At 32.0% G+C, this 140571-nt stretch overlaps 16 protein-coding genes and 2 non-coding genes across 37 annotated transcripts in view; 10 read left to right on the top strand and 8 right to left on the bottom strand.

Moving 5' to 3' along the window:
- Positions 1–2274, bottom strand: part of LOC113847808 (pentatricopeptide repeat-containing protein At5g64320, mitochondrial) — a 4325-nt gene extending 2051 nt beyond the window's left edge. For both annotated transcript variants that reach the window (XR_003501791.1, XM_027477097.1), the window contains exon 1: positions 1–2274. This exon is cut by the window's left edge. Coding sequence is in view for 1 of the 2 variants with exons in the window: in XM_027477097.1 (XP_027332898.1) it covers positions 1–1644 (1644 nt within the window). In the remaining variant the exon portion in view is untranslated.
- Positions 2275–3390: 1116 nt separating this feature from the next.
- On the bottom strand, positions 3391–11321 carry LOC113847807 (auxin response factor 6-like). Of its 2 annotated transcripts, none has more exons than XM_027477094.1 (14): positions 11167–11321; positions 10432–10544; positions 9494–9592; positions 9332–9388; positions 9099–9257; positions 8903–8987; positions 8095–8185; positions 7660–7824; positions 7465–7587; positions 6320–6395; positions 6035–6182; positions 4781–5907; positions 4225–4421; positions 3391–3836 (listed from the first exon to the last, which is right to left on the bottom strand). In XM_027477094.1, exons 1-14 carry the CDS (start codon positions 11210–11212, stop codon positions 3635–3637), a joined length of 2688 nt encoding a protein of 895 aa, XP_027332895.1. In that variant the 5' UTR covers positions 11213–11321; the 3' UTR covers positions 3391–3634. The 2 variants fall into 2 exon arrangements, with proteins under 2 accessions (XP_027332895.1, XP_027332896.1); XM_027477095.1 differs by having other exon boundaries at positions 9368–9388.
- A 4130-nt stretch (positions 11322–15451) lies between these two features.
- On the top strand, positions 15452–20164 carry LOC113847809 (probable polygalacturonase). The gene is made up of 5 exons (XM_027477098.1): positions 15452–15821; positions 18027–18147; positions 18487–18661; positions 18960–19030; positions 19489–20164. The coding sequence occupies exons 1-5, from the start codon at positions 15483–15485 to the stop codon at positions 20124–20126; spliced, it is 1344 nt and encodes a 447-aa protein (XP_027332899.1). The 5' UTR covers positions 15452–15482; the 3' UTR covers positions 20127–20164.
- Positions 20165–21562: 1398 nt separating this feature from the next.
- Positions 21563–27005, top strand: LOC113874543 (uncharacterized protein At3g49140). Its single transcript, XM_027512764.1, has 12 exons — positions 21563–21626; positions 22299–22392; positions 22844–23069; positions 23240–23342; positions 23473–23537; positions 24153–24269; positions 24382–24480; positions 24599–24752; positions 25452–25552; positions 25666–25806; positions 26175–26270; positions 26670–27005. Exons 1-12 carry the CDS (start codon positions 21563–21565, stop codon positions 26763–26765), a joined length of 1356 nt encoding a protein of 451 aa, XP_027368565.1. The 3' UTR covers positions 26766–27005.
- Positions 27006–30648: 3643 nt separating this feature from the next.
- On the top strand, positions 30649–35639 carry LOC113847147 (N-acetyl-D-glucosamine kinase). The gene is made up of 7 exons (XM_027476049.1): positions 30649–31287; positions 32166–32313; positions 32905–33096; positions 33292–33420; positions 34006–34175; positions 34817–34947; positions 35227–35639. The coding sequence occupies exons 1-7, from the start codon at positions 31029–31031 to the stop codon at positions 35305–35307; spliced, it is 1110 nt and encodes a 369-aa protein (XP_027331850.1). The 5' UTR covers positions 30649–31028; the 3' UTR covers positions 35308–35639.
- Positions 35640–36646: 1007 nt separating this feature from the next.
- LOC113846246 (DEAD-box ATP-dependent RNA helicase 53, mitochondrial-like) lies at positions 36647–41186 on the bottom strand. Of its 2 annotated transcripts, XM_027474283.1 has the most exons (7): positions 40755–41186; positions 40474–40601; positions 39894–40305; positions 39676–39774; positions 39063–39287; positions 38269–38430; positions 36647–37771 (listed from the first exon to the last, which is right to left on the bottom strand). In XM_027474283.1, the coding sequence occupies exons 1-7, from the start codon at positions 41073–41075 to the stop codon at positions 37271–37273; spliced, it is 1848 nt and encodes a 615-aa protein (XP_027330084.1). In that variant the 5' UTR covers positions 41076–41186; the 3' UTR covers positions 36647–37270. The 2 variants fall into 2 exon arrangements, with proteins under 2 accessions (XP_027330084.1, XP_027330085.1); XM_027474284.1 differs by lacking the exon at positions 40474–40601 and having other exon boundaries at positions 36677–37771; positions 40755–41029.
- A 5003-nt stretch (positions 41187–46189) lies between these two features.
- On the top strand, positions 46190–50072 carry LOC113847902 (leucine-rich repeat receptor-like serine/threonine-protein kinase BAM3). The gene is made up of 3 exons (XM_027477231.1): positions 46190–46495; positions 46556–48812; positions 49713–50072. Exons 1-3 carry the CDS (start codon positions 46190–46192, stop codon positions 50048–50050), a joined length of 2901 nt encoding a protein of 966 aa, XP_027333032.1. The 3' UTR covers positions 50051–50072.
- A 7216-nt stretch (positions 50073–57288) lies between these two features.
- LOC113874228 (protein CHROMATIN REMODELING 5-like) lies at positions 57289–75020 on the top strand. 3 transcript variants are annotated; one of them, XM_027512458.1, is made up of 31 exons: positions 57289–58141; positions 58536–59436; positions 59588–59646; positions 59804–60241; positions 61896–62120; positions 62319–62402; positions 62938–62997; positions 63319–63422; positions 63645–63696; positions 64609–64672; positions 65181–65274; positions 65352–65439; positions 65517–65651; positions 65814–66005; positions 66100–66167; positions 66654–66747; positions 66855–66979; positions 67076–67139; positions 67680–67892; positions 68842–69084; positions 69158–69268; positions 69456–69545; positions 69706–69888; positions 70043–70123; positions 70213–70449; positions 71370–71525; positions 71624–71801; positions 71891–72072; positions 73142–73489; positions 73569–73662; positions 73858–75020. In XM_027512458.1, exons 2-31 carry the CDS (start codon positions 58683–58685, stop codon positions 74334–74336), a joined length of 5295 nt encoding a protein of 1764 aa, XP_027368259.1. In that variant the 5' UTR covers positions 57289–58141; positions 58536–58682; the 3' UTR covers positions 74337–75020. The 3 variants fall into 3 exon arrangements, with proteins under 3 accessions (XP_027368259.1, XP_027368258.1, XP_027368261.1); XM_027512457.1 differs by having other exon boundaries at positions 57290–57688; XM_027512460.1 differs by having other exon boundaries at positions 57309–58141; positions 58536–59397; positions 59588–59649.
- A 3989-nt stretch (positions 75021–79009) lies between these two features.
- Positions 79010–83539, top strand: LOC113846937 (probable magnesium transporter NIPA6). 4 transcript variants are annotated; one of them, XM_027475714.1, is made up of 9 exons: positions 79074–79203; positions 79327–79383; positions 79792–79882; positions 79985–80145; positions 80224–80351; positions 80845–80982; positions 82594–82686; positions 82788–82908; positions 83005–83539. In XM_027475714.1, exons 1-9 carry the CDS (start codon positions 79074–79076, stop codon positions 83130–83132), a joined length of 1047 nt encoding a protein of 348 aa, XP_027331515.1. In that variant the 3' UTR covers positions 83133–83539. The 4 variants fall into 4 exon arrangements, with proteins under 4 accessions (XP_027331514.1, XP_027331513.1, XP_027331515.1 ...); XM_027475713.1 differs by having other exon boundaries at positions 79010–79203; positions 79801–79882; positions 82788–83539; XM_027475712.1 differs by having other exon boundaries at positions 79010–79203; positions 82788–83539.
- An 816-nt stretch (positions 83540–84355) lies between these two features.
- On the top strand, positions 84356–86560 carry LOC113847322 (mitochondrial fission 1 protein A-like). The gene is made up of 5 exons (XM_027476338.1): positions 84356–84611; positions 84692–84830; positions 84928–85049; positions 85874–85937; positions 86053–86560. The coding sequence occupies exons 1-5, from the start codon at positions 84510–84512 to the stop codon at positions 86136–86138; spliced, it is 513 nt and encodes a 170-aa protein (XP_027332139.1). The 5' UTR covers positions 84356–84509; the 3' UTR covers positions 86139–86560.
- A 1461-nt stretch (positions 86561–88021) lies between these two features.
- On the bottom strand, positions 88022–89988 carry LOC113848425 (protein PATRONUS 2-like). The gene is made up of 5 exons (XM_027477932.1): positions 89961–89988; positions 89454–89567; positions 88994–89245; positions 88523–88551; positions 88022–88219 (listed from the first exon to the last, which is right to left on the bottom strand). Exons 2-5 carry the CDS (start codon positions 89518–89520, stop codon positions 88022–88024), a joined length of 546 nt encoding a protein of 181 aa, XP_027333733.1. The 5' UTR covers positions 89521–89567; positions 89961–89988.
- A 2443-nt stretch (positions 89989–92431) lies between these two features.
- LOC113846722 (GTP-binding protein At3g49725, chloroplastic) lies at positions 92432–96862 on the top strand. 2 transcript variants are annotated; one of them, XM_027475291.1, is made up of 12 exons: positions 92432–92839; positions 92936–92998; positions 93152–93241; positions 93322–93434; positions 93920–93988; positions 94531–94675; positions 94759–94814; positions 94926–94976; positions 95088–95142; positions 95269–95325; positions 95659–95778; positions 95872–96862. In XM_027475291.1, exons 1-12 carry the CDS (start codon positions 92465–92467, stop codon positions 96415–96417), a joined length of 1740 nt encoding a protein of 579 aa, XP_027331092.1. In that variant the 5' UTR covers positions 92432–92464; the 3' UTR covers positions 96418–96862. The 2 variants fall into 2 exon arrangements, 1 of the variants encoding a protein (XP_027331092.1); XR_003501714.1 differs by having other exon boundaries at positions 92445–92839; positions 95600–95778; positions 95872–96807.
- A 65-nt stretch (positions 96863–96927) lies between these two features.
- On the bottom strand, positions 96928–96999 carry TRNAE-UUC. Its single transcript has one exon. It is a non-coding gene; the product is annotated as a tRNA-Glu (tRNA).
- Positions 97000–97560: 561 nt separating this feature from the next.
- Positions 97561–97721, bottom strand: LOC113848716. The gene has a single exon (XR_003501977.1). It is a non-coding gene; the product is annotated as a U1 spliceosomal RNA (small nuclear RNA).
- Positions 97722–98732: 1011 nt separating this feature from the next.
- LOC113846360 (PH, RCC1 and FYVE domains-containing protein 1-like) lies at positions 98733–107948 on the bottom strand. Of its 6 annotated transcripts, none has more exons than XM_027474515.1 (10): positions 107367–107948; positions 107177–107228; positions 106176–106262; positions 105100–105189; positions 104474–104554; positions 104123–104317; positions 101890–104022; positions 101239–101385; positions 100459–100832; positions 98733–99386 (listed from the first exon to the last, which is right to left on the bottom strand). In XM_027474515.1, the coding sequence occupies exons 1-10, from the start codon at positions 107378–107380 to the stop codon at positions 99254–99256; spliced, it is 3306 nt and encodes a 1101-aa protein (XP_027330316.1). In that variant the 5' UTR covers positions 107381–107948; the 3' UTR covers positions 98733–99253. The 6 variants fall into 6 exon arrangements, with proteins under 6 accessions (XP_027330316.1, XP_027330317.1, XP_027330319.1 ...); XM_027474516.1 differs by having other exon boundaries at positions 107177–107210; positions 107367–107900; XM_027474518.1 differs by having other exon boundaries at positions 107177–107207; positions 107367–107876.
- A 6698-nt stretch (positions 107949–114646) lies between these two features.
- On the bottom strand, positions 114647–121560 carry LOC113846537 (homeobox-DDT domain protein RLT1). 6 transcript variants are annotated; one of them, XR_003501696.1, is made up of 9 exons: positions 121251–121537; positions 119768–119875; positions 118993–119652; positions 118044–118123; positions 116470–116949; positions 116282–116365; positions 116088–116176; positions 115140–115262; positions 114795–114967 (listed from the first exon to the last, which is right to left on the bottom strand). XR_003501696.1 is itself a non-coding variant. In XM_027474933.1 (9 exons), the coding sequence occupies exons 1-9, from the start codon at positions 121255–121257 to the stop codon at positions 115190–115192; spliced, it is 1416 nt and encodes a 471-aa protein (XP_027330734.1). In that variant the 5' UTR covers positions 121258–121560; the 3' UTR covers positions 114795–115189. The 6 variants fall into 6 exon arrangements, 5 of the variants coding, with proteins under 5 accessions (XP_027330730.1, XP_027330732.1, XP_027330734.1 ...); XM_027474933.1 differs by having other exon boundaries at positions 114795–115262; positions 116470–116653; positions 116819–116949; positions 121251–121560; XM_027474930.1 differs by adding an exon at positions 115361–115457 and having other exon boundaries at positions 114795–115262.
- Positions 121561–123328: 1768 nt separating this feature from the next.
- Positions 123329–128195, top strand: LOC113846557 (pentatricopeptide repeat-containing protein At5g01110). Its single transcript, XM_027474974.1, has 4 exons — positions 123329–125450; positions 125582–125683; positions 126675–126754; positions 128054–128195. The coding sequence occupies exon 1, from the start codon at positions 123493–123495 to the stop codon at positions 125386–125388; it is 1896 nt and encodes a 631-aa protein (XP_027330775.1). The 5' UTR covers positions 123329–123492; the 3' UTR covers positions 125389–125450; positions 125582–125683; positions 126675–126754; positions 128054–128195.
- An 8631-nt stretch (positions 128196–136826) lies between these two features.
- LOC113848485 lies at positions 136827–137691 on the top strand. Its single transcript, XM_027478026.1, has one exon. The coding sequence runs from the start codon at positions 136840–136842 to the stop codon at positions 137485–137487; it is 648 nt and encodes a 215-aa protein (XP_027333827.1). The 5' UTR covers positions 136827–136839; the 3' UTR covers positions 137488–137691.
- Positions 137692–140571: the final 2880 nt, after the last annotated feature.

The following is a 140571-nucleotide window of genomic DNA, read 5'->3' as shown; positions in this document are numbered from 1 at the left end:
AAATAGCATTTCATCAACAAGCTTAAATGTTTGTTGAACTGAATCTATCCTAAGAAAAGCATGAATCAATGTGTTGTATGTTACAGTGTTGGCAATAACACCCTCCAAGAACATGTTGTGATATAAACTCAAGGCCTCTTCCATCTTATCATTCTTGCATAATCCATATATTAAAGAATTAAATGTATAAACGTCAGGTTTACATCCTTTGCCTGACATTTCACCAAACATTTGTAAAGCTTCTTCAATCTTCCCATATTTGCACAGACCGCTGATCAAGCAATTGTACCCCACCGTATTCAGACTGAGACCCTTGGCTAACATGCCATTCACAACTTCAACAGCTTCCTGTAATCGGCCTTGCTTGCAGAAACCATTAATCAATATGGTGTACGTGATCACATTGGGCTCAAAGCCTTTTCCTACTATCTCGTATAAGAATTCAAGGGCAGTGACCAAATGTCCTTTTCGGCAAAATCCATCAATCAGTATGTTAAATGTGTAAGCATCAGGTTCATAACCTGCAATTACCATGTTATTGTAGAGAAGATCTTTGGCTTCTTCAAACCGTCCACTAGCAACATAACCATTAATTAGTGTATTATAGAGCACAGTATTCGGGTTGGGAATTTTGTTCAACAAGGCCCTTGCTTGATCAACTTGCCCTGCTGTGCACAAACCATGCATTAAATATCCATAAGTTAAAGCATCAGTGCTGAAACCTCGAAGTAGCATTCGATCAAGCAACTTTGCCGCTTCATGAATCCGACTAGCCCTGCAGAGACCATGGATAACATCATTGATGGTCTGAACATCAGGCTCACAACACATCAAAAACATGTCCTCCAAAAGCTGCATTGCTTCATTCACTCTGTTGTTTTCAGAAAGAGCATGAATCAAGGTTTGGTAAATGACTGAATTTGGAACACACCCATGCTTCGTCATGTCCCTCAAAAGTGAGCAAGCCGAATCCACGTCATTAACCATACACAAGGCTTTCATGACCACCCCAAACGTATGCACTGTTGGAGAAACACCTCTACTCAACATGTCATAGAAAACATTAGGCGCTACTCGGGGACAATTTCCATCAACCAGAATCTCCAACACAACATTATAAGATTTAAATGTGGGGTTATAAGAATAAACACTCCACATATCCAACAAAAGCCTAGTTGCTTGGCCAGGCAAACCAGCCTTGCCATAATACTTCATAATCAAAAGAAAGAGTGATTCGTTGAACACGATTCCTTCTTCTTTCATTTGCTTCAACAATTTGTCTATAGTTTTGAAGTCCTCAACAGCCCCAAGCTTATGAATTAAAGCGTAGTATACATGAAAGGAGTGACAATACCCCTTTTGGGAACCAACCCTTTCAAACAGCTCCATTGAAGTGGGAATGTCAAGAGGGAGTTCCAACAATTTACAAAGCTGAGAGGGGCTAATTGGGGTGAGTGACCTTTGAAGCTGTTTTAGATCAAAGGGTTTGAGCAATTTTTCCCACTCTGTCTCTGTGTCACTCTCAGGTTCATTATCATTCATTTTGTTGCCAAGTGCACTTGTGCATAGTGGAAAATAAGGGATTTTGAGGCAAACTAACATGGTTCTACTCACATGGATTAATGATTTGAATGTGTTCAACATCAAGGTGAGAGATTTAAGTGAAGAAACTAACCCCAATGAAGCAACCACCACGTGGGTCGCGATAATCCCCAGAGTGTAGAGATGCCGCAGTGCTATTTTTTCCTCTGCTCCTGCGTTTGTGTAATGCTATACAAAGGCAGAGACTTCTCAAGTTTTTTTTTCCCCTTAAATTACATATCAAAAATATTTTTAAAAACTGAAAATTTTTAATTATTTCTTTAAAATAAAAACTATTCAAATGTTTATTAAAATGTGGGGTAAACTACTAAACTCATTTATCATTTCAGCAGATATAACCGGTAATAAAACATATTGAATTATTTATTAATTTATGCTTGAATTACATATTTCAAAAAACTATGACACGTTATGTTGAATATATCATACTTTCCTTTAAATGACACGCTATCCTCTCTATAAATTTTGAAGGGTCTTTCTGAAAAAAAAAATCGTTAAAAATTATGTTAAGGTGCTTTAGAAATTACAAGAATAAATACATTAATAACCCTTTTTTAATATTTTTTTATTCTTTAAATTATAACTTTTTTAAGGATATTAGTTACTATTTGTCAATTTTTAAATTACTGTTATCTCTTCTACCAGGTAAAATATATTATACTTTAGTTTATTTTAATGTAAACAAAATTAAAAAAAAAAAAAAAACTCTTCCAATATCACCTGTAGTTGAATTTAAACAACCGATAACTGATTTTAACATTTTATCAACTTTTAAATTTTACTTAAAAACTGTATTTATTTTTGAAGTCTTAAAATTGATAATAAAAGGTTTAAAATAAACTGATAATGATGCTTAAAAAACATAGAGAAAGAAAATATATCCATCAAAGACTCGTTTAATAAAATAAAGAAACATGCAATGCATATTAAATTTTTAATGGAAGAATTTGAATTTTTAGTAAAGTGGAGAGGTTAAGTCCCAAGAAACAAATAAAACTACAAAGCAATGCGTCTATGCAGAATGAGTCCTATGCCTAACTCATAAGAATGAGCATGAGAAGCCAAACCAGTCAGCAACATTACTTCCTTATAAACGTGAGATCTTTAAAGACCAATATTTGCTGCAATATTCCTCAATAGCTGAAAGAATGGTAGCACAAGGATGGTAGGGACTTTGCTTCCGCTGTATCAAGTGCAACTAAGAATCAGTCTCGAGCCACACCTTTCTAAAGCATTTTGTTCCAAGCTAACTAAGCAGTTTAAATCCCCCAGATCCAGCCAAGTGGACATCTATAGATCCCAAATTTCTGATAAATCCAATCAACCAAGCTCCTGTCTTGTCTCTGATCACACCATCGCAACATTGATTTTGATCCAATCTTGAGAAAGAAATTCCCATTTTGACGGACACTCGCTGATATCTTAGAAGAGCAATCATGTCTTAGATAAGTTAACTATAAAAACGATCCTAATACCTTGGAGATGATCCAAAAAATATAATTTTTGAACTAAAAAAAAAAAAGGTACATTAAATTGAAACATCTTTGAAAGAGAGTAAATTTACCTAATTACATTTGATAATTATTAAAAAGTTCTTGTGAAAGAAAACATGAAAAGAGAATTACAAATAACCACTTGGCGTGTTCTTTATGGATAATATTTAGAAAATTGCGTTTTTTAATCTTTTTGAATCTTCACGAAAATTTGTCAGTAGGCCAGCATCGCCTTTGTTAATTCTGATGGGAAGGACGTTGAAGCGAATATAAGCAAATGGAGCAAGAAGCTATCAAATTTCAATTGCAAGAACTAAAAAAGAGGTATAAAAATTAATAACAGCTATAAGCAACTAACCATTACAGAAACAAGGTTACCTATTATAATTTACAGTCATTTGCTGTTGATCTTGCAAAATCACTACATCTCATCCTTTAATGTGCATAAGAATGCTGGGCCAATACATACATATGAAACATGTAACCTTAGATTTAGCCACCATATTTATCCAACTAGGATTCCTTACATGGAGAATGTCCTAGTAGTGAAAAGACCCCATTGATGCCATGCCACTTCTCGGACTTCTCAACTCTTGTTGATTCACATAATTATCACAAGAGTTGCCTGCAGTAGGAAGTTTGTGACCTGGGGCAGAAGTTGAAGGACTAAGACCTTTGCCCATTTGTTGCACTTCAAGTGGAGACAGTATCTTGATGTGCCACACATTGTTCACAAACTCCCTGCAAAAATATCAAGTGTAAATGTTTCTGCAGAGAATCAGTAATCAGCTAAGTCTAAGCAGAACAGTTTCTTGTTAATATATTCTTTTTTTTTAGTCAGCATCTTCAATGATATACTCAACATTAATGAGCAAAAACTTAATAGAAGAAACAAAAAAAATAGCAGAAATAATTATTGAGATCCATAAAATAAAGGTCTGTAAAATGTCACCACGTTGAAATATCAAATATAGAAAAAACTTCACTGACTATTCCTATAGCACCCAATGATATAAGCACCAAGGAAGAATGCCGTAAATCATATAAGATATTAATGAAAACTTAAGCCATTAATCAATGAAACAACTATAACTTGAACATAAATAGAAACCAGTATATGGAAACTTACTGCCAAGGATCATCACCAAGAAGAAGAACATCATTCTCCCGGTCAACAAATACAAGCTGCCAGCCTGATCTCTGAGTCTTAGGGTCCTCTAGTTGACCTTCAAGGCCAAACATGCGAGCAAGCTCACTGCGCAGCTCATCATAGCTGCTGAACTTAGAAATGTCCAGTGACCTTCCAAAGGACCCTGACTTGTGAACCTGTCAAAATTACACCACATTCATCAACCAAAAAAATTATAGTAGTCCTAGACAGTAGATAACATCCACATGCTGATTGGAGAATATAGTAGTCCTACAAAAGAAGAGGACACAAAAGTGAAACTGAAAATTTTTCATGAAAACCACTATTTAATGGTTATATAAATAGGGTCCGAATATCCCTGTAAAATAGAACCAATTCAACATTGAACATAAATATATTATATAATTATATTTAATTTGTACCTTAAACTGATAAAGTGATGCTTTATTTTGGTAAATGATATTAAAAAGGGCTACACATAAAATATATAAATAAACCCATACCACTTATAAACAATAAAGACATTAGTTATTACCTTAACAAAGGTTCCAGTTGGTGTATTTGCTTGGTCTACATTTTCAGAAGACTGCAAGAACCCTGATTCATCCACACAACTTGAAGTGGTCATGTTTGAACTTAAAGGAAAATCAGTGCCCGTAGCACCACCACAATTTGAAGCAGGAAATGGCAATGACAATGAATCATTCACGTTGCCTATATTTCTCAGGTTTGACATGCCATTTTGCAGCATAAGAGAAGAAGGATCAATGTTAATCCCAAATAAAAGATTGCTCTGAGGATCAGCAGCACCATGGTATGCAGAATGTTCTCTTCCTGGAAATGGAGGCAAAGCAGTAAGTTCAGACACATTTGATTGTGATGCCCCCAAATTTTCCACCTGAGGCAGTATGCCATGAGCAGCAGCAGATGCAAGCTGAGGTTCAACAGCTATTTGCTTGGGTAGTATGGCTGCAGAAGATATCACAGAATTGGATCCATTCAAATTATGTAACTGGGAGCTTCCATCCTGGGAGAATGAACTCAGTAGACTCTGGATAGGTGAAACATCAGAACCAGAAATATGATTCCGGATAGGCTCAGGAAAGCTCTGCTGCTGGCAATGTGAACCTAGGGCTTGCATGGGTGGAGACTGAGACTGGGTACCTGACGCAAAATTAGATAAAGGAGAAATGACATTTGGTAACTGCTGCTGAACAGGTAAGTTTTTAAGTTGCTGCTGCTGTTGTCGCTGATCATTATATGGGTGGTAACGATGCAACTGCTGTTGCAGAAGTTGTGACTGAGCAGGCACCTGGTTTTCTGGAAAACTGTGTAGAAGGGTGTTTTGAGGCTGAGACTGTGGTAATACTTGCCTCTGTACCTCAGAAGTATGAGCACTGGGAACATTGGAAGTCTGCTGAAACTGCAACAGAGATTGGGAAGATTTTGCAGGATCCATTGTTCTCATCTCCTGAAATGCAGCAGAGGCCATTGCTTGGTATAAATCTGGTTGAAGGCCTGGTATAGAAGCATCAAGTCTAGGTTGCATCCATGGTGTAACACCAAGCCCCTGGAAGCTCAAAGATTGCATTCCCTGATCCCCAAGCCCACTTTGAAGCCACATGAATGGAGAACCAATGTTCATGTCACCATCCTTGAGACCTGTCTTACACAAAATGAAAGGAAGAAATAATTTAAGGTGAAGATGTCATGTACCTCTCAGCACAAAAATAAAAACAAAACATACTGTCACAGAGAATGCCATGACACATACAAAACCACCACATACCATATAAAGAAGGCAGGCCAGAAGGCCAAGGGCGCCTCAACCTCAAGGGGAATGGAGATGGATACATTGGGAATGTTGTCAAAGGTTCAATCTCCCACAAGGAAACTCTTGGCTGCCTCTCCCCTGCAGTGGACTCATCCCAGCCAACCTACACCAGTACACAAAAGTTAAAACACCAAATTCTACATCATCTCCAACACAATATCAGATACTTCTACGATTGGGTTAAATTCTATCGTTGTAATTGCATATAATAGCTGGATGAACCAAACAGTCTCAACAAACCTTCACAGATCGCCAGTGTGAATTTGGCCAGCGAACCGGATCTAAATCACTAATACCTGTTATGGTACCCATGTATCTGGACAAGAACATATTACAGTGAGCAGAGATGCATTAAAATTTAAAAGATTGAAAAAAAAAAAAACTTGGAAAAGCCTAGCTTTCTGAAGGATATAAGCAAATATTGCTGTGCTAACCATTCAAAGCTTTTATCTTTTGAAAAATTGGAAGGAAACAAGCATATATTTCCATGGCTAATCATTTGCAAAAACTTTGGATTTTAATCTTTTGAAAGCACATAAGTAATGCATCAACATGAACATTTGCAATTGCCAAACAAAAGTGCACAGCAAAGAATGGCATTAAATGGCATGCAAAAATATCTATTAATACCACAACCATGGTTAGAAACCAAAGAAAGAGGACAGGTAAAGAGAAAGAGGACAACTGTTGAATCAAACATCACAACACAATTGCTATGACACAACTATTGAACTCACAACTACACATGGTTCTCTCAAAATTAAGGGGTCCAACTAACACTCTTTTCCTGTAAAACTCAGGGTGGAATCACATGCAGTTGCCGGCAACAGTGATTGGTACTGCACCTCAGTGTTCTGTGAGTAGCACTATTCCTTTCTTTATTGACATAACAAGAACACTACACAGTCAACCCAAAGTATTATGTGGTCATCACCCCACACCTTCCTCAATAAACCACATCAAAAAATAAACATAAATAAAATTTGGAAAGTAAAGTTAGATTACTATGCAGGTCACTTTCTTATACATTTTGAGAGAATTTAGATATCCCTATAGTTTGAATTTGCAATAGGGTTGCGTTCCTACAGTTTCAAAAATAATTCCCTGAATCCACCCTACCTTTGGAAATTTAGAGGGTCATAAAAACCCAATTTTAAAAAAATGAACCATAACAATTGCAAATTACATGGACTATCTAAATTTTCCCAAAAAATAGGGAACTAAAAAGTAATTTAACCAAATCAACAGTCTCTCGAGTCATTATAAAAACATGAAAAAGTAAACGCCTTATGGGTGAAGAATTTTTATCCTCCTAGAGTTTCTTCATTAACCAGGGACCAAAACAGTAATAAGAGATGGGAAGATTTAAAACAAGAAATACCTACCGACGGACACTTGATTCTTCTGTCTCAAAGAGCATCCTAAATCGCATGCCAACAGAAACTCGCGTATGATACACAGCTTTGACGTACTTGGCCAAAGGAATGACAAATTCAGATGGGCTTGCCCTAAAAAATAAAAACCAAGTTCAGCATTATTTGTAGAGTACTAATTATGATCATTAGCATTAATGTACAAACCTAGGATTATAGAATATAGTAAAGCGGCTGTTTGTAGCAGCTGCATGAGCTGCAGCAGCAAGAAGACCAATGTGCATGCTATCACTTGACAGAACTGATGACGGCATGATAGTCTGTGGACGATTTGCTCGCCGTATGCCCAAGAGTAATTGATTTTTTTCATTCCTGATGAAAAGGACAGGAAGACGTCTATATTTATCAGGTCAAAACGCTGCCAGACACATTATTTTAAAAGAATGAAGAACTTTTACAGATATAACGTGACTCCCAGTCTAAACCCTCTAATAAATTTCCTCCTGGTTTAAAATACATCAACAACTAAAACTGTGTACACAGATGCAACAGACTAGATAATGAAGGGAAAGAAAAGGTGTTGAATCTCCATTCTCCAATAGGTCAAGTCAACAGAAATATTAGAATTATATACATATATACCAGATGAAAAGGACTGAATCACCAGCAACAAGCCTCTTAGCACTGACAAAGACACTCCACCCAGTAGTAAGAAGATGCCTTTTGGGCTGACCTGCAATTGAAAATATAGACTAGTTAGAAGTGAAAACATTTAAGCAACAATTTAAGCAATTTTCATGACATCAAATATAACGACAGTTACTTGCTAATCATTCCATAGTATAACTATAATTTGCTAACCACTCCTTAGTTTCACTATCGGCAATTTGTCAAACATGACATGCTAAAGGCTCTTCAGTTTAGAAGGAGAGGAAGAGCCACAAAAGATAAGACGAATATAATTATAGACTATACACTGAAGCATTATAATGATCCTTAAAACAGCTTTTCATACCAACCACGCAAAACAAAAAAATTGGACTGACCAAGGTTGACTAAAATTTAAAATTAGAGCAGTAATGTTATTTTAAATGTAGTAAAGCAAAGCTTAACACAAGAAACAAACTTACCAAGCAAGGTAAGCAAAGCAGTCAACCTATGGACCTAACCTAATAAGTATGAAATGAGTATGCAATACAACAGAAGTAATACCGCGATAGAGTCACATGTCATATGCAATTAAATTAATACCTAGAAACCTATGTCCTGCTCCAAATGCTAATCTAATTGCAATGTTTCACACAATAAAAAGGAAGGTTGAATATTTGAGTTTACGGAATACACAAATACATTAGAGATGCATTGGTTTAGCAGTAATTAAGTACAACAGCATAAAGTGGACATAAATATGCACACACAGGGGACTGCAAATAAATTTTGAAAAACTAACCTCGAAATATGTGTCTGAATTTCCACTCATTATCATGGAGGTCTCTAGCAATTAGTTCTTGAGCAGGAGGCTGCTGGGTGTAATCCTGAGAAACAAATTATAGAAACATATCAATCATGTCAAGAGCTGACAAACTAATTGCAGTGAATCAACTATAGCAGAAAGCAGACAAAATCACTAACTCAATATGACTTACAAGGGGAGGGAAGACTTTTTCAGCTGCTCTTCGAGGAACAGAAAATCCTCCATGAGTGCTTGTATCACTTGCAGTTAATGTTTTACAGAAGTAGTTGGTTGGTTGTTTGCTGGGAGCACCCAATTCTGCAGGCAGCAGATATACCTCCTTTTGCTCTTGCTACAAAATGAATCATGTCAAGATATGATAAAAAGAAATCAGAAAAAGGTAGCAAATAAGAGAAAAGCAAGTACTGGACTTAGAGGCTGCAGAGTCATTTGAGCATAGACTTCATCTGTTTCAGCATCTGCCTGCAAGTTGCATGCTTAAAAGGTTCAGATTCAGAGTGCAAGCCATAAAAATGTTATCTGAAGTAGATTTAATCTCAATTTCTGAATTATTAATTTGATTCTTACATGCATCGTCACATTGTGAAGCTGACAGATAAGTTGTGGCGGCAAGTTTGGGTAATTAGGAATATGTGCATCTACTTCTCTGTTGGTTGAAGCAGCAACCTGTAAAATCCACGTGTGCATGTCAACTAACTGGGGAAACATATATAAATGAAATATCTGAACAGCAATCAGTTATTCGGAAAATTTGAACGCAACAATAGATTAGAACAGAAAACTATTTGGCTTGACCCCCAAACAGAAATAAAACTGAAAATTATCATAAAGTTGATGGGCCAAAGAGTCCTACCTGTCTTATTAGACAACTCATAGTCACTTGTTTTTAGCATAGTGCTATATACACAATTATAGAAGAGACTTATACCTTGATCATTAGACTGATCAACTGAAACCTTGAAGTCAATTTCTACAAAAAATTAACAAAATGCAGCTCATTTCAAGCATAAAGCAATATCATATTTGATACTGGGGACTGAACCAATGAGCTAGATTGGTAGCAATAACAACAGACAGCATAAAATCAAAAGTATAGCATGTTGGTTTTCACTTCACTTAATTAACCCAGCCTCGCTCCCTCCAGGCCCAACTTAAACATTAATCCATGAACTGCTGGCATTCGACTTACAGCTTACAGCTCTTCATACTCTCACTGTTTCAAAGTACTGATTGAATCCCCGTCAAATACCAATCTATCTTATCTTAAAACTATGATCTTGAACAAGCAAAAGCATAAGTCTACTCCAATGACTTGGGCAGACAGATCAACATAGTACAACCGACCAGCTCACCAAGTCCATATGGATATACTAAATGAGGTTCTAATTATCTATATGATCTTATGCACCTTTTGGCAGAGCAGCTTCATCAAATATCCATGAAAAGCAAAATATTCACGTATAGTGTAACAAATCCAGCTTATAGATACAAGTAGCTTTACTGACCTGCTCACTGTGACCTTGGGGAAAGTAGACTACACGACTTCCAACAGGAGGCAGAGAAACCAGAGGGCCAGCACATGCATGCCAAAGTTCAGAATTCAAACATTTTTTCTCCCCTACACAATCACATGCTAGCATGAATATACATGACGTAAATCATTTCACATCATACCTCACATAATTCTAAAATATAAGTGAAAGGGATACCGTGGTGCAGTCTACAAGTGGCATATCCGTAATAAATGTATTAAACGCATAGCATATTTTATCAGTCAAAATAACACACCATGATCCAAACTCCAGCTACACAAACAGGCAAGCAGAATAATTATACATAAATAGTAATTCAACCTGGTCGCCTCAAACTTGAAATCATAAACTGTACACACCTGCAGACTTAACACCGACGTATTATATATGAAGTTGAAACAAATCAGACACCAATCAAATGGGCTAGATGCCACAAAGTTGACCTTGACATATATTAAAAGCAAATAAAAAACATACTACAGCAACTTGTTAAACCTCAGTTCACGCCATATAATGCCAAACAAGCACCTACAAGTACTACTAGCACAAGCATCCTACAAACCCATGCAACGACAAAAAGAAGCACCAGCACAAATAGAACAAGTACACCAACAAACAGAGGTAAAGACAAGACAAAAAAAATAAACTAAAAAAACAAAAAGTGGGTTTGCAGCATACATAGCAATCAGCACAAAAGAAAGAAGCTACCTTCTTCTTCAGCCGGTTGATTAAATCCAGAAGAAGAAAGCTTCATGCTTTGAGCTATAAACGAAGTTCCAAACCACTAAATTCTCAACCCCAAGTTGAACAAAAACACTATCCATGCACGTTTTCCATGTTCCCTGAATCAGAAATCATGCTGCTACTTCATAACCCACCCTCCCCCACCGCCCCCACCCACCCACCCAAAATTGAAGCCAAAAACAACACTCTAGCTACACAGCATCATCCAAAACCGCTTCCAATGCAACACCCGAACCTTCTAGTTCTCATAACACACTGAAATCCAACCCTAATTCTGAAGCTGAACGCAAAACCCTAGCTTCCCAGATCTAAACAAAAGAAGGATTCAACAGTGGAATTAAGGGGATAGGGATATAGAGGAGCGTGACGTGAGAGTGACATTGATGTCGATTTTGGTGGATTTCAGTAGAAGCATGGAATGTGATGTGAGAGAGAAACAACAAAGAAGAGAGAGAGAAAGAGAAAAATGGGTGTGGCTTGTTACTCAACAACAATAATGCACAGTGACTGGTAATAATTGATCCATGGCATGGTATGGTATGGTATACGAATGGTAACGACAAGTAAACTAAAAATACGGAACTTTCTACGCTTCGAAATCGTAGATACTTTTCGGATACCAACGGAAATACAGGCTATGTCTGGTCTGCTCCAATGCATGTTCTGTTGACTTGCAAAGAACCAAACAAATGTGAAAACGGAAATCATTTTTGGACAATTTTGAAACAATCAAATAAGTATGAAACGGAAATTATTTTGGGAGATAACTTTAGTTATTTTTAGAAAATAATAATTGTTGTATAATTTAGAAAAATAACTTTAATTGTTGCATTTTATTTTTTAGTGTAATTTTAAAACATGTGTATGTAGAAATTTTTAAAATAAGTTAAAAAATTATATATTAAGTATTTTTTTTCAAGTGTTAAACGATGAAACTAAAATGAAAATTTGACAAGACTGTTTATAAAAATATATTAAAAGGTTTCAATTTTTTATTTTTATATTTAATTTTATGTATAGTTATAGTTTTCTTATTTTAGTTACTTATATTTAGTCTATTCTGTTTTTTTAATTATTTAAATTAAGTTTTTATTTTAAATTTTTTAATAATTAATAAAAATAATAAAATTATGACATGTAATTTTTTTATATAAATTATAAAATAAATATAAAATTTAATCAATTATTTTTTATTTAATCATTTTATATTTTTATAAATTTAATAAATTTTTTAATTATTGGATAAATTTTTTGAGTGGGAAAATTAATTTGAATTATTTTAAAATTGAAAGATTAAATGTGAATAATTAAAAAAATTGCTAAACTTGTACATAAATAATTCTATTTATTGTGTATTTTTAGTAAATATTATATTTAATTCGTGTTTTTAGACAAATAATTAATATTTGAAAAAAAATTGTTAAAAAATATTTATTTTATTATATTTTTTGATGTAGTGAATATTTAAAAAAACGTACAACTATAACTAATATTATAGTCGTTTAATTTAAAAATATATATATTATTGAGTTGTGTTTTATCTAATTATTGTGATATTTTTAATTTTGTTAGAGGTCATAATTAGGGAAACAAACAAATAGAGATTATCATTAAAAATCACGATATTAATATTAAATGTTGCCCATTTAATAAAAAATAATTAGTTTTTTTTATCATAGTCTTTAAGAAAACAGTTGACAAATTGGTATTATTTTTTAAGAAAAAACCCCATTCAAATAATCTAATTTTACTTCATTTACAAATCATCAGTATATACTTTAAAATAATTTAGTTCATTTTAATAAATATTACAATTAAAAAAAAAAGGTCAACGAACTTCAATCAGGTCATGAATGAATAAGTGATGCGATTTATATTTTCCAATAACATGTTGTCACTAATTTGTAAGCTTCACTTGTATACAATTTGTTTGTCTAAAATATTACAAACAATTTAGTTTTACAGTTGTTTTATTTATATGCTCTTCAATTGATTATTAATCAACCAAAATAAAATTATTATTATTTAATACTTAAAGAAGTTTAATTTACATATTTTTATAATTAGTTGTATCGATAAAAATGATTATTAAATTTTAAATTTAATTTATTGTCAAAAATTAACTTATAAGGGGTTCTCATACAATTAAAAGCATCTTGACGATGATTAAAATTGAATTTTTTTAAAAATATAAAGATTAAAATAAAAAGTTCACAAAAACATTAAAATCATTTAAAAATTATAAATAATTTACAAATGACCCATTTTAAAATTTTGCTTTTAACTTATCCAAAATTGGGGGGATTAGATGGCAAATTCCTCCCTCAAGTTTTGAAAGCATAGTAACGCACTAAAGGAATAGAAATGCCACTGAAATCATGCCTAGTATATTTTATCAGTATAAGAAGTCAAACATTTAATATATCTAATAAATTTCGTTTTAATGTTTTCTTTTAAATTGAATATACTCCACTTAATTAATGTGTATATTTTTAAGAATTTAATTTTGTAATAATTATTCTATTAATAATCTACTAATACAACAAGGTATATATTTAACAGCATTTAATAAATTTAGCGTTAGTAATGCTATTTAAAATAGTTATATGTAATACATTACACTTAAAAAAATATATCATTAAATGATTTTTATGCAATAAAATACGTCTAGCAGAAATTAGATATTCATAAATTATTGTTACTAATATTAAACATTCATTTCGCAAATTACATCAAATTATCCAATTTTTCCGGTGGAGTAAACAATTCTAATAAATTCAATGTACATTACTACAATAAATTATGGCATTGCTCTTCTTTGTTGTTGTCAATGAATAAGTGATTTTTTTAATTAATAAATAAAAAATTTAAAAATACCCTATCTTAAAAGTTGCATCTTCATTTGTACAAAATAGGGTGGATTTCCTCCCAACTATTGACAACAGGGCAGCGCCCTAGAGGAATAGTAACGCCAAGTTTAATATTTTATTAGTATAAGAAGTCAAATATTTAATAAGCATTTGTATGTAATATTTGTAACTTTTAATTAATTAATATGTAACTTTTAATTAATCAATTTTTTTACCTGTGTAATATTGTAAGTGATAAAAAATTAAATATAACAAATTTTTATATTTAATATTATAATGGATTAAATTATATTAAACTTTATAATTTTTTAAAATTTATTATATATACATGTTTATATTATAAAATATTTCATAAATTAAATTCTTCATAAATTTAATTTTAATAATATATCACTCTTAAAAATATAATATTAAAATTTTTAATCCAATAAATTGATTCACAGTCAGGCATGTCACAATTTATAAGAACCAAACAAATAAGACAAAAAAAGTTTTTTGAATAAATTTGGATAAAAAATCAAAATAAAAATGATTTTAGAAAATTTTAAGTGTTTGGAGTTTTTGAAAATAAGAAATAAATTAAAAAGTCATATATAATATTAAATTTTTGTTGTTCAAAATGGGATTGATATGAAAACTTGAAAGTCATTTAACATATATTTTTAACTAAATTTTTTAAGTTTTGTTAACTGCATACTTAGTTGAGAATATATTTTTTAAAAATTATAATTCGTGTTAAAAAATTAATTCTTAAGAGTTATTTTATTATCAATGTAATTTTTTATTAAATTAATATTTATTTTTTAAATGACTAATACTCATTTTAATAACTTTATATAAGTTAGCATTTATCAGTGATAAATAGTAATATTTATTTAAATTTTAATACTTAATATTATCAATGTAATATTTTAATTTTAATAAAAATTAAAGTTAAAATTCATTTACAATATATATTAAATATAATATTTACATTAATTAATATTTTTTATAAATTGATAGATTAGCTGGTTAATTATTAAATTATTTTATATTAATATATTAAATTTTAATATTAATTTATATTTTAAAAATATTATACGTTAAATAATATAATAAAATATTTATTAAAAACAATACACGTTGAATTAACTAATCTGACCATATAAAAAGAGTTATTAAAATAAGAAAATAACACGGCGGTGGCGGTGGCTTCTCAAATTCCATTCTGAGCGGTTTCATTTGTTATTTACAAAACTTTACAGTCAATTCCTTTTCTTCTTTGGAGGATACAACAAAACCATACACATTAACACCGCTTTAATGCTTTTACCTAATAATCGGATTAGATGCAGATAGAGCCCTTCCCCCACACTACATACAAATCCCTTCATTCCTTCTTCAAATCTGAACCCAACCAAACACTGAAAAATGCTCCTCCTCGGAATATCATCCTTGACGTTAACGTTGCTGTGCTTCTCTTCCTGGTTTCTGTGGGGTGAGGCTCAAGTGCTGGCGACGTGTTCCAACACAGTGCCGTTAAAGCACCGCACCGACAACATTTCCATAACGGAGTTCGGTGGTGTGGGTGACGGACGCACCCTCAACACCAAGGCCTTCAGAGAGGCCGTGTACAGGATTCAACATCTGGCAAAGGAAGGTGGCACGCTCCTTTATGTGCCTCCGGGGGTGTACTTAACGGAACCCTTCAACCTTACTAGTCATATCACACTGTACCTCGCTTCCGGTGCCGTCATCAAGGCCACGCAGGTAAACGTCTCCTTCAATTTTCGGAGACGGTACTTTTTTTTCTTAAGAGGAAAGTAATTATATAAGAAATAGGAAAAGAAAAAAAGTGAGAAAATGAGTGATGTAGTACAGTCTTTTTTTCTAAAGGCAAGTATTAAGAATTTATATAAACAATTTTTATTTTAAATTATAAGATATTATATATGATTAAATACAATGATAATGAATTATTATGAAAAAATTTTATTAGAGCCCATTGTATAACTACTTGTCTCTTCATTTGAACGGCTATTATAACGATGGGGAAAATTCTTTTAAAAATTATGAAATAAATGTTCTTTATATTAAATATTTTTTAATTTCATATGCAATAAATATTAATTTTATTCAAGATTGTACTTATTTATGTTATCTTTAACTGATGATATATATATATATATATATATATATATTCAACTTGTATCTTGTGAATAAGTCCTTTATAAATATATACATATAATAATTTTTTATAAATTAAAATTAATTTATATTTCTTTTATTAATTAGAAGCTATTCTTATATATATTTTTTAAATTTGAATAAATAAATAAATTTTAACTTATAAAAAATTATTCATTTTTTAAATATTTTTTTCTTATTAGAACTTATTCACGTAAAACTTAAATTATTGATTAAATTCAACTTATTGTTTACTAAAAAGGTAGTTTATATTTGTGGGATAAAAAATAACTCGTAGGAAAAGTTTGCCTTCACACCACTTGAGTTACCAAGTGGACATTTTGTATATTGGAGCATTATACAAGGCCATTCTTATCTTGTTTGTATATTATCGACATTTGGAGATAGCGACACTCTTATCTTGTCTGCATTTTATCACACTTGTATAAGAATACAATCTACAATCTTGATACCTTTTTTTCTCTAAGATTCATGACCCTATAGTTGTTTAATAGTTTTTCAATTTTACTTTAAAAATTTATTCTGATACTAGTTTTTCTTTCTAAAGCTCAATTGTCGGTGCTGTCAAATGATTACTTTGAGATTTTTTTTAATGTTTTTTTTCTCGCCCAAGAACGTAGATTGTACACTCAAATTCATTTCCTTTTTAATGACATGCACTAAATTTGCTGTCATATGTTACGTTTTTTACTGGCTTAGTTAAGATTACACAAGTTCTTCGATTTTGATGAACTTTGCTGTGTATTTTCTTGCTTCTCGCCAAGTCTTCAGTCTTCACCGACTGCCAAACATAACGAGGAGAATACGAAAAAGAAAGGGAACATGAAATTGTGCATAAGATGTGACAATTAAAGGGCAATGGTTTATGATTATATGAATTGAGCCAATATCTGTATGGTCGGTAGTGTGGTATGGACTATAGATGAGTACAATGGATCGTAGGAAACATACAATCTCCATCGTCTATGGTGGGTCCCAGGTTGAATGGATGAAATTAAAAACTATTGGGGAGGTGTAGTCTTCATCAATGCATGGCAGTATTGTGTACATGAAATTTATAGCTTTGGTAAATGATTGACAGTGTTTGATTGAGTTTTATTTTAGCAAAGCATATTTATTATTTTTATTTAAATTTTTTTTAAAAAGGTGATTATTTTTTATAAATTTAAGTATTTTACACACGCTATTAATATATTTTGAATTTGAAATTAATTTAATTATTTTTGAGTTATTAAACATAATTGAGATATATATACACACTAATTTGAATTGCATAATTTTATTGAATTAAAATATGTATTTCTTTAATTAGAAAGTACAAAAAAAATATTTTTACCGAAAAATACACAATGCTTTAAAGCCTGTTTAATTATCTAAAAGTAATAAATTTTTATTACATTGGAAATATAAAATTATAATAAATATTTTATTTTTTAATAAAAACCCTCATTATTATTAGACGTTTAAACTCAACCACTTAAGTTGATATTAAGAAAATCGTAAAATAAATGGATGCTTATTTTGCTGGCACATAAACCATGTAAATATAATTCACGCTTTTGAACAACAAAATTATTATACATTCATACTCAAAGACGATTTTCATAGATTCATGTGGTTAATTATAACTGAATTCCTTTCTTTCTTTCTTCTTGCACAGTTTATTTTTTGTCTAAGAGAGAAGCAAACAAATAGATTAGAAGTTTCAAATGAACTAGAACCCCTTTTTACTAAACTTTGTAATTTCCTTCTCGCTTGATTCATTAGGATTCGTCAAATTGGCCTTTGATTGCACCTTTGCCATCTTATGGAAGAGGAAGGGAGCTGCCTGGAGGAAGGTACATGAGTTTTATCCATGGAGATGGAGTTCAGGATGTGGTGATCACAGGCATGTATCTATTATTTACTAATTTTAAGGATATTCTGCAAAAATAAAGTGCTGATCTGATTTTGTAGTTTATGTATACCAGATCACCGAGTATCTAAAACATAATGGTACTATGAGAGTACATCATACATTATAAATGTATAAAGAACCAGAAGTAAAATATTATATATAGTTGAAATTGAAAAGAAAAGAAATTTGCATGCTGGAAAAGCTTTATAATGCATATTCATAATTGAATGGATCATGGATGTCTTTGGTCTCACAAGTTTATTTATTAAGGCTACAGGCTTTCATGTCAAACTATACCCTTTCTCTACACACTTATTCATATTTTTATAGGTGAAAATGGGACTATTGATGGGCAAGGGGATGCGTGGTGGAATATGTGGAGGCAGAGAACTCTTCAGTTTACTAGACCAAACCTTGTTGAATTTGTGAATTCCAGGGATATTATCATTTCAAATGTAACCTTCAAGAATTCACCCTTTTGGAACATACACCCAGTTTACTGCAGGTAAGGTCAACTAAGCTCATGAGGAATATAATATTTATACAAAACCTATGTTACCACACGTGCATGTGTATATATCCTGTGAATCTTGACAAATTTCATCCATGATAAAGTGTGTTGAAAAAGTGTTGACAGCATTCCTCAAATCCTTTTTATTTGGTAACATTATTTTACCATGATGATCATGGGAAAACATTTATACTCAAATTTGTATGAATTCTTTTCATAAAACTGTCACTCTGTTTCTTGAAACTAGCCATCATCCATATAGCTGATTCCAAATTGTCTGACTTCTATGCAGCAATGTTGTTGTTCGATTTGTCACAATTTTGGCTCCACGTGACTCTCCTAATACTGATGGCGTTGATCCAGGTAAGTATTAACTACTGATTAAATATGCCATATATTGTGAAAATGGTGAAAGAGATGTTAGTATACGACAAATAGTCAAGTACTACGCTAACTTGCTAAATAATCTCATTATCTATTTGGTTATTATAAGTTTTGCATTTTGGTTATTGTAATTTTTCCCTTCCAAAACAATTCTTTCAAGCTGTGCTAAAAAAGTATGGAAACCATGAATATTGATTCCACGTCGGTGTCTTGAGATCTGACAAGTATCTTCTCAAAACTTAAGTTCTCTAAATGTTTTTTTCCTTGTTACATTGTTAAATGATTCTGATATCCATTCATCTAAATCATTCTGATACGAACCCTAGGAAAATCACTCCACAGAAGATAGCTGTTTTATCCGGAGAGTTCTGTATTTTCAATGCAGGACTCAAGTCCCATATCTTATAATTGGGATCCTAACAGATTCATTTATGCAGATTCAAGTTCAGATGTCTGTATAGAGGACTCGTACATATCCACTGGAGATGATCTTGTGGCTGTGAAGAGTGGATGGGATGAATATGGGATTGCTTATGGCCATCCTAGCTCCAATGTCACTATCCGGCGGGTAAGTGGATCCTCTCCATTTGCTGGGATTGCTATTGGCAGTGAAACATCTGGCGGGGTGGAGAATGTAGTAGCTGAACACATAAACCTTTACAACATGGGAATTGGTATCCACATTAAGACAAACAATGGCAGGGGAGGGTATATAAAGAATATAATAATGTCTTATGTGTATGTTGAGGAAGCAAGGACTGGAATAAAGATTTCAGGTGATGATGGTGACCATCCTGATGACAAATTTGATCCTAATGCTCTCCCTATAGTGAAGGGTGTCACAGTAAAAAACGTGTGGGGTGTGAAGGTTTTGCAAGCTGGCTTGATAAAAGGATTGAAAAATTCACCTTTCACTGAGATTTGCTTGTCTGATATCAACTTTCATGGAGTGACTGAACCTAGAACTCCATCTTGGAAGTGTTCTGATGTGTTTGGATTTGCTCATCAGGTTAGCCCTTGGCCATGTTCTGAGTTTATCAGCCACCAACAAGGATCATGTGCCAGTTACTCCTAAGATTCACAGCAATTTTTCCACTTTTTAGCTTTATTGATAATGGTAACCATGTGCTTCTTTTGTTGGTTTATCATAATGAAAGGCAGAGAATGAATCACTCTGTTTAACATGAGCTCTATCCTCTTAATGATATTCTTGCTATTTTATAAAGTAAATATTAAATAAAAATGTTTATTTATCATTACGTTGAAAATATAGAACATATGAAATATTTTTTTCATTTAGTAATTAAAAGAATTTATAAGAATAAAGGATAGGATGATTTAGAATTATTCTTATAACATGATATAATATGTAAATAAATTTGTTCAAGCGTGTTTAGCTTTATATGGAATAAAATCGATAAGATGTGACATAATATTATTGAATAAAACGATAAAGTAAAAAAATAATATTAAGTATGTACTTATCATATATCTTATAAGAGGGATTGAGTCCTAAGAATTTTCATTTTTTTAATTAGTAAATTGTAACAGGAATAAAATCTTTTGTATTATTCGTGTGTTTTATCATTTTTTTCAATTAAAATTCATCGCGTCACTCGTAATTTGACATCATTTTTATATACAAAAAGACCCCGTTAGTTCATTTAATTTTATTAATAACTCCTTTTTAATTAAAATATATGATTTTTTTTGTTTGGAAAAAATATCTTAAAGATAATTCAAATTTAGATAAATGTTAATAAAATTGAGTTTGAATGAGTTTAGTTTTGTATAATTAATTCTATTTTTAAAAAATTAAAACTAATTTTATTTATGTTAACAAAAATCACTTAAATATAAGTTTAAAACAAAATTTAATACAATGATATTTGCATCATCAAACTTAAGTTTGGAAACTTTTAATACTTATTATTTAAACAAGTACTTAGTGATTTTAAGTTTTTACACCAGGTTGTAACCTTTTAAATTGTTATTTATCAGTAGTTAAAAATATTTAATTCATTTTGATCTTAACAAGAATAATATACTCACATTTTTGTAACTTCTCTTCATATTGTATAAAAATCTTTTCAATATTTGATTAAATGATATTACTTTTTGTTATATTCAAAAAATATTAATATTTTATATTTAAATTATAAAAAACAATAATTTAATTTTAAATATAATTAATTTTTTTCAAATATCTATACATTACAAAATTTGTATTACTATAATATTTATCTTTTATTGATGTAAATAAACATATTTATTTGTTTAATATATAATAAATTAATGATATATATTGCGAGAGAACATATCGAATGAAAATATAAATATTTAATATTAATAATTTTTATTAAAAACAAAGAATTATTATAGTTTGTTGTTGTCTTTAATAAAAAAATTACGATTAATTATTTTAAATTAAAATATTTTAATAAAAAATTCATGGAGTCACGGGTAATATTAATAAATAAATGTTCAACATAAAAAAAAACACCGGTGAAAATGGAACCCAGTGAACTGAAGTTTCCGCCGCCAAACTTTTCTAACCTCGCAACAGATTATGCTCGTCTCTGTACCCAACCCATACTCCACGTGACCACTGTCACTGTCAATCTCATTTCTCACTTCTCACTTCTCAAATCATGCTTATTCTGCCTCCTTCTTCGCTTGCTTCTGGTGCGTTTTTTCATCCTCTATTTTCCCTATTTTCTCTTTCCATTTTATTGTTATTACTCGTTTAACCACTTTGTTTTTTCTTTCTTTCTCAATTAATTAATTAATTTACGGAAACCAATAAACCTATCGCTCTTTTGTTTAAATTCTGCAAAATTTGATAAATTCTCTTTGAGTTGTCTAGAAAATGGTTCTCAAATCTCAACCAAGTTATCAGGATTATTCCGACTGTGTTTTGATGCGAGTTTGGAAGAGAAGAACCCTGCCTCTTTGTTTTACTGTAATAACGCTAGAAATGTGGAGCACTGCGAGCCAATATCAATCCAAATGTTTCTGTCATGTATTAACGTCAATAGTTGCAATAATTGTAAGACTAAATGCAGACTTTAGTCACGAGGATGGACATAAAACTCTTATGGAGACTTATTTTATTAATAAAAGTTTTAGTGATTTTCTGTTGTTCTATGTGATTTTATATGTTTATATGCAGTGTCTTAAAATTTGAGATTTCAAATCATGTATGAATGGTCTTTGTGTTGAATCATGTTTAACGTGTGCCTTGTAGAAGGAATATGTCACTCAACCACATATGGAATAACAAGCAATTCAATCAAATCCTCTGTTGACGGCCGAAGAGTGCATGACCTTGCCAGCTCAAGGTGTTTGCATGAATAATTATTATTTATCCTTATCCGGAAAATAAATTGATCTGTTTGAACTACATGTACCCTCCGTTTAACCATATGCAGTGTCAATCTGCCATGGACTTCTTGCATGCTAGGATTTTAGTTTTGCTGCAAGATTTTATTACTCGTTACCTATACTTATTCCATATGAAAGAGGAACCATTGAGAACCCTCAAAACAAAATTCTATAATTTTTAAAGAGTATTATGACTTTTAATCATATCACAACTATATTTTTATTAGTCTCCTGCTTCTGCAATCAAACATTCCATTTACTGGGTTGAATATTCACAAATTTGTGACGGCTTCAATTATTTTTATCAGCTTATTCTTGTCACTTGTCAAATCTTGTCTAGGTTGGTAATTATATTCTTGAAAGATCTAAAATGCTCTGTTTACTGAAGTTAGTTTTGGTTATCTTTAGATGCAAAAGTTCGTGTTTTGGATCGCCAAACTTCCTTTGTCTGTCCACGGGGCATGACCTGTGCCTTTCAAAGGTTTATGTTGCTGCAGACTACTCAGATTCTATACCTGATTCTTCTAATTACATGAATGAACAAGGTTATCATCCTCTTGAAGAGCTGAAAATTTCCAATGATGTTCAGCCAGCTAGACTCTCTCATGCTGAAACAGCAAGAACAACTGTAGAGGTGGGTGCTAGTATGCTTATGTACATGTGAAACTAGTTAATTTGCAGTATCTAGGTTTACAAACCTAGTAAGTATAATATAATATTTCTATTTGCACAATATAATGTTTCCATTTGCTGGACATATTTAGGTAGTATCTGTATTCACCATATCCTGTTTGTTGATATTAGGGTAATAAAAATGCTTTGCTAGTATTTCCTGGAAATGTACACTGTGAACCACATGAACAGATTTCATGGGCTGAGTTTCAATATCTTATTGATGATTATGGAGGTTTGTTGTCCTTTTATACGCATATATTTTGCTTATGAAATGAGAATTATCATTTACCTTAATAAATTCATGATTCAGTATTAAACATTGAGAACTTTAACGTATTTTTCGTTTCCATTTTTTACGGTAGATATATATTTTGAAATCTTTGATGATGCAAACCTTTTGGAAGATCGTGAAGCAAATAATCCTGTGGTAAGAAATTTGTAACTGTTTTCAAAGAGATTTCTTTGTTAGACATGCTAAGAGATTGGCCAACTTTGCTTAGCTTATTGAGCTTTGCTTTTAGTTATTTTCTTTTCCCCTTTACTCTAAGGAGTACTACTCTGTGTGTGTTTGTGTGTATAATCATTACTTTCTTTATAAATTGGAAATTGATGGAAGTTGTTGGCACTCAGGAAGTAAACATTTTAAGAACCCCAAATGCTTTGTGTCAAGGAATCATGTCATGTGTCTGTCAAACTTTTGAGTAATATTTCTGGCAGTAAGGTCTTGGCTTTTAATTTTTTGCACCTACCTTTTCTCTGGATGCTCTTTTTTATTTTTTGGCTGATGTGATTGGGACTCTCAAGTAGATTTCATACTTTTGCTCGAAATAATAGCCACCATCATGAATGAGATACTTTATTTTGAATTATATGAAATTATGAATACAGATCCAGATATTAGGAGATTATCTGAAAGTGTATATTTCTTTTAAGTGATTCAACTCTGTTTTTGTGCAACAACTAGCTTAAGAGCTATATTTGTGATTATGATGGTAAACTAAAGTGGCTTTCTCATTGATATTCAAAGTTTGTGTTTCTTCAGAATGCTTTGATTGGAATGGACATCCCAATATATGATAATAGAAGAACCATTAGTGAATATGACATTTTCAATAATGGCAACAATGATGAATTCCCATTTGATGATGATGATATTGAGGTTTGCAATTTCAAATGCTTAATTCATGGAATTTAGTCAGTTGTTTTAGTTATTAATTGTTTCTTTTAGGAATCTAAGAAATTCAAATCACATGTATATTCTTCTGTACCAGGTTCCAGAAATAGAGGAGGTTAATATTCCAGTGAATTGGGGACTGTCAGATACTACAAGCTCAGTTCATCCAATTTATTTTTCAAAGTGCTTAACAAAGGTGCTCTGCAACCCATATGATGAGAATTGATAAATCGTAGTTTCAAGTTTCAACATGATCTATCAGATTCAAAAGCTCTGGAAGCAATAACATTGATCCTTTATGAATTCTCTTCTAGGCTGCCAACATGGAGTGTGTTAAAAGAATGAACCATCCTTCCAATGGTGTTTGTATTCTAGGGTACCTTAGACCTGCTTATGCTGATGAAGAGTCATATCTAAGAATGCTGTATCACACTGAAGATGGTGATGGATACAGGTCAGACTGGAAAGGTATCTGTTTTCTTCATTGATGTCTCAGATCCATAGATTTCCTTCATACACATTAATGTAAAATCATTGTGGGTTTTTCAAGGAGCTACTCTAAAGAAAATTATATACAATATCAACAACAATCAAGCCTTATCTCACTAGGTCTATAGAAAATTATATAAATTCCTAAAAATATATTTTGAAGAGCATAGGAAGTTAAGAGTTAAAGATATAATTAAGACATTCAAGTTTTTTACTTTTATATGTTACTTTCTTGATTTTATTTATTTGCAAGATCAGTAGTTTATTAATTTGTTGGTTACCTTTTATGTCCATTTTATATAATACTTTTTTGCTATGGCACATTTAGAAGTCTGTAAAAGGGCACAGAGTGCTGTGTACTTTCTCGCAACTTTGTACTCCCTCTTGATTTGTTGCCAAGGATTTTGCTTAAAGTTGCATTTACTTTATTGAACATTCAAACTTAGGTGCTAGTTGTTTGGGTTTCAGCTACTCTTGTTAATTCGTTTTTGTCTGGAGATGCCTATCTAGACATTGCACTTCTGTGAGCTTATTGCATCTATTTGACTTGAAGAGGCAGAGTCTCCACTTTCCAACATATTAAATCTAAGTTTATGGCAAAATAGAATTGTATAGATTCAATGGAAAATTAACTTTTAAGTTTTAACCTTTTTCCTTTTGAAATTTTGGATGGTGAAGATTTTTACTCAAATAGTATCAATGATGAAAGAGACACTAGTTTGACACTCTATCGATTGGAGATCCTGAAAATTAAACTACACTCCATGTATGGATATCAGGCATGTCTCTCTGTGTATAATCTGCAATTTGAAGCATTATCAAAACATAGATTTGTAAAGATTTAATCTGAATTACAAATTATGCATGTTCTACCTGTCCAAAAAAATTGCAGTCCGATGTTAGTTTGCTGGAGTTTCAAGATGCTGAACCTGATATTCTCGTACACTCCACTTCGGCAATTTTGGAGCGTTTCAACCGGAACTGTAACGATGCTTTTAAAGCTCTTTGCAAAAAGAAAGGTCTTGACGTGGCGGTAATCCAACTTTTTACACTTTTTCACATACATTTTTCCATTCATTTCCTTGATGAAACCAAACAATTGAAGGAAGTCTCCCTTATTTTCAATTGGATGAAGATTCCTTTCCCTTCATAATACCAAACTTACCCTTAAAATAGACTGATGAAAACCTAAAATCATTATATTTAGACACACTAGAAATTATTTAAGCATGCTAAGGTGCACACACATGCATGCAGAAATGCCCATTATTTGGTTCAATATGTGTTTATTCTTTTGTATCTAGTTCTTACATTTGTGTACACTCTATACACATATATTTGTGTATTTACTGTTTGCAATAGATTTAAGCATGTTAGTTACTGTTGTTTCTTGGCTTCCAGGGAGCTTACTTGATTGGGGTTGACTGCCTAGGCATGGATGTTAGAATTCTTTCAGGTGCAGAAGTAAAAACCCACCGCTTTCCATTCAAAGTCCAGGTAAGCATTGTGGGTTTCAATGGAATGTACATTATTTTAGTTTGATTTTATGATGGACCTCACTTGAACATCTTGGTGAACAGGTATATAATGTATTAATTATCAAAGTAATCTCATTCCTGTCAGTCTCTTAATGGAAAATTTGAGGCTTGAATTATGTAAAAAGCTCATGATTTTTATGCTATCCAGCGTTTAATGTAGCACATAACATGGTAATGTTAAAATAGCATTTACAATTCACAATTGTTCAAGGCTTTTTTATCTAATGGTTAGCATAAGCCTACCACACAGGCTACTGCATTCCATAGACTTGGCCTATAAAAGCATTTCTATGGAGATATAGATGTCTGGTATGATACATTTACAGATCCATTAATGGAATTCTTCTCTCATTTGCAGGCCAACTCAGTAAATGCGGCTGAAAAACAGATTTTGCAACTTTTGTTTCCCCGATCTCAGCGAAAAAAGTATATGAAGTCGTGGCAGAGGGCTTAAAATCCAGTGAGTTGAGTTGAGTGTCCCTTGGTGATTGGTCGTTATTTTTTTTACGGTCCTTTTCAAACTGGCCGTAGAGCCTGATCTGGAGTAATTGATGTTTTCTTGTATAAAATAGTTCTATAATCTGTACATTTAGTTATGGGTAAGTCCTACACAGCATTCTTTGGCACACTCAAGTTTAGGAAAAGAGAAGGTAAAGGGCATTGCCACTCTACCGAGTATTGGTGGCTGCAAATTTAAACCTGAGCTTCTCTAGTGAAGTCTTTTAATCCTTACCAGTTAAATCATTCCTCTGTTAAAATGTTACTTTTTTTTTTCTGACAATAATTAATTAGTGGTGCTGACTAACGGCATTTCTAGATACAACCATTTCTAAAGATTTTTCTACTCATGATTTTTTAATGCGTGCGTAATTATTTTATATTATCAGTACATTTTTTATGTAGGTTTGAATTTTACCATTATTATCTATACAAAATATAAGAAATGCCCAGCTCATTATTTTCTATATTTAGCACACTGTTCATCGTCCAACCTTTGAGCATTAGATAGATCCCAGAGCTGGAACAGAGTTGTTCAGTGACCGCGTCACTGTTATTATTAGGAATTATGCATGTCTCAGAAGAGAAGGTGGTCTTGGGTTAACAATGCACACATGTTGTTAGAGTAGAGTATTACTCACACAAATTATTACATATAAATAGATAGTGCAGAATATAATTATGGATCCATTGCACACAAATATGCATTACAGCTGAGTATCCTAAACTGTGTATACGTTAAAAATGGGGAAAAAAAAGTAATTAAGTAGCACAAATTGCAACAGATAAGAAAGCTGTTAGGAGAGCTATTCAATTTTTTAACATGTTTTTAATTTAAGATTTTAAAAAAAAAAACACACAATCTATGCCCACGCAAACTAGGTAGTTTTATTTCTATATTTTCTGGCCAAATCAGAGATTGTTACAGCAGAAATTAAACAGAACAAAGACAAAGTATCTTGCTAAGAATAAAATCTCTCTCTCTCTCTGTGTATATATATATGAAGTAAAATCTTTTTACTTACATTCAATCTAAATTTTTTATTTAATTTATATATAATAGATTATAATTTATTATTTCATTAACCGTTAGATATTTTTAGACTTACTAATATAAGAAAATTCTTCGTATATAAATATATATAAACAAGATTTTTTTACACCGGTGAAAGTTTAAAAATTTTTACACTTAATCTGAACCTTTTATTTAACTTAAATCTAATGGTCAGTAAAGTAATAAATTATAACTCGTTAGATTTAAATTAAATAAAAGATTCATATTGAGTGTAAAAATTTTTATACTTACATCGGTGTAAGAAGATCTTATATATATATAGCTCTTAACATTAGTTTAGCTTAAATTTTTACTATGTTAAAAATAAGTAAAATGGACCAAAAGAAAAGAAAAGTATTGGGTGGCCTGTCATTTTTTCAATAATGGCTACCCTCCCAAATTTCTAGAATGATGCGTATGTGTGGAGCATCTAATATTTCTAGGAAACCCTTTCCATGGCATAGTTTTATTGACGCACTTGTAAGTTGAATTGTCCCATTATTTGATATCTGAATTACCTGCAGTTTTAGCGAGAACTGCAGACTATAATTTTTCATTCGTTTAAGCGAATTTTGGCTTAAACCAAATAAAATTCGCTTAAGCGAAAACAAAAATACACTGCAACATCTTCTTGTTCACACTGCAGCATCTTTTTGTTCACAAGAAAATGTTTCATTCTCTTAATTCGGCTTCCTCTCTTCCCTTCTCCTTCCAATCCAATCATCTTCTTCCTCCCTCTCCCCTCTCACTCAGTCCCTTATAGGTTTAGGCTATTTTGCCCCTTTCTTTTTATTTGTGCTAGTTGTAAGTGTGAAATGAATAAAATTAATTTTTAGGCTTTTTTTTTTCTAATAAATTTAGAAAAAAAGAAAAGGAAAAACATCCATTTGCTAGCAGAATTTGAAATCCATTTTCCTCGTTATATTTTTTTTTATATTTTAGATATACTTTTAAAATTCTATCCAATTTAATTCAACTCAAATCAATCTTAAATACAATCATAATTTCATTCATTAAATTTTCATATAAGTAAAAACTTAAGAAGGAAAATTATAAATGATACTAAAAAAAAACAATATATTATATATTGACTTTTGTTACTTACCCATCTTTGTTTTTGCTTATCCTGACTCTAAAAATTAGTCTTTTAAACTAATTTTATTTTTTCTCAAAATCATAGTTATTTTACAATTTTGATGTAGAATTAAATGTTTTCTTCCGAATTTATCCTTAAGATAACTAATGCCCCCAAACTGGTTTTTTATATTTTCTTTATTCATTTACTGCATAAGCAAAATTTAAAATAGGTATAATAAAAAAATTCATAATATTTTTAATAAGAATAAGACAATTAAATGTATTTCTTAATCATTCACAACCTTGAATAATTACTTTTCAAAATATTTTAGTCCGTAATAAAATATACACTATTTAATGTGTAGGTTCATCATAAAAATTTTCGAACTAATGAGTCAGGCTCATTTATGAAATTACAATATTCACGTATTTTCTTCATAAATTTATTATCTCAATCACTTCTTCTTAAGATGTTTATCAAATTATTTAGAGCATTTTTTTTTAAAGTCTGTTTTACTAATATTTATACTTTGAATGTGATAATTGATACTTTAAATTGATCTTTATTATGATTAGTGTGTACTTTTAGATTTGTTTAATATTAACTGCAAATTTTGTAATAAAGATATAAAAATTGAATTATTAAATATAATTTAAATTAATTTTCCCTTACGAATTTAAGTTACCTTTCATTAAAATGAATTTATTATCTTATTTAAATTAGTTATAACTGATTTACAGTTTATTTTTATAATTGAATTAAATAGATTTTTATTTAAGAATTAATTCAAAGGGAAGGAGAAACACCCACCATAATATAAAGTAATGAATTTCGTGTGAATATGCATTAAACATTAACTTAGATGGAAGCCATGCAAAGTCCAATGCTCTTTATTTATTTATTTTTTTAGCGTATACAGAGAGACCAATGTTAAGTATAGATCCGATGACAATAAAAAAGATAATTATAATTTTGCTTGACCAAAAACAAATTATAAAAAAATAATAATAATAAAGATAACTAAGGAAAAATAGTTTAAAGTAAGAGATAGTTTTTTTAAAAACAGCACATTTTGCTTTTCCTTTATTCAATATACGTGGATTATCCTATTAAGTATTAACAGCTCAGCAGAAATTTTAAAAGCATTGAATTGTTCTATTTTAGTATTATCCACGAATACATAACAATTATCCAAACGACAATGAAGAATACTAATATTTACAATAAAGTTAATATTTTGCTTCTCTAATTTTACTTTTATTTTATTTTTAAATTTTTTCGTTGTTTATTTTTTAATTTTTTAGTTTGATGTTCTTTTAAAAAATAAGAGTTAAAAAGTGCATATTCGACACGATTACCACGTCATTTTTTCAAATACTAAAATTATTAGCTACCTAAGTATGAGAATAGGCTTTGTTTTTAGCATATTTTATCATTTTTTATTATAATATCAATTACCAAGGAAGGCCATTATACTTATGAGACAATTGGGTTACTAATCATAGCAATTAGGATGAAAATTTTTATCGTTTCGAAATTAAACTCTTAAAAAAATTATTTTAATAGCAAAAAAAATTTATTTTTAATAATCACAAGGAAATAAGTTTTTTATTATTCTTAATATAAAAAATACTTATTCCATATATGGTTTGATTAAGTGTATGATACTGAATACTACGAAAATTAAGAATATTAAGAAATATTTAGCACCAACCTGGATCTGACAGGAGCATTCACTTTCAGTCCCTTCTTCACATCAGAACTGCGAAAGTCTCTCCCTCTTTTTCTTTTTTTTTTGCAGCAAAAGAAAAATATCAACTCTTCTCTCTCTCTCTCTCTCCCTCTTCTGGTTTTGTTTTTGTGTTGCAGCAAAAAATATATATATCAAATCCGAAGAAGGGACAAGAAGAGAGAGTTTGTTGCAGTGGCCGTCCAAGTTGGAAACTTTTGCATATTTAAAGGATATCCCATCATTTAAAATTTAAACTTGGATAGTCGTCTTCTCCTTGTTCTCATTCTCCCTATCCTTGTCTGATTTTTGCCGTCAACGTTGTTTTCTCTCTCTTCAAGATTTCAAATAGTGGCTGATGACGCTGGAGCAGGAGAAGGATCAGGTTGTCCTTGATGCAGGGATGAAGAGGTACAGGAATGGAGAAATTTGGGAGTTTGAGGATGACATGAGTGTCTCAGATGGTGGAACTGGTGTTTTGTTGGGTTTGGATGGTGGCACTACCTCCACTGTCTGCATTTGCATGCCCATGATTCCTTTTTCTCATTCTCAGCTCCATTCTCTCCCTATCCTTGCAAGGGCTGTTGCTGGCTGCTCCAATCACAACAGTGTTGGAGGTAATTGCTTCCCTTCTTCTGTTTTGTTGTTTAATTTTCCTTTCTGGGTCAATTTCAATTTTTGAATTTTTTGGGTTGTTTATTAGGTTGTTATTTTGTAATATTTGTTGCGAGTCTGGACATTTTGAATAATGATTTGGTCGTTTACATTACTACCTTGCTTGGTTCGGTGTGTTCTTTTTTCAATTCCCTTCCTCTGTGGGTTGGGGACAACGGGGTGGATAAGAGAGAACACTTTGCTTGGATATACATTTGACTTTCAATACCTTGGGAGGATTTTGGTTGTGGCTTAGGCAATTTGGTGAACGAAAATATGTTTGTAATGGAGAAAGTGGTTGTTTTCGATATGAGGCTAAGTATTTTATTGATGTAAGGTAGTCACGAGCAACTATGACCTACAACAAAGCTGCTGGAGATTCATCATTTAGAGAAAGCTGCGATTTTATGGTATCTTCTTTGGTTTGAGTTGTTAATATCTATAAAGATTACATACTGTCTCCTAATTGACTTTGTGAATTGTGATAGGATTTTCTTTTTGACATTCTAAAGATTCTGGCAACAATGTTTTTGTCTTCAGATGTCTCGTTTTTTTATCTCCATTTTGTACTTTCTGTGGTACTTCGTACTAATGAATTTCTTATTTTAACTATCTCCCTCTCCCCATAAAACAAAAGTTGATGCTAACTGATGTTTTCTTAACAAGTACACCTGTACCATTGCCATTGGCTCATTTTTGTAAGTTAAATTTGTTTATAAACTACAAAGAAAATTTGATGTCCGCAGCAGTTTTAAAGAATTATACTTGTCATAATAGAATGAAGATCATATTGCTAGGAGAATCTTATATTAGTTATTACCATTAATCACTTCTTCTACAGAAATTGCTGCAAGGGAAACATTAGAGCAAGTTATGGCGGATGCCCTTTCAAAGTGTGGTTCAAAACGATCTTCAGTCCGAGCTGTTTGTTTGGCTGTATCTGGTGTTAATCATCCAACAGATCAACAAAGAATTCTCAATTGGCTTAGGTTTCTTTATATAAACATATCTTCCCTCATTTTTTTCTCTTTTCTGGATAAAAAATATATATTTCTATTTTTACAGTTTTTCTGTTGGAAGAAACTAAAGATTTTTTAAAATTTTATTTATGTTAGTTTTTATAAGTAATAAATGTACTGTGTTCTTATCTCTAATGAGATAGATGATCTGTCTTTTAGTTTTTTTAATATATTAAATTATGCAAGGAGAGGAAATACCTCTTCCAATAGTTCCTTGTTTTATGGAGTTGGTGGATTCAATGTTATTGATAATTCTGACTCATACAACCAAATCTAAGTTGTTTATAAAAGTACTAGGAAAGAGAATTTTCTTCCTGAATACCGCAATATTGACTGAGTTAATCCTGTCATGGATAATAGGTTATTATAGCACTCAACTTTTATAAAGTTGAGTGATAACATAACCTCTGCTGCTGTCTGTGTAATAAGTCTTACCACATTATTTCAATTTTATATAAAAACGAATAATACTGAATTTTAAAGATGCTATGTCATTTGATCTCCACCATAGTTTCTCTACTACTTTAGAGACTAAAGTATGTTGTAACCTGATGTAAACAGGGATATATTCCCAAGCCACGTGAGGTTATATGTTCGGAATGATGCTGTGGCTGCACTTGCAAGTGGAACAATTGGTAAGCTTCATGGATGCGTATTAATTGCTGGCACAGGGACCATTGCATATGGATTTACTGAAGACGGAAAAGAAGCAAGGGCTGCAGGTGCAGGACCTGTCTTAGGTGACTGGGGCAGGTAATCCGTTGCTACCATTTCTTGGTCCTTGATGATCTCCCCCCCAACCCCTATCCTCTCTTTCTCTAACTCTTCTCTTAAAAGCTTTATTTCTGTCTAGGAAAGCTACAAAGAGAACCTTGGAGAAGGTCTTTCTTTCTATATCCATCTTGATTCCATCTACTGTTTGGTTGAAAGTTTGCTTTTTATTTGCAGTGGATATGGAATAGCTGCACAGGCACTAACTGCAGTAGTAAAAGCACACGATGGTCGTGGACCAAGTACAATGCTTACAAGAAGTATCTTACAAACCCTTGGTCTTTCTTCTGGTGAAGAATTAATTGGGTATATCTGCTAGCTGTATAATTGTTCATTTCATATCTGTTTGTGAAGTAAATAACTAGGTTTTTTTAAATCTTACTGTTAGAGGTGCAATACATAAGCATTCATGTGTCCTCACCAACAGCTTAATCTTTTGGATTGATGTGGTTCATGACATGGCATCGGTGTCTCTATGACCCAAGTGGTCTAGGCTTTGATTCTTGCCACCCAAATTATTCTAATAAAAAAATGAATTTTATCATAAGGTAAGTGAGCCTGTGCATTATCCATACAGTACCTCAAGCCAAAATGGCTCTTGTATGAGGAGTTGTGTTAGAGATGTAACATCCAAGTCTCACGTGTCTTCACCTAACTGCTTAAGGTTTTGGGATTATTAATTTGTGATACTTACACTTTGAAGCCACTTTTGTGCACTTCATGTAGAAAATATGTTTTAAGTTCTATGAATCGAATACTATGTGTTAATTACTTGGTTCCTTGTCTATCCACACAATAAATGTGAATAAATTTTGAGTTTATGTATTTCAAAAACAAGAAATTTTAAGTTAGAAGTAATCTTCTCAATGTGACATTGCATGCTCCGTTCAGGTGGACCTATGCAGATCCCTCTTGGGCTCGCATTGCAGCACTTGTTCCAGTTGTTGTGTCCTGTGCTGAGGCTGGGGATGAGGTTGCAAATAAAATCTTACTAGAATCTGTACAAGAGCTAGCTTCAAGTGTCAAAGCTGTTGTTGAGAGACTTGGATTGTGTGGTCAAGGTTAGGTGGTGTTATGATAAGTCTTATTTACAGTGTGCATAACCTTATACTCATTATAAATAGATATCCATTAAAAAAGTCAAGTCCTGCATTGTAGTGTAAAATTTCATATTTTAAGTAATATATGCAGAAGATGGGTTATAAAACTAGTGATATAACTGGTGTGACGTAACAACAATTGATTTCAGGTTGATTTAAATGAGATTGCTGGAAAACTAAACTGACATTTATGTAAGGTTTAGGAAGGTCATGCTTGTCCATGCCTTGTAGAATTTGCTTTTTTAACTTTATGCTTGATATCTGGGATGCATATTATTGCCATGGCTTGCCTGAATTTGTCAAACTTTTGATACAAGCATAAATATTTTCCTGGCATTTTGTATAAGTGACAAGAAAACCTCATTTAAATCTTCGAAGGATGTTGCAAGTCACATTTACTGACTTGCTGCTTGCATATTTAACTGCAAAGCTATCTTGTATAGAAAGTGTGATTAAAATTTGAACTAGTTGACTTTTTGCTCCTATAACAAGAGTCTTTTAAAATATAAAAGAATCTCTGGCATTCATGAACATGGGCTCTTGATCTTGCCTCCAGCTTTAATGAATATTGTGCATTGACTGTTATTCTCTACTTTTTGCAGACGGAAAGAATGCTTTTCCCCTTGTTATGGTTGGTGGTGTTCTTGAAGCAAATAGGGGGTGGGATATAGGAAAAGAAGTAATGAACTGCATTTCCAAATACTTCCCTGGGGTAATTCCCATTAGACCAAAGGTCAGCATATTTTGTCTTTATTTTAGTATGTAGCTTTATTGTTATTTAGTACAGCATTTCTTTTAATTCTATTCCTTAAGAGGGTGGTAACCATATTTGAAAACAATTGCATAAAAGAGCACATCCTCAGTTCGTTGTGATTTAGTTGATATTTAATTCATTCTGGTTAACAATTACAAAAGAGGAGATCAACAAATGTTTTCCTTTTTTCATTTTGTAGGATCATAAGTGTAAGTACCAAAAATCAATTTTTAACATCAACGGGTTATTGTACAACAGGTGGAGCCTGCTGTTGGCGCGGCATGGTTAGCATGGAATTTTTTCATGAAAGAATATCACAAGGAAATATGTGGTAGCTGACAATTGATGAAGTGGACTAAGATTAAAAATTGAAAAGGCAAAAAAATGAAAAAAGAAGTGGCAAGTCCCAATTTTCGGTGATTAAAAGTGTATACACAATGCCATAACGGTGAAGCTATAAACTATACTTGCTATGCCATAGAGTTTATGTACCATCCAAAATATATATTATTATCATTTATATTAGGTCATTGCACGTGGTAGGCTTCAGGTCCTCCTGATTATTTTCTCGAGGCACTGCTGCTCCAATTATTTTCTTGTGAACTTGAGGTCAAACCTATGCTTGTGTAAATAATTTTTAGTTGCATAAACCAAATAGAGATGTCTTCTACCCTTAATTGTTGCATAACTTCTATTTTTTGTATTAATTGTTGTTGCAGAATCAAGATTAGCAATTTGGCACCGCTAATGGAAACGTATATTATATATTATGATTCCAGGGAATGTACCTTTATATCCGCTTTTTGTTACGTGTCTGCTGTTTAGGGTAAGTAAGACAGGAACATGGGACGGTTTAGCAATTCTGAAAATTGGTTTATAATATGTAAAATAAATCGAATTTAGAAAAATTTGCATCTTTATTAGAAGAATGCGGTTCTCTCAATTACATTGTCTGTCAATCATCAAATTTATGATATAGTAAGGGATAACAAAAAATAAAAATAATTTTTATTAGAAAAAAACTACTTTAATCATCTTTTAAGAATATTTTGTATTTTAAATCAATTTAAAAATTAGTTTTTGAAAACCTGTTTTTTTTTTAAAAAAAACCTGCATTTATTGACCCAAAAAAATATATATTTTTAAAGAAAAAGTAATATATTTGGCTGAGAAATTTATGAACACCTAAATAAATAACGTGTCACAAGAAAACAAGTGAAAAACACAATGATATTGATGAAGTGCTATTAAACACATGCTAGCTTTTTATAACATTTACTTTTATTTCATTGTTTATAATTTCATAAGATGAGTTAATATATAACGCGTAAGTCCAATTAAGGGATTCTAAACTATCCAGAACGTAACATAAATTGAGTTCGAGAAATTTGAACGAATCCGAATTTTCACGTTCTGACGGAACCATATCGAGTCACATTAACCCCCCCTTTTTTTTCTGATTGTAGTCACATTACGAAATTTTTGAACGACTTCTACTTCTACCCTTTGTTCATACGAGACAACAAAACGAGAAGATAAACAAATTAAAAAGAAATTTTAAAAAGTCAACTTATTTTTCTTTTATTTGTTCAGAGTCTTGGGTTTAATGCTACAATGCTCCATCGTGAATCAATGCATTCTAGCGACTGTGTCTACGAAAGGCTGAATCTGATCAACTTGATTCTCTAATTATTTTATCAAACCAGAAGTAAGCGCGGGCGAGGGGTGAAACACAAATCACTGATGATTAAAATTACATATTATATGAGAATTTTCTTGCATAATAAAATTGTAGTATAAAATAAAACAGCAGAGAACCCTGCAGCTTTCTTGGAAATTTTATCTGCCCATTAACTACTTTCGGGAACATAAATACATTCAAAACTGAATCGCCACTCCATAAACTTACTTCAAAACACCCATGCATATAAGTACGTATTTTCAGGATCATTCAATGCCCATGGAGAGAGGTTAACGAGCCAAAAAATTCACGATAGATGATGGAACCCACCGAATACAGCCTTTCCTTTCTTTTTCTTCTTTTAATAAAAGGAGCAAAAAACAATACAGCTGAGGCTGAGGCAGAAGTCCCAGAAAAGAAAAATCCAGTGCCCATGGAACTTATGATTCTCTCATGCTATATATAACCTTCTCCAATCCTTTGAGATACAAAGATTAGCCTAGGTGCCTGTAAGTTTTCGAGGAAATGACAGAAGCTAACTCTACAACGACTAAACCATCAAGAAATAAAGATGGTGCATTTTTTATATTTATGAAGTTAAAATGGTCTTCTTCGACTGTTCTACTTACTACCACGAGAATCACCAAAGCCACTATACTGACCTGAGCGAAGATCTCCAAAACCACCTGAATGATCTGAACCACCAAATACCCCAAAATTATCTGAGCGACCAAATTTAAACCCACCGGATGATCCACCAGATCTACTCCCTGATTGACCTGAACCAGAGCCACCAGATGAGCCATAACGACCAGAGCTTGGTCCACCATATCTATTCATTTCACCAGATGAATTACCAGAAAATCCCCCTCCTGATTGATTAAAACTAGGGCCACCAAACCGATTAGAACTTGGTCCACCAAATCTTTCACTAGAGTTTCCAAAGCTAGAGCGGCCAGATCCAGAGTTATTGTAGCCCCCAGTGCGGCCAAATCCAGAACCACGGCTAAAACCTGTATCTCCATATCGACGATCCCTTGCACCTCCAAAAGAACCATATGGCCCACCACCCATGCCACCAAATGTGTCCACTGATCCACTATCAACGGCAATCCTTGGTAGCTGATAAACAAGATATTAGTAAAAAAAAAAAAAACACGAAATTAATCATTATACATAAGTAAAAAATACAAAAATAATGTAATTAGCAGAGGAAAGAGGGAAATCATCACAGCATCAAAAAATTTGTAAAATAACTGAAGGATGGTAGATCAGTGGCAGCTTAGATATTAAAATAAGGTACCAGAGAAAATTAAGATTTTCAGCAACTTGAGTTTTATCCGTATTTGGTGCAACAGGACTCACAAACTAATAATAACCTTTTTGGTATGTCTCTATAAGGGAAATATAATTGTTCAACATCAACATCTCGATCTTTGGATTTCACAGGTTCAAATCCCATTAAGGGGCAGGATAGGGACATGGTGTTTAAGGCAGGACGATACGCTACCCTGATAGTGTAGCCTCAATTTCAATGACCAGAAAATGAGTAATTAACAGGGTACAACATCAAGTGAAAACAATTAGAGAGATGGAAATGTAGGATGCCAGGAGATCACCTCTGTAAATCTACAGCCCACATCACGCTCAATCAGCCTAACTGCCTTCGATTGATGTTCAGTATACACAAGAATGGCAGTTCCTTTCTTACCAGCACGACCTGTTCGTCCAGATCGGTGAACAAATATCTCTGAGGAATTGGGAAGATCATAATGTATTATCTGTGCCAAGTTAAAAATTTGCATATTAAAAATTGAACAAGATAACAATATTGTATACGTCAAAGCATATATGCACATGACATTTTAAACAAAGTAAAGCATATAACCTTGACAAGACAACAAACATATAAAACAATAACACAACAAGGAACAAAATAAAATGCATGAGAGTTCCAATATTTACAGAACCGCAAACAGAACAAACAACCCATAAATAAATATGCAAGAATACAGTAATACACCTAAAGCTTGCTGCATAGCCAAAAAGTAAGAACTAAGCATTTCTTACGAAATTTTCCCATTTAAAACTCAGAAAGTACAGAAGAATGAAGGATCAGATGTTCAAATATCTTGTGCTAAATGGAAAGATCAAAGCACAGAAACAGTGCAGCATAACTTTAAAAGATGCATAATTTTTATGAAGAAATACAGCATCATAAATACCAGAAGCAATTCACTGATTTCTACCCCGTACTAAGCCTAAACTTCTAGTGCAAACAAAAGCAAGGAGAAAAATAGTGGAGAAAATGATTTTCGCTTGAAATTCAATTAACTACCAATGAACACACAGCTTCAATAGATAAGATGACTTGACTATTTCAAAGAAAAAAATATAGTAAAGTGGAACTCACAAGATCAACATTAGGTATATCAAGCCCACGTGAAGCAACATCGGTTGCGATTAAAACATTAAAATGGCCACTCCTGAAACCAGCAAGAGTTCTTTCCCTCTGAGCTTGTGATATATCTCCATGCAAAGCTTCACATTGAAGACTTTTAGCCATGGTATATGATAATCGATCCGCATCACGTTTTGTTTGAGTGAAAACAATACACTTTCCTCCCTTGGCATGTTCCTGCCAATGGATATATATTAAGAAGACAGCAAGAGCAAATCTAATAACAAGTTTCCTTAGTTTGTAATTAAAAATGTATATAAGGGCGACCCAGTGCACAAGGTTACTACCTAGTAGGATAAAAAAAAAAGTAGATGCACACAGCCTTACCCCTACAAGTGGAGAGGCTGTTTCCAGGATTTGCACCTGTGACTTCCAAGTCACAAGGTACCAAACCTTACCATGCGCCAAGGCTCACCCTCTAATTAAAAATATATATTTTAGCAAAAGCTTAAGAAAACAGCATAATAAATTTTAACATTTTCTTCATATAAAGCAGCAACAATAATAACGATCACTAATCAAAACAAGCAGTCAAATCAAGAAATGATAGTGTCAGAAAGCATACTGTTATTAGAGGTGCAAGAACTCCTGCTTTAACATACATATCAGTTGCAATTGAATACAGTGCAATCCCATCAGCTAACTTCTGATCAGAATCTCCAACCTACGGCACCAATAATTTTCCAATTAAAACATAGCCGTGTAGTGCATGGTCACGCTACATGTAAATTTCCTAAATGCTTGAGGCATTATCCTAGTGCCTAAATAGAACGCTATACTTACAAGATCAATGGTCAGGGGATTTTTTAGGTAGTTGCGTGTAATCTGCTTTATCCAAGATGGCATTGTAGCAGAGAACATCAGAGTCTGACGATTTGGGGGCAACCTCTCCAAGATCTTCTCCACATCCTCCTGAAAACCCACTTGAAGCATCTGATCAGCTTCATCAAGAACAACAAATTGAACTTCCTTCAAATTTAGAGCACCTCTGTTGAGAAGGTCAATAATTCGACCAGGCGTCCCCACTGCAATATCAACACCATAATCAAGCTGCCTCATTTGTTTAGAGATGGGTGTACCCCCATAAACACAAATAGTGTCTAAGTTAGGTGCCGCCTCATAGAACTCCTTTTCAACCTGTCGTGCAAGTTCTCTAGTTGGAGCCAAAACCAAAGCTAGAGGATCCCTGCCTCGCCTGCCACGTCAACAACTAAAACTTGTAAAATTTAAGACACAAATCAACATTATCCAGCCACCCCAACACCAATTACCCACTCCGCCCAGCTTCAACTCAAGCAGAAAAACAATGTAAAAATTCAAGTCAAAACAAAACACGTGTCTTCAAAAAAGAAAAAGAACCAACCCATGCTTAGCATTAAACTGAATGATCTTATCCATGATGGGTATCCCAAATGCAAGAGTCTTCCCAGTTCCTGTTCTAGCTCGACCGATCATATCACGACCTTGCATAGCAGGTTCCAGCACAGCCCTCTATGATTTAACCATTTAACCAAATTAATTAAAAAATTAACAAAAGCTCAAAGTATTAATAATTTCTAAATTACACCACATAAACTAAGTAACGTACTAACATAGATCATATAATTTCCATCAACGAAAAGGAATAAACCCTAGAAAGCTTACCTGAATGGGGAAAAGCTTGGTGATGCCTTTCTTAGCCAAAGCAGAAACAATATCCTGAGAAATCCCAAGCTTCGCGATCTCGAGACCTTCGTCGGCGTTTCCTTTGGACCCTTCTTCGTGTGGGAAAACGTCCACTGCATATTCTGCGCGATGAGACAGTGAGGAGTAGAAATTCAAGGATGGTTTCGAGTGGAAGGTTCTCGAATTGAAGGCGGTGGAGAGTTGCCGGGGCTCGACGGCGGCGGAGGCGGAGATGATGGCGGCGGGAAAAGTGCGCCGCGAAAGAGTGGAACAAGTTCTTCTGAGAATCGCAGTTAACATGTTGTTGTTGGGTGTGGTGAGAAGATGGTAAGAGAAACCCTATACACTGCAATTCGGGGTTTAGGGTTTTATGACATTTGAAAATGGAAATGGAGGAGAAGATATTTGAGGGGTGGAGCAATCCTGTGTGTGCAAGTCTTCTTACTGTTATCCTGCGCCTTACAGTTCTTATGTTAGCCTTAGGAATTATTTATTTATTTGTAGTTTTGGATTTAGAATTTTGATTATGGTAAAATTTTGGAAAAATAAACCTCTTATTTACAATTATTTTATTTTGTTTGATTTCAATTAATCGTATATTTAACATGACATTGAATATCAGTGAATTTAAATGAAAAAAAAGCATATTAATTGTTACAATTATTATCATTTTTATATTTTCATTAGTTATTGGATCAAAGAAAAAGTTATCATTTTAGACCTCAGTGACTTTGGGGAAATCAATATAGCCTTTAATATATATGTATATATACACACACATTGTCTCTCTTTATATTATTTTCAAAACATTATACTATTTAAAGTTGCAAAAACTATTTCTCTTTAATTTTCCTTTATACCAACCCCTGATGCTTTGTCAACTTTCAAATTCAAATTCAATATTAATTAAACTAATTAACTTCATATATTCTCAACCCATCGAAAATGATAAATTTTACATTTTTATATAATGTGTTACTTCAAAATTAGTTTTCATCTTATAATATCTCGTACAACTACTTATTTATTATAATATTTGTATTTATATTATATTAATTTATTTTCACTTGTTTACTTTTCAACACTAGTAGCATGTTTAATTCAATGTAATTATGATAAATAAATACTTATTCTATAATTCTTTTTATTAAAAAATTGAACAAAGTAAGTGATTGTCTACTTAAAATAAGTTAAAAAAGATATATATCCAAAGTGTCATTAGACAAATAGTTTAGTTAAGTGTTTATTTTTCACGTGTGATGTAAATTTAATCATAAATTAATTGAAAAATATAAAAAAATAGCTTATTGTATCAATAAACTTATCAAAACATGATAAAAAAAATCCACATCAGTTATAAATTTTATGTGAACTATTCCAAAGGCATTTTTTTCTATCTTATTTCTCACTTGATACATCTAAACATAACAAAATTAAAATATTTATTTTAAATATTATCCTTTTTCTATCTAATAAGATAATCAACTATTGAAATATTATGTTAATTCACGCGAGAACACAAAATCAACAGATTCGTCCTTTTGTGGGATTTGGGCTATATTGCCACCAAATACGTCTAATAATCTAATTCGATATTGGGCCTGTCTAAAACTAGCCCATTAAGGCATAACAGGGTAAAGTTGATCATGGACAAAAAAATGAAAAAGTCTAAATTCTATTACAAATTCTAAAACGCTCTCACAATCAATATTAATTTTAATATCAATTTAATATTTTTACATTTCCTTTTTAAAATATAGTCTAACACAAAAAAGAATTTTTTTAACATAATTAGTAATTTAAAGTATTATTCTGTTATTAGGAAAATAAACTTTTCTGCAAAGCTGTTACATCATTAATTAAAAACAATTATCTCATATTAATGCATTAGAGTCATGTATTAAACTAACCACTCCGTATTAATATGTTTTTTTGGTCTAGATCTCTGAATTATTATGTTAATATTGTACTTGGTATTAAAACTTTTAAAAATTATATGAAGCAATTAAAATATTTAAATATTAAAATTTTAATGATTTGTTTTTTTATTCATTTTAAAATGGCACTGTCCGTTAATAGACTGGTCATGCAATTTCATTATATTTAAGCGTGTTAAATATCTTCATATAGATTCTAAACTTTCAAATATAAGTCAATGCACAAATATATTAACTTTGTTTTGTAATAATATTTTATTTAAAGACGGTATCCTCTAAAATATTTTATATTTTAATTTTAATTTTGCAGTGTAACGCATGAAAACTGTACTAATTAAAACATAACTGGTGAAACTAAAATGAACAGTAATATGAAGTAAGATTTATTTTCTATCAACCTCTTTTCAAACTATCACGATTCCAACTAATAGCTACATAACATATATGTTATTTTGTTTTAAATACTGAAACACTTGTCAACTACGTAACTTGTGTAACTATACATATAACCTAATGTTTGATTCAAGAAAATTCAAATTTAAGATCTTATTAATGTTATACAGCATAACTTTTACCATGTTAGCACATGTTTAAGAAATTTCGTTGCATAATAAAGTACACTAGATGTATTGATGAACATAAATTATATCACATTAACAAAAGAAAAGAAGAATAAATGAAACACTTAAGCTGGTATCATCTCCATCTATAAGAAACTACACGTATTGCAGAAAATGAATAACACAAAATCAAACCAGAAAAAAGTTACGTAAGCTAGCAGAACTGTATCTATATAAAGAAGGCTCATAAACGAGGAATCTTGGACAGGACAAACATGATTTCTCCAGATATCCATTGCTACTATAGTTAAATAATTTTGCTGCCATGGTGGCAGTGGCACGACCCCCTTGGTGAGTGGGAGATATCAGATAAACATGAGGTGTGTAAAAGGAAGCTCTATAATGATTTTTCAATTTAGACCCGTACGGGGTGCTGTCTTTGGTCCTTATATATGATGCATTATTTCATTGCACAGCCTATGCCACTATGAAATTTATTATATATATCATATATGATATGATATGGTATGATTAACCTTACCCAGTTGGAATAAAGATTTGGACATCCATCTTTCAAATCTTCGACTGAAGCAGAAAGTGTACCTAAAGTACTCAATTTTTAGTGGCTTAATGCTTGAAATGGGTCCTAACTCCACTATCCCAAAACAAAACAAGCAATTCCCAAAATGGGCCCAACATGTTTTCCAATCACTCATTTAGGCCCCAACTGTCATGCCTTCAATTGAACCATAGACCCTGCCAATATTAGCTTCCTGCCATTGACCAATTTCAATCGATGATAAAATTGAATTAACGTAAAGTAAAAAAGATTCAAATTGGTCCACATTTTGGAGAGAGAGATTAATATGTTGGATCTCAACACGGTCTTAAAAGAAGAATCAATGGACTTTACCTTTTCTTTTTCACGTTACGGGTTGTAAAGTGAGAGAGGGTTAAATTAAAAGATGAAGTGAGACTCCTTGTAGAATACTTTATTTTTATATTTTAATTTTTGGAGTACAATATGGCACTGTACTTTATTCTTATGAAATGAAACTAACTACAAAGAAATAAAGGGTCCGGGGGACCAATGGTATCTACCTAAAAAGAAATTAAACTGTTGGAGTTTATGAGCTGACCTATGTTGATTTCATCCTTATATCCTCATTATTCAACCATCAACATTGTCTCTTTCATTACATCTATGACTAGTCTTAGTTGGCTGCCACTCTCAATTCATGTATAGGATTTTTCTTCCCATTTTCATTTTCATCTTCTTTTGTTGTTGTGAGGAATGATTAAGCAATGACACATTGATTGGTATGGTGATGACCTAATGGGTGCATCTCTTTTTCTGGTATTTATTTAATTTAAAGTTTAATGATATGGTTAAATGTGAATAACAGTTATTTTAGCTAAATTTATTAACTTGAGTTTGAGTTTCAGTTTTATATATATTAAAAAAAAGAACTTAATACTTAGTAGTCTCAGGTTGAATAAAATATGTTCATAAATTAATTTCAATTACACATATTTAATAGAATATAGTTTTTTTTAATAAAAATTGATTTTGTAACTTTAAAATAAAAGTCTCTAAAATTAGAATCTTGTGTTGCTGGATCTACCACTTTTGCTTTAAATTTAATTCCCTTTTCCTTTTTTGGATTTCTATATACTTTTTAAATCATTCATGACGTAATTTGCGGAGGAGGAGCTAGATTTTAAAGACGACTCCTAGCTTCATTTTCTGATTGAGTAACAAACTTGATAAATCACTTTTCTTGATGATTCCTTGATTTAAATGAATGATGCGCTGTACTTTTGGACATGTTAAAGTGAACACGTGCTTCTTTAACGTGTTTTGATTACTAACATGAATTGATAACCAGATAATAATTTTCTCTTTCGATAACATGAACTGTGTTCTCGAATTGGCAGAAAGACATGAACGAGGGATTCAAAAATAAACCTTTTAAGCTCCTCAGAAATTTCTTTCTCCACTTATACATAAAGTTGGTCATATCCAATCCAATATTTGATACACACAGTGGTATTAGATATGCCCCTTTTTACTATAAAATCATTCATGTGTCCTTATTCAATAATTTAAGCTAATGAAAGAGTATATGATCATATATACAAGAAAAATGTTTAGTAGATATTTTTGGATTGTCTACGTTTACAGTAAAATACAATTATTAAAAAAACAATAAATATGATTTAAATCACATGATGTGATGAAAAGGAGGAATCAAGAGAGGAAAACTGTTATACATTGTTATTTTTCTAAATAAATTTCAGGGATGACCCCTCCACCACATCATCCTCGTTTTCTAAAACCAGAAATAAAAAAATGAATGGCACAGTCAGCATGCACATTGTTATAAATTTATTCTTGCCCATGATTGGTATCTATAATATGGTCTAAGATTACATATCCTATAATCCAAATCCGATTCATCAGCTGCAATGGAGGACTCGGTTTATGAACAAGAAAAAGCTAAAGAGAATGGTGTTAATAGGCTACAAAACCGACAGAACAAGAAAAAAATAAATTAACTGGGCTATGAAACGGTCCATGGTGATGCATTTCCATCCAAACACTGCTTTTGCTTTTGCTTTTTTAAAGCTAAAGATGACACCAAAGTAGTGTGTATGTATGTTTGTGCGTTAATATGGGAGAAAAGAAGAGAGGAAAAAAGAAGAAGAGTACATAGGATGCTGTTAGTGTGTTACCTCTGAGCTCCATTTCATCACACAGCACTCCTCTCTCTCTCTCTCTCTCTCTCTCTCTCTCTCTCTCTCTCTCTCTCTCTCTCCATTTGCTACTGCATGTTCAGTATAACTCTATGATATTCCAACTTCACTTTCACTCTACTAGCATCCCTCAACTCTAAGCTAGCTAGTTATGCCACAAATGGGAACTCCTACTCTAAGCTTTGTGCTCTTTAGTTTTTTCACCCTTTTGTGTTTCACTTGGCCGCCTTCTGTTTCTTCTCTTCCTATGTCTTTGAGAAGACAAGCTTCTATCTTGGTTTCTCTCAAACAAGATTTTGAAGCCAACACTTCTTTGAATGGCTGGGACATGTCTAACTACTTGTCTCTTTGCACTTGGGAAGGTATTCAATGTGACCAAAAGAACATGTCTGTGGTGTCACTAGATATATCCAACCTTAATGTTTCTGGGACACTTTCACCTTCCATCACAGGACTCAGGAACCTTGTGAGTGTTTCTGTTGCTGGGAATGGCTTTTCTGGGGGGTTTCCTGCTGATATTCACAAGCTGGAAAGGTTGAGGTTCCTCAACATATCTAACAACATGTTCAGTGGAGACGTGAGTTGGGAATTCTCTCAGTTGAAGGAGCTTGAATTGTTGGATGCTTATAACAATGAGTTCAATTGTTCACTCCCTCTTGGTGTCACTGAGCTAGCTAAGCTCAAGTACTTGAATTTTGGCGGGAACTTTTTCAATGGTGAAATTCCTCCAAGCTATGGAAACATGGTGCAGCTCAATTTTCTATCTCTTGCAGGGAATGATTTGAGAGGCTTCATACCAACTGAGTTTGGAAATCTCACCAACTTGTCTCAGCTTTTCTTGGGATATTACAATCAGTTTGATGGTGGAATACCACCTCAGTTTGGTAAGCTGGTTAATTTAACTCATCTTGACCTCGCAAACTGTGGCTTGAAAGGTCCAATTCCAGCTGAATTGGGCAACCTCATCAAACTTGACACTCTCTTCTTGCAAACTAACCAGCTCAGTGGTTCAATCCCTCCTCAACTAGGCAACCTGAGTAGCTTGATATGTCTTGATCTGTCAAACAATGAGTTAACAGGAGACATCCCAAATGAGTTCTCAGGCCTTCATCAGCTTACCCTCTTGAATTTATTCATGAACAGGTTGCATGGTGAAATTCCACCTTTCATTGCTGAGTTACCTAAGTTGGAAGTGCTCATGCTTTGGAGGAACAACTTCACAGGTGCCATTCCTTCAAAGCTTGGCCAGAATGGTAAATTGACTCAGCTTGACCTGTCAACAAATAAGCTCACAGGAATGCTTCCTAAATCTCTATGCTTTGGAAAGAGGCTGAGGATTTTGATCCTTCTCAACAATTTTCTGTTTGGATCTTTGCCTGCTGATCTTGGTGAATGCTACTCACTGCAAAGAGTTCGTTTGGGGCAGAACTATTTGACAGGATCAGTACCAAATGGTTTTCTTTATTTGCCTGAGTTATCCCTTTTGGAACTACAGAACAATTACCTTAGTGGTTGGCTTCCACAAGCAACAAGCACTGCACCCTCGAAGCTTGGACAGTTGAATCTATCAAACAACCGTTTATCTGGTTCTCTACCAACCTCTATTGGAAACTTTCCCAACTTGCAAATTCTGCTTCTTCATGGAAATAGAATCTCAGGAGAAATTCCCCCAGATATAGGGAGGTTGAAAAATATACTCAAGTTGGATATGAGTGTTAACAACTTTTCAGGCACTATTCCTCCTGAGATAGGTAACTGTTTGCTACTCACCTATTTAGATTTGAGCCAAAACCAACTATCAGGGCCTATCCCAATTCAGGTTTCTCAAATTCACATACTAAACTATCTCAATGTCTCATGGAACCACCTAAACCGAAGTCTTCCCAAGGAACTTGGGGCCATGAAGGGCTTAACTTCAGCAGATTTTTCTCACAATAATTTCTCTGGTTCAATACCAGAGGAGGGACAATTTTCAGTTTTTAATTCTACATCCTTTGTGGGAAATCCTCAGCTCTGTGGCTATGACTTGAATCCATGCAACCATCCTTCAAATGCAATGTTGGAGTCTCTGGGCAAAGGCAGTGCAAAACCAGGAGTTCCTGGGAAGTATAAGCTTCTTTTTGTGTTGGCACTATTAGGCTGTTCATTGGCATTTGCAATCTTGGCCTTTATCAAGAGCAGAAAGCAAAGGAGGTACCCCAGTTCATGGAAGCTCACAGCATTTCAGAAGCTGGAATATGGAAGTGAAGACATAGTGGGGTGCATAAAGGAAAGCAATGTCATAGGAAGGGGAGGAGCTGGTGTTGTATACTGTGGAAACATGCCAAATGGAGAACAAGTAGCTGTGAAGAAGCTGTTAGGAATCAACAAAGGCTGTTCTCATGATAATGGACTCTCTGCTGAAATAAGAACACTAGGTAGAATCAGACACAGGTACATTGTGAGGTTGCAAGCTTTTTGTTCAAATAGAGAGACCAATTTACTTGTTTATGAGTATATGCCAAATGGAAGCTTAGGTGAAGTCTTGCATGGGAAAAGGGGAGAGTTTCTCAAGTGGGATACTAGGCTGAAAATAGCAACAGAAGCTGCAAAAGGACTTTGTTATTTGCACCATGATTGTTCCCCTCTGATAATCCATAGAGATGTTAAGTCAAACAACATATTATTGAACTCTGAATTTGAGGCTCATGTTGCTGATTTTGGTCTTGCCAAGTTCTTGCAAGATACTGGAACATCAGAGTGCATGTCTTCAATTGCTGGTTCTTATGGCTATATTGCTCCAGGTACTTATGTCTAATGTTCACATTTAAATCAATTAGTCTCAAAAAATGATAAATGCTTCAAGTAGATTTATATAATTATATTGGTCACACACTTCAAGTATAGGAGAAATTTATTGCTTAGCTCCCCAAAACAGTTCAGGGGATATCATTGTTTGGATTACTGATTTGACCTATTGAAATTAGTAAAGTCAATGGATGATTATTTCAGGTCCATTTAAGAAACAAATATTCATAGTAAAAAAGTCAATGAGAATGGAATGACTATACTTTTCTGTATTTTTTTTTTAGCACAAAAATATTCTCCTTCCTTACCACAGTAGCATTTACTTGCTATTTTATGGGACCACATTGTCTCTCATGTACGTGAATTTCTAGATTAGCTAAAGGCTCCACTAACACATAGGAAAATTCTTCTTTTGCTTTTCCGCACCTTAACTGGGCTTGTGCTTTTGCATGCCTTGAAACCATAAACCCATATTCAAACCAAAACAAATCACAGCCATTCTTTTTTGACTAACACCCATTATCATATCTACAACAGCCACCAAATGCACATTAACCAAAAGCATACGTTTCTTTCACCGAGGCTCCAGATTGGGATCTAAGATTTACTTTCTCAATACCCCAGAAAAAGAAGATTGAACAATTTACATGCACAAGGCACAACCAGATCATCTTTTTACAAAGTTAATTTGTTAACTTCAAAATTACAATGAAGCTTTTCCCATTTTTATCTATAAAACTATTAGTGGCCAGTCTTTTTCATCATCACCATCATCATCATCATAATCATAGACACATTTTTTTCCCAAAAAATGAAATTTATTTTACCGTCTTATCTACTTTAACTTTTGAGCTTAGCCAACCAATATGTTGTCCTGATTTTGATTTATACCACAGAATATGCATACACATTGAAAGTTGATGAGAAAAGCGATGTGTATAGCTTTGGAGTGGTACTGCTAGAACTATTAACTGGGAGAAGGCCAGTAGGGGATTTTGGAGAAGAAGGAATAGACATTGTTCAATGGACCAAGCTGCAAACAAATTGGAGCAAAGACAAAGTAGTGAAGATCCTTGATTCTAGGCTATGTCACATTCCCTTAGAAGAAGCAAAGCAGGTATACTTTGTGGCCATGCTATGTGTTCAGGAACATAGTGTGGAGCGACCAACCATGAGGGAAGTGGTTGAAATGCTAGGACAAGCAAAGCAACCAAATACATTTCAAATGAAGTGATCTACGAAAGAACCAAAAAGAAAAGAGTAAAAGAACATACAAACAAAAGGCTGAGTCTATACATGTGCCTTGCATGCATGTGTTCATGCTGTCGGTTGTTGGTAAAGGGGTCAATTTTCCTAACTAGTTTAGTTTGTCATTTGAGTTTTGAAGAAACTTTTTTTTCTCTCTTTATTAACACTTAGCTGTGACAACAACGGACTTTCATATGTTGTAGGCATACTAGAAAATTCACTATAGTTGGGGACAATGCTGCATTATAATGGTTGGTGGCGTGGGGTGGGGGTGTTAAAGTTGATACTACCGCAGGAGTTTGTACAATACATTGGGATTGAAGTTAAATTCCTTGCCATTTGTTTGCTGCTTTTCTGTAATTTTCTAGCAATATTTATTCACCACCTACAACTACAATAAATTGTGTATAGTATGAAATCATCTACCAATTTCTATATAAAAAATGACCCAGATTTTTTTTTCACAAAAAAGAAAATCTGATCGTGTTATTTGAAACTAATAGTTTTATACTATTCAACAATTTTTCCTACATGGCATGTTATAAATAAAATCTAGAAGATGTCAAAGCATACCACAAATTTTTGCTAGTAAATATTTTATGCCACCTGCTGTAGGTAATTTATTTTACGTGATGAGATCATTATTTGTGCTATAAATAATAGAACATTGGTGTTTGGTTGGAAAGACTAAAAAGTACTACTACATAGATAGATATTGTTACACTGACCATTCCTTTTCGTCCTCGTTTCCTGCAAAGTTGCCGTCTCACTTGTTATTATCACACTACAGAACTTGTGAACTGTGACACTGCTTAGTGGTGCCACTTGCCCAGACCAACCTTCCTGCATAATAGCATCATTGAGAAGACTTTACCTCTTCTAAAGTAAATAACAGTGTTTTTAGTTTTGCGTTAAATTTATTTAAACATTAATATATTTTAATTCTATAGGTCATAGTGTTCACGTTGAAATGTGATTTAACCATAAATTATTATATTAAAACATTATTTATTGAAATTTAAATGATAATGTGTATATAAATATTGTATTTTTTTAATTATAATTATATTTTCTAACGACTGATGTTAATTAAAAAATATGTTTCGAAATTCGGAAGATATTGTATTCTTTTTGTCAAAATCGTTTTTTGTCAAATTCACTTTTTTTATTATAACTGTTCTGTTCGTTAGAAAGACCCAAAGGCCGAAACAGAAGAGGGCCCAAAGAAAACTAGGATGTTACCTCTAACAATAAAACGTGACAATAAAGAGAGGCCCATAAAAAAGTAAAAATGGACCAAGGGAAGCCCTTCTACTCCATGAAGAGTTGGAATGGGATTTGTTATCTAGGCAATGTTTTTAAAAACTGACCCAGCTTTTGACAAAAATTGATCTAAGATTGTTAGTCCAACTCAATGGGTTTTAGTGAACAAAAATTTAAATTTAATGAGTTTAAATCCTTTGACAAAAATAAAGGTTTAATTATTAGCAGGGACCCAACTTTCTTTTTAATAATTGAACCAAAATATTTACATATTCAGAGTTAAAGTCGTTAAATAAAATTACTAATATATATTTATACGATTGTTTAATTTGTAAAAAGTTTTTAAAAAAATACTATTCATATCAACAATATTTTTAAAATTAAATAAAAGTAAAATTAAATTAAAATTAAAAATATTATTTTAATTTATTCATGTATAATTAAATAAAAATTTTATTAGAAAAATAAATAAATAATTATTTTTAAATTTTTCTTCAATTTATAGAGTTTTATTATTGTTAAATAATAGTGATACTTTTCGTATAACGTTTTATAAAATTTATACTTACAATTTTTAGTTAAATTTAAAAAATATATTTATGATTCAGATTTTTTTATTATTATACGTTATTATTTTTTATTTGTTACTTTTTTATATAAAAAAATTATTTTATATTTCATTTAGTATGCATGTATTTTATGATTACTTTTTTTATTAAACACTGTGATCAAAATTAATTTATTGGATTATTTATCTTAAAAATACAAAATTTATTATTAGTTAAACAAAAAATAATAATTCTTAAAATAATATTAAATTTATTATAATAATTGAATGATAGTATTTTAAAATAATAATTAAAGACATTGGTCAAAGGAAATTTTTTTAACATTTTAAAGTAAAAAATTTTATAAAATGTAAAATATTTAAATAATGTTTAATATTAAATGAGATGAGTATGTTTCTTGTATTTATATTTTTATCATTTAAATATAAAAATATAATTAATTTAATCCTTTGAATCATTTAAATTTAATATTATTGTTTATTTTATCATATAATTATAACATTTTAAGTCTTAATTAAGTTATTTACAATGATACAATTAATCAAAAGTAATAGAATAAATGGTAAAAAATTAAGAAAAAGGTAATTTAACAATAATAATATATATTTTTATAGTTTTTAAAAGTCTTACAATATAAGTGTATATGTATATTTATAAATATACTTTATAAATATATTTATTATTCATTTAATGTTTACAGCATAATTTTATATAGTTTGTAGTGAATTTTTAAATAATTAACAAAATAATTAATAAGAATGAAAAAAAAAGTGTTTTAAAGAAGAACAATATTATGTATGTATATTTTTTCACACAATTGATAAATAATTTTTTAAAAATATATTAAATATTTAATAAGTTTGACTAAAAAATTTAACTATTAATATTTAAATAAATATAAATTTATACATAAATTCAATTAGGTTATAAATATTACATTTTAATATCTAATCATAATATTTTCTTAAAAAATTAGTTCTATATATTGAAATCTAACATGACGTTCATAGTTTTATTAATTACTAATAATACATATTTCAATGTATTTTATTTGTTTTTTATTACACCGATGCCATACACAGATTGAATGAAAAATAATGATAAATAAACGTCAATAACAAATACATATTTAAATAAAAATTGTATTTATTTAAAATTGTATAACTCGTTATAAAAAAGTAAAATAAATAATTCAAATCAAATATAAAAAATTGTAGTCTTATATTAATGTAAAAAAATATTGTCTCTTTTTAATTAATACATAGATTAGATGAAATAAAATATTATAAGACTAGTTCTTCAATTAAAACCATTTTTGACAGATTTACTGCCGAGATTATGGAGCGAACCGTGTTTTAGAGTATCCAACAAAAAGGTTGGGTATTTAATTCCGATAATACTTTTTATGTCCATTTTTTTAGTATTTATTTTAAATTTTCCTATATTAGTATTATATTTTTTTAAAATTTTATTTACACCTTCGGTTTTTGAATTTCATTACATAATAAGAAAATTTTGGCATGATTCTGCAATGACTGAGATACTTTGGTGTAACCATCTAAAAAACTATTGGAGGAGTAAAAACACAAACCAAATGAATAACTCTTGGGTAAATACATACTATAGATATGTAGAATTATCATTTTAAACATATACTTTAAATTGCTCAATTAACTACGAATAGTTTATTAGTAAAAAGTTGAAAACAACAGTAATTTATAATTTGTTTGATTTTTTTTATTTTTAAAAATTACACTTTAAAACAATTTTAAAAAAATTGTTTGATAAAATAGTTTTTTAAACTGTTTTTAGTTAAAAATTTTGTTAGTTATAGAAAGAGAAATTGAAAAAAAAAACAAAAACAGCTGGTAATAATTCTGTTTTATAGTTTTAAAACTGAAAAAAAAATTATTTAAAAAAAACTTTTTTGAACTTATATTAATAAACAAGTCTTTTTTGTTTTTTATTTTAAAAAAATTCTATTCAAGAAGAGAAAATAAACAAGTTCTTAATCTCTTTAATGGCGTAATTTATTTTATATTTTTATTTATAAAACTGAATTAAATAAAACTATGAATATAATAAATTTAAACTGGTCTTTTATTTCATATTCGTGAAAATATTAATGGAAAGTTTATTTTATTAAATATGTTTTTTTTTTAAGAAAAAATAGATTAATAAAATTTATAATTTGTAATTAAGATTGGATTGTGATTTATAGTGAGATTTTAATATTTTAAAACTTTTTTTTGCTATTTTTAAAACATTTTTTTTACATCAACCGTCTATTTAACTTTTTATTTAATGAGTATTGTATCTTAAATGAAAAGTTTGTTACGAAAATAATTAATATTGTGGATAATAAAGTTTCATTCACTTGGTGATTAAAGCGTTAAAGTCTTAAACTCAGCAAAATTTTGAGAAAAAAAAATCGTAAAATATCAATTTAATTTTTAAAATGATTTTGACAAATCCCATGTGACCCTTCTTGGTTAGTAGTTATGTAGAATGGATTAATTTACTTTACAAAGAGGTGTGCATTGTGTGATATATGCTTGCGTGTGTATATAAATGTATTTATCATTAATTTGAAAAAAGATAATATTAATAATTAATAAAAAAGTATAAGTGTGCTTACACAACAACGATAAATTTAAAAATATTTTGTTATTATATATTATCTATTTATAATAAATATCATTGAATACGTATTTTTTTTAATTTAAATTAAATAATAATATTTTTTTAAAAAAAGTAACCTATTAATTTATAATATTTATTATTGTTGTTAAAATCAATATTTTATTAAAAATAAATTTATAATATAAATATTACTCAAATCAATTATAATTTTAAAGAAAATTAATAATACATATAAAGAGATTATTAATTAAATTTATATATATAATTAATATTTTTAAACGTTTCAGTCACTTTTAAAAACAATATTTAATAGAATTAAATATTTTTTTAGTATTTAATATATTATTATTAAAAAACATATTTATTTTACTAATCTATAACATTAATTATTTTTAAATATAACTAAAAAACTTTCTAAAATCCAAATAATACGTTGTTTATAAATTCGAATAATTTAAATGAAAAATAATATATTTAATTTATTACAATTAACAGTGTTAAAATTTTAATTCAATCAATTTTCTAGAAGCTACAATTATAAAAAGACATTATTTTAAACATTATTTTATTAAATTAGTTAATTATTTTTTAAATAAATGAAAAAAAGGGATTTATATGTACACCATATAGTAATGACATTTTTTAAAATTAAATAATTATACTTACTTTTTTTATTAAAATTAATCTAAGTACATTAAATAAAAGCAATATTTTGAAGAATATAATAACATTAAAATAAAAGTTTACATATTCAAACTTAAGCACCATAAAAACAAGATTATTAGGTCTTACATAATTAAAAAAATAATAATAAAATAATATTTTAAATTACTACAACTAAGTTTATGTGAATTTTATATTTAATTTTTTATAGTTATTTCATGATACAAATAAAGTTGTTTATTGATTTATTTTTACCTATATACATTGATAAAACTAAAAAATTTATGTAAATAAATAAATTTTAACATTAATAAAAAAAGATAACTCTGAATAATTATTGTAAATTTTTTGTCAATTTTAATTGACAAAAGATTTAAATACAATCACAATCAAACTTGTACACAAAATTTTAAAATTTTGTTTCATAATATATACCTCCTATAATAAATTATACGTTGTTTTACAGAAATTAATTTTTATATATTAATAGTATTGTTTTTTTTATACTGTCACTCAATTGTAAAATTTTACATCAATAAAAATCTTTAATTTGTATAATTCATTGGTACTGCACTTAAATTATTATTTTTTAAATAATTGAGAAATTTAAAATAATTTTAAGATTTTTTATTAGCATAAGAATATATCTTAGTTTGGGTGAATAAATGTTTTTACATTGTTCGATAATAAACATTATTAACTTTTACGATAACAGATGTATAAATAATAGTAAGTTGCATCAACAGAGAAGGCATAAAATAACAACACTGTTTAAAAATGAGTGAATATAAATGTGTATATATATATATATATATATATATATTTATATATATATTTTGGTAAATCGAATAAGTGCACAAGAGTAATAATTTGTTTTAATTAGAGAAAATGAGTATTTAAGTTTTATAATCAATAAAAATGTAATAAAGGTAAGATATATTATTATTTATTAAAAATTAATAAAAATGTAAATATCTAAAGAAAAATAACAAATAAAGGATATAATCATAAATAATTTTATTTATATTTTTAAGGTCTAAATAGAGACCTAGATAAAGATAAAATATGATAATTTTTTATTATATTATATATTTGATGTATATCAGGATACTAAAATTGACAATTTTATTAATTTTTAATTTTAAAAATAAATAAAATAATAATAAAATAAAATATAAATTATATTTAAATAATAATATTATTTGATTATTAAAATTATTAAAAAATTTATTTGTTTTTCACTATATATTTTAAAATTTAAAAAATGTTTATATATATAACTTTAAAATTTTATATTATTTTATTATAATTTTATTATCATTAAAGTTTATTTTTAAGGAAAAAATAATATTTAAAAAAAATTATAATCAATTATTTTTTTTTGAATAATTAAGAAGATGTCACAAGTAAAAAATATTTAAAAATTTTCATTATTTTTAAAGATTGTTTATATATTTTTTATAAAAACTATTAAAATAAGTTTTATTAATAAAATACGAGTAAAAATATAATAAAAAATTATCCTATTCAAATATTTTTTAAATTATTATTCTTTCAAAATAAGAATTTAAATTATAATAATATAACAGAGTAGTTAAGTTATGATATTTTATTAATAAAAAATTTTATAAATAAAAAAAAGCATGTTGTGTTGTTATATTATCTATTAAATAGATCATTACATTATATATATATATATATTGTTTATAAAGTTTTATGAATTAATAAATATTATATTATAATTATTTAAATAATTTTAAAAATCAAAACTGAATTTAAATAGTTAAAAAAATAAGATTTAACATGAATTAAAGTGTATATATATATATATATATATATTTTAAATTAAACATAAATAACAAAATGTTGATTTACCGCAACCGTTCCATTCGATCACTGTGCAACTTCCTTGATCCGTGGACTAATCTCGTTGGCTAATGGCTATACTCAAGCGAATGTCATGAGGCCGCGGAAATTAAAAAGAGAAACAAAAGAGTTTAGTAAAAACGTTTCTCCAAATGAAAAAATAAAATAAAAAAAAATCCTCTGATTATTATTAATATATATTTTTTCCCGTGTGTCTCTCTCTAGAGAAAAAAAAAGGGCAACAGAAAAGACTTTCTTTCTCTCTCTTCCCTTTTCATCTGCACATCGTCGTCGTTTAATCCAATCCCTGCGTCGTTTTACTCTCTAAATCGGAAGTTACCACTCCTCGCCGCCGCCGCCGCCGCCGCCGCACCCGGCGAATCTCTCCGCAGCCGCTTCATCATTCAAATCTCGCTATAACGATATATCTTCAAGAGCAACCGATTATTGTGTCCTTTTTTTATTCGTTTTGATATTCGTCGCCGGCGATTCTGTTACCGGCGAGTCCTTGTCGGAGGAGGAGTGTGCACGATTATTAATCTACGCACCGTTGGTCGTTGCGGTTCATTCCATTCGAACCAAATTGGCTGAACTCTGTTTCGCTTTCTTTAGGTAGAAAGGTGAGGTCGCTTGCTATTGCATCGTCGCCGCATGGATTCGCTCATTCTGTAGTTATTCGGTTTCGGAATTAGGGTTCCGATTTCGGATTTAGGTCGTTTTTTTTGTTTGAGAGGTCGCGTTCTTCAAGCCTTAGGGGTTTTAGTGTCGAGCTTCATTGAGTTTGCTTGTTGATCCGTTGCTTTCCCCGTTTCGATTCGATTTTGCCATTGCTTTTGGGAGATTAACTTATTTTGATTCGGTGTTGATGATTGTGTGCTGTGCACGTTGTTGAAATTCGGGTTTGGCGAAATATGGGTTTTAATGGAATTCAGTTTTGACCGTTAAACTGGACACTCGTTTCAAGCAGTGCCTGAACTCGTTGATCAATGCAGTTCGTTCGTTAACTTAGTTTAACGGAGATAGGAATGTTTTTAACCTAGAATTTGAAGTTAAAATCGAATTTGCCTTACCTGGTACAAGTTCTTCTTGAATTCAGCCTGAACCCCCCTCTCCTTTAATTTCATTTCAACTTGCCAATTACTTGGTTGCTAGAAAACGTGTTTAAATAAATAGCAAGGGAATTTTAAGTCCCTTAATAACCAGTGGTTTGTAAAGAATTGTAATTCCATGGGGTCACTGATGGTTGAACCTGCTAAGTTGACTACTAAGAGCTTAAGCATGTTTGGTGATTTTTTAATATTTGTCCTTTTTAACTTGATGAAGGGTTGTGATATTTGTTTTCGATTTTGTTATTTAATTTAACTAGCATTGTTCAATAGTATATTTACATTATCAACGTGTGATCAATTACTTGGTCTAAGCATAATTCAGGATCCTACTGACAGTATACCACTCCTTGTTGTTCAGGTTTTATGGAGACAGAAGATAACTGAAGGACCAAGTGATATATGTCACCTTTTTTTAAATTTATTTTTATCATGATTAATCTCACTTGCAACGAGTAGATTGAAGTACAGAACTACAGATAATTGTTAGTTAGTCATACATTACGGGATGGCTTTCTTTAGGAACTTCTTAAATGATACAGTCTCTCATGGTGTCATGGAAGATAAAGGACAAGGACAGAATGCTAATGGAGTCCGTAGATCAATGGGTAATGAATGTACTGATGCAACTTCTAGCGAGAAAGAATTTGATATGAACATGGAGGCACAGTATGAGAGTGATGGTGAACCAGATGGTGCCAGTAGACTGCAAACTGAGGCAACAGCCGATGATGGAGATGATTTAAAAGAAGCAAACTTACAGACTACTGGTAGTAAAACTGCTATGGTTGGAAGGTGGGGTTCAACATTTTGGAAGGACTGCCGACCAATGTGCCCTCAAAATGGCTCTGAATCTGGGCAGGAATCGAAAAGTGGATCAGATTATAAAAATGCAGATGGGTCTGAAGATAATTCATTGGATGGAAGGGCTGAAAAATTTGACTCAGATGATGATGACAGACAGAAAGATGCAGGAAAAGGTCCAAGAGCTCATTCTGATGTTCCTGCTGAGGAGATGTTGTCTGATGAGTATTATGAGCAAGATGGGGAAGAGCAGAGTGATTCAATGCATTACAGGGGGATCAATAAGCCCACTGGATCAAATTCATGGCCTCAACGAATGTCAACCATTGAGAATAGAACTGTGCATAGGAGTTCGAGGTTTTCAGATGATGCTGTAGATAATGGTGATGATGATGATGATGATAATGATGAGGATGATGGTGATGATGCTGATTATGAAGAAGAGGATGAAGCAGATGGTATGTTAAACATTGTCTTTAATCTTTATATGGAGATTATTTCTTAAGTTTGGAGTAGTGGAGTACTACTTTTAAATTAGCTAATGCATAGTCCTTGTTACCTAGTTTTACTGATGTTGAATTCTTGTGATGCATTTTTGATATCTTGCAGAAGATGATCCAGATGATGCAGACTTTGAACCCACCACAAGTGGTCATGCTGGAAACAAGGTTGTTTATTTGTGGTTTTTGTAGTTATTGAGTTTTGTTACTTCTATATCATTTGCAACAATGGTCTTTTATCTAGTAAGGGCTTGTATATATTCATCAGAGGTCAAATTTTGCTTTGCTGATAGTTTTGAAGTTAATATGCATTGGTTTTTTCCAGAACAAAGATTGGGAAGGTGAAGGATCAGATGAAGATGATGATAGTGATGAAAATACAGCTGTCTCAGATGATGATGAATCTTTCTATGCTAAAAAACCTAAGGGAAGGCAACGGGGTAAGGTGGGACAAAGCATAAAATCTACCAGAGATCGCCAAGTGTATGCTCCATCTGGTCGACAAAGAAGAGGTAGATCTTCTTTTGAAGACAACGAGTCAACAACAGAGGATTCTGACAGTGATAGTGATGAGGATTTCAAAAGAACAAAAAAGCGCAGTGTTCATGTCCGCAAGAATAATAGTCGCTCTTCCACTGTCTCTTGTTTTTCTACGCGGAACAGTGAGGTTCGCACTTCTAGTAGGACAGTTAGGAAGGTATCATATGTTGAGAGTGAAGAAAGTGAAGAAGCTGATGAAGGGAAGAAGAAGAAGTCCCAAAAGGTACAGCCTTCATCACACTTTCTGAGCACAGTTTCTGCCTGCTATCTCTCTGGGTGTTTCTACTTTTTAAATGTTTTTTGGGTTTATCTATCTAAAATATTTAAATGTTAAGTGGTGATTCTCTCATTGTAAGACAAATCATCATGTCACTGTCAAATAAGATGGTATACAAAGGCTGTTTTCCGTTGTGTAGCAAATGAGTACTGATGATAGATATTTTTTTTTTTTGGGTAAAAAACTTTGGTAGTATATTATGAGGATGCTGTGGTTTTATTTGAGGAGGATAATTTTTACATATATTTGATGACAGAAGAAAGATTTCATTAGGAAGAAGGAAAGACAACATCATTGATACAACCATTGGTAAATCTCAATAGACTATACAGGAGCCAAAAACACAATCCTATATGAAATTAAGTTGCACTGTAGAGAGACACCCCTAAAGTGGCAAGTGTACAACTCCAACTAAATGCATGGATGGGCTGCATAGACTGTGAATCCCCAGGAATTTTCTCCTACTTATTACCATTACGTTTTTAAGCTTAACCAGCTAAAACTATTCTGAATTAGGATTTACGGCACATCAACAACTACTAAAAAATTGGCCCAATAATTTTTTGTATTTATAACTACTGATCACCTGCTTGGCCATCCTGAGATGTTTGTTTTCTCTCTTTTTGGGATTGGTGAATGTGGGATTACAGGATATGGGGTTCAGATTAATATATTTTGGAAGGAATTGAAGTTCTGATTAAATACACTTAGAGTTTGAAAAAAATGTATTTTCTATTCCTCCGTATTGATTTCAATTTGATGGGAAAGAAATTTAAAAATGGAATGACATTGTGGTGAACTAATGATTGAGTTATCTACTATCTTGCTGTTTCTTTTTATTTTCATTACTGTTAGATGAATGGGTGCATTTATCATGAAATATTTTGCACAAGTCGAGATAGGATTATTAAATTTTTAGAGTAGTTTACTAAGGAGCATTGGAACAAATCCACTACAAGCTTGTTTTTAATTGACATACAGAAGATTGAGAAGTTTTAAGGATGGAGGTTTATCCTGTGTGTATTGTCTTTGATTGATCAGAGAATGAACGTTATCTTGAGAAGGCTTATGAAATATGAATTTGAATATTTTGTTTTGATTGAGTGTTATATGGTCACTTGGATGTTGAAAGACTATCAGCGTATGTTTGTAATTTGTGCCATTTATTTCTTTTTTTTTTTGGATGTGGTGGTTGAGAGATCTCAGTTATGCTGTTTGTTGATTGCTTGATGGAGTTTATGCTGAAGAGGCAAGAGAGTAATTTCAATAGCATTAGTTTTCATGTTTGAGATTTACCCACACTCTCTGGAAGGACATAGAATTTATAGTGTATGGAGTGGAGATATGTTACCTTTTTGTAGTTGCCTTCTTTAAATCTTGTTTATCATATCTATCTAGGGATCGGCATTTCTATCTAGCAATGATGATTTTGGATCCTGAGCTAAGGTTTTATAATTTTTATCTATATGGAATGGGAGTGGCTTGCTGGTGGTAGTATGGAACATTACTTAGTAATTTTGCTATGGATGATACCTTCTATTTACTTAATGTATAATTTTGATTTATTTATACTGATGTGATTCTTTTCAATGTTCTTCAGGAAGAAATTGAAGAGGAAGATGGTGACTCCATTGAAAAGGTGCTCTGGCATCAGCCAAAGGGCATGGCTGAAGATGCTCAAAGGAATAATAGATCAACAGAGCCTGTTTTAATGAGTCACTTGTTTGATTCGGTATTTGATTGGAATGAGATGGAATTTTTGATAAAATGGAAAGGGCAGTCACATTTGCACTGTCAGTGGAAGTCTTTCGCTGAGCTGCAAAATGTAAGATATTCATTTTGTTGTTTATTGTGCATAAATCAGAGTGATACTGTTACTATTGGCTATCTGTCTGTCTCTATTTTTTTATTATAATAATCTCGCTTCCCATTGTATTTTTGTTTTAATCTTCATTTTTTTTAATATTTTTCTTTATCTCATTCTGGCCAAAGTTTAATACATTCTTTCTATTTGAGATTGCAGCTTAGTGGTTTTAAGAAGGTTTTGAATTATACGAAGAAAATAATGGAGGACATCAAGTATCGGAGGACAATCTCAAGAGAGGAGGTAAATATTTGACTTAAGCTAATCAAAGACTTTCTTTTAGATGCTCTGGTTCATTTAATAGGTCTGAAGACTATAAATTTGCAGACATTTTTGCTGAATTTATTTGGAGGAAACAGTTTATCATTTCAGTCCACTTGTTGTTAGAAGTTTGGTTCTGAGAAGCAATTGCCTAACCTAGTTTTGGTTTTTATGATGCCATTTGTTAGGCTTTCTACTGTGGTCACCTTAGAGTAAGGTCTAATTTATTGGGCTATACATTTTGCAGAGTGACCCATTGTTTTAATTTTTTTTACTTTTTTTCTTTCTCCTATTATGTACCTGCATCATGATAGGAATAGTTCTTTTATTGATGCCTCCTCTTTAGTTTGAAATTATACTTAATTATTTGTTGTTTGGAAGTTTGCAATACTTCTTTCCCAAGAATGTTACACATCACTGTCATACTATGATAATTTTCATTTAGTAGTAATTAATTTTTCATGATATCTTAATATTTTTTGTTTACTTTTTAATCATTTCTTGTTCCTGTATGCAGATTGAGGTCAATGATGTTAGTAAGGAGATGGATTTAGATATTATCAAACAAAATAGTCAGGTTTGCTTTCCTGCATTTCAATATTTTCATTACTTTTGTCATTCCTTTTTCGTGTTATCTATTGTATTCCTAGGCAGTGTTTGGCCCAGCTTATTTTTGGCTTCTACTTCTTTTATTTCTTTACTTCACCAAGACCCAAAAACACATTATTCAAGAAGTTTCAACTTAAAAGAACTTTTAAACTTAAAAAATTATAGAATTACTGAACAACGTTAACTTTAAATTTCAAGCTCTCATGTTTGGCTTTAATTTAAATAGCTTTTAAGCTCTAATAAACCTGGCGAAACTCTATCCTAATTGTATTGTTTTTGGCATTTTCAGGTGGAAAGAATAATAGCAGATAGGATCAGCAAAGATAATTCTGGAAATGTTATTCCAGAATACTTGGTCAAGTGGCAAGGACTATCTTATGCTGAGGCAACTTGGTACAGTACTCTCAAAATTTAGTAATGATTTAGTTTTTTGTTATTTTCTATGCATCAATATTCTTCATGGTTGAAATGAGGATGGGTTGATATCTATACATTGGCATGCTCTGTGTTTTAAACTTTTAGATCCTTATTTAGTAAGTACATCGTTACTTTTCAGTTACTAGATGTCTTTGCTGTTTTACTGATACTTTGTTATTGTCATTCTTAATGTTCTAGGGAAAAGGACATTGATATTGCTTTTGCTCAACATGCTATCGATGAGTATAAGGTAGGTCTGCTTCACACTATTTATTTATTCTCATTATGGTTTTGGTTTTGGAAGTTCATTGTTTGACTGGTTTGTATTATAGTCAATCTTGTTATGCAAGTTAGTATCCAAATATTTGGCTGACATGTATTGGAGCTTGTGCAAATTAACTTGGATAAAAGAGAGAGATTTATTGTTGAACATAAGAAGCACAATTATTTTCTGAATATTTATATGCTAAGTGGATATTAGGACATGATGATTTCAAAAAAATAAGAATACTACATGGCAGGGATAAACTAACTGAATAAACAGATGATCTAGGAGTCATCTCCTATGACAGAAGTTTTAATTCCAGATTGTTTTTCATGCTTTGGATTTTTGATTTGACTGTTTGCTTTTCTGTTTTTTCTATGTTGTAGAACTGAAACTTCACTGAGCTCAGATACACTGTTTCTTTGTCTGGACGTGTTGAAAATAATGAACTTTAGTAATACAGGGTTCACTCTTGATAAATATGCCACTGGATAACTAATGGTTTTGTTTGAGTGTCCATGCTTCCTTGTATTGAACACTCAATGCAGATGTTCCGTTTGTTCCATGTGATGGACACTTCTTTTTTGCCTTTGATTTCTGATCACTAGATCTTTATGTTCTTTTATGTTGTATTTTTCTTTTACTGTTCCCTTCCAATGTGAATTTGTCTCTTGTATTTCTGCCTTCAATGAAATTAAATTCCTGGTGTTGTGTATGCTTGTGTGAGAGTAGTTCTAGAACTTTTACATTTAAACCCACCAGGACTTATCTTGGTGGTTGTTGTATTTATGTTTATCTGTGGTGTGCAACACATGCATGTAGGGAAGATTTATATATGATAATTCAGTTATATATATTATCTTACAGTGAACTTTTTGATCTGCCGTATTTGAACAGGCTCGTGAGGCTGCTATGTCAGTTCAAGGAAAGATGGTAGATTCCCAGCGTAAGAAGAGCAAAGGTTGGTAGATTCCCAGGGCTGTGTATGGCGATACTCTTTTTTTTAATAAAACAAAGAACATAGGCACACAGTGTGTATTCACTTGACATGGTTGTTGGTGTGGTAATGTTTATGCAATTGTCTTTCATCTACATTGTATCTTCTAAGTTGTTGGGTTAAATTATAAAGAAAAGACCTGCACTATTTGGAACAGGCTTACCAGTTGTGCTGTATCACTGCATAGCCTCTTTTTCATCTCTGCCTGGATTTGAAGACTAAACCTGAAAATAATTTTGTGTACTGTATCAGCAATCCACCCCTGTTTTGTTCGTATCATGAGGGACTTCTTGATCCTGATTTACTTTATTCTATTTCTAAGTAGGGTCATTCTTTCAATAGCATGTGTTCTCTATTAAACATAGGAATAGGATGGTACAATATGAAGAATATTCTAGTTTCATGTACAAAATATCCTATGATATTATTATATTTGTCAAATGTGATTTTAATCTGCGGTTGTGAACTTTAGCAAGTTTGCGGAAGCTTGAGGAACAACCTGAATGGTTGAAGGGTGGAAAGCTGCGTGACTATCAACTTGAGGGTCTCAATTTTCTTGTTAACAGGTATGCATTCATGCATATATGTATTGATTATGTTTTCTTTTTTGGTGTTCTAATTCTTTGTCTATTGCATTTTGCAGTTGGAGAAATGATACAAATGTAATTTTAGCTGATGAAATGGGTCTTGGAAAAACTGTTCAATCAGTATCGATGCTCGGTTTTCTACAGGTACAGTATGATTCCTCTTTTAAATTACAAATGCCCTTGCAATGAATTAAATTTATGGATTTTTGTTTCTTATCCAGAATGCCCAGCAAATCCATGGTCCTTTTCTTGTGGTTGTTCCTCTGTCCACTTTATCAAACTGGGCCAAAGAATTCAGGAAGTGGCTTCCTGATATGAATATCATCATATACGTTGGTACACGAGCAAGTCGAGAGGTGAGACATATTTTGAGTTTTTTGGTTTATATGAGAATGAAGTTGTAAAATTTGTAAGATACATAACATATTTCAGCAACTTTTATTTTTATTATGCAATATGTATTTTTATTTTATTTTTCTCTTTTACATATGGTTTTTGGGTTTTTCATTTTGTGGCAGGTTTGTCAACAGTATGAATTTTATAATGATAAAAAGCCTGGAAAGCCAATAAAATTCAATGCACTGTTGACTACATATGAAGTAGTTCTGAAAGATAAGGCTGTTCTCTCGAAGATCAAATGGAATTATTTGATGGTGGATGAGGCTCATAGGCTAAAAAATAGTGAGGCACAGCTGTATACAACGCTTTCAGTATGTAACATTTCTCTTAATTTATTTTTGAACAATTTATGATATCAAAATTAGCCATTTTTATTGATGGCTTGTTTTTGCAATAATCTTTAAGGAATTTAGCACCAAGAACAAGTTGCTAATCACTGGAACTCCTCTGCAGAACAGTGTTGAAGAGCTGTGGTATAATCAACATTTTCCTTTCACATTGGACTTGCATTTTTTGTGGATATGTTAGATTTCTTAATATTGTTGTATGGACAAGTATCAATGAATGCTGATTACTTAAGATTCCTCATCCTTTGTTTAAGTTGTTACTGAAAATGCATATACTTAACTGCTTGATGCGTGACCAAGTAACTTTTGTATTTTTTGTATATCATTTATATTTACCATTTGAAGCACCTTACAACATGACATCCCTCCACCAGTCGTACCCCTCAAGAGTGCTTCTACTTGCTTGTTACTATCTGCATTTTCATTACTGTATAAAAAATATGCATTTTCACACATGTTCACACATACATAGTTTTTTATGCAACCCTCTTGATTGGTGGTTTATTATATGTCCACTAAATTCATTTCTAATTAGGTTATGCTTATGTTATCTGTTTTTTTTTGTTTTTGTTGGTTTGTTTAACAATCTCCATTCCCTCTCTTGTTGTGTAGGGCTTTGCTCCACTTCCTTGATCATGACAAGTTCAGAAGCAAAGATGATTTTGTTCAAAACTATAAGAATCTGAGCTCTTTTAATGAGAATGAGGTATAAGTTGTCATTGGTACCCATTACTTCCTCCCTTCCACTTGATTTTCCTTTGTTTTGGCTTTTGCCGAACTGTAATTTGATGTGCACATATTATTTTATGTTAGCTTGCAAATCTTCACATGGAATTGAGGCCCCACATACTACGAAGAGTTATCAAAGATGTGGAGAAATCATTACCCCCCAAAATTGAGCGTATTCTTAGGGTTGAAATGTCTCCACTTCAGAAACAGTAAGTGCAATTTTAGTTCTGGGAAATTTTTCTTTGGGAAAAATGCTATTCTTGTACCTTCACTTTCTAATTTCCAGTTGCTTTTTTTTCTTGTAGGTATTATAAGTGGATTTTGGAACGTAATTTCCACAATTTGAACAAAGGAGTTCGAGGGAATCAGGTTACATCTCTATCCTGTGTTTCTGACAATCATTTATTGATAATGTTCATAAATCATATGTGCTTTCTTCATGATGATGATTACTTAAACATTAAATGCTAATGCTTGTCCTCTATTGTATAATCTCAATTTTTATTTTTATTTTGCATATGATGTCCTGCTTATAAATATTGAGTTTTTTTTTTATTATTATTATTATTCCAGTACTTGGCTTGGATATGTGATTTCTTTGCACCATGTGAACTTGGCTGATTGTCATAAGTGGTAGAGTTAGTGCGGATTACTTAATTTGATAATTCTTTTTAAATGAAAATTAAAATATAAAGGTTGATTTACATGCGTGTCAAGAAGCTTTTGTGGAGTTTGTTTTTTTTATATTGTGATAATATTCAATTAGAGAGAAGAGAAATTAGCAGGAAATGTCGTATCTGTTCTTTGTTGGCTGGACTGAAAATTTTGGGAAGTTTGATTCCATAATGTATGTATATTTCTAATCCATTTCTTTAAAGGTTCATCACTGATATTTCTGCTAAATTTCAGGTTTCTCTTCTAAATATTGTGGTGGAACTGAAGAAGTGCTGCAACCATCCCTTCTTGTTTGAAAGTGCTGACCATGGCTATGGTGGAGACTCAGGAAGTAGTGACAACAGTAAACTAGAGAGAATTGTCTTTAGCAGTGGGAAGCTTGTCATACTTGATAAACTGCTTGTTAGATTGCATCAAACCAAGCATCGTGTCTTGATTTTCTCTCAGGTTTGTGGTTGAAAATTAAATTTGGTTTACTATATATGTTTATTGATAACTATGCTATTGGAAGCTTTTGGCTCAACAATATTTCAGCTTACTTAATTAATTTAGTTTCTTGTTATGAGTTGATGTTGCACATTTTTCTATTCTGGGTTACTTTGGGCTTGTAAACTATTACAGCCTACTTTTTGTTCAGTTGCAATAGTTTAAAAATGTTTTTTTTACCAGTTTACTTTGATGAACATTGTTTATGTGCGTAGGTTATATGGATGACAGTTGAGTGATTTGTTGTGTCTATCTGACTGTTTTTCTTTTCATGTGAACCGATTCTTGAACTTTTACTATAGCTACCTTGACCAGGTTGTATGCTGCCTGGTAGACTTTTGTTTGGCAATGTGTTTGAGATTATGAATATCATCAATTTTTTATTTTGTAATTAAAGTCTTGAAGATGGTGTTTTTGTCTCATGCTTTACACTAAGTGTGAGTTTAGGGCTAATACTTGAACATATTTCGATTTTCAACATTGCCCCCCACCCCTCCTCCCAAAAACAAAAACTATTAAAGACTAATAACAAATTTTGTTGAACCATCCTAATCACTAATCATCAGTCACGTCACAAATGGTCAGGCTGGGCCTGATCATGTAATTTGGTACTTTCTTTTCGTTTTAACAATGTACATATTTTAGTGTGATGAAGATTGATGTATGCGTAGAGAGGAAAACCCTACCAAAACTACTATTAATTCCTTACAAGAAATAAAAAACAAGAAGGGAAATCATTTGAGCAACATTGCTTTTCAATTGCATAGGAGAACCCTACTGCTTACTAAAATATTTTTGATGTATTACTGATCTCTTTGAGGTCTTAAATCTCTCATTATTGATTCAGGATTTAATTCTCATACAAAGATCATAAGTATGCCTTAAAAATGTAATATGCTCTCTGATGCAGATGGTCAGGATGTTGGATATACTGGGAGAATATATGTCTCTTCGAGGGTTTCAATTTCAAAGGCTTGATGGAAGTACAAAAGCTGAGTTGCGACAGCAGGCAATGGATCATTTCAATGCACCTGGCAGTGATGATTTTTGCTTCCTTCTATCAACACGAGCAGGTGGTTTGGGTATTAACCTTGCCACAGCAGACACTGTCATAATTTTTGATTCTGATTGGAATCCTCAAAATGACCTGCAGGTATTCAGCGGTTTGATTTTATTATTAATCAACCAAATATTATGTACTTATTCTTACTTCTATGTTTTTTTAGGCAATGAGTAGAGCTCATAGAATTGGACAGCAGGAAGTTGTTAATATATATAGATTTGTGATGAGCAAAAGTGTTGAGGAAGATATTTTGGAACGTGCTAAGAAGAAGATGGTATGTTAATCACAATTGGATATCCAGTGGCTGTTTTTGTTTCATTTCTTTTATTCTAACTTCAGTATCCTACCTTTTTTCTAAAAATCTTTTATATGTATGTGTGTCTAGAAGATACATTCCATTGCTCTTTGACATGCCTTGAGGTCAATAATTGTGTCATTTTTCATGCAAATGTGTTCTGCAGGTTCTGGACCATTTGGTGATTCAAAAACTCAATGCAGAGGGTAGACTGGAGAAGAAAGAAGCCAAAAAAGGAGGAAGTTATTTTGACAAAGTAAGGACATTTGTGAAAACCATACTATCATTAGCTTGCTTCCATCATACTATATTTTGTCTTTGTTGATACTAAAAAACTGAAACTGTTAAGAGTGATATTGTCTTTTTTTTTTTAATTGCACAATTACTGTATCAAGCTTTTGCTTTTGAAATGACAGAATGAGCTGTCTGCAATCTTACGATTTGGAGCAGAGGAGCTTTTTAAGGAAGAAAGAAATGATGAAGAAAGTAAGAAACGACTCTTAAGTATGGATATTGATGAGATTCTTGAAAGAGCTGAGAAGGTTGAAGAAAAAGAAGCTGACGGGGAACAAGGAAATGAGTTGTTAAGTGCCTTCAAGGTAAGATATGTGGACAATACCATGAATCTGTTGGTTATATTTTTATAATTTTGAATTGTTTTAGTAAGTTCACTTTTATTTCAGGTTGGGGAAAAGATAGATTTGGATAGGATGAGGAATTGCTGACTTCTCTTTTTTAATTTTTAAATTACAGGTTGCCAATTTCTGTAATGATGAAGATGATGGAAGTTTCTGGAGTCGTTGGATAAAGCCTGATGCAGTATTCCAAGCAGAGGTTTAATCCCATACTTATATGGATATATTAGTAAAATTTTTCTCTAATGTTGTGTTTTCAAGAATTTGTCTGTGTAATGTTTTTTTTAGGAAGCTCTTGCTCCGCGATCTGCAAGAAATATTAAAAGCTATGCAGAGGCTGATCCAACTGAAAGAAGCAGTAAAAGAAAAAAGAAGGAACCTGAACCACCTGAGCGAGTTCAGAAACGCCGTAAAGCAGAGTATTCAGTTCCTGCAGCACCAATGATTGAGGGAGCATCTGTCCAAGTGAGAAATTGGTCATATGGAAATATATCTAAAAGAGATGCACTCCGTTTTTCTCGTTCTGTAAGATTCTATTACTTCTGGCAAATACAATGTTATCTTCCTATAAACAAAAACTATTGCTCTTGTTATCTTTTTAAGATTGGAGACTGTCTATGCTTTTGCGAAATTAGTATGTTATGTTGTTGATAATCTTCATCCAATCATTCTCATGCTATTTTCTCCCTACTATTCTGAAAAAAGTAGCTAATGAGATGCTGTGGGTTCAGCATTTTAGCTTTAGACATTTGTGTTGTAATGCTTCTAAATTTGAAGTAGGACGCCTGGGTGTGGGTGTGCAGCAGAGAATCAATAGTTTAATCTTCATATTCTAAATAATTTAAGATGAGCTTGAGGTGGTACTGAATTTCAAACCTGTGTTTGTTGTTTTGGTTACTAATATTCAATTTGATGTAAACTTATAATTTATGTTTTACATATACATAACTCTGAGGCAATTAATATTTACTTTTCATTTTATTCAAGATTTATATTAAACTCAAATGGACATGTTTGCATGCGTGATACCCTCGGACTAAGTTTGACTATGAATTGAGCAAGCTCAAAATGGAGTTCATGGGTTTGCCTTGCATCTGTGTTTTACTGTTTTCGTTATAGAAATAACATGCAGTTTTTGGTTGCATGTACTTGTTCTTGATTTCTTCTTTAGTATAGTGTGATCTATATTATGACATCATCTTAGATCTCTCCTTGCTCCTTTTGTTGGATAGAGTTGGTTGTTGTGCTTCCCCATGGGTCATAGCCTGTGATTATGATGGCATTGCATTTACAGTTCCTGAGTATTGTATAACTTTTCCTTCTAGTAATCAGCTTTATTAGCTTGTGCTTTCTGTTTGTGTATATGTCATATGTATGCTTTATTTTTGTTTTCTTCAGCATTAAATAATTTGCTGTTGTATGTTAACCATCAATTAATTCACCAGGTTATGAAATATGGGAATGAAAACCAAATCGACTTAATTGTTGCTGAGGTTGGTGGTGCTGTCGGGGCAGCACCACCTGAATCTCAGATTGAACTTTTCAATGCTCTAATTGATGGCTGTACAGAAGCAGTGGAAGTTGGAAATGTGGATGTAAAGGTTGGTATAATGTTGAATACTCTGAGGCAGTTGTTGAAATGGCTATTTGTATTCCTATTCTATGCTTAAATGCTTCTAAACTCTAATCTTGCATCCAGGGGCCTTTGCTGGATTTTTTTGGTGTCCCGGTGAAGGCAAATGATCTACTTACTCGTGTCCAACAACTTCAACTTCTAGCGAAGCGCATTGGTCGGTATGAAGATCCTATTGCACAGTTCCGTGTTCTATCGTATCTAAAACCTTCAAACTGGTCAAAAGGTTGTGGGTGGAATCAAAGTAGGTGTATCCTCTTAGTAGTCTGTATTATGCATTCCTTTTGAATGACTTAATTGTTGCTTTGCTAATTCTATTTTACTTGTTTACAGTTGATGATGCTAGATTGCTTCTTGGAGTATATTACCATGGGTTTGGTAATTGGGAAAAGATTAGATTGGATGAAAGACTTGGCCTTACAAAAAAAATTGCACCTGTAGAACTTCAACACCATGAAACTTTCTTGCCACGAGCGCCAAATTTGAAAGACCGTGCTAATGCCCTTTTGGAGCAAGTATGCAATTACTTAAATTCTAATTTCAGCATCATGTTCTTGTCTCTTCTGCGTGTACGGTTTTACAAATCTGCTTTGGGATCTTTTATTCTTCTTGCCATCATCTTTCTTTGTTTCTAATTCTTTTAAATGCTTCCTATTCTTCTTTTAGACTTCATCGTTAACCTTCATGACATTGTTTTGTACGTAAAGATTCACATGTATTTAATCCCCAATCACCAAGGAACGTACAAGGAAGAAAAGAATAGGAGGAAGAGAACCGCACTAGTTAGCAGGGAGGTCGTAGTGTGCATTGAGTTTAATACACATGCTATTATTCTGAAGCATAAAAGAAAATTTAGCTGGTAAAACGTAGTAGGAGGGAAAGGGAGTTTTGTTAATGGGAATGAGGATGTGGGGAATGGGAAGGGAAAGGTGCACCAGGCTAGGATTGAATGCTGACTAGCAAACCGTAGGGTATGCATATCTCTATGTATAATTTTTTACTTTGTTTGAGTGTAATCTCTACTTATATCAGATAGAGAATCAGGATTATTATACAGATACGTATGATATAACTAATAGTAGATTTCTGCAGTCTGCACCTGTTTTCTATCATATTGTATATATAATCATATGCATGCTTGTCCCCTTTCCTTTAATTGTTATGAATTATGTATTTTTGGACTTTGAATTCCACACTAATGTCCTGCGCTCTGATTTTATTTAGACTTACATTCGTACAATATTGAACAAGTTCCAAGATGTATGTTTTACCAATTTATTGGGTGTTCTACCAAGGGGAATGTGCTTGTTGCCATTTTTGAGCACGAATATTATGTATTCCAGTAATTAAAAATAGTACATATGATATGGGTAATGGGGGATAAGATGATTTGAAATGCCCCACTCATTTGTGTGTGCATGTTAAGATCACCTGCGCACCAATTTACGATCTGCTTCCAACCAAGCTTTTTTAGTTCTTTTTTTTTTGGCCCTTCATTATTCATTGACAGATGCAATATTTTTTTTGTTGAATCAATCTTTATTGGTGGTCGCTTAACATGTCTCCATTTTTCTTTTTGTCCAGGAACTTGCAGTTCTTGGTGTAAAAAATGCCAACAGCAAAGTTGGACGGAAGCTGGCCAAGAAAGAGAGGGAAAATATGATGAACATCTCACTGTTGCGTGGGCCGGAGAAGAAGAAAAAAATGAGTTCTGTTAATGTCCCAATGAGAAAGGATAGGATTCAGAAACCCCAAAAGGTTGAACCTATAGTAAAGGAGGAGGGTGAAATGTCCGACAATGAGGAAGTATATGAGCAGTTCAAGGAGGTAAAATGGATGGAATGGTGTCAAGATGTGATGGAGGAAGAAATGAAAACTTTGAAACGTCTTCACAGGTTGCAGACAACTAGTGCCAATCTTCCAAAGGAAAAGGTACTCCTTTTGGCTTCTTTCCATTTAGTATAATTTTTTTCCAAATATGTTAACACTTTTTACTTCCCCCTTACTTTAGGTGCTTTCAAAAATACGCAACTATTTACAACTTCTTGGGCGAAGGATAGATCAAATTGTGTTGGAACATGAAGAGGAACCCTATAAGCAAGATAGTAAGTGCTTTCTTTCCATTCTGAATAATTTTGTTTGGGTTTCCTCTTGGAAAGGTTTCTGCTTAATCAGCTTTTTTTGTTGTTTTTGGTCTCTTATTTCCTGGTTTGATGATAGGTAAAAATTGGTGTTGGGTCCTGTGGCTTTTAGTATTCTCTACTACGTGATTGATTCTTTTATCCTTTGCATATTTACAGGAATGACTGTGCGATTGTGGAAATATGTCTCCACCTTCTCCCATCTTTCAGGGGAGAGGCTTCATCAAATATATTCCAAACTTGAACAGGAGCAAGAAGATGAGGCAGGGATTGGCCCTTCTCACGTCAATGGATCAGTATCTGCTTCATTTAGCAGAAACGGAAACCCATTTCGGCGCCATATGGAGAGGCAAAGAGGATTAAAAAATATGACTACCTATCAAATTCCAGAAACAGTTAATAATACAGGGAAATCTGAGGCATGGAAACGAAGAAGAAGAGCAGAAAATGATGATCATTTCCAGGGTCAGCCACTACCTCAAAGAACAACTAGTAATGGAATCCGAATTACTGATCCTAACTCACTCGGCATCCTAGGTGCTGGACCATCTGATAAACGCTTTGTTGGTGAGAAACCTTATAGGACACAACCTGTTGGGTTTCCTTCAAGACAAGGCTTCTCTTCAGGTATAAAGTAGCCATCTTGGTGGGATTAGATTGGCTGGTAATAAGAGTGTTGGAGGTTGGCTCTCACTCTGCATTTATACAGCTTCAGCTATTGTATATTCCGTGGATTTTTTTCCTTCCACCCATAATAAGATCTTGCAGATCCCATTTTGATGTCTTGTGGCGGATTTGAGAAATATCCCTGCACTGGGATTTGCATCCTTGACAAGGTGGCTGAAGCCGATGAAGATCTTATGCAAGATAAAAAATTAGTCTTGCCAATTGTTTCCTTTTCCCTTTTGATTTCTACCCTTCCTTGAAGATGACCGACCAAAGTGACAGCAAAAATCTTGAAAAGCGAAGAGTTTACTCACTTGCTACAGACATACTTAGGAAAGTGTACATTGTCAGTTCTGCAAATTTTATTGGACTTTACTGCTCACTCCATAAAGTATGTTAGCTGATGTAGACAGGAATGTATTTGATTTTTGTGGTAATTATAGATATAATTTCCGAGATTTTGTAGCTCGTTCAAGGGATTTAATTGGTGAATAGCTAATGAAAAGTGATTTCTTGGCTACTTCCCCAAAGTTTTTTCTTGCATTTGTTTAAAGTTTGATCCGATTGAAATTCATAGAATGCGGTACCTAGATTGTCCAAAAACATTGCTCCTGCATCTTTGAGATTTTTTAATTATTCCCTTTCCTTTATATTTTAAAATTAAATATTAATCTTTGTCCGAACTAGTAATATAGCTGACTCTTGGATTTTGTTTTATTCTTTTGGTATGACCGACTTATAGGAAATTTAGAAAATGATTATAATTTATGCAATGCTTTGGTTCTGCCGTTGATGCTGTGGTTGGTGCCCGTAATTAACTTGCAATCCTGGTGGTTATGGAAGGTGTTAGGTTGTAATTAGGGCATACTTTATTTTTTATTTATATTTGTGAATAACGATAAATGTGTTTGTAATTGACTTAACTTCAGGAAAATAATTATTTTTCCACAATTTATTGAAGCTTTAAAAAAAAAAAAAGTAATCATTGGTTAACTTGTTTCTAGACTTTGCTTTAAAATAAATGTTATTACTTATGTTCGAGTATGTACTATTTTTTATTTTCTTTCTTTTTAAGGTGAAAGATACAATCGAAAGTCTATTGGCACTTTGAATATAATGTAAAGCTTTGTTTGAGAGTTTGAAATAGGAGAGAAATATTTGAAGGGAGGAAAAATGAGGTTAATTTTTTTTTTTATTTAGATGTTTAATATTGAGAGAAGGGAAAGGAAAGGAAGGGTTTGAAAGAAAAAAGAGGAGAGAAAGAAGGAAGTTAAATCTTTTTTTTGTTTAGATGTTTAATATTAAGAGAGGAAGGTGATAAAGAGTTTAATTATATAAATAATATTATTATATTTTATATTTTTATTTATATTTTTTATTTTTATAAAAAAATATTTTCTTTCTCAAAAAGTTAATATTTTTATTTTTTATAATTTTTTTAAAAAAAATTCTTAGTTAAAAAATTAATATTTAAAAAAAATTATAATCCTAATTGTGAAAGAGTATGAGAGAAAATCTTTAGAAATTTTTCAGATTAAAAAAATTAAAAAACTAGCATTACGAGAGTTTTGAAAGATTTTAAAAAAAATTTAAAATATTTTCCTCTTAATTAAGTAACTCACACATAAGGGTTAATCTCTCTTAATTTTTTCTTTTTTCTCCCATTTCTTTTCTAAACTCAACTCCCAAACATAACACCTAAGAGATTTGAGATGTGTAGACATTTTAATGAACCAAACGAAGCATCATTTTCTGGTCTCAATTTTTTTTTTGTCATTTATATTAAAAATTAAATTTTACTCTAATTTTCTTTTGCAGGCTTGTAGATATATGAAATTAATTCCAAAATGAACTGAAAGAAATAAAAGAAAAGAAAAGAAAAGAAAAGAAATATTATTTTCAATAGCAGCTTTGTGCTCCCAGGTGGTACGGTACTCTAGTAAGCAACTTCAAGTGCCTTTTGATTTGCATTTGTGTAAGATTCCCTATTCGCGTGAGTGCACCGAATTACATCATAATTGTGGTCTAAGGTAAGCAGTGCGGTTTGGTTATTTACAATAAGTGTTTAGTTGAGCAAGAGATGAAAAGATATGAATTTTAAAATAAAAATTAATTTGCATTAATTTGATTTTCAAGAAAAATATGGTCATAAAAGAATGAACTCACACTTATTTTTTTTATATTCTATTTTTGTTAATATTACGGTGTTTTTTTTTTTTTAAGTATAGAGAACGGAAGTGAGATAAATAAAATTACTGAGATTTATTACAGTATGTTTGGGATGTTCATAAAACCTAAACCCATATTTGTTAACTAAATTTTTTTTCTTAAACAATAGATATAGGTAAAAATTAAAATAGTTAATTTAATTTAAATTATAAAAATAGATTTAAATTAATTTAAATTTAATATTATTCTCAAAATCTTTTCGAGTCAGACCATAGACACTCCAATCCTGCATATCCAAGCCAGAACTTGTTTTCCATAGGTGTTCTTTCTATTTAATTAAATTAGATAATGTTTAATATAAGATGCCACATCAAATTATAAGTGTCATTTACTAAAATTACAGAGATGTTACCCTTGGCAAGGTATAGTAATTTTTTAAGAACATATATTTTGCAGTTTCAACTATTGGGTTGTCTTGCTGGTGTGGAGATGATACTCAAAGACTTGGGTTACCCTGTAAAGCTTGGAAGTGGGGTTCCTCTGATCCCTTCCAGGATTTGAGTCACGCCCCATTATTGTAATTACCTTTCTTTTACTGTTCTTTCTGTAAAATATATAAATTACATATTTCTACTCCTATTTTCTATAACTAAGAGGAGACAGCATAATAAGGGAGAGAAGTATAGGATAAGGTGATTTATAAGATGAAAATAGATAGGATGATGTTTTAAAAATATGTTGTAAAAATAAAATAACTCCTCTTTTTGGCACTCATTCGATCGACTTTTTAATTCTTTACTTTTTAGATCATTGCTTCTTACATTGTCTTTTTAACAAACACTACTTCACTGTTATTTTGCAATAATACCTCGTTAATGTGTTTAAATCAGCGTCAAATGTGTTAATTTTATTATTAAAAATTATAACTTTTACTTGAAAACATGATTTTAACTGGTTTTTAAATATACACTTATGTTAAAAGGAAATGAGAGAGAAGGGAAAATTTGTCATTACTGCCCTTTGTTTGTGACATGCAAATAATTTTGAAAATGATTTTTGAATTCCTTGCCGACATTGGGCTAGGAAGGGCCCAGTTAGAGGCCCACGTGTGAGTTGGGTCAACACCAAGCTCTCCGATATGCCCACAGAACAAATCCAAGCTGACCACCCACAAAGAAACACGTGTCCATAGATATAACATCATGGGCCCACATTACATTTGGCTACCATAGCATGATTCCTAGATGTTTCTTCAATCTTTCCCATTGGCCAGCTTAGAAAAGCAACACGTGTCCCACTGTACAATTTCCTGCACCTCTCCACATGGGATGGGACCTCCATGTGAACCTTTCAGCACTTCTCACATTATGACACAACAACAACAATCACTAAGAATGCAACTTGTGATATTATTCTTATCATTTTTCAACCTTTTACGTATATGTATAAATTGTCATAAAATTTTATTTTTTAACCACAAAACTCAACACTTATTTTAAGTGTTTTTTAATTTTATTTTTTAGTTAAAAATAAAGTTTTATCACATAAAATTCAATTAAAAAATAACATAAATAAAAGGCTACATCTTAAGTTTTATCTTTTCTCAATCTGCTTTTCAATTAGTCAATGCTTTTTATTTCTAACGAAGCAACTCCCGTTTCTTATGTAATACTAAAATGTGTGTAAAAAATATTGTTGAAAAAACTTGTATTGTTTTGAGAAATTAATTTCTTATGTAATTAATGAATAAAAGACTCGTTTGAAGTAGAGGATAAATATTAAGCAAATTTTTAATTAAATAAAAAATAATTAAGAAGTTTGTAACAAAATAGAATCAATTTCTTTTGACAACAATAATTATTTTTTATAAAGTTAGATAAGCTACATATATAAACTAACGTTACAACATCTTATTATAAATCATATTTATAGATAGTAAAATATAATTTTAAATGATTACTAATATGTAATAAAGTATATTTAATATTTCTTGATTAATATTATTGAAACACTAATTAAAAAGCTTTACAAGGGAAAATAAATTTGAACATCCGAGGGGAAAAGCAACCAATTAAAGGTTGCATTAGAAGTTTGGCAACATTACCTTATAAAATTTAAAATCTTCTTATTTTATATGTCTATAATTTTTAATTATTGTTATAATTTTAAAATACTAAATAATATTTTTATTTAGTATTTATTTTATAAATTAAAAAATTATATTAAAACTTGCGTATGTGATTCAGAGTTAGACTTTGTATGTATTTTATCTACATTCATTTGTCATGAACACGATAAATACAGATATTCGGAGCATACTATAAAAAAAGGGTTAAAAATGAGAAGTGGGGCCCTTACAGGTGGTCTAAAATAATAGGTTATGGTCGTACACACCCAATCTTTTCCTTCTTTCCATGCCACAATCATGAAACAAACAAACAATGATGATGATCTGAGGAACCGTGTTTGTCTCGTGGCTCATCCATGAAGAAAAGAAGAAGAAGAAGAAGAAGAAGAAGAAGAAAGTAACATTTTTCGAGATGGGTCTTTCGAAGGAGAATATGAAAGGTCTCATTCTGGCTTTGATATCAAGTGGATTCATTGGGGCAAGCTTTATCATTAAGAAACAAGGTCTCAGAAGAGCTGCAGCTGTTTCTGGTGTCAGGGCTGGTGAGGAAATGAATAGTTTTCTTAATCTTTTGATTGATTTTTTCAATGCTCCTTTGTTAAAATTTGGATTTTTTATTTGGTTTTGGTTATGTATGCATGGTTTTGTTCTTTATCATTTTGTAGGTGTTGGTGGGTATTATTATCTCTTGGAGCCTCTATGGTGGGTGGGGATGACCACAAGTAAGCTTCAAATGCTCTTTTTAATCTTGTTTCTATACTTTTTGCCTTGTCAAAATCTATTTTGTTTCTTTGTGTCAAGGTCAGATTTTCTTGTACTTTGTCTTCATATTTGATTGAGTTTTATCCAATCATGGAATTGTATGAAACTAATTTTATTTTATTTTTAATGGAATTACTGAATCCTGTAAGTTTGGTTTAATTAATTTGATTTGACATTGTTTAGTGGAATCTGGATTTGATGATTCAGATGCTCTATCAGCTTTTTTTTTATTATTATACACACACAAACATATGGGAGATAAGTTTTTATACTGTTGATGGTTAATTAGAATCTGCAAATTTTAGTTTATTATGGTTATTTTTTTTTTAATCTGATTTCTTGCAGAATCTATTTCTGTATTTGTACAGTGATTGTAGGAGAGATTGCAAACTTTGTTGCATATGCATTTGCCCCAGCTGTGTTAGTTACCCCTCTTGGTGCATTAAGTATTATTGTGAGGTATTCCCCTTACCTTTCTTCATTCTAGAGTTAAGGCAGTTTTAGCTTCTAACGTTGGCAACATGGTTGTTTTTTCAATGATGTTTGCATGGTATCCTCTAGTGCTGTTTTGGCTGACTTTATTCTGAAAGAGAAGCTGCACAATCTTGGGATATTGGGCTGTGTGATGTGCATTGCTGGTTCTGTCATTATTGTTATTCATGCTCCTAGAGAGCAACCAATTAAATGTGTTCTGGAAATATGGAATATGGCTACTCAACCAGGTTAGAATGCATTGCCTTTTTAAAAAATTGCAAATTATTTTAGGTCCTTGATAACAAATGTATTCTCTCTGCATGCAGCATTTCTGGCATATGTGGGCTCTGTAATAGTATTGGTTTTCATTCTGGTCTTCCATTTTGCACCAAGATGTGGACATACTAATGTGCTAGTTTTTACGGGCATTTGTTCATTGATGGGTTCTCTCTCTGTAAGTATATTAACTGTTATCTCTTCTGTTTAGTTTTCTGTTTGATAATTGATCTAAACTTCAAAGCTTTGTTCACTCAAAGGTAGTATTTAGTTTTAAACACATGCAATCTGAGGAGCATGATTTCATGTTGAAAATAATTTGGTCTTCAGTTCACTCATGTCCGGTGAAAAGGAGTAGAGGTAGACTTAAAAGAACTTTAAAAGAGCGATCTTTAGTAAATAATATCTCAAGAGAATTTGATTTTTGATCAAGTTCAATGGCATTATATAATTCATGTAGCCAACTTTACCTACTTGGATAAAGTTTAGTCATTGTTGTTATTGTTGTATTCACTTATGTTATAATAACAAATTTCATAAATAAAGTTTTGGCTTCCATGTGACTTTATATAGATAATTAAACTGATGGTATTTACTGAAAAATGTTTGCTTTGTAGTGACACTGCAATAATATGGGGACTGATCTATATGAAATTACTGTAATTTTGCAGGTGATGAGTGTTAAAGCCCTTGGAACTTCTTTGAAATTAACTTTTGAAGGGAAAAATCAGTTAACTTACCCAGAAACATGGTTTTTTTTGTTAGTTGTGGCTATATGTGTCATCATGCAAATGAATTATCTTAATAAGGTATGTTAACTGATTTCTCTTAAAACTATCATGCTAGCCTCATTGTACTTCTATTTTTGTAAATGGCCTATTGGTGGTTGATTGTTAGTTCAAACATTTGTCAAATTCTTACTTTAAAAATGGAATATGCAACAAAGCTTTAATGTCTCTATATGTCAAGGAGACTCCTTTAAAAACCATGCACAGGGCACCAGAAAAGTATTATGGACACATTTTTTAGTTTTGGTGTGATTTTTTTTTTTAATTCTCGAAGATACAGTTATACTTGACAGAACTGAAGAATTGTTTAGAATTTGAAATTTTTTTAGTCTTTCATGTATTAGCTTAAAGGTACAATTTAGTTTAGTTTTTTATAAAAAAAAGATTTTATTGTTCTACTCCTGCTTTTTAATGTAACATCCCTTGAATATGTAACCAACAATGAGTTATTTAATGTATAAGAAAATTAACTAGAACATGTGAACTTCACTTGTATCATTGACTCGTGTCATAAAATATTCAACAAAGTCTTAATCTGTCTACAGACTGCATATCACAACCCACTCTTTTATTCAAGCATAAGACCGGCTATTAAAGTTTGGAAACAAGCAGCCATAGGCAAAGTTGTGGAGAGAAGCTGCTATTAATATTGACACAAGTAGATCACTATTTAATTTATCAATTGAAAAGGAAGAAAATTAGCTTCACTGTTAGGTCATGAGAGACAGAAACAATAGCAACAATAACAGAGTTGCATTTAAAATGCTGAATATATTTATCATTTTGTGTATATATTTGATAGCCTTTAGATCAGTAGTACATAAATGAGTGCAAGGATGACTAATTCTGGATGAGGGAAGGGGTGTGAATCATTAGCTATTGTTTGGATAAGGATTTTCCTTTTGTCTGAGGAGCCGTTGGCTCTGAAACTGAAGGGTAGAATCCGTTATACTTCCGTTGTAAATGCTCGGTGGAGTTCCATTTTCTTATTCACTAATACTAAATATACCCATATTCTGTTTCTGGTTTCCTAACAAAGTTTGTTACTTTAATATGCATGGCATTAATACAAATAAAAATTAACTGTTTTCTATGACTGGTAAATGGTTTTACAAAATATATTTAATCCTTTGTCTACCTAGCTATCTAGTAAATGCAACTAGTGCATTTATCTGAAGTACGTGTGGTCATTTCCTTACAAGTAATCATAACTTCTCTCGATTTTGACTTTACTTTTCTTGTAATATGTAATCTCATCTGGGGTTTAGTGTTGGGCACTCTATCTTATTGCTTGTACAAAAAAGATTGACATTTTAGTAGCTATGCACGAGAATTTTAGCCTAACTTCTTGATGCAATGACGTGAACTTTTAGAAGTTTAAAATAAATGTTTAATTGTTGAAAATACTGGCATTCATATTGCTAGCTAAATGGTATTGAAAATAGTGAATCCATTACATACTGTGATGTTTATTATTCTTTTTTTAATCTTGTTCAAAGTGATGTCTAAGTTACATTCAATGGAAAAGAAAACAATTCTAGAGAATTCAGATCTCTGTGCATTATATACAAAGTTCTTTAATTTGAAATTTTAAATAAATTATGCTTCACTAATATGATTATAATATTTCAGGCTCTTGACACCTTCAACACAGCAATTGTATCTCCTATATACTATGTCATGTTCACAACACTTACAGTACTAGCCAGTGTGATAATGTTTAAGGTATAATCAACTACTTTTGGCATTTAATATAGGATGGACAAGATGTTTCTGTTGTATGTGAATTGCACAACAGTCAACTTACATTTCAAAATAATGTTCAGGATTGGGATGGCCAAAGTGGTGGAACTATTGTGTCAGAAATATGTGGCTTTATTGTTGTTCTCTCTGGCACAATAATGCTACATGCAACCAAGGACTTTGAGAGAAGCCCTTCCTTCAGAGGTATGAAAAATTTGATAATACCACTTCGTTCTGCTGCCACTGACTTGCCAGATTACTATATTATTTCGTGTGACTTATATGTTGAAATAATTGCAGGTAGTGGACCTTCATCGCCTTCATTATCAGTTCGGCTTTACAATGGAAATGGAGATTTCTTACTTAAGCAAGATGAGGAAAATGTATCTCCAGAGAGTATGTGCTCAAGAAGGCAAGAGTTATATTAGATGGCTTTATCTGACAAAAAAAAAGGGTCTTAAGTCATTTAATCATAGTGGGAAGGCTAACCCTTCCTTGGAGAATCTGAACAAGATTCCCATCAGATGATACCATGCAGCTGCATATACTAATGAAACCATACAATGATGGGAAGTTTATGAAGCCATTCTTTTATTATGAGAATCTGAGGAACATAATCCTCATAAAAGTTTTTGTGTAGTGTAGAGTTTGCAAGATGGTTCTGGAACTAATGCTTTGAAGGGTACATAATGTACAGCGTTTCTTTTGTCATTAATATTTTTGGTTTGTTTACTTGTCAAAAGTAGCCATTAGATTGAGATTGGTTGTATGTGTGAGGCTCACATAAACCAAGAATGTGAATGGGGATAGAGATTAGTTTGTAAAACCATTTGCATGGTGATTTTGCTTTGTTTTTCTATTTTTTATTTTTATTTATTTGTTTTCATTGACAATTTGGCTTGGCATACAGGATCAAGTTGTGGCTTGTAAGTAATGAGATGTACAGGGAGCTAAGAAATTTCTGTTCAAAATTGTAGTTTTCTATGAATAAGAAATATGTACTCATTTTGTGAACATGTTTGAATCTCTCATCTCAACTTTATTTGCATAGTTATTAAACATTGGATGAAGGGTGGGTCTTCAAAGTTTCATCTTCTTTGAAGAAGCCAAGAACGAAACATCTGCCTCAACCATTTCCCCATGCTAGTAAGGCACCTTGCAATTTCCATACCCTTTTCCTATTTTGTCTCTGTCTTAAGAACAATCTTGTCTTGATAAAAGATAAATATAACGGCAGATAAAGACCAGTGTAATACCCAAATTCTAATCTACAGCTACCATTCAAATTTGAGGTTGGTATTTTATTTTATTTTGTTAACGAGTAGAATCTTATATTACAAAATGTAAATCTTCTGGTATGGAAAAGCACTACTTCAAAAATATCACAAAACAAATTAATATAAGGATGTTTATAAATTTTTTATATACATGTATTTTAAAAATATATTAAAAATGAAAAAAATACTTCAATAAATTTACCTTAAAGGGTTAAAAAAATATCTTATAGGACTTAATTATTAAATAAAACTAAGTAATGGTAATTTAGTATGTACAATAAATTTTAGTATCGTTCTTGATAATTTTGACTTTGACCAATAATAAAAAAATAGCTGAAAAGAAAATAAGAATGGCACTGTCGTGGCATTGTTACATAAACGGGACTTAAGGATTAAGATACGGTGTGTCGGCGTGTGCGTGTGATATCGAAATCTAACGTAAGCACTAAGTCTTCTCTGCTCTTGATCTATCTGAAGAGAAAGACTGAGTTGGTGTTGAACTCGACTCGGTTGAACTCAGTGAGTTGAATGGCGAAACTTGAAGCCAAGTTAGGGATGATTGTGGACTCGGTGGGTAACTTGTTCTCCGGCAAAGACCATCTTCCCTATTGCGACTCTGACATCATCGCTGTATGCTCTCTTTCTTTTCCCTTTTCATCTAATCTTAGGGTTTTTGCTCTTTTCAATGTGAATTTGAATTATGGTGGCAGGGGTGTGAAAGAGAGGTTGCTGAGGCTGAGAAACAATCCTCTGATGAGGTAATGGAAGATTGTCTCTTGCGTCTGTCATGGGCACTTGTTCACTCCAAACGCCCACAAGATGTACAGCGTGGGATAGCTATGCTTGAAGGTCACTATTTATTTACTGTTTCTTCATGAAATGTAATTTTTAGTTTTGTATGTTGAAAATTGACATGCATGTATGTACATGGGTATGCGCATGGCAGCATCTTTACCTGCTACAAACAACCCACTGCACCAAAGGGAGAAGCTTTATCTTCTGGCTGTTGGATATTACAGAAGTGGCGACTATTCAAGGAGCAGGGATCTTGTTGACAGATGCTTATTGGTATGTATGCTCTTCTCTCTTTATTATTTCCTTATCTACTTTACGGAATAGGAACCTAAACGTGATTTCAAAAGCAAAAGCTACCACTAATAGCGTTTAAGATTTTAAGTAAATGGGAATCCATGTCTATTCGAACTTTAATATCCTATGCTAGGCAACAATACATCCACTTCGACCCCTCTAATTTTTAATTCAATTTTGTTAACATTGATTTTAAGTATGCCAATGTAGTTCAGTTTTTATTAAAAAAAATATTTATTACATTTTTGTATTTTTTATGTAATAATATTTTTTCCGATAATATCTTACTATTTTTAGATTCTTAAAATCAGTCCTATGATGCTAACAATTTCGTTTTTAATCAAGGCTGAGGTTAAGCATCTAAAATGGGGAAGTTTTTATTGGAAAGAAATACATTTATTGCATTAAAGTTATAAAAGTACAATAAGTTTATATAAATATAATCTTATTATTGTAGTTTCTTAAACTCAGTCCTAACATTTTCCTTCAATTAAATAGCATAATGGTTTTGCCTGTTCTTTTTGCGGAAACAGAAAAAAGAATCCCATTCCTGTGTTTTCTGCCTTTGATTTATAATTTGTTGCCCTAAATAAGCAGTGTCAGAGTCGTGCTTGGGTTGTGTCCCTAACCATATTTGCTTATATTTCTACCTCGAATCTCAATCCATAACTAGTTGTCATCTGTATCTTGCATTGTGTAGTCTCAAAAACAGGACATCATATTTTAATTTCATCCCATAGCATATACACCAATGCAGCATCTATATAGTTCAATGTGACATCATGACTATGTATTCTTCTTAGATTGCACCCGAGTGGAGGCAAGCAGTGACACTGAAGAAGACAATTGAGGATCGGATCACAAAAGGTTCCAATCGATTATTGATGTTCTATTTAACATTTTCTTGCTGAGAGTAAAGGGAAAGTAAGCTGATATTGGCTATAATAAAGCACTGACACTTGTTTCTTTTCTTCTATTGTAGATGGTGTCATTGGCCTAGGCATTGCTGCAACTGCTGTAGGACTTATAGCAGGTGGAATTGCAGCAGCTGTGTCTCGAAAGAAGTGACAGAATCCTTTTAATCAAACATGTATGGTAGCAGCTGATATGTGTAAGAGGCAAACATATGTGATACTGTTATTTTGCTGCATCTTACTGGTTTTATATGAAAAGGAGGGTGTGAACAATAATATGTACAAAGCAGTGAAAATGATATCTAAGGATTATATAAGAGATGTATTGCGAGTTTTCATGTTGAAAAACATTTACTTCTGTATTTGTCATATTTATAAGTTACCTCCCTGTTTTTTTAATGTTTTCTTCCTCTGTCAATTTTCCTCCCGCACTTCATATAATGCAATCTTGCTGTCCAATTATTTACATTGAATCTCTCTCAGATTATTTAAGCATGCACACTGCCCCGCCTCTAAACTCTGGATGATAATGTATGAATAGCTTTGTAAATAATTTCAAGTTTGGTCACATCGTTGATGAAGATTTCGTATAAGTTTGGTTCCGTGTCACAAAGGCCTAAATACGCGTAATTTTGAATGCTACCAAGATTAGCTTGTATGTTTAGAACGTGTGTATACCTCCATTGAATGCTAAACCAAATACAGCACATTCAGTCAATAGGATAAAGAATGAATTACGAATGGAATGAAGACATGGATAGATGTGGGGATTGAAATCTTGAAGTTTTTTAGATTAAATAGAAATCTTTATGTTAAAAGAACTGAATCACAATTCTCACAAAGTGTGCCACATGTCCACACTAGTGATGGGGAGAGTAATCTTTCACCCGGAAATCTTCCTCCAGCACCCTTAACTACGAAAGTGTTTTTGCTGTACAGTGGGTATGGATTCAGACATTCTGTTACAAATTCACGTAATTTGTGTAAGTGTAATTTTAAACATGTTCAAACATAGTTCTAAATGTTAGTAATATTTTTAAGGTTAAAAGCTATATGTTGCTGTTTGTGTTATTTACCAATTAAAATTAGAATTTATTTGAATAAAAATTTATATTTAGTGTTATTACAAATTATCAAGATGAGAAGGCTGTGTGTGTTTTTTTTGTTATTGAAAAGTATGATCATTAGTTTTTTAAACTTTTAAATAAACAAGCCCATAATTTAACGTAATGATTTAAAATTGCTCAAATGCGGTTTCGAAGGAAATACACGGGTGTTTCAAATTCAAGGCAAAAGCAAGAAAAGAATTGTCATTTAGGCGGAAATACCCAGGACTGCCATCATCTTCATCTCCCAAGAATGCGCACTTCTAGGAAATCCCTTGGAAATTCCTATCCCAAAAGAACCAACAAGAGTAATTAAATGAATGAAACTTCCGACTCCCTCCATGCAGACTGTCAAAAGACATGCCATAGGATTAGGAAATCATTGTTGTACTATTTATGTGCACTCTTTGTCGGATTATTAAATTTGTATTTTAAAAATCCGACTCCCGAACCAATTTTATCAGGTTTGTGTTTACTTTAGATTGGATTGGTTTATTGAGTCATTCAACAATTGGAATTGCTGCCATTTGTGGCCTTCACTTGAGTGCTGGAAGCTTAACATGCCGGAATAATGCACAGCTCATAAACACATTACAGCGGGATAACACAAGTCAGTTAGCTTGTACTACATTAACGTTACCTGTTCTACATTGCTCGTGCACTAAATGTGATGTTTAATTGTGAAAATAGCTAAAAGTTCATTCAACTGAAGGGATTATGAAGTGGTTGAGAGAAAGAAGCCGAAGAATGAGGTTTGGTGATCCCAAACAGTGGGATCCACTTGTTTTATTGCATGTTTGGAACAGTTTTTCAGCATGCTTTAAAATCACGTCAATGTAGAAGTTACAGCTAGTAACATTAGAGTAAACATGGATCCATGGTTTGATTAACTGTAAATTTAAACACACACGTGCATAATAGAAGTTGGGGGTTACATTTGGGCATCAATTTCTTCCTTCAGAACAAATTCAACTGCTTCATTTTGCCATGCAAGGGGGTATGTTGGAGATTCCCATGGTAATGGAGAAGGTGGACGAGAGCTCCATTGCATTGAGTAGTCCAGCCAATCAGAAAAATCAGACATCGGCAATTCTTCTGGTTCGGGGTAGCATCGAGGGGAATGAGGAACCTAAAACCAAAAGAGAAAGGAAAACGGAAGATAGAGCAAATACTGGTCAAAGGGAGGCAAACAGTAAAATGTGTGTTCATGTCTAATCCAGCAAATGTGTAAATATATATAGACCTGTAGTGGATGGTTAAATGCTTCAATCAAGATGTAAAGCAACGAACTGAAGCACATTTATTTTTATTGCTCATGACAAAAAAAATGGTATATATTCAATGGTTGTTCTCAAAGCATCCTTCAGCTTCAAACACCAGTAACCAAAACAAACCTAAAAGTTAAGAAGGTATTACCGAAAGATAACAGTACCTTTATCTGCTCTAGAATAGATATGGAATCTGCGGAGATAAAATGTCGTTAGGAATTATATCAACATGATGTAAAATGCAATAACAATAAGGGACATCTAAATTTAATTCACCGAATGATTGAATAGAAATACACTCAGTTATGTTTTAAATAAACTCATTTCACAACAAATTTTAAATGCCAAAAGCCTGAGTTCATTGTCTTGATGTCTTCTCGTATTACAAGAGTGCTAGAAATAATTTACTTCACTTGAAGAACGTACTCACTTTCCAATATATCACATACACAATGACATCATAGGATTCAAGACAACATTTTGCTAGTAACTGTGAAGTTAAAAACTAAGACACCGATTTAGTTGATGTAAAATTTTTAAGGTAAACCATAAGTTAAAGTTATAAAATTCTGAATCACAAACCACAACATACATTCATACATCCAATTACAGAGGAAAAAGCCAGATAGGGTTACCATCTTTTGGAAGAACCGTCTCAAGATTGAAATCTCTCATTGCAGATTTTTGGGCCTCAACACACCTCTTGTGATCATGCAAGAACATTTCCTCCTTTACATTAACATCTTCCTTGGGTAAATTCTTTTTCCTAGATGAAGCTTCAGGAGCAAGTGATGTTTTGTTTGTTATATCATTTAGAGCTTTTCGACCTGCAGTTCCCAAAACACCTTTCTTTCCATCTGTCTTAGAACTCTTCCACTTGACAGTCTCTATAACAAGCAAACAAAAAGGACAAACAAAACCAATGTAGTGAAAGAAGAGCACGGTAAACAGAAAAACGCTCCACCAAAAATGTTACCCGATGCAAAGTCAATTTCTAAACTGTTCAATTCTTTGAAAACATTTTCAATAGATAATTGGAATTCACTCTAGTTGTTGGAAATTGCTGATGTAAGCAACATAGCATAAAAGGCTTACTTCTAGGGTGAAGATCCAAGTTTTCTTCTTTGATCATCAGGTGGCCAGGAGCAACAAACTTGGCCATTATTCTATTTCGCTTGTTTCAGAGAGCAAAGACTTTGATATTGAACTCTGCAACACAAATTAAAAAACTTATGTGAAAAAATAAAAACCACGAAAAAAGGGGGTTTTATGGGAACGCACAAGTCAAGCACAACTAATGAGTTGCGAAAATCTTAAGAAATTGAATTGGTTATACGAGTATTGTGACTCATGCAGCAACTAGTTAGATCGTTGTCACCAACATAAAATTTGAAGAACGATGATTCAATGAAACGAGGGATAAATTATTATTATTAAAATTAGGCATTTGCATGATGCAGGACATTACTCTCCAATTATTATCAATTCAAATAATTGCGGGGTTTCTTCAGTTAAATGAGAACTAAGAAGAATTTGGAACGAGTAATTAAAAACGATGAAAAGATTTAATAATGGGTGATTCTAGGGTTTGTGGAGCGGTACCTGTGAGAATGAAGAAGATTGGTCGTTGGATTTTGAATTTTCTTAAAGCCCGCGATAGCCACAACATTTATAATTTAGGCTTTTAAACAAAACAGCCCTTAATAAAATTTCAAAATCCCTAACTTGCCCCCTATCCTTCTCTTTTAGGATGAAAATTAGTAAAGTACCAAACGACTACTCACAAAATTTATTCATAATAGATAGAGTATTTACCTATTATATGAATACAGATATGAGTGTGTGTAAAAACTCACAAATTTAAACAAATATAAGTGCACATATTGGTATCTAAGTACCCAACCTGCGTCATATTTAATTATGCATTGAATTTTTTTCTTATTATATTACTTATGTAAAGTTATATAAGATTAATATAAAAATATTTAATAATAAAGTAAACCAAAAAAATTATTTTAGTTTATATTTTTAATAGAAAAATTTATTTACTACTTTTTTTATTTAATTAGACTAATACAATTTAATTATTACATAATTGATATGAGATTGACTTTTTTTAAAAATATTATTTATATATGACACACATAAAATATTTTTTACACAAATATTTTTGTTAATAAAATCATATTGATATTTAAATCATAAAGCGAATGATAAATAATAAACATATTATAAATTTTACAATCACTTACTATTACCATAAATTTATTATTTATTGATAATATTTTTAAAAATATATATTTAATTTATTGATACTGACGTGCCTCCACCAGAGTTTCCTCTGGCTTTGCCCCGCTCAGGCATAGTTCACCATCTTTCGGGTCCCGACAGGTATGCTCTCACTCAAACCCTTCACAGAAGATCAGGGCCCATTTTTGGTAAGCAGAACTGGCGATGCGGGATGAACCGGAAGCTGGGTTATGGTGCCCAACTGCGCGCTAACCTAGACCCCACAAAGGGTGTTGGTCGATTAAGACAGCAGGACAGTGGTCATGGAAGTCGAAATCCGCTAAGGAGTGTGTAACAACTCACCTGCCGAATCAACTAGCCCCGAAAATGGATGGCGCTAAAGCGCGAGACCTATACCCGGCCGTCGGGGCAAGGACCAGGCCCCGATGAGTAGGAGGGCGCCCCAAAGACTTTGATTTCTCATAAGGTGCCAGCGGAGTCCTAAAAGCAACATCCGCTGATCCCTGGTCGGCATCGTTTATGGTTGAGACTAGGACGATATCTGATCGTCTTCGAGCCCCCAACTTTCGTTCTTGATTAATGAAAACATCCTTGGCCGACAAATAACTTGTATGTTTAGTTTCGCTTATTATTTCTAAGAATTTTAGTTTAAAAAAGTATTATATTAAGATACATTTAGCACTTGTGATATTTGAATATTTATTTTTTATCTATGTTTATACCTTATTCGACAACTACATATTAAATTTTTTTATTATTATGCTATTTATGTAAAGTTATATATACATATTTTTTTATAAATATTTTTCCTCAAATAAGCGCGAGTAATAAGTACAAGATGGGTATACGATGACCTAGAAGATACGAGTACGAAAATTAATATTTATACTACCCATTATCATTCCTATTTTCTTGCATGCTAAAAGATATTTACGTCTTTTTCTACCATATTTGTTGTCAGCATTGATTACTAAATAAATAATTTTTTATTAAAAATTAAATAAATTATAATAATAATTTTTTGTTTTAATAGTATCTTAAGTTGTTTAAACGAGTCTTGCTGTAATATTTTTGTTTTTCTATTTTACAATTTTGTTAACTTTAGAAAAAAAAGGTATCATAAATTGTACATTAATATGTAATATATATATATATATATATATATATATATATATTATTGTTACCCATTTTTTTTAATATAAACATCAACTGCTTTTTTAATTATCATTGCTTAACTGTTTTTGTCACCTTAGTTAACCAAAACATGTAGGAAAAGGTAATAAGCAATTTTATTAGAGTTTCTTTAAGAATAAATAGTAGTGCTTGTTTAATTTATAGTTAAGTAGAATTCATTTGATAAAATTAACTTTTTAAGTTATTGAATACTATTGAAATATACATGTAAATTAATCAATATCATAGATTTATGACCTGTGAAAAAAAATTGGGAAACACAAAGTTGTCCTCAAATTATAAACATTTATGTTTTCTAACAAAATTGTAGATTTATCATTTAACAGTATTAACATCAATTTAATGTTTTCTTTTTATCTCATCATAATATCTATCACATAAATCACTTCTCCATCTTATTCTAACTAAATACATAGATAAAAAGAAATGACTTAAGTAACATTTTTCCATTTAAAATGTGTACTAAATAACCCTTAAAATTACTCTAACCTTTGTAAGGACTCTCGATTGAATTTATCAGAATCCAAATATGTTGTTGTTCATATACTACTTTTATAATAAAGAGGGTAATTGGGTAATTTCACAAAAAGAGAGAAAAACCCTTACCCGCGGGTAGTGAAGAATTGCAGAAACAATGAAACAAAGAAGAAACTGAGACAGAGATGTTGAGAAGCTTGTGTGCAGCAGTGGGGTCTTCTAGAAAGATCCAAAATTCAGCACGTGCCAAATTGCGGGCACCGTACTCGTGCGAAGCTGAGGCGGCAAGTGCGAGGCTTCCGAAGCTTCTGGTGGTTCAGCCGCGTCTTCGGCCGGAGAAGCTGTTGCAGGCGAAGCTCAACGAAGCTCTGTGCCTCGCAAACTCTCTCGAAGAACAGCGTGATGGCTATTTCCACACCGATTTCTTCGATAAACCCTTACCCCCTCACCTCCTCGTTCAGAACCCTTCCCTCAAAGGTCACAACCCTCGCGCAGACACCTATTTTGGTCCTGGAACCGTTCACAACATCAAATGCCATTTAAATGCTGCTGAATCAACGGTATTGATTAATTCTTTGTGTATAATGTTTCATTTGGTTGAGTTGTCAATTTTGAATTTGAATTTGATTTTGATTTCGTGTGTGTGAGTTTAACAGGATGATGTGGATGCTGTTTTTGTGAATGCTTTATTATCTGGGATTCAGCAACGGAACTTGGAGGTAAGTTCTGTATGGTTTGGTTTCTCTCTCTCTCTCTCTCTCTCTCTCTCTCTCTCTCTCTATATATATATATATATATATATTATTTTTTTTTGGAATGGAGAATTTGAATTGAATTTGTGTTTTGGTTTGGCGATGGTGTGTTTTTGGCAGAGGGTTTGGGATAAGCCTGTGTTGGATCGTGTTGGGCTTATAATAGAGATTTTCAATGCTCATGCCTTTACTAAGGAAGCCAAACTCCAGGTATGTTTATTCTAGGCACTCGTTGTGTTTTATTGAATGCATTGTGGATGTGAATGATATAAGCTTGGTCGTCTGTGTAGGCTGAACTTGCAGCTCTGTCGTACAAGAAGACACGGCTTGTTCGTGTTCGTGGCCCCGGTGGTCGTCATACGTTTGGTGCTTCAGGAGAAGCTGAAGTTGTCAGTGCCCGAGGGTCGGTTTAGTTCCTAGTTTTCTGGTGGTTGATACCATTTTTTATTTGGAACACTATTTTTCTTTTTTAATTGAAAACGTCATTAGATGCTGAATTGGATAATATTACCATCCGGGAAATTTGGGCCGGAAAGAATTTTTGAATTTGACATGTTTGATAATTTTGATTTTGATTGTTAACAACAGTTCCTTATGCATGAATCTGTATCACTGTATGTTTTTTTTCCCGCTTGACACATTGTTTCTGTCACCAAACTTAACTTGTCATACCTATTTAATTTTGGTTTACATTGCTGTTATGAAGTACGAACGTGGTTGAAACTGAATATAGTTTTTCATTACTTTTCCTCACTCGCTTCTCCTTTTATGATCATATATATGTATGTATGTGTGATGAGAGTATGTGTATCCTCTGGCTTAGTCTATTGTAGTAGTGTACTGTTAATTAGAATAACAGCATTGAAACACAATACTTGTCAATTTCAGGAGAGGAAGTGGGGGGCAAGGTTTTATGAGTGGTGCTGGAGAAACTGAACTTCAGCTTCAGCGACGAAGGTATATCTGTGATATTTAATTTTTATGATACATACATTTATTCTCAAGCAATATATATATTTTCTTTTCCCAGCATGTCTTATATGGTTTCCTTATAAACCTGTGTTATTTTCAAAGTTGATTTTTCACTCTTGTTGTGTTGTAAATTTTCACTGTAATTGGCTCCATGCAATAATATTTCAAAGGAGGGAAGAATGTTGAGAAAAATTCTATGTTTTAGCCTTTAGGTTATGTAACTTTAATCTGCATGGAGTTGAAGTTTAATCCCAATGACCACAACTCCTTACTGAGTGCCAATAGATATATTGATCCCAAGCTTGCATTACTACAACTTTTGCAGTGCTTCCAAACTGCAATGCATGCAGCCTTATTTGAAATTAACCTGCCTTTGGCATTTATAATGTAGTCTTGCTGGGTATTTTGTCCAGTACTCCTGTCTATGAAATATGATCTACTCATTGATGTGAATCACAATCACTATAGCCTTTATGATTACTTCTTACACATAATTTGGTCCCTGAATTGTGAAAAACTACCCTTAGAATCCTAGAGAGGAGAAATTATCTATTATCTCAAATTGAAGAGGTTCGTCGCACCCGGGCTTTACAACGTGCTGGTCGCAAGAGGCATGGAGGTTCATTAGGACAAGGCTTAGCCACTGTTGCTGTTGTTGGGTATACAAATGCTGTAAGTAGCCTACATATATGTGTGTGTGCTATTTATTGTAACTAGAAGTGTCACTAATATGCCTTTCTACATGTCTTTATTAGGGGAAATCTACATTAGTCAGTAAGCTATCAGACAGCGATCTGTATAGTGATTGTCGGTAAAACAACCTTTACTGTTGCCTATATGCATTTGCATCCTCTAATTCTAATATAATTTTTAATATTAGCTTTCTCACTTTTAATACTACATGGTATTGTGTGTATTGCAGACTGTTTGCAACAGTTGATCCTAGAGTAAGAAGTGCTGTTCTTCCTTCAGGGTAACTTGACTGGCAACTTACCATATTATTCCAATCTTGTATGCAATGCTCCCTAATTTGTACATTGGTTGATAAAGTATATATGCTTTTCTATCCAAATTTTGTTCTCAGGAAGAAAGTGCTTTTAAGTGACACAGTAGGATTTATATCTGATTTGCCTGTACAGGTAAGGTAAAACATGAGCAAATTGCCATGTCAGCATGTATATTGATTATTTTCTGTCAATATTATTCTTCAACATTCTTCTTTGACAGTAACCCAATCGATCTTTTTCTCCTTTTAATTTCTGTAGTTGGTTGAAGCATTTCATGCAACTCTAGAAGAAGTGGTGGAAGCAGACCTGCTTGTGGTATGATTTTGCATTTCCTTTCAGTTACTGGAGAACAGAAGTGTAGATTTCCATATTTAGCGCTTTCATTTGCTACAAACATCCTTGATGTTTGGAAGATCTATGTATGTATGTATGGAGGGTATTGACCTTCTTACATCTGGTTTCTCTTCACATGGTGAAGTCCTTATGGCTGTTGATTGCTATACAAACTATGAATTATGTGCACATTAGACTTATTTTTGGCATTCATTGCTACTTTTGCTCTAAAACTTACAAAACTTTGTCTATTTAGGATTCAGTCTTTAATGTAGCAAAAGACAAGTCAACTGACAAATCTATCTTTCCTTGAAGCATGTGGTGGATTCAAGTGCTCCCAATCTTGATGAGCATCGCTCAACAGTGTTTCAAGTTCTTCAACAAATAGGGGTGTCAGAAGAGAAGCTTCAGAATATGATTGAAGTTTGGAATAAGGTAATGCAACCCATCTGCCATTCTACCAAAATGCAAGAAAATTGTTGATTATATATATATATATATCTCCACTGAATTACTGGAAATGTTTAGATTGATGTGGAAGAAGGCATGGATGTTGATGAATATCTTGATGAAGATGAAGAGGCTGATGAAAATAGCAGCTTCAGTGGAGAGTATGATGTGAAATCTAAGGCATTAGCAGAAATAGAGAGAGATTATGCTGGCAGTATTTCTTGTGCAGAAAATGAAGACAGCAAGGAGGTTGTTGATCAGTCATTGGCTGTATCTGAGACCAAGGAAGAAAAAGAAGATTACTCTGATGGTTGGTTATATGAGGATACTTTGGTCAATGAAGCTGATTTTTGTTCACCATCGACTGTGACTGACCAACAAAATGAATCCTTCAATAAGGAAAATAGCGTGTTAAAAGATAGCTCATTGGAACAATTGGGTCCACATGTGAAAACATCAGCTATCACGGGAATTGGGTTACAAGAATTGCTGGAACTAATAGATAATAAACTAAGTGTCCGGGATGAGAAGTTGCAGACTGCCCAAGTAGTTGAAAGAAACATCTTTGAACGAAAATGGAGGCCTTCCCACACACAGGAGTCTAGCATAGCTGTTGAACACTAGATAGTTCCGTGGACAATGCTTCTTTCCTTGCATTCTTGCTACGTCCTTAGCCACGTGACAGTTTGATTACCTTATGAGCTGGCCTAGACAAGTTTGGCGTTAAGCTTTTCCCACCACTTTGGTGGAGCCATTATGTATTCATGGGACAAAACATGACCTCTGGAATCCAGATGACATGTCTCAAAGCTGCTCTTGCTTATGTGGCTTTCTTCTTCTGTCGCAACCTGCTAGTAATGAGCTTTCAATGGAGTTGTTTTTTTTTTTAAAAAAAAATTGGCATGTTTTTCCTTCATTTTGAGTTGCATAGGATATGTATACAATTTGTCCAAAAAAAATAAAAAAAGGATCCATCAATGTACAATTGTAATAATAATTGCGGAATGCCGTTATACATAACTCTGGAGAAATTTAATTTTTTTAAGTAATAGATTTATTTCTTGCATGTTCAAAAATATTGCGGCAATTGGAGATATTTTTATGCAGCAGATAAATTTTATAAAAAGTGATAAATTCCGTTGCCGGGAATCGAACCCGGGTCTCCTGGGTGAAAGCCAGACATCCTAACCGCTGGACGACAACGGAGCTGCTGATGGGGAGCTATTTGTTTTGCATTATAAAAGTTAATCATTTGACACTTAAACTTCTCCTACCAAGCGCGCATATGAAAACTAAAGGGAAAAAAATTTACCAAATATTTCGACATACCAAACAGATTTGGCACCCTAAGTCGACATGTTTCAAGAGCCATCCCCGTTGATTGGTCTTCTTCTAGTTTCGTTTATTTAAATAATTAGAACTACTTTTTATTAAAAAATTTAATGCACTAAAATAAATATTCTTTCAATAAAAATTTGTACGGTTTTTTATTAACTTTTCATTTAAGATATTTTTAAATAAAAACTTAGTATTTTTAAGTAATAATGAATTAACATTTTGAAGCTTTCCTCCAGGGCAGGGAGACAATTTTAGGCAGAAAAGGAATGGAGGAAACAATTTTCAAATTAGAAGCACACGATTTGACAATAAACCCAAGAATTTATGTCTGAAACTCAATTAAGAAAATTTGTCATTTTAGACTTACGAAACGATATTAATTCAACAGACACTGTTTGAATACGTCAGTGAAACATTATCACTAAGTTGGAAGGGGCCGCGCGAACGCAGGCCCCCACTACCACAAATTATGACGTAGGCTCTGTCACTTGGACAGACCTTAGGCGGGCACCCCTCCCAAGTGCAATGGAGGTCACCAGCCTAGGCCATGGGCCTTCATGATCACCCATCGACCCCGTCCAGGTAAGTATGTTGCCTTTTCCCACAAGCTTTAATTTTATAGCCCATTCTACCCGCTACTTCTCCTTACCTCTTCGATGTGGGACTTCCTTCTATACACTACTTTCCTACAAGGTTCGGAGTGCAACTCCATTACTTGTTTTACAAAAAGATGAAAGATGAGAAAGACAAGCCTCCTACGAAAACAACACAAGAAAACAAGGGCCCGGCATTAACTCTCAGCTCCAACAAGTTATCTGAAGAAATTATTGAAAAAGTCAATTTCTCAAATGAGTTTTCTAGTTTCTAATCCTCGAGTTCTCTCTTAACGAGATTAACTTTACCTTCAAATAAAGTCAGTTCGAATCAAACTGATAGTTGAAAAGCTAAATACCCTTTACAATCAATGCATTATGCTTTCGATGTTTTACTTAATAATGTGATGTACCAACAAAAATAGAATTGCATTTTGGCAATCGTATCAAAATATTTGAACTCTTATTTCATTCTTTTTGCATTGACAATAGTAATTAGTGCGTAATCATAATGTAATTCATTATCGTAAGTAGTTACCAGTAAAATTGTCTTTTCTTTCTTTGAAATTGGTTTATTTCCTAAAACATAATTTTGTTTTCCCTCATTTAGCTTGAGAGAGAAGCATATTTTCATTCCCTTCTACATGCCACAGTCCACTCTGCTAATTTTTCAAAGAGCAGCTACTAATAAAATGCATTATTTCACCACACTCACTTCAAATAGATGAGGCTGGGGCAGGACAAGATAGGTTGTTCTGATTGTTATGCTGGGTACGTACAGTGATAATATGAATTAACTAGCTTACACTTACAAACAATTGACTAAAATGTTTCATATCGTTGATGGGTTATTCAATTTAATTTTTTTCAGGTATTTGAATGTTAAGTGCAGCCAACAACTAATAAACATTTTGCTGATACACACAATTAAATATACATATAAACGTAACCAGATTAACCCCCCATATTTTATATATATAGAAATTGTTAAACTCTATTCTCATTCTTGAAAAAACAAAAAACTAATTTTATCATTTAAAATTTTTAATCTCTTCAGTCTTCTATCAATTAAACTTCAACGGTGCTAAGACAAGATTAATGTAAAGTGGTTCAACGGCGTTAGATGTCACCAACTGGCAAATAGGTATTATTGCAAGAGCAGGAAAAATCAACTCCTTAGTGTCGCTCCTTCCATGGCCGTGTAGAAGAAAAATTTGCTAATGCATTCGCTTATGAAATTTACACTGCAGCTCCTTTCAACCAGAGCCTGCATCCTGCTAAGAATTTACATTTCTCACCCTCAACCCCCACACAAGGTACATATAGGGAAAAAATGGAAAGTGAAATCAAAGTGGAAAAAGAAGAAAAGGAATTACAAAATCACAATCAATCCCTATTCTCTCCTACTATGCCAATCCCCAGCTTCCCATGTTGCTTTATATTAGATGGAAGCCAAATGTAATTGATCAATACGATCTAAGCTCTAATTCCAGCCAAAATGTGGAAAAACATCTCATTTACAGGTTATGTCAATGAGCCAGGTCTTCACTGCCAACACCAACAGAAGACTTGTCAATCATACGCACATTGTACTGTTCATATACTCTTGCACGATTCTCAGCCCACCATTGCTCTGCTTGCTTCTCACTGAACCGTTTCCGACTGCAATCACCAGCATTATGGTTAAAATTAAAATAATAAAACAGCTAATTGTAAAATGCTGTAGTTTTCTGAATGGTCCCACCACACACTAGACTATATAGAATAAAACATCACAGCGGGAAATTACTTCCTAGTTACAAATGGAGTAAATATGCAATTGATCGAGACAGGAAACATAACACAGTTTCATCACAGGTGCTCTTGGAACTAACAGAATACCATCCATTTCTATTCTCAATGTTATTTCTGTTATCCAAAAATCAGTGCGTGCGGACGCAGTGAGGTGCTGAACAAAGCAGCAAAACAATGTTGGGCACCAAAAATGGCAAAAAGAAGCTTTTTCCATGCTGGGGAGCAATCACGATTCTTACTCCTCAGACACTATGGAACACAGTTCCTTGACAGCTAAAAGGTGCATGATGGAACCCCAATAGACAAAGCAATAAAATGTAATGCTAAACACAGAAATCACATAAAATGCAGCAATGTATTTGCGGTCCTAGAGACAAGTCTCCAATAGAGAGTATTCAGTCCGCAATCTTTAAATAACAACACCTCCTTAATTACACACTGCCATAAAAAATATACCCTAATACATCATTGCCACCAGTTATTTTCTATGAATAACTGTCATCAAGACAGCTTCTAATTCAAATGCAGGATAAGAGATTATTTTCCATCATATATTCTAATAATCCATTACTGCTCCTGACTTCTGCACACAAATGCCAATATGACAGTTACTATTACACTCATATCTAAGATACATGACTGCTGCTGATAGTTACTATAAGCAATTCATTGAATGATTGAACTGTTTTATACACACTAAAAAATTGTATACTAAATCATCTATGCAAGGAAAGCACTCAATTGCGTCAAAATGTTACAGGACCTGAAAGAGACTACATTGCAAATAGAATCAAAGTTTGTCAAAATCCTTGTCAAGGCCTTAACACCATGTATATTATAGCCTTATTCTAGAAAAGTAAAATCCTGTTCTACATTACCAATTTTCACAGATGAAGTTCTGTAAGTTGACAGAAAAACAATGTCTAAGAGCATTACATACCTGAAACGAACTCTCTTAAGATCTATTACACCTCCTGGAAGGGAGGTAAGTGTAATATATACACCAGGTTCATCTTGCTCAACCCATTCGGTCTCATTACGGGATTCACTATCTTTTGTTCGGCTCCCATTTCTATTAGTTGAATCCGACTGGCTCTGTTTATTGTGACCTGCACTACGGTTACTGATCGTGCTTGATCCATTTGAAAGTAACTGGTTATTTGATCCAGTTAAGTCTGCTTCTGGGCTTGTTGCTTGAATATTTAATCGATCAATGGAAGCATAGCTAACATCATTGGAACCCAAAGAAGCAAGAGAGGGTGATTTGACATTCCTAGCAGCTCCTACAGGTAGTCTCTCAGCCATGTCCTTCAACTATTTAGCCCAAGAAACAAATAAGCATTGAATCAGTTGGCCTTGTTATAATACATCCCCCACAAATCTAGAACAAACCCAAAACATATAAGCTTAAAGATTAAGAAATCATTATTTTGGGCTTGGAATTGACATTGGGCCCAAGTGTAACATTTTACAGCTTTACAATTTATTCTTAGGGTTAATTAGTGTTAATTCAGTGGGTCACTGAATATATTTCTTTAGCTAAAAAAATTTTCTAGGAGATGATAACAGCTGATCTGTTTCAAAAACAAAAAGAAAAGGTCCCCACCCACATTACATGTAAAATTTTTTGCTCTTATTTTCCTTTACTTCGTGAGCAAGAGTTTTAGGCTGTAAACGAAGTCTAATTTGTTAAAAGTGGTTTAAGGAATTAAAGTTCTACCTGGGCAGTGAGTGACTTTATTACTTCCTTTGCTGCTTTACATTTGGCAGTTTCTTCCCCAGCAATTGCTATTGCATCTTTTAGCTGTTTAGTGGTTCTTTCCAACTCAACTTCCTGAAGTTGGGCTTTCCGAGTCAGGTTTTCCACCTATAAGGGGAAAAGATTATCAGGTTCACTACAAATAGACAAGCAAGTATACATCCTTGTTGCAGGTTTAGAAAAAATGAAGGGAGAAAAGGAAGGAGAAAGACATTATTTACAGCCAGTGAAAGTAAATTAAAGCTATTAGGTGTCCTCTATATCAAAATTATTTACAAAAATAAATAAATTTTTGGCAGTTGACGAGAAGCTCTCTAAAATAAATTGTGAATTGCAGTTCATTTCTCAAACATTATCACAGGATACAGCAATTAAGCAATTCACTGTCTTGCAATTAATATGCATCTGGCTATCTACAACCTGCATAAATAGTCTGAACTAGCACATAACTCCCTTCTTGCCATCAGACATAATTCACAAAATTAATGTAAAAAAAATGACTAGTTGAAATACAAAATAGGGTGCCACTTATTAGTCCATTTTGTTAAAATTCTATTCAAATATTTATAGCAAGAAAGGGAATGCTCTCAATGAATGCATGAAACTAGATACCTGTGATCTTAATTTAATAACTTCCTGACTGAGGCTATCATTAGTCCTCTTAGCATCATCCACAACTATCTTTGGGGATGTAAGACCTCCTAGTGTAGGGGTTGGTGTAGTTGAACGAGGTGGACTAGGCCTTCTTGATATTGGGGATGTTGCTCGGGAAACAATTCTTGATCCAGGAACAGAAGCTGAGAAAAATTTCTTTGATGATCCAAAAACAGGATTAAAAGATTTAGAAATATTCAGTGCTCCCCATTGTGAACTACCATTTGGAACAGGTGAGACTCGGCTACTGTTGAACTCCAATTTCTTGTTTTTCTTTGAAGATCTGCTTTCCACTTGTTTCAGGGATTCCATTGAAGAAAATCTGGCAAGTTGATTCCGAGATCTGGAATCCATTTTATCATCCTTATCAATTAACTCCAAAGACCCCTGATTGACACTTCCTCTTCTGCTGACAGAAGAATGAGATGAAGAATCAGTTTCTACAGTTTTCCTAAGCTTATTAAAACAGTTATCACAAACACGATAAGGTTTGTTGGGGTTTGGTGCCATTGAAGCCTTAAGAGACTTCTTACTGCTACATGAATGACAAAAAACAAGTCCACAATTATAACAATTGTGGCGTTTTCTTTTGAAATTAAATGGCATCCGACAGCCAGAACACATTGACTGGTCAACACCAGACACCCACTTATGCAGACAGATAGCTGCAGTGAAATTAGTTCCACAGGCAATACTTTTGACATCTTTGTCTTTCAGAGCTTCTACTAATGTTGGGGTATTCCTATCATCTGTATCCCCATGGCCTAATCGGCCATTTGCACCCTTCCCCCAAGTGTAAACTTCAGTCCTTGAAGTTAAAACTGCAGCATGATATGCACCACAAGCTATCTCCTCCACAAAACTCTTTGACAACTTTCCTTCAACACAGGTTGGTAGCTTCCCATCAGCTTGAGGATTTCCCAACTGGCCATAGACAGGACTACCCATTGTATAGACATGGCCAGAGGTGGTAAGTGCAACAGTAAGACTATGTCCACAAGCAACTTGACAAAAATTGGGCTCAACGAGGGCAACACAGGTTGGAACAAGTTTTGCTTCCTTATCACCATGCCCAAGTCGACCTTTGTCTCCATCACCCCAAGTAAACAGCTTACCCGAAGAGCAGTTGCTGGAACTTGAATTTCCAACCATGACTTCCACAACTGCAGCAGTATGCCAAACACCACAAGAAGCCCGCACAGTACGAAGACCCTTGAGGGACTCTACTTCCCTTGGTAATGAAACACTTTTTCGGTCTCCATGACCCAAAGCACCAAATGTACCATCACCAAAAGTAAATAATTGCCCGGCAGATGTTACAACAGCAGTGTGCCATGGTCCACAAGAAATATATGAAACATGTATGCCTTCTAAGGGACCATTCACTCTTTTTGGTACCCAATGGCTCACTTGATTTCCATGTCCTAGAAGACCATAATTGTATGTGCCATTACCCCATGTATAAAGATCACCAGAAAGTGTCACTGCACATGTATGATATTCCCCACAAGCTACAAGTTCAATATTTGTATTACTAAGAGCTTCTATAAGCTTCGGATGTAGAACATCAGAGTCAACACCGTGCCCAAGCCTGCCTCCTGATTCCTCCCCCCAGGAGAAAATCTCTCCCTGTTTGGTCACTAATGCTGCATGTCGTCCACCACAAGCAATGTTCTGTACATCAAGAACTACTGCAGACTCCAAGGCTTTGGGAAATAGAGAATCCAATTTTACACCCAAACAATTCCCAACCCGGTGATTCCCACCACCCAAAACACCATCACCTGTGCCTTCCCCCCAAATGAAAACATCCCCTAAAGCATCGCCATCATCATGACCAGAACCTTGGCTAGATGTGCTAACAGCACTTGATAGACTAACTCGAAAAGCATCCATACCCATGGTCTTCATGTGACCATGCATACTATCTGATCCTCCAGATGATACAGAATGTACTGAAGCACTGGCAGAATCTGGAGGGAAGAAACCCTTTTGAGGAACAATATACAGACCAACATCTAATGCTTTATCCAAACCATTTTTTGGGGGGCTCTCATATGGGCTATGAAGGCGAAGGTGATCCCCACTATCCTGAATAGGAGACAAGCAAAATTCCTCATAATGAACATCTTCAACTGCAATGTAAAGAAAGAGGGAGAAAACAGAAGGGACAGAGATAATATGTGAATACCTTTTGCAGGCTTTCATTACTACCAAATGGAGAATTTAAAGGAGAACTTCTTCTAGTGTATGTTCGAGGACTATTAGCCTCAGATGGAATACCCTCACTTCTTGATTCTGTTCTCCACTTTCGGTGATGACTACGTGAAATTAATGCCTTCAAACCACTGAACCAAACTTCAGCTTCATCTTTATCCTTGCATATCTAGTAGAAAAGAATCAGATCACCAGATTGTGTTAACCTTCCACATACAAAATTCATTGATACCATTCACAATATCAATATAAAATTTGTACAAGCACAGCAACAGGCCAACTGCAGCCAAAAAAACCCAAGGGGGAAGAATGAAGAAATTCATACCAAGTCCAGTGACCTATCATTGTAGATAAGAGAAAATGACTGGTATTCCTTCTCAGGCCGCGGATATCTTTGAAAGATAGGCTGAAAAAAGTAGGGACCATGTTTGTCAATCATAACAGAGAACTTTGTCACTTGAAATGAATTCACTGTAGATGCTGAAGGTCAAGAAGGAACCATGAATATATTTATAACTGTTAACACCTTGCATACGCTCACCAGAAAAAATGCTGAGTTTATACATGTGTAATGTCTTTTTACATAAATAACTTATTAGGATAGGACACTGAAACAGCACAAAACATCACAATGTTTGTAAAAGCAAAACACAATCCAATAATTGCCACAAACAAGCCATATTGTAAACTATTCCTAATACAAAAGAAACAAAGTCTTGTACAGTAAATGGATAATAAAAGATGTGATATTTATATATCTTGACTTTGAGTAACTGGAGGTCACAAGAGTGTCTACAGAGATAAGTGACACAAACTGTATTAACCATACAAACATCATATAGAACAGAACTATCTTATAACAACTGGCCATCTCAACAAGATATGACTGTCGGCTAAATCTGAAGAAGCAAAACAGTGTCATTATCTTTAACTGTCAATCTAAAAACTTACTGTGCGCTGTCCAGATATAATTCTAGAGACATGACTCAGTTTAAGGTGCTTCTCTTCTTTCCCTGAGAACCATATCAAAACAGATTCATCCTGGAGAAAAAAAGAAAATTAAATACTTTCAATTTTTGGCAACTGGACAACATCTAAAGACAAACTTTAACATAGTAAAATCAAATAAATTAGGAAAATATTATATATAAATCGCAAACAAGATTATGGGAACAAGAAAATAATCATATAGCTCTCAAGCCATGAAATGGCATGAAAATCATTCCATAAATGGCATGACCATCAAATACAGCAGAGTTTGAAATAGTTTGGTTGTCAATAAGGTAACATGCATGCTTAGCTTCGGATTTACATCTAGTTATAAGGATTTGAGTGCTTTCCTGAACAATATTTGGCAGCCTTCTGAAGGCAAGCTTCCCATTTTTTAAATATTGGCACGACAGGTGTCTTAAGCAGATCAAATCAGTCTCGTGAGGAAGAGAAGTTGTATCCAGTCATACACCAATAAAATTTCCCAATAAATTAATCAGGGCTGTCAAAATCAAGTTTACTAAAAACAAACTCAAGTTTTCACATTTTAAATTTGTTGCTGAAAATTCATGTTAATCTCAATACCATAATCATTGTGATTTTATCAAGTTTTCATAACGGTGTTACTGCAAACACTTTCGAAAACCTACACTCAAGTTAACCAAATTGTTGTTAGGCCATTGACTGTCTTTTGGTAGAATTTGAAATTTTTCTGGTAAAGCTTGAGATCTCTTAATTTTCACACTTAATTTGTTTGATGCATTGCATTTTGTACCTCTCTTCAACAAACTATTCACACTCTATGTAATTCAACTTCAGCACCCCACTACTATCTCTTTGAAGAAATATTTTCACCACTACTTAAGAATAAATAAAAACAAAAAGTGGAAAGACCGAGGGTTTTGAGCTTGGTTTTGAAAATATAAGGGGACATGGTTACTAATGCCAAATACAATTATTTATTAAAAAAACAAAAAAGAATCACACTTTAACAAGCATTATTTTGAATCTACAGAAAAAAGGAGTATAAAACTCACATTGGAAAGCCGAAAGGGGCAAAACTTGGGCTTTCCCCTTCTTCCATACTTGAGCAAGCAAGCCCCTTTCTTTAAAGCAGTAATGGCCTGTTATTAAGATCAATAAAGGACTTCAGTCAGCATAATCAGCACATCTGAAGATGAAAGAATACTTATAACATAGACAAATCAATGAATAAACACAGCAAATGGAGAACATTTGGCTGACAAGCACAATGAGCATCCTGCTAAAGTTCAAAATTTCACAAAACACTGCAACAATCAACCAAATGCTATCACATAATTACTTCAATTGGATCATATATAAAAGAGCATATCCAAATATTTTTATCTATCAGTCAATATAATAACAACAGTATACCACATTTGCCTTGTATTCTTGTGACAGAACATGGTATCTAACACTTAAATGATCCACAAAAGAGTATGACAGTGATCCATGAATGATCAAACTAGTGAAACATAAACATGAGAAAAAAATAATTTAATATTCACAAAGCCAATCTCTAAAATATTCAGCTCAGTAAAGAAGCATCCAAATCTTCAAACTACACTCTGAAGTCATAACCCATAATCTAAATACACATCAACTATTCAACACACTCGTTAAGAAAAAATGACGCTAAAAAAGAAATCCATGCAACAGCTCATAATCAGTGGGATTCTTCGCCGTCAATCACCTAAACCATTAGTTCCTGAAAACTGGCTTCACCTGGTGAAGCAATCCTAGCAGGCGGTAGAAGGCAATTAATAATCGAAACTTATTGCAACTAGACTTCCACTCACATGTCCAAAAATTTGAGTTCATAGTGAAATTAAGCCAAACTTCTATCAAACCACAATAACGTGGCCCCCCAAGACAGCAAATATGAGCATTACACAGTACACTACATGGATACACAACACAACAACCAAACAGTACTCTAGAATAAAAATCAAGGCACGACGCTAACATATAAATGCAGAAAACGTTTCAAAGGAAATGGACAAAACAAAGATACCTGCTCAATGTCTCTTTCCACAGGACCAGTTCTGCTAAGATCCGAGCTCATTCTATCAGTCCGTGACATCACCCGAAACAAAATAGAAAAAAACAAAAAAAAACAAAAGAAAAAGAAGAAACACTAATCAGAAACTTTTTCCTCAAATCTAAACACTAATCACTAATCTTGCATTCAACCGTTTTCATACCCGAACCCTTCCATTCATCAATTCACACGTGAATCCACTCAAACCCTTGCTCGACCCCAAATTAGCAAGCTCCAACAGCTGAAAGCCTTCTCCGGCGCTCAAATCCAGCATAATTACGGCTCCATCGTGCACTCGCCGCACCAGAAATATTGCTCCGGAGCTTCATGAAGCGCAGCAACAACTCGAGCGCGCTCCGAAGTGAGCTACGGCAGTGATTAGCACCAGCACACGGCGCTAGGTTACGGCGGAAGAAAGCGATCGAGGAAGGAAACGGATACCCCACGGATTCCGGTGATCGAGAGGTCACTGAGCTCGGGCCAGTGCGGCGGAGAAGAAAATCAAGGCGAGAAAGTGCGGGAAAACAGAATGGGAGAATCTAGGGAACTATGATCTAGAAAATCAGTTGCAGAAGAGAGAGAGAGAGAGAGAGAGAGAGAGAGAGAGAAAGGAGTTAGAGAGAGAAAGTGCGATTTTAGAGAGAGAAAATGCAGTGGAATTATAAAGAGCATAAAAAAGAAATACAGCGTCGTCTATGGCTGAGAAAGAGAGAGTGTGTGTGTTTGTGAGAGCTCAATACAGAAGCAAGCTAAATTAATTTTTTTTTTAAATTTAAAATAAAAAAGTGCAATGGGTCCAGCAATTGCCCTTAACTTCGTCAAAATTTTCAGGTTTGCCACTGCGCTTTTTATATTTGCGATTATGATTGGATTAAATTTTTTAAAATATTATTTAATAAATAAATATTCAAAATAGTTATTTCTGGTCACCGCTGAGTCAATGCTATGAGTATTTTTATTATTATGTAAATACAAAACACGATTATTTAAAAATAGAATTAAAAAAAAAAGTGATTATTGGATGCTGTTTTTCTCCATGTGAATATAATTACGCTGCCGAAAATGCCGGAAGCACTTTGTCTTGGTTGGCGTTCAATCTTTCAGGATTAATCTTTTTGGATAATAATATTAAGATAGTTTAATCTAGTTTATGTTTTTAATATTCGGTGTGAGATGTCAATAATTATTTTTTTATTATTATATTCTATGGATACTTTTTTCATTAACATCTTAAATTCAAACTTAATTATAACGACCTGTGTTACACTCTTGACTTTTACTTTCGAGAAAACCACAAATTATAATCACTTTTTAGTCCCTCTTCGATAAACATTTAAAGTTAATTATAATATAAAATATGTGGCTAAAATTAATAATTTTCCTAATTTAGGTTTTTGAGAGAACCACATATTATAATCAACTCCTTTCGTAACTTGCGCAACATATTTTGTTGCTCTTCGATAAACATTTAAAATCAATTACACTTGTCGTGATAAATGTTTTAATATAAATTATGCGGTTAAAATGAATTTAGACTTATTTTAATTTTATTCAAATATTTAAAATATATTTAACTTTAAAATAAACAAACCTTATAGCCTTGTATTGAAAAATCTACTCGAATTCCTATTTTATTGATCTCTTTTGTTAATACAACCAATACTTTTTAATACAATAAAATAGTTTTTGTTCTATAAATTAAAATAATTTAGTATTATATAGTTTTGAAATGTGACATAACGTTTCAGAAAATATTTTTCTTTTAAAATAATAACTACTTGTTATTTTTATGTTAAAATATATTTCATTAGATCTTAATTCAATAAAAATTGTTATTTACTATTAATGATAAACTAGTCTTTGTTAGTAAAATTTTTATATCCATAATTAAACTATTAGTATGAATATTATGAATTTATACTAACAATATGATATATAAATTTAGAATTGATTTGAGATTAGAAAAATGTTAAAAAGTTCCATAAGTTTTCATTAATTTTGAAGGTTATAGTTTTAAAGAAGGTAAATTTGATATTCTAATATAAAATATAATACTTTTTATCAGTAAGTTTTAAGTGAAAAAAGGTATTTTAAACGATTTATTTGGTTCAGTTTAAGCAGTTCTTTAGAAAGAATTAAGAATTGGAGAGTTTTGAATAAATACTTATAAAAATTTTATTGAGTGTTACTCAAAATTTATCTTTATGTTGATGTTATCTACTATTAGACTCTCACTATCAAGATGCAACACTTGACTGATTCACCAAAAACTAGATGCTGCTATAGTTCTCCAACAACATTGTTTCAAGGTTTAGGCTACTCTCATGTCAATTGTCGCTGTTATGGGAATCAATTTTTACTTTCTTTTTCTTGGGCTACTTTGATATTTCAATTTACCAAATTATTCTGTAATTATGAATTCAACAGCAATTCAAAACGTTGACCTATATTGAAATTTTCCAAAACCATCTGAAACATTTAAAGGAAGTGTAATACATATAAAATCACTTTGCTTTGCTTCTTATTGCTATCACCCATGCTACCTTTTTCCATAAAAAGTAGAGTCACTTTCCTTTGATTTAAAGAATAATTAATAATCTACACAAAATATTTAATAAAAATTAATTTTGCAATAACAAAACACAAACTTATAAAAAGCATTAATTTTATATGATATTATTATTCTGTTAAACTCTCTCAATCGAGCACACAGCAATAGGTACAAAGCACAGTGAGGAGGTTATTATCATAAGCCTCACCTTGGTTTGATTCTCTTTGTATTATTTTTTGCATTTAACATTGGGTAGCTTTCACCGTTGTTTGATGAGGTTGATGTTTCTTAAGTTATAAAACTGCACACAGAAGCAAATAAAGTGATATAACAAAATAAAAAAGGTGTGGGAATGGGGACACATGAAAAAACCTAACATAGGCTAAGTAGAAACGAAGTGAAAATTCATGCATGTGCACCATTGCTGGAGTTCACAAACACCCATGATGCCCTTGCCAATGCCACTTTGTCTTTCCAACCTTTGTTAGTGATTGAGACCAACAACACTGTCCAATGGTGTGGTACACTTTTGGGAAAAGTTGGCCTTAGCCACGAGTCAGAGAATTTATGGTCCCCTTTTTGCCCAAGTGGTCCTATTTGCCCTACACTTTCTATGTGCTTCTAGTCCCACTCTCACAGAATTTATACTGTAGGGTGATGGACCTATCACACCTCATATCCAAAACACCCTTGTGTTCTTGTTTGGTGTGAGGAAAAAGAAATCAAAATGAACAAAAGTAAACAATGATATGTTGTTTATTTAGCTGGAGAAAAAATAAAAACATGATTTTTTTTTTAAAAAGTTTAATTGAGTAATTCGTTTTTAAAAAGGAGTGCTAAAAATACATTCTGTAATATACTTTTTTGACATGCTCTTAATTAATAATTAAAATTATTGAAAATAAAAATATAAAAAATAATTAAATTTTGGATAAAAAAGTAAAATTACCTAACTTTAATATTTTTTAATAAATTTTAATATATAATTAAAATTTTATTACTAATATTTTTTCATTCTTAAGAATATCACCATTTTTTTAGTCTCAGTAAAATTTTATTTAATTTTAGTTCTTATGTTTAAAAGGACATGATTATAACCTTTGTTAGACAAAAATTATTTATTTTTTTATACTTTCTAAGAATTAAAATAAAATAAAAGTTTATAGAGATTAAAATTAAAACTAACAATGTTATAAAAATTAATTACTGAATTAAGCTAAATAAAAGTTATTTTTCTATTCTTATTTTATTTCTTTCCTTGGTTTTTCTTCCACTACACCAAATGAAGCATTAATGATGAAAAGGCTTTAGTCTCTAAATCTTTAGGAATTCATAACAGTTACGTTACTTTCATATCATGTGGGAAAAGGATATGATGTGTGCTTAGAATTTGGAATGTTTTAAAAAATATAATAAAATTTAGAACAACTAAAAATTTATTAAAAAATGTGGTCTAATTATTTAATTAAATATGTATAATTATATTTGTTAGTTTCAGTGTTGAATTAGGTGGAGATAGCTTAAATTGACCCCGGTGCATGTTAGTTCACACCAATATTTTAATTAGATTGTACTTCCCAAATATCCTTTCAAACACGTCCTTTCAAAAGTTGTACACAGAGTTATGACTCACTACCTATTTCATTAAATTGGATCTGTCCATTGACTTGATTAAGATGTTATGAATATCGTTAATTAGTGTAATTAATATAATAATACAAACGTTATAATTGTCCTAAACTAATCTAATTTTGAAGCCTTATATTGAATATGTTGTATTTCTTTTTTATGTTTGATATTTTTTAATTATGACTCCTAATATCATATTCAAATTTTGAATTAAATCCAATCTAAAAGTAAAAGTCAGTGATTGAACTTAAATTTTAATGATTTATTTATTTAAAATGTCTTAGACATTTTAGATCTGAGATATTCTTGCTTATATGCCCTCAGATTTATTGTCAGTGTGTTGACAAAGAAAAAATATTATTATTCCACCAATGTAAATTTTTTTATTGTAATATTTTTTTAATAATTTTTTATATGATTTATAAAAAATAGTTATTTAAAATATATATTTTAATTAGTTTCATGATCAAATTTATATTATAAATTCTCATAATAAAGTTATATTGAATGGGTATTTAATTAAACTGTTTAGTGTGCTGCCTGAATGCACCTTTAAACTTTACTTATTATTTTAAGTATATACTATGATTAATATATAAGCATATTAATTCTTAGGTTTTAACATAATTACACGTGCAAAGTAAGATTTTAAAATACTAAAACTAAAAGAAAGTCACGTGAAATTCTAATAGAGAAGAAGTTACAAAAAGAGCTCTAATAAAAAAAAATAGCCAATGTTATAACATCTTACACAGATAATTAATTGTATATATAACTAATTAAAAAGACAACATTGATAAAGTAAAAACTCTATAATTGCTGAAATATATTGCCAAATTTAAGCATCAATATATCTGTTATAGATATTGTTACCTTTGCACTTTGTCGCTTAGAACTATTAAAAGAGAAGCAGCAACACCATTGATAAAAGAGTTCTACCCATTGAAAAAGTTTTAAAAGATCAATAATGTGTAATTGTTATATAACAACAATTAATTATCACTTCATAAACTGATTTAGCCTAATTTAGATCCGTTTTAAATTGGTTCGCACCACTCAATTACATAACCAACTTAATAATTCACTTGAATCAATTACTTACCCATATATGTCATAAAGCACATCTCTTGAATATTTAACAAAAAAAAGAAGATGAAGATAAAACAAGACCATGGAAATTTATTAGAACAATACTCGATACTTTTGTGAAAAGAAGTTAAAGTTCATAAGAAAGCAAAAGCTAACTATTATTAAACTATAATAATAGTCATTAGTATATAGATAGTTACATAAATTAAGGCATATTTACACATGGTGCGATTACCAAGCAAGGACATGGACATTGGTATATGGGGGTAATGTAGAGAGAAATATCCTTCAAATTGAAGTAAAGTTTCACTTCACAATTATTTTGAGAAGTCGACCAAACCTTTTAAAAGTTTATTTGTCAATTTTAACATATATGAGATAGAGAACATATCATTTGCCCAATGTTTTCAATAGTGCTCATCTTTTATTTTTATTTTTGGTCTTCAATAGTGTTAATCTTTTAAACATGACTATTGTGAAGGATTGTTCTTTCACTCCGTTTTGAGTTGCTACTGTGGTCCTTACAATTATTAAAGTGAATCAAACTCTCTTCTGGTGCAATTTCGTTCTCAGCCCAGATTCATAGTATGGTGTTAGATAATCCCCAATCCCTTATAGAAGATCTGTTCCATATAATATCAAAATTTGACTTTTGTAGCATTATATACATTTTTTTTCCTTTAAAATAGATAGTTACTAATTTGAAGCTAGATTTTTTTGTATATGTGAATATGGGTAGGGGAAAGTTATAAAAGTATGTGCAAATTATTGAGTGCTTTACTAATTAGATAGTAACGTCCAATAAAAAGAGTATGAAAACCTTTTATTAAAATAATATATGATTTAGCAATGTGCATTCACACGTGGTTACGTACAGGAGAAATTATAGTGACCCTTTAAAAGCAATACAACATATGATTTTCGGTACCCTCCTTACATTTTCAAAACAGAGAATTTTAGAGGGGAAGAAATAAAGCTATTTTTTTTTAATTTTAAAATTAATAGAATTATAAATTATTTATGATAATATATAAATGATTAATACACTATGCTAATGTTGATCTATCATTTCAAAATTTGTAAAATTATTAAATTAAAGTATATTTATCTAAAATGAAAATTTTACTCTCTCATTTCCTTCTTTTCAAAATTCTTCTTCTTAAACAAGTCCTTGGTTTCCAATTCTGTGTGCATTAATTAGCTCATCATCTACTATTTTTCATGGTAAAAAAAATATAAAAATAAGGGCCATGCACGTACTGCATAAAGCATTTACCGACCAACAGCTTCCTAGTCAGGTATCCATTGTACTAGGATTTGGTAGTTGATTGAAAGAAAATCCAAAAGGTAAGAACCAATTCACACAAGGTTACACTAGACAACACACACATTTGAACATTTTACATTTCAAGATGCACCACACCAGAAGTCAACGCTTTTTTGCAACTTTTTTTCTTTCTAAATACATCATTTTTTGTACCTTTCAAAAATAAAATTTCAAAATATATTAATTATTAATTGCTAAATTAAATTTTGAAATTGATGGCCGAAATTGAATTTATGTATGGAGTGTTTAAAGAAATCACCAAATTCCGAAACTCAGGGGCCCACACAAAAAATACCATAACAAGAGTTTAGCCCAACTTGAATTGAATAATTATATTTCTATACAAATTAGCCAGGGCCCAATTTGTTTCTTTATCGTTTTTTAGTTACAAATTTTGTTTTTTTGTTTGCATCAACTGTTCGCTAATCACATGTGACTGTTCACTAATCATACGTGTCTGTCTTTTCTCTTCTTCTAATCATAGGATAATGAATAAGGATGAAATGATAGAAATTTTGGAAACACAAGTTAAGATGAGACATAAAAGTTTTTCCAAATTGGATTTGCAAAATATGCATTTAAATGATATTATTTCTTATTATATTATATATTATACATGTTCAAGCGTTCTAAACATAGTATTATTATACCAAATTAAGACAACAACATGATGCGCATGAGCCATGTTTAAAAGCAAAAAGAACACTAGTACTAAACTGGTTACATTAGCTTATTCTACCTAATTGTGAAATAGTACCCAATAAATGGACAAAACCCTACGCCAAGAAAGGGATACTTACTTAACGTAATTATAAGTTTTAAGAGCAAAGACAGAAGTTAAATTTTCCATCACAAGACTTCTATTATTGTTAAGTGAGAAGGATTTCAAACTAAACCTACTAATTAAACGTGGGATGTACACACAATTACACTAGTAAGTTTAAATCCCACCAACTAGTGAATAATGTCCACACTAGACGGACATGAATGTGGGGTAATCAATACAAAACTAATGAAACAAATTGTTAAAAAGCATAAAGTAGAAGTAGCTAACTCTCTCAAGCAAGGATCAAATTAGGATGCCAAACGCACTACCATAATTAAACCAATAAGACAAATGACATGTATGTAAAGCTGCATTTTGATACCTCCTACCTACCACAATCAGCTGCAGAAAATGAGAATTTTACATCAAAAAAATAACAAGGGCATTTTTTTACAAAGGCAAATAGGAACAAACAGCAAATGGAGTCAGTAAGTCGTGTGACTACTATTGCTTCTAGAAACAGTGCTTCCCATGTTAGTGGGAAAATGTATGTGTCTTTTTAGACTGTACATACCCAATGGCATAGAGAAACTCTGCCACACTTTCACCATCTATCAACAGCACTTAATAATCCAGTGAGGAACTGGTGTCAGCAGTTTCATCCTCGCTAAAACTAGACGGCATCTCTGCAGCTGATCTACATGATCATACATAATGCTTTAGAAAAGAGGCCTATGTCCAATAACAATTTGGATGAAAACTTTCTAAGTAAAAGCAGAAAACTGTCAATTTTACCTTTTAAGCTCATACACAACAAGTTGACAGACAAAACTTAGATCAAGTTCTTTGTATCTTGCCATCAAGTTCTCCATTCAAATGAGACACACGGATGCTATTTCGAATAATAGTTAATTAAGTATATTGCAAAATGTAAAATAAATATTATCATTTAATTGAAGAACTTGATGAAAGAATCTGGAACCAACACCACAGGCATGATCTTTACCACTAAAAATAAAATTAATATGGATTTCCAACATCCATTACTGTCTACTGCCTCATCATTATTACTGTTGGTATAGATGAAAGTGAAACCTCATTTTCATGAGGCAAGCAACATTCACCCAAACATAAAAAATCTAAATTATAAAAATAAATACTGCTAAGGTAGTGTTTGGCTCAACATTTTAAGGCTTCTTTTTCCCTTTAAAGTAAAGGCACTTTCAATTAGCTCCTAAGAAACTATGTTTTTGGGGTTTTGTTCATGAAAAGAAGCTATTTTATTTTTAAGAGCTTTTTTAAAATTGTGTTTGGCTCAAATTTTCCTTTAAGAAGAAATGCCCAATAATAGCTACCTCAAACTCTACCTAAATAATCTACAGAGAAAATTATTGGTCACATTGGCACCACAAAAAGCAAGAAAAACAAACATAGACATGCAGATGATCTCAAAAATTTCTTAAGAGGACCCGAGCAATTGCATAATCATGACAGACAAAAGCAAACAAATATAAATAATGACCTCTGATTTTTCCTTTGTTCCATCTCAGCACCAGGTGAGTTTTTCATTTTGTATTGTTGAAATGTATCAACTTTAACTCGTTTTGCAACCTACACACATAGTAAAGAGAAACATCATATACATTCATAGAAAAGGGGAGTTAACTCAAAAGAAAATCAAATAAACACATTACAATTTAGACATCTAAAACTCACTGTGATTTCATTTGAAAGCATCCCTGCTCCATCTACATCACGATATGTATTTTTTGTCTTCCTGTCCCCCTTAAACATCTCTTCCTGTACATATGAAACAAAATATAAGAATTTTAACCAACTGTAAGCAGGATAAATTCAACATTGGACATGCAAGACACAGAGAAAGTGCAAATATATTAATGAACCTTTGTGATCCTAGCAGATAACCCCCTTTCTTCAGTATCCATAGAAACTCGGGAATTTCGAATTGAACTTGACGGTTTAGATTTTACGTGTTCTCTCCGTTGTATATTCTTTGGCTTGATGTTATCATAACCGTGTCGCAGCAAGTCTGTCTGCTTAACTGCAAGCTTCTCTTCATAATGATCACTGTGGTTAGAAGCAGAATCAGATCTCATCCCCTCAACACCATGCTTAGTGCTCATTCTATGATTCTTACTATTATAAGCAGATGCTTCTCCAGGAGAGTCTTCATACAAATCTAGGGAAGAGTTCCTTCCAGGAAAATGATGAGCATGACTATAAAATGCTTGCCTTTGTTTTATATTCTGGCGGGCTTTTTTATCTTGTTTATCCTGGAAATCAGATTCATGCAAGGAGCCAAAGTCAGCTCCTTCTATATGTGAATCTTGGGAATTAAATTTAGCATTATATGAATCATATCTCTGCAACGCACAAGTAGAAGAAAGTGAGGAAGCAAGGATATTTATGTCACGGTAATACACTGTTTGTTATGTTTTCAAACAGGATAAGTTTAAGGGTGTTCAACAGCAATGAAAAGATTTTACAGGAGGATTGAGCAGGCACAAGAGTAAAATTACTGTTAGAACTCATAAAGCACCCACAACTTCTAATCTGTTAAAACATTTACCCTGCGGTCAAAAAGACTTTTAAACAACAGAAAAGTTGTACAATTTCTTTCATATTTTCTTTCCTCTTAAGCAAAGGTAATAAATAAAAGGGTCAAATTTAGTTCATTAAAATAATCAGTCCATTTTAGCCACATTTTATTTGTCATTCTTTGGGAATCACCATTCTTTGTTTTAGGATAGAAATCTCATTCCAAGGAATGATCATTGCTAAAAAGAAAGATAGGAATCTTTTGCTATTTTGTTAGAGTCATTGACAAGATTGATCTTAAACATTTATCAAAATTCAAAACAGTTCACAAGTGTATTCAATTCATATGTTGGGTAATATTATAATGAGTAAAAATTGAAGCAAAATTTATTATTTTGATTTTTCAAGTCCAAGGTTTTTTTTTTTTGTCACAAAGCTATTCCATTCATTCCATTTCTATCTAATCCTAATTAAACAAATACCAACTCGATGACTTGTAATTGGAATATCACTCCATTCCCTACATGTCATTCTCTTGACCATTCTCTTATACCGTATTTTTAGACTACATGAATCTTCTTAAAGTCAAACATAATAATTCTGAAACCAATATAATTGCAAGATGATTAGATCCATTTTCCCTGCCACTCTTGACGAAATCCAAACCTTAAATACTTATAGAGCTATCAAAGGTCAGTTAAAGGTTAATGTTATACAAATTATGAGAGTCAACAAGTCAGAGCTGGGTTTTTCTGGTATGTTTTCTGGGCTTGTTTTGAGTAAATCATTCCTTCTCATCATATGCTTGTAGCATAAATAATCAGGCGGCTGCTCAATCTCTCAAACATGTATTATACAATTAAACAGACAGTATTTAAATACTAGAATCATAAGAAATGCATTACAAAGGTCCACTTACAGAGCTAAGATTGGGTTGCCTTTTTACAGCTGAGATTTCTGGAGAATTTGGATGAGGAGGATTTGCAACACCATATGGTTCTGCCATAGCATTCATTAGATTATAAAGGTAAGAATCTCAATTTATTCTTAAAATGACTTGATCCAGTTAGAAATATGGTTTAGAGTTAATGAAAGAGAAAATAAAACCCTTACACCCTAGCTAAGACCAAAAATTTATAGTAAAGCATCACATTGCATCTCTCTACAGGAATTAGCTCTCCAAATTTAAGGATAACTAAAACCGCAACTCCTTCAATACATGTTTGCTGTGTCTTTTGGGCATTTACAAACAAGCAAATATTGATGCAAGCCATCAGCTTAAGAAAAAGGTAAATTTAGCTAGATGAAGGAAGTAACTAAAATATAGTTTTGAAAACTTAACTTCTTAAAGTAACTTGGTGCTGATGCTAAAAAATCATATCCAAAGCCTCAAATCATAAAAAGTAAAAACCCTGATTTATGAGTAGTGACGTAAGGCATATAAACTAGATCATACGTGAACAACAACCTTTTGACAATCTTAATATAGACCATAAAATAATCTCATGAGATTAATTGTTATTGATTCAATTAGTTTAATGCTAAGAAGACAACTGCTTAAATTCCCTAAAAGCATATAAAATAATCATCCCAATGCATAGCATCTAAACATGATGCAGGTTAGTTCAAAAATATTTATTTTCTGTTCTAGAAACAACTCACCCCCTATCACACCAAGTTTTATCATCAAGCATTCACTGCTATGTCAAAAAAATAATGGTGAATATAATTTTTTCACAATTTGATGCTTACAACATATCCTTTGACCCAAAACAGAAATTATTTAAATACTAAAAATCATTTCAGTCATACAAAACTAATTGAACAACATTGAAAAAAATGGGAAAACAGAATATGGTACAACCTACCATTAACTAGATCAGCAGTTTGGCCTTCAAATGCACCTGGGGGAAGTGGATCAAATTCTACGCCAAGTAGTGGACCATCTTCGTGGTAATGCCTTCCTAATTGCTTCTTAACAGCAGTTATAGCAGCATGTTCTATCTCACCCTTCACTTTCAAATATCCTGATGGTTTATATCCCATGTTAATTGCACCTTTGGGATTTACAGGTGGAAGAGCTCCGTTAGGTGTAAGATATCTAGAAGGCTCCATATCATACGGATCCTGGCCTTGAGGAAACAACCTTTCTTGCAAAAATGAGCTGCTCTCAGAGGATGTGTCATCCATTTCACTGTCGTTTTCACGATAACAGTTCCTACGTCCATGGGTCATATCTGCAACTGAAAATTCATGATTGTAGAGGCCATGGCTCTCAACCTCCTTAGGATCCAGATACTTATAATCAGCATGTTTACTGCTTCCACATGAATCTTGCCCAAGTCCACTGCCACGATCCTGGATGACACCACTTGAACGATCTTGTCGTCCATTAGCAACAGTTTCATCTTTTGACAATCTTTTGTCTTTTAACCGTCTGTGACAAAACCATCCAGATATCTGCTTTTCTGTCAATCCTAACTCCTCAGCAAGTTCTACTTTCATTTCCTCTGTAGGATATTTGTGCACTGGAAACAAAGGTGAAAAAAAATGAAATTCCTCAAAAATTACCCCTTTGCAAGATAAATTCACACACACACACACACACGTATATATATATGTGACAAAAAAGTATATTCCTACCATTATAAAATTTCTCCAAAGCCATAACCTGGGCAGGTGTTTTCAGTTTTCTTTTCTTATTTTTCTCCATGGAGACTTTATTTTCTTCTGACTGCAGTTCACTTGATTCTAAACACCAAAGAAAAGCAGGGGGTTTAGCACGTGTTAGAATGGGAAAAATAAAATAATTACAGTAATGCATGCAAGACGATACAATAGTCAACAAACATCTTCTGTCATATTAACCACTCAAATTGATCCATAAATGTCATGGAATCACACACACGACTATATACTAAGGGCAGAACAGTGATGACAAAATGAAAAAGGCTATCCTTAAATTTGGAGAAAGAAACCCTAGAACACCACTCCAGAGTCCAGGTGTGTGGAGTATTCCTTTGACTCAAGTTAGATACTCTCAAAGAAAATGGTTATTATTCAACAGAAAAAACCTGCATAATGTCTATTAAGAGGGTCTATATATGCACCAACAAAAAAAAGATAAAATCCTGAACATACGATCAAGATTACAAACTCTAAAGAAAATCCAAACTAACTAATTACCCTAAACATGAAACCAATTTAAAATCCTAAATAATATTTAATTAGATCGTAATTCAATCTCCATCACAAGGCATAAGGGAGCTGAAATCCCAGGCGTGAGTATTGGTCATTTAAAAAATCAAGGCAGAGAGCAACCAGACAAATCCAAATTTGGGGGCGGAGAAAAAGCAGAATAAAAAAAGTTCATTCTAAGTATTGATGTCTATTCTAAGACGATCAAATATAGAGACATGGTTGTGCAAATGCTCGCATATATCGAAACATTAATAATTAATAGTGAGAAAAGTTGACATTCAAACACATCCACTAAGTGCACACTAGCATTAATATTATTTTTCATATGATAAAAGTTTGCTACAAACAGCTTATTTGTTGCAACGGATCAGTAACAGGTTCCTTATTTCTTCAAAAAATTCTAATCTCAATTAAGTAAAACATAATTAAGAAAAAATCAAAATCTCACAGTTTTTCACGAAGAATGCATGATTTTTGCTAATCTTTCACAAAGGACAGCAATAGCAACCAAGCCTAATTCCACACATCCCACACGGAAAGTAGATCCAACCGTAGACACCGGTTTATGGTCATTGACTGACCAAACAAAAACCTTTTCAAATCATAGGATAAAAAAAGCATGGAAGACAAAAATGTATGAAGACATCGAATACTAAATTTCAATTATGATCAAAATTAATCAAACCCCATTAACACCCTCTAGTTTTACTTAGTTTCCCAGAACCCAAAGTCCCCAAATTCAACTCCTTGGTGTCATACCAACAATTACAACAACCTAATGCAAACAATCCACACTCTGGGTTTCAATCAACACCAATCATTCAAATTTAATGCATGAAAATTGAACTAATCTGAACAAAATCAACCACCAAATCAAAGACCCAAATCTCTGATAAGACCAAAGTTGAAGATGGGAACACAATACCTTCCATGGGGATGAGGAATTGGGTGAATAGAGATCCTCTGTTCAAGTTTTGGGGGCAAAGCTGCAAAATTTTTCAGTGGGTTATGAGAAAAACGAGACCCGTTTACGGCAAACGAAAAAGGGAATGCGACATTAGCATTAACGTGTTATTGTAATTGTATGCGTTTTGGTTTTCAATTTGACCCCCTAACTCCGCTTAGGAACAGAGAAAGGAGCTTCTGGTGAAGATGGAAAGACAAAGGCTGAACAAAAGAAACAATTTCAATTCGTCTTATGTCGTATTTTGCTTGTTCCAATCAGTTTTTGCATTCCTCATGAATAAATTAAAAATTTTAATATAAATATATTTAGGGAAATTAATCCCATGTAATTTATACTGATTTTAAATTTTGGCCATTATAAAAAAATATAGATGAAAATTTGTGTCTTCTGTTATAAATTTAATCAACTTTAATTAGTGAGATAATAAAATTAATATCTAAAATCCTTATTCTTAGGGGAAAAAAATCTCTTTGTAATTTATATCGTGAAAATATCTATTTAAATCTCTTAAGATAAATATCTATTTTAATCTCTCAAATTATAAGTTTTCATTGTATTCATTTTTAACTTAACAAAAATTCACACTAATCTTTCACTTTATTCACCATTTGGATAACACTGTTGATACGGTGATAAATATATCTACGTGTATAATAAATTATAAAATTATTAAAATGTTAACTATTGTTGTTTAATTAATAATCAGTTAATTTTTACTTTATCGTTTAAAGTAAAATTCATATTTTAGAAGTGTTGAATTTTTTAATACGATCAACTTAAATTTTTTCAATTGAGAAGTGTATATTTTAAACAATATAAAGATGTAACTTATAATTATGAATTAAAATTTTAATTCTTGAAATTTTAATAATTTTAAGCATTGATTTTTAAAATATATATCAATTTACTCAAATTGCAACTTTTAAAGTATGTTTATGAGTTGAATTTATTCATAGATTTTTTTTAAAACAAATTCATCTATATTAAAAATAATTAATTACTAAATTTACAAATAAATTAAATTTAAATCAAGAGTTATTGTTGAATAAAAATAAAACACTAATTTTTTTATTTTTTTTATTAAATAAGGCTAAACTTTTAAATAAAAAAATTAGATAGCATGTTTAAGTTAAAAAAAACTTAAAAAATCCAATCTTAAAAAAAATAAAAATAAAAAGAGTCTTATCAGAAAAAGAAAAAAGTTGACAAATATTAAGACTCAACTTAGCCAATCAATCGACACTTTATTTTGTCTTACAAAAAATATGACTAAACTTAATAAATTTAATATTTTTGAGCAAATTTTAAATTCTGCTAATTGCAAAACACTAATTAATTATGACTAAAGATTATCTGAAAATAAATTATGATAAATTTTTAAGATAACTTATTTTTATAAAAATTATAATTATATTTATTACATAAATTATCATGTAAAAAACTTCTTAAATAAATATATTATATACATTACTTAGATTATAAAAAAAAGAAACATACACTTAAAATATATTTCATAATATATAATTCATAATAAATAAAATTAATACAACAATGTTATCATGTTATAGAGAACTATTAATTAAATCAATAAATCTTACTATTTATAACAAAATAAAAAATATAAAGTATTAAGTTGACTCAAAACAAAGTTTAAACCCATTCTATTAGGAAAAAAAAAAGTTTAAACCTATTCCTAAACTCGTGAACATATTAAAATATATTTTAACTAAATTTTATGAGTAAACTAAAATAAATTATAAAGATCTCTTACTTCTACATGTTTATAACTCTAGATGAATAGAATGTTTAAACAAGGATAGAAAATTCAAAATCACATTTTATTTATTTCTCTTTTAATTTTCTCATCATGAAAAGAAGATCGATTTAATTAATTTAAAAATTATTTTCACTTAATTAAAAAAAACACATATTTTTTGTAAATTAATCTCTTATTAAACACGCCTTAAGTCTCAAACGTAAATTTTTTCTTTACCTTTATTTACTGTCTTATCCCAAACAGCATAAAACTCCAAAAATTTCCCGTCTACTTTTCTTTGATGAACTTTCTCTCCAACCAAAAGGATGAACGTATGTTGTTTACTTGGGTACATGTGATTGCGTAGGTATAGGTTGGGTCGGATCATTCAATGTTTTCTTCTGTGTCGTCTCCCCCCATTCCCAACTTCTCCTTCACACATCAATGGCCAAACTGATACACAACCTAACTCCACACTCCTCACCCTATCTGGGCCCCACCATTCACAATCTCCTTCGTTCCCGGAACTTTCCAGAAGCTCAAGCCCTTCTCCTTCGAATCATCACAAACACGCGCGTTTCACGTTCCCAACTCATCGATTCTCTCCTTCTTCCTCCTTCTCCCACGCGCGCAGATTCCACCCTAAATGCCACCGTTTTTGATTTGTTAATAAGAACTTATGTTCAAGCTAGAAAATTGAGAGAAGGGTCTGAGGCTTTTCGCTTGTTGAAAAAAAGGGGTTTTTGCGTTTCCATTAACGCTTCCAATGCTCTTCTATCTGCTCTTGTGAAAATTGGGTGGGTAGATTTGGCTTGGACCGTGTACGAGGATGTTGTCACAAGTGGGACACAGGTTAATGTTTATACCCTTAACATCATGGTTAATGCTTTGTGTAAAGATGGAAAGTTTGACAAAGTTAAGGTTTTTTTGTCTAGCATGGAGGATAAGGGTGTTTACCCTGATGTTGTCACCTATAATACTCTAATTAATGCGAATTGTCGTCAAGGGTTTGTGTTAGAAGCTTTTGAATTGATGAACTCGATGAAGGGTGTGGGGTTGGAACCTGGTATTTACACTTATAATGCTATTATCAATGGTTTGTGTAAGAAGGGAAGTTATGAGAGAGCGAGGAGTGTTTTGGATGAGATGTTGGGGATAGGGTTGAGTCCTGATGCTGCCACATTTAACCCTTTGTTGGTGGAAAGTTGTAGGAAGGATGATATTTGTGAGGCTGAGAAGGTTTTTAATGAAATGTTGGGTTGTGGTGTTGTTCCTGATTTGGTTAGTTTTGGTTCAATCATTGGGGTGTTTTCAAGAAATGGGTACTTTGATCGGGCCTTGGCGTATTTTAAGGATATGAAAGGTGCTGGGTTGGTTCCTGATACTGTGATTTATACTATTCTTATTGATGGGTATTGTAGGAATGGCAATATGGCTGAGGCTTTGAAGGTGAGGAATGAAATGGTTGAGCAGGGTTGTGTTATGGATGTGGTTACATATAATACTCTGTTGAATGGATTGTGTAGGGGGAAAATGCTTGTTGATGCTGATGAGCTTTTTAAGGAGATGGTGGAAAGGGGAATTTTTCCTGATTTCTACACTCTCACCACTCTCATTCATGGCTATTGTAAGGATGGAAACATGACTAGAGCGCTTAGTTTGTTTGAGAGCATGACTCAAAGGAGCCTTAAGCCCGATGTTGTGACATATAATACGTTGATGGATGGCTTCTGCAAAATCGGGGAAATGGAGAGAGCTAAGGAGTTGTGGTGTGATATGATAAGAAGGGAAATATTGCCCAGCTACATATCGTTTAGCATTTTAATAAATGGGTTTTGCAGTTCAGGGCTAATGTGTGAAGCATTCAGGCTGTGGGATGAAATGATAGAAAAAGATGTTAGGCCCACCCTGGTTACTTGCAACACCATTATAAAGGGCTATTTGCGAGCGGGCAATGTGTCAAAGGCAAATGACTTCTTGAATAAGATGATTTCGGAAGGAGTTTCTCCAGATTGCATTACATATAATACTCTTATAAATGGTTTTGTAAAGGAAGAGAATTTGGACAGAGCATTTGTGTTGATTAATAACATGGAAGAACAAGGACTACTGCCTGATGTTATAACATATAATGCAATTCTTAGTGGATATTGTAGGCAAGGCAGAATGAAAGAGGCTGAGATGGTATTACATAAGATGATTGACAATGGTGTCAATCCAGATAGATCAACGTACACATCATTGATAAATGGGCATGTCTCGCAAGACAACCTGAAAAAGGCATTCCATTTCCATGATGAAATGCTTCAAAGGGGATTTGTGCCAGATGACAAATTCTAAGAATTTTACCGTTGCAGTTCGTGGAACATAACATCCCTTTGTTATAAATACCTGATTTAAAGGTTGGGGTTGAACATTCTATCCTTGAGTGTCATCTAAACTTGCCTCATTCGGTTATAAGCATTAATTTTGTATCATTGTGAGTTTGTGACAATTTTACTTATTCAGCTGTATGTTTGTTATGTGTTATTAGGTCTGGTTGTGGACTATGCCTGTGTCTTTCCTCGGCCCTGGTTCTGCATATCGCAGGAAGCACAACCCTGGACCCTGGTGTATGTCTTCTGTGGCCTAACATGTAAGTGAGCCTTTGCGCCTTGGTTGGTAACGAAGAAAAAGTGAAGGCATGTTTCGTATAGCTACCCAATTATGAATCCCTTGGTGCTGCTTTTTTCATGCTTATAATACAGAATTAAGTTCTTAGGTTAAAGCATTCTTTTTTTCTTGCTCTTGTGTAGTGTGAGAATGGCCATTAATCGCCACCTATGGTAAGTTTATTTGTATGACTGAAATTTTTTTTATTATTTAAACAATATAATTTCCTTTTTGGGTTAAAGGAAATGTTGTAAGCATCAAATTGTGAAAAAATTATATTCAGCATTATTTTTTTGACATAGCAGTGAATGCTTAATGATAAAACTTAGTGTGATAAGGGATGAGTTGTTTCTAGAACAGAAAATAAAGATTTTCAAATTAACCTGCATCATGTTTATATGCTATGCATTGGGATGATTATTTTATATGCTTTAGGGAATTTAAGCAGTTCTCTTCTTAGTGTTAAACTAATAGAGTCAATAACAATTAATGAGATTATTTTATGGTCTATATTAAGATTGTCAAAAGGTTGTTCACGTATGATCTAGTTTATACGCCTTATGTTATGTAACTGCTCATAAATCAATGTTTTTACTTTTTATGATTTGAGGCTTTGGATATGTTTTTTTAGCATCAGCACCAAGTGACCTTGAGAAGTTATTTCCTTCATGTAGCTCAATTTACCTTTTTCTTAAGCTGATGTCTGGCATTAGTATTTGCTTGTTTGTAAATGCCCAAAAGACACAGCAAACATATACTGAAGCAGTTGCGGCTTTAGTTATCCTTAAATTTGGAGAGCTAATTCCTGTAGAGAGACGCAATGTGATGCTTTACTATAAATATTTGGTCTTAGCTAAGGTGTAAGGATTTTATTTTCTCTTTCATGAACTCTAGACCATATTTCTAACTGCATCAAGTCATTTTAAGAATAAATTGAGATTCTTACCTCTATGATGTAATGAATGCTATGGCAGAACAATATGGTGTTGCAAATCCTCCGCATCCAAATTCTCCAGAAATCTCAGCTGTAAAAAGGCAACCCAATCTTGGCTCTGTAAGTGGACCATTGTAATGCATTTCTCATGAGTCTAGTATTTAAATGCTGTCTGTTTAATCGTATAATGCATGTTTGAAAGATTGAGCAGCCACCTGATTATTTATGCTACAAGCTTATGATGAGAAGGAATGATTTACTCAAAACAAGCCCAGAAAATATACCAGAAAAACCCAGCTCTGACTTGTTGACTCTCATGATTTGTATGACATTAATTTATTCCATTTCTCTCTGAAAGTAGTTTTCAATTATGTCCTTACCCTTAACTGACCTTTCATAGCTGAGCTCTATAAGTACCTCTTGTGGTCAAACCTAAGATCCTGTCACTCCTTACCAGAATTTTCTTTTTAATATCTCTGTTGTTTTTAAGGTTTGGATTTCATCAAAAGTGGCAGGGAAAGTGGATCTAATAATCTTGCAATTATATTGGTTTCAAAATTATGTTTGACTTTAGGAAGATTCATGTAGTCTAAAAGTATGGTATAATGGAATGGTAAAGAGAATGACATGTAGGGGAATGGAGTGATATTCCAATTACAAGTCATCGAGTTGGTGTTTAATTAGGATTAGATAGAAATGGAATGAATGGAATAGCTTTGTGTCAAAAAAAACCTTGGACTTGAAAAATCAAAATAATAAACTTTACTTCAATTTTTACACATTATAATATTACCCAACATATGAATTGAATACACATACATAATTTGTGAACTGTTTCGAATTTTGATAAATGTTTTAAGATCAATCCTGTCAAAGACTCAACAAAATAGCAAAAGATTCCTATATTTCTTGGTAGGAACGATCATTTCTTGGAATGAGATTTCTATCCTAAAACAAAGAATGGTGATTCCCAAAGAATGACAAATAAAATGTGGCTAAAATGGAATGATTATTTTAATGAACTAAATGTGGCCCTGTTATTTCTTACCTTTGCTTAAGAGGAAAGAAAACATGAAAGAAATTGTACAACTTTTCCATTGTTTCAAGTCATTTTGACCGTAAGGTAAATTTTTTAACAGATTAGAAGCTGTGGGTGCTTTGTGAGTTCTAACAGTAATTTTATTCTTGTGCCTGCTTAATCCTATTGTAAAATCTTTTCATTGCTGTTGAACACTCTTAAACTTATCCTTTTTGAAACATGACAAACAGTATATTACTGTGACATAAATATCCTTGCTTTCCCACTCTCTTCTACTTGTGCATTTGCAGAGATATGATTCATATTATACTAAATTAAGTTCCCAAGATTCATATATAGAAGGAGCTGACTTTGGCTCCTTGCATGAATCTGATTTCCAGGATAAACAAGATAAAAAGGCTCGCAACAAAGGCAAGCATTTTACATTCATGCTCATCATTTTCCTGGAAGGAACTCTTCCCTTGATTTGTATGAATGACAACATTTTAAAAAGATTTAATTTTTTAATAACGAGTTATTGTTCAATTAAAAGGCAAAAAATGAAACATAAAAGAAACTGGAGATTTTTCCTTTGTGTTCGTTTCTCGCAAGCAAATTATATATATCTTTTCCCATAAAAGTTAAAACCCTGGCATAATCAAAGCCCAAATCACCTCTGGAAAGATACATGTGTAGTATTATTCATTTATAAAACCTGATTGCTAATTTCATTCGTTAAAATAACTTTTAAAGAATGGATCAATTTACCTTTACCTTCAATTTTGATTTGTTAAATTATAATTCATATTCCATTTTATACAACAACAAACACGCAGAGACACCCAACTTTCATTTATTAATGATTAATTATGAAAGGGAATGTCGGCTTCTCATCATTATTCTCATTTAAATGGTAAGATTTGTGCATGAATCATGACCCTTAATGAATGTATATGGACCAATAGTTTGTACAATGGTGACATCTTCAGAAGCCTTCAAATTAAGACATCAACTACGATGATGTATAGGCCAAAAACAAACAGCTATAAAATTATGCCATGACCAGAATAGAGGGGTAGGATCCATTCAGATTAATTTGCTGAATTTGTTGGATGATATAAACATCGGTGTATATCTTGGAATCATTGCAAAATAAAATAATTACTTATGAATGAATTTTAGTTATATTAGCATTTATCAATATATAATTTTTTTCAAATAACAATTAAGCTATTATTATAAACATTTTAAACTTTTATTAACAATATAACATATTATACTACTGAATAATTTTGTTAGTTATGCAAACATTAGAATATATACTAATTATTGACATAGATCTTTAAAATCTTTACCAACAATTATTTATCTTTTAATAAAAACAGATAATTTAATTGAAGTTATTTTAATATTTAATAATTTTTTATTAAATGATATTTTTGTAAAAAATGTTATTTATTAATTTATTTTTCATTTCTTAAAAAATATACAGAGAGTTGTATGTGTCTGAAAAAATGTAAGAACTTGAAAGTGTTAATTTCTTTACATTTAAAATAAGGAATACATCATATCAATTTTATAAATTCAATGTAGTTTTAAAAATATAACACAGGTCATGACAAACTAAAACTAATTGAATGAATAATTTTGATAACTTGTAGGGGTTAACTTGACCAGCTAATTGATCAAATCTATTGATAAGATTAATTTTGTAGATTCTAACCGGCTCTGGTGATATCTTAACTAGTAATATAAAGTTTACGTTGTTCAGTATTATGATAAAACATGTAAATTTAAATATTATATGTATAATTGTATTGTAAAATTTTAAAGATAAAACAAACTAAAGAATATTGAACAATAAATATTCAAAAACCAAAATATAGTAATGTATTATAAAAAAAAGAAAAATTTATTTATTATTGATTTTCAAAATATTTACAAATTCAATATGACATAAAAAAAATTAGCATAATGCTAATGGAACTCAAAAATATAGAAGTCAAAATTTTGAAGACAAAGCCACCCTAATCCACTCAATGGCTTATGGAATTCCACCACCTCCAGAATCCACAATTTGGCCGCAGGAATTTCACTCTATCAACCCAACGACATCATCATTGCTTTGTCTAAAGATTGCACTAAATTATTTTTAATTGACTTGTATATGAAACAACAATTTTAGCCAAAAGAAACACTGAATGAAGACATAATCATGAGAACAATGTCCCTGCAAATTGCTCCTTGGGACAAATTCAAATTTTCCCAAGCAGGTGAAAAGCTTAATTACTATTCAACAACCCACAAGCCACTTTTTTTTAATAAATGTTGTAGAAGAAACTGAAACTACGGCTGCATAATGTTTTTAACGGCTGAGGGGTTGAGACTAATGATGAAATAGACAATGATGGTTATGATGTTCATTGGCTGAAGATTAAGACTTCTAACTTTTCAGTGGACAAAGAAGAAAATGTCAACAGTAGTTTCATTGTCATTGCTGATGATGGTGGAGAAACAATATACACAGATATATATACTGTGGAAATGGATAAGGATGTAATACCAGTCATACTAACTATATGCTTATAAATATATTATCTTTAAATTGCTCATTTGACTAAACAGATATATGTGCTATTCATGTGGATCATATAAAAACTACTCTCTAATAAAAAAAAACTTTGTAAAAGAAATATGCAATGAAAAGTTTTACCGCTATTAGTAATTAAAAATAAATAAATATTTGTGCCAGCAATTATTGTGACTTAGATAAGGACTAGTTTTGAATCTTGTACATATTATGTTTTGACTATAGCATTTAATAAGGAGCTGTTAACTATGAGAGTTGAAAACTGACTATGGCATGCTTACATAATTTGACAACAAAGACCAGACAACCTACGAAGTACTTCATTGTTGATAACAGGTTAAGAATGCAATAACAATGCTTAATAAATATGTAATCTTTTTACCTAAAAATTATCAAAATTCATCTTGATGTGAAATAAGATAGTATTCTGTCAAAAAGTAAACTAGAACATCGACTTATATAATATACTTTTTTTTAATTATTGTTATTTCTATTTGAATAATGCTGAATATCTCTGCCGGCTCCTTTCAAACTGTAAATTTAAAATCTCACACTTCAACTTGATATTGAATGCTTAAGCGAGGAAAAAGTATATCAAACCAGGAATTAAAAATTTAGATGATAAAATCTCAATTGTTTTAAGTTTTAGTGCTTGACTAAAGGACATGATTGTAATAAAAAAAATAAAACGTTTAAAATTCACTAACTTACCTATAAGTGTTAATTAGCTGCTAATTAAATTAATAAATTTTGAGCCTTTGTGTAGAGGTAGTTACAGTAGTTTAACTATAATTTTGTGCTAGCCTCTTTTGTTGCCTTCCTTGTAAGACTATGCCCCACTCATGTCTTCTTTGTTTGGTAATTTCTTGCCTTTTGATGAGATTCTCTTAACAAATCTGATGTATATCATACTAATTTCAATACTTATGTTTGAAGTTACATCATTGATTCGACCGACCCAAGGGGAAATTAACTAGGGCATCAAAATCAACCACCAAAATGGAGGAAATTGGGCAATGGCAAATTGTTAATAATTCTTGTAGACGAACATCGATGTTGTTCATCATCTTCAAAGTTTGGTTTATTCAATTTTTAAAAAAGACTTTCTTGGGGTGGTATTTTTCTTCAAATTTTGTCACCCGTAATTCTCAGTTTTCAATTTTAAATGGTTATTTCCATTGCTTATCACAAATGCTAGAGGTACCAAGTTGGGATTTTTTTTTATCCTGTGCTCTATTATTTTCTCTGTCTTTGACAAGATGAAGACTACTATTGTATTTTGGAGGAAAATAATTAATAAATTACATTAACAAATTTTCGTTCAAAGTAAAATATTTATAGCAATTGTTGTTGAGAAGCTCGAGAAAAACTTTAAACAGCCAACTTCAACTATGGTGTAACTAACCTCAAAACAACATTTTAGAAGGAAATTTTTTTAAGAAAACTTCACTTGACATATTAACTCTCATTTGTCAAAACTACTTAGTATTTGCTTCTTCATTCTCTAATGTTTTAAGCTAGATAGATCCAGTTGCTACCAATTGATTCTGTCAAGTCATAGCTTCATACAACTAACACATTTATAACATATTTTTTTCTCTAAGTTTTATTCATCTTTTACCTTTAAATTTTATTTATTTATTTGTTAAGTAAACTCAAATTGGGTCATGTGTGCAAAAAAAAAAAAAAAAAAACCACTTGAGTCAGATACTTTTTCTACCTCCAATCTTATTGTTTCATTTTTGGTTGAGGGGATCATAATCTTTTCCTATAAACTGTTAGGAATAAATTTCAAGATTATAATAAAAATCATAATGTATTGTCTTTTTTTTTTTTTAAAACACACAACATTAATACACAAGTCGAAGGGCTTTTCAAATCTAAAATCACACACAAATTGATATTAAATATTGACTTAAATGAATTAGTCAAACCCAGAACAATAGTTTTATACTCAACACTTCTTTAAAAATTAAATGCGAATTATTATTCAATACATAATATTTAGCTTAACTAAAACGAAAAATAAAAAATCTCAAAGTAAATAATTTTGAAGTTCAATAAAACAAATGGATATCCAAATTCAAATATATATGTTTGTAAGTTCAACATATTACTGTTCATAACTCAGTTTCATCGATTAAACACCAAATAAATATTTATAGTAATGAGTATGATATTGCAAATTGTTAATAAATATTAAAATACAAGGAGGCAGAAACATACGTTACGTTTCATATAAAAAGAAATCAATATTTGAAACTATTTTTTATTTGTTGTCAATATTTTAAATCTTTAAAATAAACTTATAAAATTATTTTATTTTATAGAATTCGTTATCTATTATATCTTTGACGCTTTCATGATCGAAATCAATTTAAAATGTACAGATCGTACAATTTGAGAAATGTTTGTACAGATACAACGAGAGAAGTGGCAAAGAAAGAAAAAAAAAAGTGAGACTTAATAAATAACATAACGAAATAGATAGATAGATTAAAAAGAACAATGAAAAAATGTTAATAAAAGATATAAAAAAAAATTAAATTCATACAATTGATGTCTTAATTTTTTGTAGTCAATTTTAAAAATTTGATTTGTAAATATTTTATCGTCTGAAATTCGATTTACATCGCACCATTTAAGATCAATATTATAACATTAACTGGTATTTGATTTTCCATATATATAAAATTTAACGAGGGTAAAGAGTTTGGAATGCTTTTAGCAAGTAACACATTTATCATGCAGTCTTATAGTATTAAAATTGGAAATTCCTGAGTTGGATTATTATATATTATTTTTCCTTCTTATTTATAATTTATTTATGGCTTCTTATCTATAAAATATCACAACTACCCAAAACAAATAAAAAAAATTATAAACATGGCAGGGAGTCAAGGAACCAATTTTTGTCCTAGAAAATGGTTTTGGACTTTCTTACAATATCCAATTATTTAAAAACAATGATTAGATGCCTGAAAAGATTAATTTATCATGTGTCTAAATCATGATCGATTCGAAGAACCAAACAAAAAGAAACACTTTTGGTTTCTTTATATTGAAAAAGGAGACCACCATTATAGTCTTCAATCTTCATCTCTCTTAATAAAATAATAAAGTTTCCAACTGTCACATTGTTTGCTATCATATGCCCCAAAAATCTACAAGAAAGACAATATAATTATTGGAGCTTTCGATATATATAATCTACAATCATTCAAAATCTTAAGGACTACACAAATAGGAATTTATATATTTCCCTTTTATATTTTTAGAAACATTTTCCCCAATTATCTTTTTGTTATATGTGATAATTTGTATTAGTCAGAGAAAACGTAGATCTCAAACAGTGCAATTTTTTTTAATTTACCTAAAAATGGATAAAATTAAAGTAATGTATTTAAGTATTTTTTTTACATTATTTTTAATTAGGATTAGATTTTATTTTGATCATTTATTATAATATTAAATATAACTGTTTTGTTAAAGTAAAACTCTAATTTTAATGAATAACTTCTAAAAATAATGTATACTTTTTTTTATAAAAATAAACATATATAAATATACTACTATTTGTCTTGATTTAAGTTAGTTTGGATAATTAAATGACTCTGCATTTTTATTTAGACTGTAAAATAAAAATTTAAATTCTACCTAAACTTGCATTTTATATTTAAATAGGTGAACTATCTCAAATTTGATCAACGAAAAATTCAAATAAAAAATTATAAAATTAGGTAAAAAAAAAAAAGTATATCAATTGAAATGAAAAGATAAAATCAACTTGGCTTCTCTTCTTCTACGATTCTATTTTTCTCACGAGCTTTAAAAAATGAAATTCGTTTAGTTTCTTTGTCTGTTTTTTCTCTTCTTAATTAACTGTGGAATTTATCCTTTTTTTCCCTGTCACAGCTTAGTCAATGAAAAAAGAAAACGAAATGTGTACGTATATGAACTTCTTCAAAACTAGCTTCTGTTTATAAGGATTGCTTTTCAGCTGTTCTATTGACAATGTAAAAGCCAGCTATTTAGTGCCTTGAGGATTACTAATTATATAGATATCTATATCACATGCAAATTTTGAACACTTCTCGTTATTGTTCCCATTTTAGTTATTTATTCAAAACAACTCCATTATTTACAAACTCAAGATCACATGCATATGATATTCCTCTGAAATAAGCTATTTAATAATAGTTATAAACTAGTATTTGAATTTAATTATCATCCGAAACATGACTAATGCAAATAGTACTTAAATAAGTAGTGAATAAAGACTAAAACAATTTGTGAAAAAACAGAAATTTTGAGAGAAATTAGTGAATGGACCTTGTATTATTGTTGACTGAATGAATGGATGAGACTGTACCAAATCCAAATTTAACTGAAAGAACTTTTCATTTATTCATATTATATAAGTATTAAACCATATTTGAAAATAAAAAAGGAAAGGATGGAGACGTAAGAAAATTAAAAAGGTATTTGTTAAGCATCGCAGCAATACCTTAATTTAGAGTTTTTGTATTGAGGAAATTCAAAATCCACAAGTAATGTTTAAAATTAATCCTACATTTATACGAAAGAGGTGTTTTGGGCAACTTGATCTTTGAATTTTCTAAGGACGTATTTAATTTGGATTAACTGAAACAAATAAATTAAGAGCAAAGTTCAAGTTGGTACAAAAATAACTCTAAAATATGTTAAAATGTATTTTATTTTACTTCATTTCATCTAATTTTTTTCTTTTTCTTCAAATTAAGAATATAACATTCAAACCAATATCTTTTTCATTTCATGGTAAAAAACAAAAAATCAAAATAACAAAATTTTAATTATATGATTTTCTATTTGGTTTTGTTTACTGGCTTTCCTTTTTTTTTCACTTACCATTTAATAGGGAATATTGTTTCAAGATAATTCTCGGCCTCTCGCTCTAGCAAAGACACTTTTCTAGTTTATATACCTAATTTCATATAATTGATGACTGAATTTTTTATTATTATTTGAAATGTTTTAAGATCAACTTATATATATATATATATATATATATATATATATATATTTGAAATGTTTTAATATAAATATTATTTTCCATCACATTTTTAAACCAACTTTTACGGTCTTCTATTATATATACCTCATCCCAAGACATAAATTTAAAATGGTTTTCGATTTTTCTACAAGCAAAAAAATAAAAATAAAAATAAAAAACGTTTTGGAATTAACCTGCCATTTGACTTTATGTGTAGCTGCAGAAAAGTAGCAAATGGACACGTGATATGCATAAGCTTTGGTCATAAACCGACGACGTGGGTTCGATTAATATCAGCCTATGACGAAGGGAACTTGTGGCTTTGAGAGAACAAACTTTGTCTATGGAACCAATCTTAGTTGGAAAGAACCAAACGAACACCTACTGATTTTGAAATATTACCCATTCTTCAATTATGAATATTAAATGAATTAGTTGGGCTAATAGAAATCAATTCATTTTTATAGCTCAAATCACCGATTAGATAGAGTCAACGGATTCAAGCATAGATGCCCAGAAGATGATTTCGATTCATATATATTTTTGGATGACGCTAGCACAATTATAGAGCAATATGATGGTTAATTTTATCCTAAAAGATGAACTGAATGGAGCTAACTTAGTGGTTGGATAGTGATTAGATTTCTAAATCAACGTGAATGTTTCACGTTACTTGAGTTTTAAGTAGTGAAGATAAAGTAGAGATTTTAGGTTTGATTCTTTGAAGCCACTCTTCCGATGATAAATGTGGAACCTTTAATTTTTACGCTTATAGGGGTGAAAACTTTTAAACTTACAGAAAATCCGGTCCAAGGTTATTTTTCTTTACATTTTTTTATCCGAGAACAAAATTATGCGTAATTGATAAAAATTGTGAGTTAAATTTACTAACGTTTATAGGACTTTTTTTTAATAAAAATGTGCTAAAAGTTTTACCAGAAAGAAAATTTTCCAACGCCTTTTTTAATCGTGAAGCTGTGATGATCATTAGTCTTTCATGGAATAAATACATGGGCCTCCACGCTGGACCGTATAATTAAAGTTTGTCTCTGAAGAATTTTCATACGCATGCAATTAATTTAATCATAAATAAGATGCATTAATTAACGTCTTTTAGTTCTTTAGACCAAAAAAATGTCTGCATATATATAGTGCATACGTAAATTAATCTTTACCACAAAAAGAGTAAACCCTAAATCCTCTCCCTATACTATATTAATTGGAGGAAAAAGGTGAGCAACTTTAGGTTTGAATATAACAGTACTTGGCACACAAGGTCAAGGGTTAAGCTTGTGATGTTCGTGTATGAGTTGTTTTTGCAAGCTATAAGAGTGTATCTTAAAAGAGCCCACACATCACGAGAGAAGAGAAAGTGAAATTTTCAAAGCCGGCATCGCTGACCAGACCACCGACCCCATCAAACTTTATGCCAAAACAATAATAATTAAATAATTTTAAATAAAATTAACAACATTTTATCTAAAAAGTCAATTTCTTTCTCCATCATATTATATATAACCCACCAATCTCTTCTTCTTTCTCTATATCCAACGCCTTTTGAAATGGGAAATGCAGTGAGGACTCCATGCTTTCAACACATGACCAACTCATCAACATCATCATCATCAGCGAAACTCATCTTTTGGGAAGGCACAGCAAGATCCCTTAAAGGGAAACACATAGCTGGTGAGATCATGTTTGAGTTCCCTGACAAGATTGTGTGCCATGCAGACTCTTTCTTCATTGGACACCCAATACCAGCTTTATCCATAGATGATGAACTCATGCCTGGTCAAACCTACTTTGTTCTTCCCATTGATCGCTTTGCATGTGACACTCTCTCGTTGTCTTCCATTGCTGCCTTTGGATCTTGCCCTAACAAGTCCCCTATTAAGTTTGGGGCATGCCCCTTTCAGTACTTGAAGGGTTCTAATGGAAGGGTCCTTATAAAGGTCATGCCAGAGTTCATCACTACGCTTATGAGTGGAGATAAAGAGAATAATGGAGCCCCTGGTAGCCCCAGCAACAGTTTCCTCTGTAGTACTCCTGAGTTGCAAAAGCATTATGAACAACTTGTCAAGTCTAAGGACCAGGTGTGGTCTCCTAAGCTTGAAACCATTTCGGAATACAAGATTAGGTTTTCACCATGCAGATTCATAGGCTTAGAATGGAAAGAAAAAGAAAAGTCACGGGAAATTTTCACTGGATAGTTCATATATATATATATATATGAAACCTTAATTAGTTAGAAGTAGTCCACATAAAATTAATTTGTACACTGTTATATATAATTTTGTATACATTTCTAGATTTATTTCTGGCCTTCCCGGATAATTAGCTTCGAGTTTTAATTTAATTAATTCCTTCTTGTTAATAATTTTGTGGAAATGATATGATGGAAATTAATTTGTTTCAACTTTCAAGGCCGGCTATTAAATACTTCTTAGTAGATGTACAAAACGAAGCTTGAATCTGCAATTGTTCCCCAATTTTGAGTCATGATTAATTATTTTACAGATTGGTGTGTACTATATATTCATTGTATTATATGTTTAGTAAGTGTCAGGAATTTTGCTTCAGATTGGTTTTAAGAAAATTAGAATCGTGATATTTACATAGAAATACATTCAAAGATCACAGACCCATCTATTTCTTTATTTCTTTCGATCTCTCCCACGATGCCTATAATAAGGTACGAGAAACAAGATATTAAAATTTTATTAAATATAGGTATTGTTTGTACATGAGTTTTGATGGAAACATGATACATAGAGAGCTAAAACAGAAGTTTATTGACAAATTTCCATGCCGCACTTTGGTGTAGAACATCACTTTCGCTAAGAATCGAAGCCTTAAGGAAACATTATTAACTGCTTAGGATCCCTATGCCCTGAGGCCCAGGGAGTTTGAGAAAAAGATCTGCATCTTATCATGTAAATATTACCTAGTCAACAGACTTTGGCTTCCCTTTATCCTAGGAATTGCTTCAAAACCTCAATGGTAGAATTGGATTGATAAAAAGAGATGAAATAGAACATAAATGTATAGAAATGACATCAGTTATTGTTGTTTAGATTGTCATTAGTCATTAATTTTTTTGCCACTCCATTCACTTCCCAAACAATAGGATGAAAATTTTATTTCATTCCTCTTTAGCTAATTTTATTTGCTTTCATTTTATTCTATCCATTTTAGGTATCTAAATTTCATTAGCTCTATTGAAAAACTCAAAAGAGAACCTGTCCAGAACTGGTAACTAACCATTGAATAACCACTGTAAGGCAAGAAACTGGCACCTCTCGTGAGTCATAGCAACAAGAACAAAGCATGAAGGTGCCTAATGTGAGAAGTTATGGTTAAAGTAACAAGCACTCAACCAAAAAAGAAAATATTTTTTGCCAATATTTATGGTGTTGTTTTGGAGTTAGTTTCTGAAAAAAAAAAAAGAAGGAAGAAAAAATTTTATATGGTGATTATTTTTATTTAAGAGTTTTTAGAGGAGAAAGAAAAAATTTACAAACTCTCCAAAATCTTTATAATTTCATGTTTCTAAATTCTTCTAATTTAAATTTTTTTATTAATTATTATTTCTCCTTATTTTTCTTATCCTTTATTATCATTCAAGTTTTTTTTTTTTCTTTTTATCTAAACTCTCAAACAAAACAAAACATAACATTTCGTTAGCCATCCTTAATACAGCGGGTCCACCGCAGGAGGAAAATAAGTTTTAAAAAAATATGCATTTCTCTTACGTCTCATTTTCACTCTTTTTTTATATATATTTCTTCCTTTTCTCTTGTCTTCCTATTTCTCTTTTCCTTACCCTCAAACACTCATGTAAAGTTTGTCCTCAAAATACCATCACCCTCTTAGATTAGGGATTAGGAACAGCATTTGCTACCCATTGAATTTCCTTTAATTTAACCATTATCACATGCTACCAGAAGCTTGATCCTCACACCCCTTAATTATCGTGATCATAGGGGCCTTCCATATGGTCATAGGGGCCTTCCAAGCTTCACCCATATAATTTGATCCTTGTATCATAAGGAATGTATTCATTTGCCATTCTGTCATCATTCATGGAAGGCCCCTATGACCAAAATTGGTTAAAGTTATATTACTCATATAACTTTCTTTTGTAATATTTTCTATAATATTAATTATTTTATCTTTCTTCACAGTATCGATTATTTTTACAGTATATTTTTCTTTCTTCTCTTCCTATCTTTTTTCTTTGTTGTATAAAGAAAAAACTGTACAAATTTAATATGTAAATATAATTTCTCATTGATTACTAGATATAGTAATTATATTAATAACAAATGTGTGGAGTTTGTGTTGTCATGACTTGCTTTTTTTTATTTCCCTTGAAAAATGAATGATTGATTAAGATTAAAGTTCTGCAATTTCCACAGTACTTAAGATCAAAAGACTCATTTCTAAAAGTTGTTCCCTAATTCTTCCATGATGACCAAATAAAAATATGCCATAAGATAATTCAAACATGTGTTCTCCTCTTTCCTTTAACTATCCCACAAAACTGCAGCAAGTGATCATGCATGCAATTTTTGAAAGAAATGCGGTGTAAATACCTGCCATGAAAGAATATTTAAACCTGGACAAGATAGCTAGGGAAGAAATAAATGTAGTGTCTCTTAATAGATGGAGCAAAATGCACACAAATTGTCCTACTAATTCGAGAGCTCGTTTCTCTTAAGAATGTTAACTTTTAAAGGTAGTCTAGCAAGGAGATTTTACCAATAAAAAATCATCACTTTGGATGGAGTTGAGCATTTATATAAACTCTTGAAAATGATTTGTTCTGAAATAGAAACAGTTTTGATATTGGAATTGGACAATTATTATATGCCGTAGCAAAATAAGAGGAGTAACCTTGTATTAACTATTATCAATATACCACCTTTACTTGTCTTTTCCTTTTACGAAGTTAACTCATTTTGTAGATTTTCTTCCCACAGAAAATAAGAAAAAAAAAAACCTCATTCCCCATTCAGCTTGATCAAAAACCCCAATATCTAAAACCAAAAAATAAAATAAAATTTGTTGACAAAAACTAAGTAAAGCCTAACGAGGACATAGCACTTTTAATTTGCCCCAACCCATATGTCATTCAAGAAATCAATAGAGCTTTAAAAAGTAGGGAAGAAAACAAATTAGTATTGTAATTTTGTAATATATACAATTTATTGTGTACAAATTTTAAAATAAAGTTGCCATGTTTTAATGTAAAGTTTTCAGTAAAGGAATTGAGAAGAGGTATAAAATGACCT

The sequence above is a fragment of the Abrus precatorius genome, unplaced genomic scaffold (assembly GCF_003935025.1).
Source record: "Abrus precatorius isolate BTA unplaced genomic scaffold, Abrus_2018 Scaffold8, whole genome shotgun sequence".
Lineage (NCBI taxonomy): Eukaryota > Viridiplantae > Streptophyta > Magnoliopsida > Fabales > Fabaceae > Abrus > Abrus precatorius.
The sequence above is the reverse complement of the archived record's forward strand: the minus strand, read 5'-3'. Positions and strand labels throughout refer to the sequence as shown.

Excerpts from the sequence above, each read along its gene's own strand:
- LOC113847807 (XM_027477094.1), bottom strand. The coding sequence starts at position 11,212 with ATGAAGCTTTCTTCTTCTGGATTTAATCAACCGGCTGAAGAAGAAG. Across the intron at positions 6,396-7,464 it reads GAAGAATCAAGTGTCCGTCG|ATACATGGGTACCATAACAG; the intron begins GTAGGTATTTCT and ends GTTCTTGTCCAG. Across the intron at positions 6,183-6,319 it reads CACACTGGCGATCTGTGAAG|GTTGGCTGGGATGAGTCCAC; the intron begins GTTTGTTGAGAC and ends GTACTGGTGTAG.
- LOC113847809 (XM_027477098.1), top strand. The coding sequence starts at position 15,483 with ATGCTCCTCCTCGGAATATCATCCTTGACGTTAACGTTGCTGTGCTTC. Across the intron at positions 18,662-18,959 it reads ATACACCCAGTTTACTGCAG|CAATGTTGTTGTTCGATTTG; the intron begins GTAAGGTCAACT and ends ACTTCTATGCAG. Across the intron at positions 19,031-19,488 it reads TACTGATGGCGTTGATCCAG|ATTCAAGTTCAGATGTCTGT; the intron begins GTAAGTATTAAC and ends TCATTTATGCAG.
- LOC113874543 (XM_027512764.1), top strand. The coding sequence starts at position 21,563 with ATGGAACCCAGTGAACTGAAGTTTCCGCCGCCAAACTTTTCTAACCTC. Across the intron at positions 23,070-23,239 it reads CAGCAAGAACAACTGTAGAG|GGTAATAAAAATGCTTTGCT; the intron begins GTGGGTGCTAGT and ends TGTTGATATTAG. Across the intron at positions 24,270-24,381 it reads TTGATGATGATGATATTGAG|GTTCCAGAAATAGAGGAGGT; the intron begins GTTTGCAATTTC and ends CTTCTGTACCAG.
- LOC113847147 (XM_027476049.1), top strand. The coding sequence starts at position 31,029 with ATGACGCTGGAGCAGGAGAAGGATCAGGTTGTCCTTGATGCAGGGATG. Across the intron at positions 31,288-32,165 it reads CAATCACAACAGTGTTGGAG|AAATTGCTGCAAGGGAAACA; the intron begins GTAATTGCTTCC and ends CTTCTTCTACAG. Across the intron at positions 34,948-35,226 it reads TAATTCCCATTAGACCAAAG|GTGGAGCCTGCTGTTGGCGC; the intron begins GTCAGCATATTT and ends ATTGTACAACAG.
- LOC113846246 (XM_027474283.1), bottom strand. The coding sequence starts at position 41,075 with ATGTTAACTGCGATTCTCAGAAGAACTTGTTCCACTCTTTCGCGGCGC. Across the intron at positions 40,602-40,754 it reads CCAAGCTTTTCCCCATTCAG|AGGGCTGTGCTGGAACCTGC; the intron begins GTAAGCTTTCTA and ends GTTAAATCATAG. Across the intron at positions 39,775-39,893 it reads ATCCCCTGACCATTGATCTT|GTTGGAGATTCTGATCAGAA; the intron begins GTAAGTATAGCG and ends TTGGTGCCGTAG.
- LOC113847902 (XM_027477231.1), top strand. The coding sequence starts at position 46,190 with ATGGGAACTCCTACTCTAAGCTTTGTGCTCTTTAGTTTTTTCACCCTT. Across the intron at positions 46,496-46,555 it reads TCACAGGACTCAGGAACCTT|CTGGAAAGGTTGAGGTTCCT; the intron begins GTGAGTGTTTCT and ends GATATTCACAAG. Across the intron at positions 48,813-49,712 it reads TTATGGCTATATTGCTCCAG|AATATGCATACACATTGAAA; the intron begins GTACTTATGTCT and ends TTTATACCACAG.
- LOC113874228 (XM_027512458.1), top strand. The coding sequence starts at position 58,683 with ATGGCTTTCTTTAGGAACTTCTTAAATGATACAGTCTCTCATGGTGTC. Across the intron at positions 59,437-59,587 it reads AGAAGAGGATGAAGCAGATG|AAGATGATCCAGATGATGCA; the intron begins GTATGTTAAACA and ends GATATCTTGCAG. Across the intron at positions 65,652-65,813 it reads GTACACGAGCAAGTCGAGAG|GTTTGTCAACAGTATGAATT; the intron begins GTGAGACATATT and ends ATTTTGTGGCAG.
- LOC113846937 (XM_027475712.1), top strand. The coding sequence starts at position 79,074 with ATGGGTCTTTCGAAGGAGAATATGAAAGGTCTCATTCTGGCTTTGATA. Across the intron at positions 79,204-79,326 it reads TGTTTCTGGTGTCAGGGCTG|GTGTTGGTGGGTATTATTAT; the intron begins GTGAGGAAATGA and ends ATCATTTTGTAG. Across the intron at positions 80,146-80,223 it reads GAATATGGCTACTCAACCAG|CATTTCTGGCATATGTGGGC; the intron begins GTTAGAATGCAT and ends CTCTGCATGCAG.
- LOC113847322 (XM_027476338.1), top strand. The coding sequence starts at position 84,510 with ATGGCGAAACTTGAAGCCAAGTTAGGGATGATTGTGGACTCGGTGGGT. Across the intron at positions 85,050-85,873 it reads TTGTTGACAGATGCTTATTG|ATTGCACCCGAGTGGAGGCA; the intron begins GTATGTATGCTC and ends TATTCTTCTTAG. Across the intron at positions 85,938-86,052 it reads TGAGGATCGGATCACAAAAG|ATGGTGTCATTGGCCTAGGC; the intron begins GTTCCAATCGAT and ends CTTCTATTGTAG.
- LOC113848425 (XM_027477932.1), bottom strand. The coding sequence starts at position 89,520 with ATGGCCAAGTTTGTTGCTCCTGGCCACCTGATGATCAAAGAAGAAAAC. Across the intron at positions 89,246-89,453 it reads CTTGGATCTTCACCCTAGAA|AGACTGTCAAGTGGAAGAGT; the intron begins GTAAGCCTTTTA and ends TGCTTGTTATAG. Across the intron at positions 88,552-88,993 it reads GACGGTTCTTCCAAAAGATG|ATTCCATATCTATTCTAGAG; the intron begins GTAACCCTATCT and ends TTATCTCCGCAG.
- LOC113846722 (XM_027475291.1), top strand. The coding sequence starts at position 92,465 with ATGTTGAGAAGCTTGTGTGCAGCAGTGGGGTCTTCTAGAAAGATCCAA. Across the intron at positions 92,999-93,151 it reads TTCAGCAACGGAACTTGGAG|AGGGTTTGGGATAAGCCTGT; the intron begins GTAAGTTCTGTA and ends TGTTTTTGGCAG. Across the intron at positions 95,143-95,268 it reads TATCTGATTTGCCTGTACAG|TTGGTTGAAGCATTTCATGC; the intron begins GTAAGGTAAAAC and ends TAATTTCTGTAG.
- LOC113846360 (XM_027474514.1), bottom strand. The coding sequence starts at position 107,245 with ATGTCACGGACTGATAGAATGAGCTCGGATCTTAGCAGAACTGGTCCT. Across the intron at positions 104,023-104,122 it reads GTAATGAAAGCCTGCAAAAG|GATAGTGGGGATCACCTTCG; the intron begins GTATTCACATAT and ends TCTCCTATTCAG. Across the intron at positions 101,386-101,889 it reads TTATTAAATTAAGATCACAG|GTGGAAAACCTGACTCGGAA; the intron begins GTATCTAGTTTC and ends TTCCCCTTATAG.
- LOC113846537 (XM_027474929.1), bottom strand. Across the intron at positions 118,124-118,992 it reads AACTGCTGATCTAGTTAATG|AACCATATGGTGTTGCAAAT; the intron begins GTAGGTTGTACC and ends ATGCTATGGCAG. Across the intron at positions 115,263-116,087 it reads GAACAAAGGAAAAATCAGAG|ATCAGCTGCAGAGATGCCGT; the intron begins GTCATTATTTAT and ends ATGATCATGTAG.
- LOC113846557 (XM_027474974.1), top strand. The coding sequence starts at position 123,493 with ATGGCCAAACTGATACACAACCTAACTCCACACTCCTCACCCTATCTG.
- LOC113848485 (XM_027478026.1), top strand. The coding sequence starts at position 136,840 with ATGGGAAATGCAGTGAGGACTCCATGCTTTCAACACATGACCAACTCA.